Below are 144,179 nucleotides of genomic sequence, written 5' to 3'. Positions count from 1 at the left end.
GGCTGCTGGTCTCACGTCCACATGTCGAAACAGAGGTGAACGATCATCTAACCAGAATGAAGGTATCATGTAGTTAGCACGATTGGAATTATTGCTGGCTTTTGTAACCGGATTTCGCTACCTTCGTAGATCCACAAGTGCATCACGATGCTTGGTGGGCACAGGTCCCATACGTTGGCTGAAATTTCATGAGAAATTTTCTTCCCCCATGAGGACTCAAACCAACGCGCATTCTGTAACGCCAGTTCTAGGCAGGATGCCTTAGATCACGACGCCACGGCGCGAAGCTAATACAATCCAACTTTCATAATAATGTGTACTCTACGCCATGCAGTACCTGTTCCTCCTCGCCTTACGCTGTTACTATCATTTAAACGTCAACAGCAGAGCTTTAGAAACCGGCCACGTGCATAAGAACTCATAAGAGTAATAACTTACCTATTTGTTTTTAATATATTGCCTAATATTCATTATATTTATCTCATATTTATTACATTTTAGATTAACTGTTATTTGATTTTTAGTTAGTTAATGTTTCTAATTAAAAGGCATATGGCTCGATTAAGAGAGAAGTTTTGTATGATATGCTTATTGAATTTGGTATTCCCAAGAAACTAGATCGATTAATTAAAATGTGCCTCAGTGAAACATACAGCAGAGTCCGTATAGGTCAGTTTCTGTCAGATACGTTTCCAATTCAGTATGGGCTAAAGCCAGGAGATGCACTATAGCCTTTACTTTTTAACTTTGCTCTAGAGTATGCCATTAGGAAAGTCCAGGATAACAGACAGGGCTCGGAATTGAACGGGTTACATCAGCTGCTTGTCTATACGGATGACGCGAATATGTTAGGAGAAAATCCATAAACGATTAGGGAAAACACGAGAATTTTACATGAAGCAAGTAAAGAAATAGTTTTGGAAGTAATTCCCGAAAAGACGAAGTATATGATTATGTCTCGTGACCAGAATATTGTACTAAATGGAAATAAAAAAAAATCGGAAATTTATCCTTTGAAGAGGCGGAAAAATTCAAATACCTGGCAGCAACAGTAACAAATATAAATCATACTCGGGAGGAAATTAAACACAGAATAAATATAGGAAATGCCTGTTATTATTCGGTTGAGAAGCTTTTATCATCCAGTCTGTTGTCAAAAAATCTGAAAGTTAGAATGAATTTATAAAACAGTTATTTTACCGGTTGTTCTTTATGGTTGTGAAATTTTGAGTCTCACTTTTAGAGAGGAACATAGGTTAAGGGTGTTTGCGAATAAGGTGCTTAGGAAAATATTTGAGGCTAAGAGGGATGAAGTTACAGGAGAATGGAGAAAGTTACACAACACAGAACTGCACGCATTGTATTCTCACCTGACATAATTAGAAAAATTAAATCCAGACGTTTGAGATGGGCAGGGCATGTAGCACGTATGGGCGAATCCAGAAATGCATACAGAGTGTTAGTTGGGAGGCCGGAGAGAAAAAGACCTTTGGGGAGGCCGAGACGTAGATGGGAAGATAATATCAAAATGGATTTGAAGGAGGTGGGATATGATGATAGAAACTGAATTAATCTTGCTCAGGATAGGGACCAATAGCGGGCTTATGTGAGGGCGGAATGAACCTCCGGGTTCCTTAAAAGCCAGTCAGTAGTAGCAGTAGCAGCAGCAGCAGCAGCAGCTGTTTTTAAATTATATTGCCATTATTTCTGTACAATATATTCACATTTGTTAATTTAAAACTTCATATTAATATATAAGCTATGTATTTTCTACAGTACATCGGTACTTAACTTCAGTACTCTGAAAATAACACGCAATGTAAAATATGGAACTCGCAATTTGCAGCAAATCCTAATTACTCTGCCGACGCACAGTCTGCAATAACGCAAATCTAGCTGGACAGAATTCATAACGTCTCTGCATTCCAACGGATTTTTATGAAACTTTGTACAGACCTTATAGATAGCACATATTCTTTGTGTACAAACTCTGACTACGATTGTGTAAGAGGAACTACCCCTTTATACGGTGTGGTTTTAGACAAAAGTAGTAACTTTTCTCGTATCTAACAGGTTTTTATGAAAAATTGTACGGAAGTTACAGGTAGGATATATTTTTGTGTACCTATAAATTGTATTTACAGTTCCAAAAGAGGAAGTACCGTTTTACAGGAGGTGCATTTACACAAAATTAACTTATTTCCTACATAACAGATTTTATTAAACTTAGTACAGGATTTGAGGGAGGTGGGCTATGATGATAGAGAATGGATTAATCTTGCTCAGGATAGGGACCAATGGCGGGCTTATGTGAGGGCGGCAATGAACCTCCGGGTTCCTTAAAAGCCAGTAAGTAAGTAAGTAGTACAGGAGTTACAGGTAGCATATATTTTTCCTGTACAAATTCTGATTACATCTGTATGCTACTGTAGGCCTAGTAGTTGTACAAAGTTGCATAAAAATGTATTATATAGGAGAGAAGTTGTTAATTTTGTCTAAATGCACCACTATAAAGAGGAAATTCCACTTATAAAATATAATCAAACTTTGTAGACAATATATATATATATATATTTCACCTGAAAATTCTGTAGAAAGTTTCATAAAAATCTGTTAGATAGGAGAGAATTTATTAATTCTATTTAAGTGCATCCCTAAAAGGAGTAGTTCCACTTATGGAACCGTAAATATAGTTTGTGCACAAAAATATATGCTACCTGTAACTTCCGTACAATGTATCATAAAAATCTTTTAGAAGGAGAGAAGTTATTAATTCTGTCTAAATGCACCCACTATAAAGGGGTAGTTTTTCTTGTGCAAACATAATCAGAGTTTGTATACAAATCATATGTGCCACCTGTAAGACGTCATGTACAAAGTTTCATAACAATGCGTTAGACTGAAGAGAAGTTATTAATTTTGTCCAGCTAATGATTTGCATTCTGATTCACTATGCGCTTGTTAAGGTTAGATAAAAATGTGTCAAATGTATTTTTAAACTGATATTCCATATCATGTGAATAACATTGTAGGCCTATTGTAGTGATTAAAGACTTTCTCAGTCAATGATTCTTTTCAGCTGATAAGCCAAACATGGAACAGTTACCGTACGCCAAACCACTAAAAAAATTAATTACTGATGAATGCACAAGAACGCGCAAACTTTAAAACAAGGATTCAACACTCTAAACGATGCTGTATTAAATGGTAAAAGAATTGTTGTAACCGGACGTGACCGGCTATACTAAAACTCTCATTGCATTTGGAGAACTTTAAAAATATGTTTTTCAATTGTAATATTTAAACCCTACTGTAAGAGGAAAAATAATTTATAAACTTGTAATTGAAGTTACATTAGTAAGAACATATCTATACGAAGAAATTCCATGTTTCACAACACAGTAAATCACTAACAATTCGCTCTTTTTCACCCACATAGTAAGCCTCTCTCTCTACGACTGAACCGGAGCTAGAAGTGTTAGGAAGAACTCGAAGTTTATACCATTCTAAATATAGTTTTCCGCTGATAAATCAGTAAAAGCTATTACTCACAACATTCTTCTGATATTAAAGGACACGAATTCATATTCATCTATGCTTAACTAAACAAGTCGAAATTTGATTTTTGTCCACCTACATCGAGAAAATTGCACACTGTGCGTCGGTAGAAATGGCTTAGGTTAAAAAACAGTATTGAATAACCTAATTTTCCTTCTACAATTCGATCGGTACCTCTTAGATACGATTTATTGCACCAAAACCATTGCAGATATACGAATGTAGTACAGAATCATCAAGCAATGTACCTAAGCTGGGCGTATCCAAAGCAAATGAAGAAGAATTCCATGGCAATCTGTCAAAGAAACTTCCTCACTTCATTTCTCATACCGAGCTTAATGTTTTAATGAGGTATAGACCTAATGCTACTGAGAACTGCCAAAATTATGAAAAGCCCTATTCTCTTGTACACAGAAACCGTAACCAATCAAATGTTTTCGAGACCTTTTTCGAATTCAGCCACCTCGAATTTAAAAAAAATAAAAATTAATTTTATTTAATAAAATAATTTGCCCTCAATGAGGTTGGCCATAAATATCCAGAATAAAAGCACTACAGAATAGTTTAGAAAGACAAAAAATTAAATACAGGACTTGTTTAGTAAAAACTCCAGAGAAATGTAAACGTAATAGAATCATCAATGGCCAAAATATAAACGGTAAATGTAATATTTGGATTGAATCCTTAAGAATATTCAATAAAAATTTTTGAATTTAAAAAAATCGGAGACCGAGTGCTTTTAAAATTTTACATGTGCATTTAGTAAGTGTGCCACATGCACCAAACAAAAGTCCAGAAACACTCCACTAACTAGTGGGAATGTCGTTTATTTATATCTAGTCTATAGAGTTTGAAATATAACTTTTTATCATTTATTTATAAAAATAACAATGATCAAAAATGTCTTCCGATTTCAAAACATTTTTAACGAAAATGTCTAAGAACTACGAGTGTTTAACTTGGGTTTTCTCTGCTACATTCCTGATAGCTTAGAGAGTTTAAAATGAATCTCGAGTTAAGACCAACCATAACACACCTATATGTCAACTTTATATTGCGAAAATTTTTGTCATCATGTGTTCATAAAAATGACGATTATCCAAAACAAATGTCTTCGGTTTTAATATGCTAATTTTAATGGAAAAAGCTAGGAATTGTTTTCCAATAAATGAACAATCATTAACATAGCCATAAGTTTCATAAACTACTAATGTTATAAATAAAATAATAATTATTGGTAGTAGAAGTTATTCACTCTTACCTTGAATATCACGTGCATTCAATACACGAGACTTCACAAACTTCAGATGAGAGGAGAACTCATCTCGGTTGTTGTTTTCTTCCTGTTCTTGCTCCTTCATTTTCGCGCTTAATATTTTATTTGACTTCTTCTCATGAAAAGACAAATCTCACTAGAGACGTTGCGGAGCAACGACTCGCACCTTTGTTTAGATATTTTTTCCTGCATAGTTGTAAGCTGGTATTGTTGACCTGTTGCTATTTCAGTCAGTGTTAATATTGGAGAATCTATTATCCTGCAGTTCATTTATTTATCTGTTAGTTCAGTTTGAGTACCGTTTCCAGTAGAAGCAGTCGTTATTGTAAGTTTTATTACACTCAGCGGTTGACGACGGGACATAGAGGAGTTCATAGCTAGGAGCGTATTCCGAATCTCACCGGTGAGCAATTCGATGGCATCACGGTGTTCCGAATTCCACCGATGACGTCATTGATGCTCCACCGGTGTCGCACCGGTGCCATCAACTTGCAGAGGTGGTGGCAGTCTCCATCAGCAGCCATCAGTGAATCTGATTGGTTCTTGTATAGGGCGGGAATTAGCAGACGAATGACATCGTGCACTGTTGTGTCATGGCGGTGTGTTCTGCTGTAGTTCTGCTGTATTGTTTGTAATGAGCACAACGTAAAAACAATATGTTAATGGCTTATGAGCGAACATGTCAACGGACCAGTTATTACTACCGCTTCAAGAAATAAGTTGTTTATGATCTCTTTTCTTTGAACGAGATGGCAGTACGGAAATTTCGCAAAATTTTGCTAGCGTAGCACAGATAACCACTTAACACAGTCGCCATGACAGCATCGATCCTTCCAGCAGTTTTGTTCCTTATTTCGTTGCAACGTGACGTCATTGATGCCACCGGACGGGTGAGATTCGGAATACGCTGTAGGTGATAATCAAAGACGCGTGGTCCTGAGCCACAACAATTTTATGCAATGTTTTTCCGCTAGATAGGACAGTGTACTTACTTAATTACTTACAAATGGCTTTTAAGGAACCCGGAGGTTCATTACCACCCTCATATAAGCTCGCCATTCATCCCTATCCTATGCAAGATTAATCCAGTCTCTATCACCATATCCCACCTCTCTCAAATCCATTTTAATATTATCCTCTCATCTACGTCTCGGCCATCATAAAGGTCTTTTTCCCTCCGTCCTCCCAACTACCACTCTGTATGCGTTTCTAGATTCATCCATACATGCTACATGCCCTGCCCATCTCAAACGTCTGGATTTAATGTTCCTAATTGTCAGGTGAAGAATACAATGCGTGTAATTCTGTGTCGTGTAACTTTCTCCATTCTCCTGTAACTTCATCCCTCTTAGCTCCAAATATTTTCCTAATCACCTTATTCTCAAACTCTCTTAACCTCTATTCCTTTCTGAAAGTGAGACTCCAAGTTTCACAACCATACAGAACAACCGGCAATATAACTGTTTTATAAATTCTAACTTTCAGACTTTTTGACATTAGAATTGATCATAAAATCTTCTCAACCGAATAACAACAGGCATTTACCATATTTATTCTGCGTTTAACTTCCTCCGAAGAGTCATTTATATTTGTTACTGTTACTCCAAGATATTTGAATTTTTCCACCTCTTCGAAGGATAAATCTCCAATTTTTATATTTCCATTTCGTACAATATTCTGGTCACGAGACATAATCATATACTTTGTCTTTTCGTGATTTACTTCCAAACCTATCGCTTTACTTGCTTCAAGTAAAATTTCTGTATTTTCTCTAGTCGTTTGTGGATTTTCTCCTAACAAAGTCACGTCATCCGCAAAAACAAGCAGCTGATGTAACCCGTTCAATTCCAAACCCCCTCTCTTATCCTGAATTTTCCTAATGGCATATTCTAGAGCGAAGTTAAAAAGTAAAGGCTATAGTGTATTTCCTTGCTTTAGCCCACAGTGAATTGGAAAAGCATCTGATAGAAACTGGCCTATACGGACTTTGCTAGAAGTTTCACTGGGACAAATTTTAATTAATAGGACAGTGTATTATGCAGAATAAATTGGAAATATTAGGTTACTAACCCAATAAGTTACCAGCACATTACCTACTTACTTACAAATGGCTTTTAGAGAACCCAGAGGAGCATTGCCACCCTCACATAAGCCCGCCATTGATCCCTATCCTGATCAAGATTAATTCAGTCTCTACCATCATATCTCACCTCCCTCAAATCCATTTTAATATAGCCTCCCATCTATGTCTCGGCCTCCTCAAAGGTCTTTTTCCCTCCGGCCTCCCAACTAACACTCTATATGCATTTTTTGATTCGCCCATACGTGCTACGTGCCCTGCCCACCTCAAATGTCTGGATTTAATGTTCCTAATTATGTCAGGTGAACAATACAATGCGTGCAGTTCTGTGTTGTGTAACTTTCTCCATTCTCCTGTAACTTCATCCCTCTTAGTCCCAAATATTTTACTAAGCACCTTATCCTCAAACACCCTGAACCTATGTTCCTCTCTCAGAGTGAGAGTCCAAGTTTCACAACCATACAGAAGAACCGGTAATATAACTGTTTTATAAATTCTAACTTTCAGATTTTTGGACAGCAGACTGGATGATAAGAGCTTCTCAACCGAATAATAACACGCATTTCCCATATTTATTCTGCGTTTAATTTCCTCCCGAGTGTCATTTATATTTGTTATTGTTGCTCCAAGATATTTGAATTTTTCCACCTCTTCGAAGGATAAATCTCCAATTTTTATATTTCCATTTCGTACAATATTCTGGTCACGAGACATAATCATATACTTTGTCCTTTCGTGATTTACTTCCAAACCTATCGCTTTACTTGCTTCAAGTAAAATTTCTGTATTTTCCCTAATCGTTTGTGGATTTTCTCCTAACAAAGTCACGTCGTCCGCAAAAACAAGCAGCAGAAGTAACCCGTTTAATTCCAAACCCTCTCTGTTATCCTGGACTTTTCTAATGGCATATTCTTGAGCAAAGTTAAAAAGTAATAATAATACTGCGTCTCCTTGCTTTAGCCCACAGTGATTTGGAAAAGCATCTGACAATAACTGGCCTGTACGGATTTTAGCCTATTGTACGTTTAATTAATTCAACTAGTTTCTTCTATAAAAATATTATCAACTTCCCTCTCATCAGAGTCATAAGTCTTTTTAAAATCCATGAATAACTGATGTACTGTGCCCTTATACTCCTATTTTTTCTCCAATATCTGTCGAATAGGAAAAAGGTGATCAATAGTGTATCTATAACGCCTAAAACTACATTGATGATCCCAACTAAATTCTTCTACAAATGGAGTTAATCTTCTTAAAAGAATATTGGACAAAATTTTGTACGACGTCAAAAAAAGTGGTATTCCTCGGAAGTTATACAGTTAGTCTTTTCCCTCTTCTTAAAGATAGATACAATTATGGATTCCTTCCATTGTTCTGGTACAATTTCCTTTTCCCAGATAGCAAGTACATGCGTATAAATATTTCGCTAGATAATGCGCTTTCACCCTCTTGTATTAATTCTGCTCGAATGTGATCAGTACTTGGAGACTCGTACTTTTTCAGCTTTTCTATCATAATCCAGAAAGCATGGGTTCGAGTATAAATGATTAATTTATATTTTGCCTATTTAGTATTTGCAAAAAATAGTTTTTCCACCTGTTCAGAATTGAATGTGAGTTTGCAAGCAAGTTACATTATTTATACTAATTCAAAAAAATATATTTATTCGGTGGTAGAGGACGGTGACAGAACGACAAGGATTTAATGAAATTAAAACTAGTGAGTTAAAACAAGAATCGGAAAGACGAGTTGGAAGGGTTAGTGTACAAACTTAGGGAAAGGGAAATGTAGTATACTTAATTATTTATCGATAACTGTTTACATTTAGACTAAGCATTTCATCGGCCGGAATTAACAATGAATGTCATTAATCTTAGCATGCAGGCTTTCACGGCCGGTGTCTAGTTGAAACAGAGCTTCCGGGCTAAGATGCCGTGGTCTACTGGTGCTGACGTTACCAGACGTAACCACTGAACGGAGAAAGTAGAATGAGACGGAGTTTCTTTTATGTGAATTGCAATCGTTTCACAGATTTGACTATGTAATTTTGCCACAAGCACAGATATCAGTATCACATATTGCTATAAAGTAGGACCCTTTACGTTTTCTCAGAAAAAAACAATGTGTAGACCAAAATCTCTAGACGAATTTGTAAACGTACCGTCGTGATCATAGGTAGGAAATTCGTACCAAAACAATAGACTCCAGTTGAGTACAGCGAGGTGTATAGATGTCACCTGCGTCTATACTGTTTCCGCTGTAAGAAAAATCCTAATGTAAACATAAGCACGTTGCTGTCATACCCGTGATTGGCACCCAGTCAAAACACTCACATGAAGCAGGAAAATATAGTTCGTATTTGGAAACCACAATCTTGTATTATTTGAAAATAAAAAATTGAATTCTAGTTGTTAAATACGGTAAAACATTGAACTTTATTCATATATAAAACGCTATGTAAAAGAAAAGCTATTTTTATATTTTGTAATGTACTATGAACGCGGATGAATACCAACAGTAATACCGAGGTAGTCTGTTCTTGTAACAAGCTGGCGCCACTTGAGCTCGTAGTTGTTCACGTAAGCACGTGGTGCTGAAGTATGGCTTTTGCATTCTCAACTGTCCATTGTGAAGACATATGACTTAAAAATAATTTAATTATAGTAATTATAAAATAAATGTTTCCTAAGCAAACGAATGCATAGTAGTGAGGTTAAGCCTACTTAACGAGTAACGGAAAATGTTTCAGATGAAACAGAATGTACAACAGTAGGCGGAAACACGTACTGAGAATCTATGGCGCCAAACAGTGGCCAATGAAGCCTCACTTCAGTCACGTGCTATTGTTTACATTTGGATTTTTCTTACAGCGAAACGATTATAGCCCTGTTCCCGCTCGCTACAGACGATAAGCAGTTCACAAACAACGCATGCTGTCATTCTGTGGAGCCGTGTACAGTCGTGGATAGTTTGAAGAATATTGTTAATTTACATTAATATTTTAGGTTCTGAACAAAGTGAGCCATTCTGTTATTATTGTATTATTTACGTAATGTTAATATAATGCACGGTTCCAGAAAAACTCATATGTTATTAAATAATTATGCAAGCAGGAGTGTATAACACGTTTATATTTCGCAGGATTATTCTTCGTTAAATGTTGACGTCTCGTGCTGCTATGCATTCGGTTGCGTTACAGTCCAAGTGCAACATCGGAATTACGATACGAACTTCCTAGCTATCATTACAATAGAAATGAAAAATTTTCTTGAAAACAATTGAATGGCTGCCTAGAATAACGTTATAAGTCAGTTTTTACAGTTTGTCAGAAAATTAAAAATATGTTTATTCCATACTAACATTGTTAAATACTACAAAATATGACAGTGTGAGGTCTGTACCCTCTACTGCATAGTGTTGCCTCAAAGCAACACACAAATTTTTATTTCTTTATTTTTTCTGTGTGATGTTTACATGCATTCTGTTGCTCTGAGGCAACGCTCTGAAGTTAGCAACGAAGACAGAGTCGAAGAAAATTTAAGAAGTTGGTATCTCTGAGTGTATGTTGGCATTAAAAGATGTGACCGTTATTTGAGAAAAAAATAACTCATGCAATACTTCAGTAAGTATTCACACTATTATATATGTACTGTTTTCATCTTCCAAATAACACAACATTTTGAACATTTACAGTAGAAAAACGTTGTATGTCAATCCAGAAGAACAACATTGTAAAGCAAAGAAACTTAAATACTGTTCATATTTCCTGGTAAATTATTTATAAAGAGTGCGTCAGAAAGAACGGATGGATTTCAAACTATCGATACGCAGCGAGGGGAGGGATATAGTGAGGGGGACCACGACTGTTGGGTCAGCCAGAGAATGCAGTTTTAGTTGAGAACATGGTGCTGGTCTGACGTACAACGTGCTTTCATCGTAGAGATATTTTTGAAAAATGAAGAGTCTGTGATCGCCACTCAGGACTCATTTCGACATCGGACGTCACGCTAGGATTCCAACTCGGAATACAATTTTGCGGTGGGTGGCTTCATTTCGTATCACAGGTTCAACATTAAAGAAAAAATCACCTGAATGAACACGGAGCGCGTATACACCTGCAAATGTGGAGACAGACATTAGGTTTTCCAGCCACCTCAAAGATCAGCCCGCAAACATGTTATTGCACTGAGATTGTCCGAGGCTACGGTAAGATCTCGCGCCCTGCGACTTCTTTCTTTGGGACCATTTGAAGCCGTAAGTTTGTAAACATCGATCACATGTACTGGGTGAACTGAAGACGGCGATTCGTGAAGAAATCGTGGCAATTGCACCAGCTATGACTGTGAAAGTGATGGCGAACTTCAGAAAAAGCCTCGATGCCTGTATTGAAAGTCAGGGACATCATATGGATTACATTGTTTTCCATAAATAAACTGCATGTATTGGTGAATATGTTGTTAACAATAAATTTTTGATTTGATGAATCCTTACAATTTTCTTGCCATGTGAAATCCATCCGTTCTTTCTGACGCACCCTGTAGTTGTTACATTGAGTACATTAAATAATAATAATAATAATAATAATAATAATAATAATAATAATAATAATAATAATAATAATAATAATAATAATAATAGACAAATTTATATCATGAGTACTTGAAACAAATTAGCCTACATAACTTAGATCATATGTTTAGGCATACAATATCAATATTACACAGACAAGAATATTTTTTTTTCTTTATTCTGTTATTAGGCCATGGCAGAATTCAGAATAACCATGACCTAATTACCTCTAACTATTCTCCTTTAGAATTCTATAGGCTACATTGACTTACAACATTATTCTACTCACCGGTCCAGTTCGTTTCACAGCTGGTTTAATGTCACCTTTCTTCGAAGTATATTCCTTCCCCTGATTCTTTAAAGTCTTACGTACATTGTCCTTCCATTGCATGATATTAATCTTACGTTTCCTCTTTCTATTTACGTTTTATATGAGACCATGTGACACGCTACAAGTATGATTGTCCGCCATTTTATTTGCGTTACAACGTTATTCAGCTCAGCAACACAATCAAAATACTACAGCTCTCGAAGTATTGTGAATATCAGCAAGACGATGACAGCACATGATGCAAGCTGTGCGATGCAACATTTTTTAAGCCGAAAACTCAGTTTTGCCAAGAACGGACTTACGTTATTCTAGGCAGCCATTCAATTATGGGTTTAATATTATGTGCCACATACAATATACACTATTATATTCACAATGTTGTTGTTCACCTGATGATAGTAAGAAATAGCCTACTGTATCACAGTTCAGATTTGCTCAGTAACGTCTTGTGACGTAGAACGAATATTTTCAGAGTACAAATATTGTTCTTTTTTCTGAACATGAAAGGAATATTTCTTTTGATAAAATAAAATTGTTATAATGATGCTAGAATCATAATTGTATACTTTGCATGTTATTTTTATATGTATTATTAAATTATTTTAGATTAGAAGTTACGAAGTTTATAATTACAAATTATTGTTTTTTTATATCATTCGTTTATTATTTTCTTGTTATAAGGCCGTGGACGATTGGAGCACATTTTTGGTTATCACCCGCCTGTACTACATGTTTGTCGTTCTGGTTCACTGAAGTTGAGAGCTGCGCTACTAGACTTTTCATTCGGTCCAAGCTCACACAACTTAACAGTTTTAGTACCAACTTGCTAGCTCTCATAATCTATGTTCGTTTTTCGTTTACAACAATTTAAAATTCAAGGATAATTATGTGATGCCATTCTTTTGTAATAAAATAAGTTATAATATTATTTTCCACACATATCTTAACGTGCTGACGAAAAACACATACTAGCTAATTTATTATTTTAACTGTAACTGCTTGACAAGTAAGTACGACTTTCTTAAAGAACAAACCAATACATATTAAGAAGTGAATACAATACATGCGTAAGTCTAGCTGTGAATTTGTACAAAGTTATGTATCTGTTTCAACTGTACAATTTTATTTAAGAATGAAATCAGATCTGTTACATGTTAGGGTTATAAAGTGCGCCTTTTATGTGCAATGCGGAAAATGAATGAGTGCATTGTGCGGAATGATTTTTTAATATCTGCTTAACATAAATATCGTTAATAATATGATACAGAACTACATTGTTGCAGAACGCTACAGAAGTTAAAGTTTTGAAATCTTCTTGACACAACCTTTCTTCCATAAGTGAATAATGGCTGAAAATCCAAACATTTAAACTTAAGATGAACCCTAGTTTTCGTACTTTCATCACATGTAGGTTACCAGAGAAAGAATCTATTGAGATGTTAGCTTTATCCTGCATGCAATTAAAACAGATCGGGAACTTCACAATATCCTACGTCATAAAACGTTTAAAGTTTTTTTATTAATTTCTTTCAAATTCGGCGGTTCACTATGTCTGTATGTTTAAATTACTGTTCCAAATTTCATCAAGTTTCATTCATTAGTTCCCTAGATATTAATTTTCACGTTTTTCAGTTATATTAAATTATGAGTAAATTCCAAACATCTTGATGGCCTCAGAATTGTTTTTGCTTTCATACATCTTCTATGAAGGACTTACATTTCATGATAAAGGAAATTGCTCATGGATTTTTAAATTTGAGGAATGGTTCATGAGATAAAACTTTTCTTACAAATCATAATTTTTGCATGATAATTTTCTTCAATTTTTAGAAGTTAAAAATTCATATCATGAAAAATTTTGAGTGGAGATCTGATTCCATACACAGCTGATTCACGTAAATCGCAGCAAATGGAAGCTGCTAGGAACATTATTATTGACCAAAAACGTAGTTGAGAGAAAATGCAATTTTCAGTGGGTGTGACATTTTAAAAACGGTCGCCAGATCTTTAAATGTAGTAGGCGAGGGCTATATATAGGACAGAAAGTTAAATAATTGCATAAGGTAATTATTTATGTTAAAAAAATGTATATTTATCTTTACCATTTTGGCCAAAAATTCAGTCTTAGTGTCCCTTAATGAGAACTTGAAACTTGTCAATTGATTATATTTTAACAATGTAGGAGAAGCTGTTGTACCTAGGGACAAGTTTTACCTGGGGACACTTATTGTTCAAGATTATGAGGTGAAATTTTTGTTTTCGCAGTTGGCCACTTTAATTTCATCACTCAGCTGTTCTGTGAATGATTTACTTTTTCTTGAAGCATTTTTATTTAAAAAGTCTGTTTTTGAACCTAAAAATAAGTAATTTTCAAATTAATGAAATATTTTTAATTGACTCTTTATATACACGAATAAAAACTTAAATCTATATTTTCAAACCCTGTTACTCTAGCTAAGAATCCATGTGGTTATTGGCTTGTTTTCCTAACCTCAGTCTTGGCAACAACTTTCTGAGATGTATTTCACTGAATCCTGATGTACCTGGGGACGGTATACCTGGGGACGACTGTCTTCGGGTGGATCTCGTTACATTTTAAATAATTTTGTAAATAAATTACTCTTATGAGTAATCAAAAACAGTATTTAGTAATGGCTTTTATGAGGTTTCAGCTTCAGTGGAAATGCCACGCAGCAAATTAAAAATCAAGGGACAAACCCCGACAAAACTAAATTATGCTCCTCTCAGGAAAAGAATAACTCATAATCCTAAAAAGGAAAGGTAAGCGTTTTAACAGATATGCCAGAGAAAACCGAGATAGAAGAAAGAAAAACAAAGTTGAGTGAGAAGAGAATTATGATGAATAAAGTTCAGAAATGGAAGAAGTTGAAACAATGCCATTTCAAATTGTAAATGACACTGAGTTGATTGCTCGAGCGAATTTAGAAGACATAAGTGAAGAAAATTTTGTTCTCATTCGTGTGGCAGAAAAGAGAGACTAATTATAAAATTTTCGTCGGTAGAATTTGTAAGAAGATTTGTGAAACAGAATTTGAAGTTCAGTATCTGAAGAAGACGACATGGAAATATAAAAACTGGAAATTTATCCTTTGAAGAGGTGGAAAATTTCAAATACCTTGGAGCAACAACAGTAACAAATATAAATGATACTCGGGAGTAAATTAAATGCAGAATAAATATGGGAAATGTCTGTTATTATTTCCTTGAGAAGTTTTTGTCATCTAGTCTGCTGTCAAAAAATCTGAAAGTTAGAATTTATAAAACAGTTATATTACCGGTTGTTCTGTATGGTTATGAAACTTGGACTCTTACTTTGAGAGAGGAACGGAGATTAAGGGTGTTTGAGAAGAAAGTTCTTAAAAGAATATTTGGGGCTAAGAGGGATGAAGTTACAGGAGAATGGAGAAAGTTACACAACGCAGAACTGCACGCATTGTACTCTTCACCTGACATAATTAGAAACATAAAATCCAGATGTTTGAGATGGGCAGGACATGTAGCACATATGGGCGAATCAGAAATACATATAGAGTGTTAGTTGGGAGGCCGGAGGGAAAAAGACTTTTGGGGAGGCCGAGACGTAGATGGGAAGGATAATATTAAAATAGATTTGATAGATGTGGGATGTGATGATAGAGACTGGATTAATCTTGGTCAGGATAGGAACCGATGGCGGGCTTATGTACGGGAGGCAATGAATCTCCGGGTTCCTTAAAAGCAGTAAGTACGTAAATATTTAAAGAAGTTTACTAAATATGGGCAATCAGAAATTTTTTACCTTTCTTCAGAAGATACTGTGATTAAACTTCCTCACCTTCTCCAAAAAGATTCAAGCCTAAGGGGCACTAAAGAACATGTTTTCAAAATGTCACTTGAATGATACGCCCTTGAATAATAAAAAATTCATTTAATTGGAAAGCCTAATACCTAGTGTTTTCTATCAAGAAAATTGAGAACTATTTTAAAACTTTAAATTTAACAACATTATCACTATTGTTATTACATTAAACTTAAAGGGAAAATCTATGATTAATAACAATTGTAAAACAGTAAATTGTCTTAATTTTGTCTAATTATAAACTTAATAAAATGTTAGTTACATTAATATTATGTTGAACCATGTCCCAAGGTACGTCATCCTATGACCCAAGGTACATCATTCTGTGTCTCAAGGTACATCACCGTCATGTAGCTAAGGACAGTACCTAGCATTTTCGGAAAATTTAAAAAATCTATACAAAAAAGTATTTAATTGAAACCTTATTTTTTTTCTTAGATACTTTATACTTCAAAGATACTGTTGTTAATAATAAACATTTATGGTAGCTTATACAAAAATTTAAAAAATTGAAATTAAAAAAAAAAAAAACATCTTCTCCTATAAAACCAAGTTAATAACATCAAACATACTGTAACTTCAGTTAAACTTTTTTTTCTTACATTTTATTCGTAAATCATAAAATAATTTTCAATAAAGTGGAAAATATTCAGATATTTAAAGGTATTTTAGGCTGTTTCATGCATTCCAATTTTCTGTACTTCTGACAGCAAATTATTTACACCGTAGGTTAGAATGTCTTCGATGAAAGATTTTAGTTGAAATCTGTATGGGTTTTGCCTCCTTCTGAAGTGGAATCTGTAAAATAGGAAAATTAAATTTATTGTTATAACGTAATGAGTAGTAAAGTATTATAACTAGACATCGGATGTTTAGGAAAATGCCTATTTTATTTGAATGTTCATATTTAAAGGCTTTTAGTAAATGTGCACGAATCCTGAGAAATGAAGCATTCTGATGAAGTTTGATCTTGCCTTTTTTGCCGTTTACGCCTTTTTTACTTTAATATGTACTTTTTTGCCATTTTACTTACTTTTATATGCACCTTTTCGCCTTTTTCTTTATATGACTACTCACTCAACAATACTGCATTTATTTCTGCGTTCGAAACTAAGGAAATTGCAGTTCTTAGAGTAGCCTTAGATATGGGACACCCTGTTGCAATGCAGCATTGTTGTTTCGCTTTCTCCGGCCTATATCTCAGACCGTTGGCCAGACGGAAGGGATGGCGTACACCTCAGACCTTTTGAGGGAGGAATGTGGGAGGGATGGCGTACACCTCAGACCATTTGAGGGAGGAATGTGGGAGGGATGGCGGGACTGGTCGTTAGGGTGTTGAGGATTAGGTCGGTTCGGCGTGGGTGCGGTCGTTGGGCTACAACTAATCCCAGGGGCGTACAATACATCTCAGGTCGTGGTGCATAGGGATGTTCCTCTCCCGGCCTCATAGAGAGAAAAAAATGGTAGTGTCTTTAGGCATGAATTCCATATTCACCACACATTGAATATCCCCAAACACTGTATGCATGAGTTTGCCTGCTGATGGTACAGCCTTGAACTTTTTGGGTGCAGGTAATCCTTTGTGGCAGAACTATATTGATGACCTCTGGTTTTCGAGATCAAAATGGTGTACCCAGTTTTCGTCACCTGTGACAATGTTCTTTAAGAATTCATCGCCTTCTCCTTCGTAGCGCAGAAGCAATGTTGGCAAATATCCAATCTCTTCTGTTTCATCAATCTTCTTAATGTATCCAGCAGTGGCGTAGCATGAAATTTTGAGCAGGGGAAGCTAACTCAAGTTGTCTTTCATGCAATATGAGAAAACGTATTACAAAAATACAGTCTTAAAATAAATAGTAGTCAATTTCAAGTCAGCAGTCGAAGATTGGTTGGAACATCTTAAGTAACACCAATAAGGCATGACCTCAAATCATAGTAGTAAAATATGATTTCACGGTTTACACATATCTCTTAACAAATAGACACGTATACGTATAACATTAGCTCACTCCCTGTCATACTTAGAGAAATCACAATATTAGTATCATTACGTAAGTATGAGTCTGTCTTTTGGTTGTGTCCTTCATTGACAGCAAGGGAGTCGGTCATTTGATTTTTAAATCACACTTTTGTTCCTAAGTCTGTCTTGATAATACAATTGTCCTAAAAAATTCAAGTCAATTAGTGTCAGGAACTGTTATTTCGCTCATTATTTATTTATCAGCCACAATGGACACTAACACTTCAACTTAATACAACTGACGAAAAGGGATAACTCGGAAACTACTTATTTTAAATGTTAAAGCTAGCTTCTTGCGAGCCTTGCGACTAGGGTAGTTTAGTTAGAAAGGGATGGAAAATCTGTGGGGTGGATTACACAGAAGAAACCAGTCTGCTTGGAAGCTGGTGTGTGCAGGCTTCTTGTTTACTGCTGCATCACAAATCATCCTGAGCTGCCGCATCACAATATTTAACGAGTAAACATAAATTCTATTAAAATTAATAAATAATTTTCTCCATAAATTGCAGGTTTATTATGAAATTATTATTAACTGGGGAAGCTAAGCTTTTTAGCTTACATTGACGCTACGCCACTGGTATCCAGCTGTTTGCTGACAACATAAAGTCCACTATAGTCCACTGTAGTCTATTCAGTTTTTGTTTTTCACGAGAAATGAGGGATATTTTGATCGGTGTTCATTATCGATGCCTGTTGCTAGTAGCCAGAGTTGGGGTGTAGTCAATATATACTGCAGGGCTGTGTCTTCTGCAACTGGTACTGATGAGTTTAATTTACGTCTTTTGTGATTTATGGATGGACAGTATAGAAGAATGTGTTCCAGATCTTCATCATGATTATTACACCACAGACAAGTAGGATTATCAGAAATTTGAAATCGGTGTAGGTACAATTGAGTGACAATGTGACCTGTTCGGGCTCTTGTTAAAAATATTTGAACATGTCTGGGCAAGTTTTTGTACATTTCCAGGTCATTTGGTTTCTTTTGTACAGACAGTAAAATTTTTCCTTTGTCAGAAGAGAGCCAATTGTTGATCCATAGGTTTGTAAAATGAGACTTTACTGAAGCAAAAGCACTGGATAGAGATATCACTTTAAGAGGCCTTGGTTGCAAATATGTTGCCTGTTTTTGCGAAATTTCTTCTGTTTTATGTGAGGAAGGAGCATTCGAGGCACCCATCGTGCGCAAATTTTCTGAGATCCTAGTTCTACAATTATCGCTCCCTTGATATGCCACGCTGGATTGACGGGTGTTCCTGCGTTATGCGACGATTCGCTGTAATGAGTTCACTGACACGAATCCGATGAGCGTTATCAGTTGCAGTACGTGGTCTTCCACAGCGTTCTTTGTCACACAAGTTGAGAGTTGCACCAGGTTCATTACGAGCACGAGCAGACCAAAGTCTCACAGTACTGATGTCAACACATTGATCACGATAAACATCCTTCAATCTCCTATGAATGTCCATCATTTTCTGCTGTTAAAAATCTCGATCACAGCACGCTGCTTCAGACGCACCGACATAGTGCTGGTACACGCTATAACTCAGAGCTCTTTATTGGCAGAAATAATAAACTTGTGTCACTGAAAACAGACAGTTCACTGAATATAATGAATTATCACTAATATTTTTACCTATATTCACAGCGAAACAAAAAAAAAATAGAAGCCATTAATTTTCAACAAGCCCTTGTATAAAGACTCGCACACATAACAATGATCTACAGTAAATCATTACTCCATTTCTATAAAAAGCAATGAAGACATTTAAGTGGACTATCAGACATGATAAAGTGCCTTGGCCTTATCTAAAATCTATATTTCGCTATCGCTTCCCAAACTTACCAGGGCTGAATTCGGGTGGCTGTAGATATTCCATTTCCTCATCCACCTCTTCAATCGAGTCTGCCACTAATGGAAACTTGATCTTCTCTTCAAATATTTCACTTTCAGTGTAGTCCACAGAAGCACTGCAATCAAACCAGTTAGAACAAAACATTTACTTTTTAAGATCAGAATAGACGTAGAATCACATTTCAGTGAACAAATAACTTAAGGAATACCGTGAAGAGAGTTTTAGTCCAATATAGAACTCATGATATTGGAGAAAAAATGGGAGTATAAGGGTACAGTACATCAGTTATTCATAGATTTCAAAAAGGCGTATGACTCGGTTCAGAGAGAACTTTTATATATTCTTATTGAATTTGGTATTCCCAAGAAACTAGTTCGAATAATTAAAATGTGTCTTAGTGAAACTTACAGCAGAGTCTGCATAGGCCAGATTCTATCTCATGCTTTTCCAATTCACTGCGAGCTAAAGCAGGGAGATGCACTATCACCTTTACTTTTTAATTCGCTCTAGAATATGCCACTAGGAAAGTTCAGGATAACACAGAAGGTTTGGAATTGAACGGGTTACATCAGCTTCTTGTCTATGCGGATGACATGAATATATTAGGAGAAAATCGACAAACGATTAGGGAAAACGCGGAAATTCTACTTGAAGCAAGTAAAGCGATAGGGTTGGAAGTAAATCCCGAAAAGACAAAGTATATGATTATGTCTCGTGACCAGAATATTGTACGAAATGGAACTATAAAAATAGGAGATTTGTCCTTTGAAGAGGTAGAAAAATTCAAATATCTTGGAGCAACAGTAACAAATATAAATGACACTCGGGAGGAAATTAAACGCAGAATAAATATGGAAAATGCCTGTTATTATTCGGTTGAGAAGTTTTTGAAAAACAAAAAAACCAAGAGGAACAGAGATTAAGGGTGTTTGAGAATAAGGTTCTTAGGAAAATATTTGGGACTGAGAGGGATGAAGTTACAGGAGAATGGAGAAAGTTACACAACGCAGAGCTGCAGGCATTGTATTCTTCACCTAACATAATTAGGAACATTAATCCAGACGTTTGAGATGGGTAGGGCATGTAGCACGTATGTGCAAATCCAGAAATACATATAGAGTGTTAGTTGGGAGGCCGAAGGGAAAAAGACCTTTGGGGAGGCCGAGACATAGGGGAAGATAATATTAAAATGGATTTGAGGGAGGTGGGGTATGATGATAAGAGACTGGATTAATTTTGCTCAGGATAGGGACCGGTGGCGGGCTTATGTGAGGGCGGCAATGAACCTCCGGATTCCTTAAAAGCCAGTAAGTAAGTAATTAAGTATAGAACTCATGCCATTACGAAATTAAATAAATTTAATTTATTTATTACGAAGGTTAAGATGATGTTTGGAAACAATGATTCTGGTCATCATAACTTCCAGGACGGCTCCTGCTCTATTGATTAGACTACCAGAGACCGTGCTGATGACATCACCTTCTTTCCGCACTGATGTCAAGAAATTATAGGAGCTATATTTCTATGTCCCATACACCGTACGGCGTCGAAGAATATCTTTAGTAGGAGGAGGATGATCGCAGTGGTCCTATTGTTTGTTACTTTCGAGAGGTGAGGCGAGACAGAGGGAAAATATTAGTGATATGAATGCTTACATCAAGTGACGCAGTATTCATTAAGAAATAGTATGTAAACTTTATCAGTTTCTGGTCATTGCTCTTGTGCTTGGGAAGTGAAGAGTTAAGTTATTATTTATATTATTTATTATTTATATTTCGATTAAAAACAACGCCAATAGATTCTATGAGATTCCTCACTAATATTAACAGCATCAAAATGACAATAGAAGAAAAAGCACTGATTCAATATGAAAAACTTATCAGATTACCAGGTAACAATTGGCATTCATACAGTCCTCTTTGTAGATTGAAAACTCAAAAAAGTGTCATATCCATTGTTCAAGAATTAAAACAGAAAATCAATATCCCGAATTTAAAAAAAACTTACAAATTAAACCAAACCCTTTAACTCTATTAAATATAGAATATAATCTAAATTTAACAGAAGAAATACTGAAATCAGAAGTAAACACTGAAATACTGAAACAATTGTCTTTAGAGACAATTAATATTAGGTACCCTCCACAAAACTGGCTTCATTTATACACCGACGGATCCTTGATCTCCAGAGAACAAGGTGCCGGTGCAGGTGTTACGTGCTGTCTCTTCTCACTTTATAGATCTCTTGGATATGGAACAACAAGTTTTGATGGTGAAATCATTGCAATAAGTGAATGTCTCAGGAATCTTCTATGCCACATCAATAAATTTAGGAATGCAGTTATATTGTCAGACTCCAAAGCAGCTATTCTATCAATCGTCTCTAAACACACACCTTCATCTCAAACAGCAGAAACAACTAAAATACTCTCTCAATTAATATCACTCAATAAAAGAATTGTATTCCAATGGATACTATCCCATTGTGGAATCCTGGGAAACGAGAATGCGGATGCTTTAGCAAAGAAGGGCAGCACTGCTACTTACAGACCTGTTACTAAATCTACGTATTACTCTGTGAAGAGATTTATTAAATCTACATACTTAGACTTCAACAAACAAAATTTGATAACTCAATCCCAAGGGAAAAAATGGAACTCTCTGCATCAAAATCCACAGTTAATTCCCGATTTACCACGCAAATCGTCTGTAGCTGCATTTAGATTGGCAACAGGCCATGATTGTTTGGCCAAACACCTGCATAGAATTGGAATATATCAGTCCCCTAACTGCCCATTGTGCAACTCAAACCAAGAAATGGATTCGGAACACCTCAAAATCTGTGCTTCAGTGGCTTGTCATGATAATATCTTTGAAAAATATTGGAGCGCAAGAGGTCAAATGACTTTGTCAAACGCCTGGCATTAGAAAACAACAACAACAACATATTTCGATTAAGCAATTGTCGTTAACAGTTATTTTATCGAAATAATTAGTAATCCTTTAATTTCCAAACGCGTATAGTTACTAATGTTTTCGACATGAGTAATAACTTGGCTACTCGGATGCTTATATGAGCGATGTTTATAATAATCAGCAGCGGCAGTCGTCGTCCGCTCATCTTCTTCTGAGTAACGGACAATATGTGTTCCTTCAATATTAAAAATAGAGGAATAGTTCACAATAGTACTGAGGTCAAGATCTATCGTGAGCTATAGAGCTGAGAAACTCTCGCAGAAACTAGAAAACACACACTAGTCACACACTCCACCATTGACAAGGAAGATAATACGTCTAATTTAGGCCTAATTTAAACACAATAATTATCGATACACTAAAACAATAATACAACTAAATAATATTTTTAATTCACACAAAGCACGCGCTAACCAGCCAACTCAAAGTCATTCCGGGCACTGTATTCACCACTAGGCCGTGGTATTCACATTCAACTTGTAAACATAGACACGGCAACACCGTCCCGTTACCATGATTACGCGTCTTTCGTGATTGGTTGATTTGAATGGTTGCCATGGTAACATGCTGAAGGCGCCATTTGTCAGGTCGGAAGTAGTGTTGGACAGACCATAAGATTCCAATTTTTTACCAGATTTTTGTCTTTAAATTTGGGTGTTATATTAGTATCGGGTCTTAAAATCGGGTATATAGAAACATTAAAATAGCAATTTGAGGACTTGGATGTATTAGCTATATTGTACTAACACAGACTAAATCTAAACATATTTAGATATTTAAACTTACGTAACTAGATATGTAACGGTTATTAATAAAACAAATTACAAAAACATAAACCTGACTAAAATCAAACTCATTAAAATTACTAGTAAAACAGGACGTCTCAGTCTGATTAACCCATTATTCACAGATATGCCTCCAAAACATAAAGAATCGGTCTTAATCCGAATTACCGGTATTTCAACGCCCGTACTCCATTTTTCTCGGCAAATTTAAGAACATCCACCTTATATGAAACCGTATAACTTTTCTGGGAATTCGTTTTCTTATACAGTATCTGAATGACACAAGGCACTTGAAAGCACTATGCCACTCATGCACAAGACTACCGGTAGTTACTGATTTTATTATCTATAATACTGAAGGGCATGATCAGGTAGACAGGATAAACGAAACGACCAGCTTCCACACTCCTGCGATCTCATTGTTTTCGTTAATAGTTACTATGACAACGATTTTCTGGAAAACTTAGTTTCTGTTTTACTTAGAATAAAGCACTAGAATTATTCTATTACCTGCATTTTCTTATGGGTCTAATAATAGCAAACAAAATGTTTTTCTAAAACAATACTGAAAGAAAAATTAGGAGGATCTTCTAATCGATGAGGTCTTATTTTCGAGTAAATACAGTATGTCTTCAAGATTAATCTATAGAGCATCAGTAGAACCAGACATTTTCATTATACAGTGTTACTGTAAATGATCTTTCCGATTACAAACTTGAAAAACTATCGTTAGGAGACACTTAGAAACATGATATTGGTATCAATGGAAAGATAAACTCAAATATTTTTGTTATGTTGGTGAACCTGTCGCATATGTATTAATTTCGTTGCTATGAGACGATATAACAGAAAAATGGCTGCAAACGAAGACAGGAGGCATTCTGTGTGCTAGATTTTCACATATCCCAGTCTGTTGTCACTGTACAACGCAATTTTAGAAGAAAATTTGGTGTTGATCCACTCAGTGGGCCTAGTATCCGTAAGTGGTAGCTGACTTCAAAACGAGCGGATGGCTTCTTCCACAACTGGAACAGGATATCGAAGGTCTCATTTTTCAGTAGGATGGGGCACCACCCCATTACCACTTAGATGTCAGAAACGAACTGAATACACGACTTCCAAGGAGATGGATTGGACGTGCTGGCCGTGAAGATTTAGAATGTTTGCATTGGCCTCCACGTTCTCCCGACCTCACTCCTTGTGATTTTTTGTGTGGGGTTTTATAAAACAAGTGTATCAGCCATTACCACCTACCATTGAGGATCTTCGTGTCCGCATCACAGAAGCCATTGCACTGGTGGATGGTCCAATGCTACAACGTGTACAGCAGGAAATTGACTACAGACTTTATGTGTGTCGTGTGACACAAGGAGCTCACATTGAGCACATGTGACTTACTTACGGTTGTGAACCAAATGTTTTTCTTTCTGTTTCATATTTTCCAGTGAAAAAATTTAAAAGTTGTTGGTGTTTCTGTTTCCATTGATACCAATTTTATGTATTCTAATTTTTGCTGATTTAAGAGTAGTACATGCCATTTAACCGAATGTATAACAAAAAATATTTGATTTTCTCTTTCCATTGATATCAATATCATGTTTGTAAGTGTCTCCTAACGATAGTTATTCAAGTTTGTAATCGGAAAGATCATTTATAGTAACACTGTATCATTATAATTTTGACCTTGAATTCCTAACGTAGTTTAAAATAATGAATTGAATTACAATTACCATTCAATGCCATCAGGGTCAAGAGGCTCCTCCGTGAACATTTCCATCTGAAGATTAGTAGAAGCTCTCTTTCGGCTAACTGATTTTCCCTGGATTAGTATCGTAGATCCTCTGAGACCCATACTATTTGATGATGGCTCTAGATCATGCGACATATCCCTCAAAGGACCTGTAGGTGACTCTTGAGTGGTGGTAGGAGATTTCCGATTGCTTGAGATAGCATAACACTGGACAATACTGTCATGCACTTGCGTCTTCAGAGGAAGCTTCGCATTAGCCCCACGAGAGTCGTCTGAAAAAACAGATCTTGAGCTTTAAATGAATCAGAGATAACAAATGTCCAACGTCTGTGTCGCAAGCACATAACTTACATTTCTTATAACAACATAATTTGTTTTCACTACCAGTGAGCAGTCAATAAGAGCACAAGAGCACGTGAACACCTTATTTCCATTAATCCACGACTAGTTTTATTATTTAATACCGTATTGACGTAGTGGGGATGTATAATATGACAATCGAGTATTTTAAACTTCCCGCATCTTGCATAAACGTCTTATGTAAACTTGGCAACATCCGTTCACGTACAAGCCGTGCTCTTTTCAAGAAGGTTACAGGAATTTCACGCATGCGCGGGAGAAAATTGTCTTTCGCTGGCCGCTTATGACTCGTCAAGAGCACAAAGCGTTAAGTGGACAGTGAATCTATCCTACAGATGTCAGGTGCATCGATGCCTATTGTTTCCGTGCTATATCTCGAGGAGGAAATTTAATAGTCTGTATTTTAGCCTGTAGGTGTCAGCATCTCACTGTTGGAACGTTTACTTTATGTGGATGTGTGTACAGTGCTGCTACGAGAGTGTAGTTTGTGAATTACTATACTTTAGTGTCAGCATAATAGCATAGTTTGGCTTTCAAACATGTGCTGGCTGAATGTGATGGTATGAATTTAAATATCTGTATGGTGGTGTATATTATTTAAGAATAATATGTACTGGCATGTATTTATAGTAATTTATGCGAGTGGGATTACAGTACTTGTAGAGGCTATAGTGTATCAGTGTGTTGTGAATCAAAATATAATACTGAACACACGCTTTTGTAAATAACGGCACTGTGGTATGTATTAATTTTTAACAAACGTAAACAATGGACTCTGTTCAAGTAATTTTGAACAGTAAATAACTGGGTAAACTGGCTTACGAGAGAAAATTGGAAATAAAAAGACTGGGTTTCATTATTATTATTATTATTATTATTATTATTATTATTATTATTATTATTATTATCATCATTACATGTTGTTTTGAATTTACATATGTTTTTTTCGGTAGTAAAATTTTGGAATCATGACATTTCATATTAGGTTAAACATACGATTTCAAACTCTCTTCGATTTTGGAATACAAAATTGTGAACATACAATATTTTATCACGAGCCGCCACTGTACTATATTTCACTGCATTCTTATTGCTGTAATGCATAATGGTCATACCCTATTGTATAATGATTGTCTCTGGATTCAAGCATTGCAAATTCAAAGCCAACCGAAAGCAGAAATTCTTCTTCTGCTGACTGGTAAAGTAAAGTTAGTGGCACGTTATGCAATAATACAAGCCATTCCTAACTTTTATTGTAAATGATTTCCTATGTTTTCTCATCATATATCTTAATGTTTTTTTCTTTTTCTTTCAAATTGTCACATAATTGTTTTAATCATTGTTCATTATGAATTGATTAGTAAGCCGATCTATTGAACCCTTATTTAGGGCGGTTTTTGTTAATACAAATAATAATAATAATAATAATAATAATAATAATAATAATAATAATAATAATAAAGAGAAACTCAGTGTCCAGGTCGGTCATTATTAAATTTCCAGTCTTCTTAAGAGAAGTTTCCACGTAAAAATTATAAGTGCATGTGGTATAAAAGAAAGGAAACATGTCGACTCAAATCTTTCAAAGTTGCATTTTATATGGAACGGTGCTCGCCGATGTACATTCTATTTGTATGTGCAGAACGAAAGTAACAAATAGAAAGTGGACATAAATTAAACCAAGAAATTTAATTTATCAGTGACAGGTTATCGTATTTAGTATTTAAAGGTAGATGGTACGATATCGTTCTTATAAATGCTTACGCCCCTATATAAGAGAAAGACGACCATATAAAGAAAAGCTTCTATGAGGAATTGGAACACACTTTTGATCAGTTATCTAAATATCACACTGTCGGCCTGGGTAGCGTAGTCGGTATAGCGCTGGCCTTCTGTGCTCGAGGTTCCAGGTTCGATCCTGGCCCAAGTCGATGACATTTAAGTGTGCTTAAATGCGACAGGCTTATGGCAGTAGATTTACTGGCATGTAAAAGAACTCCTGCGGGACAAAATTCCGGCACACCGGCGACGCAAATATTATAACCTCGGCAGTTGCGAGCGTCGTTAAATGAACCATAATTTACATTTTTAGATTTTAAATTTTTTCTGGATATCACATGATAAATTTATTGGAGTATTTCAACGCTAAAGTAGGACGGGAGGATATTTTTAAATCGATTATTGGAAAACAGAGCCTTCACTTAACTAGTAATGACAATGAAGTTAGGTTAGTCAACTTTGCCAATCAAAAAAATTTAATTGTCAAAAGTACAACATTCCCCCATAAGCATATATAAAAATATACTTGGACTTCTCCAGATGGATTGACACACAACCAAATAGATCACATCTTGATAGATAAACGGAGACATACTAGTATAGTAGACATTCGAACCTATAGGGAGGGCAGAATGTAATTCTGACCATTATTGGTAATTGGAGAACTAAGAGAAAGACTATCAGTAACCAAGCGAGTAGAGCAACAAGTTAATATTAGAAGATTCAATATTCCGAAATTAAAGGACGACGAAACTAAGCAACGTTATCAGGTTGAAATTTCAAATAGGTTTGCGACTTTAGGAAGTTCCGACGAAGTTGAGAAAGAATTAGATGTTAATAACATGTGGGAAAATATCAGAGATAGCATCAAAATTACAGTTGAGCACAACATAGGTTATTATGAAACTAAGAAAAAGAAACCGTGGTTTGATGAAGATTGCTTCATGGTAGTAGAAAGAAGGAAACAGGCAAAATTGAAATTCTTACAGGATTCAGTTGTGGCGAATAGAGATAATTATTTCAATGAAAGACAGGAAGTAAGTTGTAAACTTAGAAATAAAAAGAGAGGTTACTTGAAGGAAAAACTGAATGAGGTAGAAACAAATAGTAAGAATGAAAAACATTGGAGATTTATATAAGGACATAAAGAAATTCAAGAACGGATATCAGGCAAGGGTAAACGTGATCAAGGATGAGAATAGTGACTCGTTTGCAGACTCTCATTCAATCCTGAACAGATAGAAATACTATTTTGGGCAACTACTAAATGTACATAGGCCAAGTAGAAATGATCGGGACGAAATTTAAATACAAACTGCTGATTCATTTATATCCGAACCCACACGTTCTGAAGTCGAAATTTAGATAGAAAAGCTGAAAAAGTACAAGTATCCAAGTATCGATCAAATTCCAGCAGAATTAATACAAAAGGGTGGAAGCGCATTATCTATCGAAATTTATAAGCTACTTGGGAAAAGGAAATTGTACCAGAACAATGGAAGGAATCCATAACTGTACCTATTTTTAAGAAGGAATAACACTTTTGTCGACATCGTATAAAATTTTGTCCAATATTCTTTTGAGAAGATTAACTCCGTAAGTAGATGAAATTATAGAGGATCATCAGTGTGGTTTTAGGCGTAATTGATCGACTATTGATCAGATTTTTTTTTGTGTTCCACAGATATTGGAGAAAAATTGGGAGTATAAGGGCACAGTACATCAGTTATTCATAGATTTCAGAAAAGCATACGACTCTGTTAAGACGGAAGTATATCATATTCTAATAGACGTTGATATTCCGAAGAAACTAGTTCGATTAATTGAAATATGTCTCAGTGAAACGTACAGCAGAGTCCGTATAGGTCAGTTTTATCGGATGATTTTCCAATTCACTGCGAACTAAAGAAAGGAGGTGCACTATCGACTTTACTTTTAAACTTCCTCTAGAATATGCCATTAGGAAAGCTCCGGATAACAGAGAGCGTTTGGAATTGAACGGGGTACATTAGCTGCTTGTTTTTGCAGATGACGTGATTTTGTTAGGAGAAAATCCACAAACTATTAGGAAAAACACGGGAATTTTACTTGAAACAAGTAAAGCGATAGGTTTGAAAGTAAATCCCGAAAAGACAAAGTATATGTTTATGTCTCGTGGCCAGAACATAGTACGAAATGTAAATATAAAAATTGGATATTTATCCTTTGAAGATGTTGAAAAATTCAAATATCTTGGAGCAACAGTAACAAATATAAATGACACTCGGGAGGAAATTAAACGCAGAATAAATATGGGAAATGCCTGTCATTATTAGGTTGAGAAGCTTTTGTCTTTTAGTCTGCAGTCAAAAAATCTGAAAGTTAGAATTTATAAAACAGTTATATGACCGGTTGTTCTGTATGGTTGTGAAACTTGGACTCTCACTTTGAAAGAGGAAAAGAGATTAAGGGTGTTTGAAAATAAGGTACTTAGAAAATATTTGGGGTTAAGAGGGATAAAGTTAGAGGAGAATGGAGAAAGTTTCACAACGCACAAATGCACGGATTGTATTCTTTACCTGACATAACTGGCAAAATTAAATCCAGATATTTGAAATGGGCAGGGCATGTAGTACGCATGGGCGAATCCAGAAATGGATATAGAGTGTTAGTTGGGAGGCCGGAGCTGAAAAGTCCTTTGGGGAGGCTAAGACGTAGATGAGAGGATAATATTAAAATGGATTTGAGGGAGGTGGGGTATGATGACAGAGACTAGATTAATTTTCCACAGGATAGGGACTGATGTCGGGCTTATGTGAAGGCGACAGTGAACCTTAGGGTTCCTTAAAAGCCATAAGTAAGTAAGTACTATAGAAAATATCTAATCAGCAAAAAGGAAAACAGAAGTTCATGGATCTATATTCCAATGACAAAGTACACGACGTATTTGAAATATTAGCAACATGAACGGTAACAAGATGTTGAATCTGGGGTAATTCCATAACATCGGTTCCTTATCAACAAGAAAATTTACGTCCAGTGAATTAAATGACACTTGCTGTTTGGTGTCATTATATATGTTGAATTTTATGTTGGCAACATTCCCATCGTGTTACTTCATTTGTTTTCAGTTACAAGAGACGTTTATAAAGGCGTAATTTCAATGTTTAAAAAAATATAACATTTTATATAACTTCATTTCAGTATGCGGTTTTCACTTGTCATAGAAGAACAGCAATTAGTGAATTTTATTATATGTTAGTGATATATCTACTTTATATCGGTGACAGTAATTTATTAGATGTGTTGTTTATGGGTTTAGAAATATTAATTTATATTAATTGCTGTTCAGTGTAAAGTGAGTCACAAACATCCTGAGTTTTTTTCTTTTTTTTTAATATTAGCAGAATTGTTGTCAGAATACATATGATTTTATGTTACTTCTTGTATATGTATGTTAAATATCGATAGAAATGTTGAAGGTTGTGTTTGTTTTGTACAATAAGTGTCATAATATACTTCCTAAGTTTTGTAACGTGAGTCACAGATTTTACTTTTTGAAAACATTTCCTCTTTCTATTGTAGAGTAGTATGTCTTAGCACTCCAGTTATATTTCTACAGTGTTGTATATATTCATGAGTTATTTGTCTCTTATTGATGGTATTGATGTACAGTAAATAAATTTGACATGCCGGGAAGGTAAAATAAGAAAGAAAAACTAAAACAAGAAGGATAGTATGAGGCATTCAAACAAAAACATCAGTTAAAAGGAAAAAATAAAATAAAAAATGAATAAAAAATTAAAATAAAAATTAAATAAGAAATGAATTGAAGTTAAAAGACTATCCAAATCAGGAAGAGAAAATATCGAAAAGAAACGAAGAGCAAAAACCAAGAGTCGCCAAGTGTAGTTTACATAAAATGACGCTGCAAACAATAATGACGGTGAACAATCTCCCTTTAAGTGTGCAAGATTTTTATGAAAAGCAAAGGCAAAGGATAAAAAGTCAATGCCACAATCTCCACACAAATAAGCAGTGGTTTTAAGAAAACCTCAAGAGGATAAGACTGAGACAGTAAACAGAAAACATGGAAATCAGTGGCGGTTCCTCGGGGGAGGGAAGGGAGGAACGTCCTCCTCACATTTTTCTTCTTTTGAAAGTAAATACCAAATAAAATACGTGCCTTGAAATTCAAGGAAGATTCGATAATATTTAGGTTCACAGCTATAAGAAAACCTCGGTTGATCGAGTTTTAAACGATACGCTATCATGTGCTGCTAGAAAACTATGAGAAAGATGCGAGATTGTTTGTGTGGAGGAAAGTCAATCCATTCCTCCTTTACTGCAGTTAACACACATAGACAACAGCGCACTAGCGGCCAGAGAAAGAACGGAGAGGGAGAAGATCTCCTCTGAATCAGCGCATGGGCGGGAAATAGAAACCGACTGGTCGTGCAGCAAGCTCGCTACCGCTGCCATCTAACGATCTTGCATTCAACCAGACTAACACACATATAGAAGGAGGCACAATAAAAACAGTTTTAACGCAACGCTATGAAAGATACCGCATAAACTTCTTTTTTTTAATTATGAATAAAAAATATTATTCATTGCACTTTATATAGACTACTATTCATGGTTTGAAACTTTCAAGGATATTTGGAAGTTAAAGTCGGGTTTATATAAAACAAAGAGGAAGTAGTTCTACTTTAGTATCGCTGATCTTTTTGGCCCCTGAAATTCACTTCCATTCATTGTGTACTAGACAGGGCAACAGCCAAGTTGTCAGTTTTGTACGAATATATTTTAAATTGGAAGTAGGTACCCCAAACTATATTATTTCTAACACAAAAAATTGGCCACCGGCAACTTTGAACAATAATGGTAGTATGACTTTACAAGAACTGATATTCTTCAAAAGCATGTGATACTGAACTTGTAAAATGTACATGTGGCAACACAGACCACGTGCGTGGGTGCAGTGTTCTCGCTTTCCTCAGTTTATTTTCCATTCCCATTTCCGTAAAACGGTTCCAGTTACGAGTTAGTAGCTAGTCTCTTCCAACACGTGTGATGCTGTAGTGTGCTCGAAAAATGCTGCGAGGTGAATTTCCTTGTAATTGTTAATTTGTGCAATTATTCAACAATGAATGGAAATGAAAACATTATATATGTTGGAAATTTAGGAAACTCAGTTTACAAGAACAGATTATTGCTATACAGAAGGAAGGCCAACCCCAACACTACCTGGTCTTACATGTATGCATGGTGACTAATTTTTAGCATGTTTCATTCAAGAAGGTGCCATTTCGTCCTGTTAACTTCTTTCCTCCTCTTAAGAAATGCGCAGGAGCCGCCACTGATGGAAATACGATCTCAGCTGTTACCATTAAATTAATTCAGAAATTTTATACGAGTTGATATGCGTTGACAAGACACTCTTATTAAAGATGGAAACAGCAAATTAGATATCTTCAGAGGACTCAAAATCTATCTTATTCTAGTGACCGAAGATATTAAGTTAACAACCAACCAACTGAAGTTGAAGCAACCATTTGCTAAGCTAAAACTACTGAGGGCATTACAAAATTGTATTGTACGAGTGTTACACCGAAAACTAATAACAAACTTATTTTTTCCGACTTACAGGAATGAATGACTACAGCGAATAACCCACAAAAAGGGGCAAAATATGCTAGTTGACTATAACTGGAAGATATTTACATTATGAACTCTCCAGAAGTGTGATTATATTTTCTTTTTCTTTGTTGACTCTTTTTCTTTCATTTATGTAACATGAGTCACATACAAACAAAATATATTCTGTTAATTGTTTTAATTTATTCCTTTTATGTTGTGTGAATTATTTCCTTAGACCTTTTCTCTTTTATTACAAAAATATGTATTCGTATGTTGGACAGCATATAAACACAACAGATTCTGTATGATAATGAAGAAAACGTGCTTCAGATGGTGATACTTTTGTAACGTGAATCACAGACAATAAAGTTATATTTTAATACAAAAGAAAGCAAAAAATGATAATTCGATTTAACAGCATTTTGTTATTTCCTGACACTGGCATATAAACCATTGTTTAGATATGTATTTACAGTTTTTATTACCAAAAAAATTTCCAACTTATATGAGTCAAGCTGTAACATGAGCCATATGGAATGACCCTTCTGTGATAACAGAATGAAAATCATTCCTGGGTCATTCCATACAACATTTTAAGAATATGCCAGCGATGTCATACATTTTTTTGGGCTTTTTAATATAATAATGTTGTTATGAAAATAAATTAAACTGCCAACTATGAGCGCCATATCATTAATATTTTAGTCATACGTGTGGCTGAAAAATGGTTGGCAGTTACATGTCATCCATCATTTAAAATATTCTAGACACCCTATAAGAAGTGTCATTGAAACTAAACAGACGCCATTGTAAACAGGAATAACCATATTTTAATACCTTAAAGACTAATCCGAATAATATTAAGGCATGCTCATAAAAACACCTCATTGAAAAAAAGAAATAGTTTTATGTTCGAATGCAACAAATTAAATTCATGCGAATTTCATTCCTATTAAAGAAAATTTTATTCCTAATCCATCTCCCAAGTTTTATGACTTTATCTCAAAAAACATGTTAATAATTAAATTAATAAAATTATTATTGATTTTGAAAATCGCTTGCTATGTGTGGCGGCCGCAGCGTTCGCGAGACTTCATAACGATGAGTAATCTCAAACGTCCGTCTCCCTGACCTAGATCGCGCAACATTCTGTACGACGGGAGAGCCTATCTGCTGAGCTCCTTTGTTCCGGTGAGTTATTTTTATTAAATCTGACATGATATTGAAGTCAACATTCTGAAATTTTCACAGTGGAATCAATATACCCTAAAGAATTAAACACATGTTTTTTCGTCTGTAAAAATGAATTGAATTTTGTGTTCTATATTTTTTAATTAATTTACGGTGGGTAACTATTTAAAAATTATATATGTATATTCATTTTAAGGACATTTATAAACAAGGCTCTCCTTTTTCGAATTGCATTGAAATCACTTTTCCATCTTTCTTTACATAGTAAGAAAACATCAATGAATGAAACCGTGTTCTTTGTTAAACCAATATTTTAAATTCTGATTGCTGCCAAACTATGAAAGATATAAATATAGTACTGCTTGAAATTCATATTTAGAACATACAAAATAACCTACTGCAATATTTGTAACTTTTGAGACATCATGGTTCAAAAACATACTTTTTTGCAATGGAATGACCCTCCTTGTATTTGCTTCCTTGTCTCTACACACTTACGTTTCTTCGTATCAGCAACCGAAATGACATCATTCTTGGCTCTCACTACTTTCTGCTTGGAAGAACTCGTATGTGAACTGGAGATGGATGGAGTTCCATCACTTCTTGTGCAACTCCCTACCAAGCTTCTGGGCACACTGTAACACAGATATCATAGCTCAGAGATAATCACATATGGACTCAGAAGATGTTTCTCACCTACATGAATATAATGTAACACTGTAGTCGTACTTTTAATTAATTATTTTAGTGAGTCAGTGAGTGTCTGTGGCTCCATACGGGTTCGATCCCCGGTCGAATCGTGATGGATTTGCGGTGGATAAAGCAGACGTTGCAGAGGGTTATTCTCGGGGGTGCTCCCGTTTCCTCTATCATTCCACCAACACTTTTCACTTCATCTACACTTCCCATCTTTCATCATCATCTCCGTTTCTTTCCCCCAATTCGGACTTGTGGTCGATACAGAGTCGACTGGGGGCCGCCATCGAACTTGGACTCCGTGGTAAGTGGTCATTAGTTGCTGGTGAAGGCTATGCACCAGGCTCAATGTACGTCCTGGAACCAGGGTTGAAGGACCGCAGTGATGCCTACGTGTAAAGGTAAAAGGATCCTGCAAACTATAGGGGGGATTTCGGGGGCGGCCCATTGGGAAATATGTAGAGTGGGAGGGTCTTGAGACAGGAATGCAAAATTGTGCTACAATTGCGGCAGACGTCACAAGCCGTAACACGTAACTCGTACCTTCCCTTTAAGACCCGTAACACATTTGAAGAGTTTTCGCTGTCGAGAAATGTGTTGCGAGAAAGAGGCGAAGAGCCTTCCTCCACACATTTGGCGAGTTCTCGCTATCACAGATCACACCTCGCTATGATCTTCTATGCACTGCCTTCACGCAGAAAGCATTTTTTTTATTATAGTAATGACTCGTTGGGGGAAATATTATAGGTTATGTATTTACGTATATTGTCGTACTTAAATAACCTGTAAGTATTTATTGTCGTACTTTATAAATTACGTACGAACGCTATGTTGAATCTGAGTATTCAGATTAAGAGGAAATGGAGTTACATGAACATGTTTTGTTATTGAAAAGAAAAAGTAGGCCTAAAATTAAAGCCAGAAATATCTCAAAATCACATTGTATCTTACGAAAATAAGGGCGAGTTTTGGACACTGGTTTCGATTTGAATGATGATACGTTTAGGCGTTATTTCAGGTTGAATGGACCTCAGTTTTTTGTCATTCATGATATGATAGAGGATTCTTTGCTATGTTCTGATTAAAATTATATAAACTGTTAAGACATATAGATACATTATTTCAAATGTTTAATTAATGCTAATAAATCTCATCAAAATAAAATATAGTCCTATTTATTTTCAGATAATCTGATATTTGTCTTCAGATTTCTTCTTTAAGTTTCGTGTTTTTATAGTTTTCATCAGGTGTATCATATAAATACACATTCTGTACTTAAAGATGACTCCATAACTAATACAACAATTCACGTGCTAAAGTATTTTTTCTTTGAGGTGACTTTGCCGCGTACATAAGAAGCAGTACTGCCAATCTACTACAGTTTAAAATTGTGTCGATAAATGTTTCAAGATGATATAAATCGGATATCTGCAAATGCTACCCTCGTCCTGCACAATGGCTGTTTTCACAAAAAAAAAAAAAAAAAAAAAAAAAAACTTTGGACTATGGTTGTTTCACGAAAACCACTGAAAATTTCCACTCCTACTACACAGGATAATGTTTTTTTTCACTAATAACTAATTGAGTAGATGCCCGCTCCAATACGCTAACCGTATGCTTAAATTTTAATGTTTTGGACTAAGGTTCTTTAAAAAAAAAAAAAAAACCTTCAATTTCAAGTCGGAACAGGCATGATAGTTAAAACTTTGAAGTAGAAGAAATATAAATGTATTTGCTAATATGAATTTAATAAATCATTAGATAGATTAGAATAGCAGCTTTGTAGAGATCTGTAAAAAGTTATATAATGTTTTACCCGGCAATATTAGACATTTAAGCTTGAGGCTTTTTAAGAAAGAAATTAAAAATAAATTAATAGACTTATCAGGGGCGATTTCTCCGGGCATGCTATGCTTGCTGCGCAAGCCCAATATTTTCGTAGAATGTGTATTTCTCAAAATGGGATTACGTACATTAAAATTTCTTTCGATTTTTGTAATAATGTCTAGGCATAATACCATCCGCAGGTTGCACACCGCAAGATCGCAACGCTTGCTCGTTTCTGGGAGCTACAGGAAAGACGTAGAAACAGCGAGAATATGATGCGCGCGCAAGTGCCTTCCTCCTAGAACGTCCCAGTCGCACATGCTTCTGTTATATGCTGTATGAAGCTCTGGTCCGAGAGCTACACCGATTATTTAACGTTACAGAGATGGCAGCAGTGTTGCCAATTCAGCGGTTTTCCCGCTAGATCTAGCGTTTTTCGGCGTTAGTTTAGCGGGTAAAATTTATGAAACTTGTATTGCTGATCTAGGGATTTAGCGGGTATTTTTAGCACTCACAGCGGCAAAATAATATAATTTTACATTGACAATATAGCAATTTAGCGGTTTCTGAAAGGCTTCACAACGGATGTTTAAGAATCGATTTGGCAACACTGATTGGCAGCAGTTTTTACCAGTGAATGTGCTGTGATTTGCGATTGCAATGTAATTTTATGAGCGGAATGCATATGTTAGCTGCTGCATGTATTATTAGTTCTTAAACGTTAATTTGAAGTGCTGCAATGAGTTTGGAAATGTGTGTTATTGAAACTTCATTATTAAATCCGTTTTCCCGGAGGACTATTCAAGTGAAGACCGACATTATAAAGAACGGCAGACCATGTCCAGGGCTCCCAGATTTAAAAAGACAGCATAAGGAGAAAAATAGAGAATATTTGCGCTCGTTCAGTGCATCTCAATACAACAATACGCATTGGTTGGCAGGGTCGAAAAAACTGAATAAACTGTTTTGTTGGACGTGTTTGTTATTTTCTACAGATAACGGTGTATGGTGTAAAAGTGGCTTTGACAATTTAGATACTTTAACCTTGTCTATTACAAGACACGAAAATCTGCAAACCAAATGAATTATATCCTCCCATCTTCCCCCATCAATAAAAGAGCAAGCCTAACTTTCGTGACCAACATTCGCCCCTGCTTGTCATTATATAATATTGGTGAGTATTTTAACTCTATATAGCTGTATAACTTTTAGGGAGAATTGTCCATATGATGACATTTTCCTATGCTGCATTGAACAGTCTTTGGAATGAAAAAAAAAAAAAAAAAGGTCTATGTAAACACACATATATCAGTATTCTCAAGTACTCAAATATGAGCAGTAGCCGGAAGCAAAGTCTACCATCACATGTTTTCTGTTTATTTTTTTTATTGGGTTATTTTACGACGCTGTATCAACATCTAGGTTATTTAGCGTCTGAATGAAATGGTGATAATGCCGGTGAAATGAGTCCGGGGTCCAGCACCGAAAGTTACCCAGCATTTGCTCGTATTAGATTGAGGGAAAACCCCGGAAAAAACCTCAACCAGATAACTTGCCCCAACCGGGATTCGAACTCGGGCCACCTGGTTTCACGGCCAGACGCGCTGACCATTACTCCACAGATGTGGATTTTTCTGTTTACAACAGTAGTCTTATACAAGTACGATTATTTAGTCCTGACAGTCCCCAACGATGTGCGCTTGGGTCAGGCGAGTCTACGAGTATTTAATTTCGCCAAGGGGTGTTTGAGTTAGTCTCTCGCTTGTCGTCGGAGCGATCGTATGTCATGCTGCGGTATAGCGAAATGTTTCTAGTACAATTAAGCTGTACTGCATTCCTTTACCGACCACTCGCTCTTATCTCTACTCTGGAGCTCTTCCCACTATTCCTATTACTTCCCCTCTTTCGCGTCGCTGAGCTGTCAGGACTAAATAATCGGTCTGTACTTGTTCACATGTTAATACTCACATTTCAGGTTTCTGAACACACATTTTGATGTCGTCCATCATATGTCTCCTTGCATTGGACTGGGTTGGTTTTGTTCGAGACTCTACGGAATATTTTCTCCGAACCATGGTTTTCCTCTGAGCACTCATCTGTCCTGTATCAGTTGTTATAACTTTACTACTGCAGTCATTCTTAAGACTGGAATCTTTGCCAGGGGTTTGGGCAGATGTTGTAAATCTTCGGAAACTCGATGGCACTGATATATTTTCGGAAGTTTCCGAAGCCGGAAAACTGGCTATTAAGTAAATGTAGCGGAAAATAAAACCAAAGTTGACATTAAATTGTTTTTGTATTAAAGTATAGTACAAATCTAGCTACGAAAATCATATTACAAAATTAATCAGTATTAATAGGCCTAATATGTAAATAATAATAATAATAATAATAATAATAATAATAATAATAATAATAATAATAACTAGACGATACAATAAAATTCCATTACCATCACACACTTTGAACTTATATGGGTAAGCCTAATAACTTCAATTTTGTCACACTTAATTTTCATGTAGCTATTATTAGAGCCCGGATAACAGTTAAAATAAACAGGCAAAAAAGACAATAAAACGTAAAAAAGGCACAATTATCTTTGAAAAAGGCATTATAAATTTTAAAAAGACATAATATATTTTAGCAATAAATTTAAATTTTATCAACATAACTTGCATATTTACTTCGTAGGTGACACATGTTGACTTATAAAAGACTTTTTTTCGTGATTAACTGCCTTTTCACAAACCTTACATAACAAAACTGTTTCATCGGTTGAAAACACATGGACACCAAATTCACTAACATAAGCATGAAGTTTACTTTTCAATGGTTTACTGAATTTAGGCATTCTAGCTAACCGATCTTATATCTTCTGTCGCCCGACAATAACGGACTGTTCCTCACTCAAATTTATTTCGCCTGCAATAATAAACACGTGTAGAACAAAATTGTAACAGTAAGATTTGAAAATATGAAAGCAAACAATTGAAAATGCTACGTGACAACTTCTATGAGAATGAGCTTAATATTTAAAATTATAAAGCTGATTGTTGGTACCGTGAAGACATGACAATATTATTTTGTATAATCGCCGCGGCCTCATGCATAACATGTCGACATCATACAATAACGTGCGGTGTGCTTTTAAAACATAATTTTGCCGACCGATTGTTGCTCTGTAGGTTTCACTCTAAGCGTCACGTTGTCCACGTTGTCACGTCTACTTCCTCAATAAGAATAAGCACTAGTTTGTTATATTGTTAAATGGCTATTATTATTATTATTATTATTATTATTATTATTATTATTATTGTTGTTGTTGTTGTTTCATATACGAGTACGTTGACATTCTTAACTCTTAATAATAACTCTTTAATAATAATTTTTAATCGCATACCTTAATGTTCGTCCTCAGCACAAGACTTTGCAACCTCGGTTTTAGTCCACGTAGATTAGACAAGTAGGTGTCATTTAATAATGGAAGCAGCTTATTGGTTGCAACATTGAAATTGAGGGGAGTGATTGGAGCGGGGACATAAGAAATTGAAAACAATAATACAATTAAATTTCAAAGACCTGCCGAATGTTACGTACGAGGCCGTTCAAAGACCTGCCGAATGTTAAGCATGAGACCGCGGCGATAATAACTGATCTTATACCTTCTGTCACCCGACAATAACTGAGTGTTCCTCACTCAAATGTCTTTCTCCGACAATAATAAACACGTGTAGCACAAAATTGTAACAGTAAGATTTGAAAATATGAAAGCAAACAATTGAAAATGCTACGTGACAACTTCTATGAGAACGAGCTTAGTATTTAAAATTTTTAAAGCTGATTGTTGGTATCGTGAATACATGATAATATTATATTTGTAACTATGGATTGTCGATCATTATTCATATTACACCAGTAGTATTAAAACACGATTATTAGCAGATTAAGCACCGAAATAAATTACTGTACTTTTATTTACTATTGTTAGTAAACTTAGTCATTGTTTCAAATATTTAAATTTCATACACATTACATTACAATTAATTAGAAAATTGCAAATAAACAAGAAATATTGCTTTAAAATGACAAAAAAAGACATTTATTAGTAAGAAACATCTTAAAAAGGCAAAATAGGCAAATAAAAAATTTGCCCTATCACTTTGATTTACTCCAAATCACATTTAGGTATATCTATGAAAATAATGATTTACTTCCACCCAGTAAAAAAGGCATATATTAGCCGTTCAGAGCAGAAGTGGTGTAAGTCAGAAATGGGTAATGAAGGTTAAAGTAAAAATTCTGTAAAATACAGCGCAAAGTAGCAATTATGTCCTTCGTGCTATCCACTGACTACTAATAGTTTAAATAAATTGAGTATTAATCGCTACTTTGCGCTATATTTTACAGAATGTTTACTTTAACCCTCATTACCCATTTCTGACTTACACCACTTCTGCTCTGAACGGCTCATATTATTATAGGCCTCTTCAAAACTAGAATCTATAGTAATTAAGTAGCTATTATATTTTACTATTACGTTGAACATTACAATAAAGTACCTACAGTGATCCTTGCTTTGCACAACTTGCGTCACTAACCTCCTTTCCCAAGTGCCCGTCTGGATGAGGACACCTCCCGCTTCGAGACAGCTTGATGCTGGTATCCTCGTTGTCCTTTGCTACGAGATGGTTCTGCTGACTTTAGCTTGTCTGTGTCGTTGCAATCAGTTCTACAAAAGAACGTGCACAAAACCTGTGATATTTAAGTATTATTTGGGGCTCCTATTTGCATTCTCTTATGTCAGTATTTATGCCTCAAAACATGACTGTTATAAGATTGAACCTATGAGAATGAGAATAGCAAGAACAAGAAGGGGAACGGGGATAAGGAGACAGATGCTGCGAAAAAACTTGGGAAGAAGGAAGTAAGAGGAGAATAAGAATATAGTTGCGAATAAGGAACAAGAGCGAGAAGCAAACTAAGAGAATAAATGAAAAATTGAAAGGCATCAAGAACGAGAAGCAAACTGATAGAAAAAATAAAATAGTGAGAAGGGTCAAGAAATGGAAGCAAATTGAAAGAATAAATAAAATAATGAGAAGGACATTCAGTATTCTCCGGTTTTAATGCAGTGCGACACCAGATACAAACGTTGACATCCAGGTCTTCACATCATATTAGGCCTATACGTATTAATACAATAACTTCCAGAAATTTATGCAGTTGACTTTGGATATCTTAATTTTCTTTTTTTAATTCCATCTTATTGTTTGCCGTAGTTTGGAATTTTTCTTGTTTTCTCCTCCTATCTAGTATAAATTACAACATTTTACATCATGTGTAGATGCTCACCTAGTTAAATACTTTAGAATCGATAATATTATACTTTCGAGTCTTTCTCCGGAATGCCCTGATTTTATTTAAATGTAACACCAATATTATGTCATGCGCAGCGAATTTATCAGTTATTTGATATTTAAATAAAAAATATTCACCATGAAATACAAAACTTTTTATGTTATAAATTAAGACTAACAATACTCTGTCAAACTCATAAAATATAGAGGATATAGTGGGCCATGGAATATTAATAATGAAAGTATTATTGTCTATGGATACAGCAGTAATTTATTTTGGTTTTTAGCTGAGTTGCTGTATTTATTTCATTGCAGTTAATATATTAATAATAATATTATAGTGACACGATGTTGATAAAGTGACCAATATTAATGACATTAATTCAATGTTTATTGAATTTATTTTTTCCACTCCCACCACAGTATAAAGAATATCTTCTTTATACTGTGCTCCCACTATTATTAGCTTGTTTTTAGGGAAGTAGATGATTTTACCGTGATAATGTTGGTTGCTATTGACGACGGGACGTAAGTCACATAGGGAAGTATCGGTAAGTGAAAATATAGTCGTCCATGAGTAGTATCAGACTCACAAAGGATCTGTAGACTTTCTACACTGAAAAAATAACAGTAACATAAAATGTGTCCATATTAATGAGATAGTGTGAACTTCAAGTATGCATAACTGTCCCGCCAAAATGAAATAAGATCCTTCATCTAAAGAAAGAAATGGTATACAAATGACCTTCTTTAACGTATCCTCGTGTTAGAAAGCAAAATGGCGAAAGTGATGTTAATTAGCAATTACCTGCATTCATAACTGTAGTGGAATTCATATTTCCTACCATATACAGCGGTTTCTAAGTCTATGCATTATCTCTTATCGCTTTCAGACATTGTCATGGTTAGAGAGAATTCACCAAAAATTATGGTACAGGTGTATTTAACCGCTGACTAAGATTAGCCCTCCACTGAAGCGTAAACCTAAGTTTAAAATGGACCATTCATCGCAAATTATTATCACAATTCTACAATCATAAGCAGACAGCAGATTTTGAGTCCCGATTCTGAAAATTAGGTATACAGTCAATCTATACATGAGCAGTAGTGAGAGCAGTAAACAACGTTTCTAGGTACAGTCGGGTCACCTTCAAAGTTGTACTTATTTCCAAATACACTTGGCAAAACCTGACAAATGTACGAGTGAATTGTTTAGAATGAGTAATACAGTATTTCTATTTGAAATATAGCCCTTTTTCGTAACGAATTCAAAATAAACATGAATGAGTATGACAAACATGAAACAATACGTTACAAACTAATGTTTACAATATGCAACATATTTGTGGCAAAGAAAAAGAAGACAGTGTGTGTGTGTGTGTGTGTGTGTGTGTGTGTGTGTATATATATATATATATGTATATGTATATATATATATGTATATGTATATATATATACAGTATATATATATATAATATTATTTTATTGCGTATTCTAAGTTCCATAACAATCATGACTAAATTTTTGGAATAAACAATAGCTTAATGTACGCTATGTCCTCGGAACGTCAAAAGTAAGGCCATTACTTTTTTTGATTAGGCAGAGATTGTATTGAGAGAAAGATGTTTGCACATAGCATGACGTGGTAGGAGCGAACTGAACATGTAAGCGTCATCATTCTCTTCTGCTTCGTCTGTTAGTAATTTATTTCTTAAATCACACAATAATGATTAGCCCATTTTTCTGTGCACAGCACTCAAACTTTCTTTGAATTCGTTCGGCATTGGCCTCTCAGGCACTCTTGAGAGATATTGCTGCTACTTCCATTAAATTGATGCTTTCTGACGTAGCTAAGTTTGGTGACTGAAGTTTGCTTATGGCTTAGAAGTATCTTTGAAATACTTCAGTTAGATATTATTTTCTTATAATTGTGAAGATATCAAGGTTTCACGGTTTTCACTCCAGCCTACTCGTTGTCAAGAAATATGTTGACTAATGTATAATAATTTTGAGAATAATTAGGTAGGCCTACTACTTCTATCCAGGTGCCTTCAGAGTGAGGCAAGGAAATTGTATGTGACTTTTCCTTACATAATTTTTATTTCATACAGGACATTTTGAAATATCTTTTTCATATTTATCTTTAGTGCAATTTTGAACCTCCGACTACGAGCGTTACTTCAGTTACCTATCATCGTATCACAGTCTCTACACACGCACTCAAAATAGCCGCATACTAGCCATACCAACACATAATACATCATTTTATTCATCATCATACACAATCTCGCTATCGCGCTTGTGGAATATCCTGCCCAGTGACATCAGAGACTGTCGGAATTTAAAGTGTTCAAAAACAAACATATTAAGCACCTTCATACTGGGTATAATATTATTCTAACCTATTGCAAATGTTTCAGAATTGTTACTGTTTTTTTTTTCTCTTGATATTTGCACATTGTTTCTTATTTCTAGATATTTAGTCATTTTCTTTAGTCACTAATACATTAGACAGTCAATATATTGCATTAGTACTTTTTGTGTCCATTGTGCTCTTATCTTTCTACTTATATTCTTATTCCCCTCTTTTTTTGTATTTTGCATTTGTTTTGTTTTGTTCATTTGTATTTGTAATTATACTTACTACTTCTTATTTACTTCTTCTTGTTTATGCTTGTTTTGTTTGATGGTGTGATAGAGAAGTCCTGAAGACCTTAACCCCGCCAGATTAAATAAATAAATAAATGAATAAATAAAAATAAAAATAATAATAATAATAATAATATTAATAATAATAATAATACGGGGGTAAATTCATTTAATTTATTTTGTATCAATATTTAATATATTCATCATTAGGCCTGAGAAATATATGCCGTTATACTACCAGCGCGCTTCGTGCGCCTCTGACTTTGAGTACGTCTCAGAGTTGGGGTGAGTTAACGCAGTGTCTTTCGTTCGTTTGAACTCATGCTTATCATTACGGTAAGTTAGTCCTCAGCATTTGGGTGGTTGAAAGCCACTCCTTGACGTCGAAACACAAGCATCTGCTAAAGGAAAATTTAAAGATATCATTTTCTTTGTTAAAGAAAAATTACACTATTTTAAAGACATTTTATTTTCTATCTGTAGAATATACACCTAGGCCTAATATAACATTGACAAGCATCAGCCTCTTTATTTAACTATGTTAATATGATAGTGTATTATGTTTTTGTTTTACATAATTTTTCATTTCATATATTATTGCAGTGAATAACAAACCACATTTTTTTTATTTTCGAAGGAGAATGATTGCCTGTTGCTAGAAAACGCAGCCTTTCGTTTAGAAAAACTTCGTTTCACTTCTGCAGAAACAATGAAGACATATTTGAAATATTTTACACAAGCATTATCTATCTCGAAATCTGTATCACTATTATAAACTTGTTCATTTGAAATTGTCACAGATTTTACATACCAGAAGAGTTAAATATCCATAATGTTTATCCATTTTTTTCATCTTCTTTGCTACATTTTTTTCCTATTTCGTGTTCCAACTGTTCTGTTCGTCACAATATCATTGACTACATGCTATTTTATGTCTTTAGAAAATACACCTAATATGACACTGAGAAATATCAGTCTTATTATTTCAGTATGTTAATATAACCGGTTGCCGAACGGTTAATCAATTTAAATTTAGAATTACATATTTTTTCATGAAATTGATTTGTGAGTGTTAGCCGATTTTTATAGGTTATTCTGTGTGTATATAAATTGTCATTTAGGCTATCATAAAGTACAATTAGGATATGAATTGTAAATAACTTAATTATGTATCATGTTTAGTTAATATTTCATTATAGCCCATGTAAGCTTGTTAATGTGTATGAAAATGATTTTTATATTTAAGTATGACTTTACTATTTTTGTCATTCTTTCATTGTGTATTTCACTGCTGGTAGTGTGGAAGAGAAGGCCTCATGGCCTTAATTTTTTTAGTAGGTTATTTTACGACGCTTTATCAACATCTTAAGTTATTTAGTTTCCGTATGAGATGAAAGTGATAATGCTGGTGAAATGAATCCGGAGTCCAGCACCGAAAGTTACCCAGCAGTTGTTCGTATTGGGTTGAGGGAAAACCCCGGGAAAAACCTCAACCAGGTAACTTGCCCCGACCGGGAATCGAACCCGGGCCACCTGGTTTCGCAGCCAGACGCGCTAACCGTTACTCCACAGGTGTGGACTCATGGCCTTAATTCTACCAAAATAAATAAATGAATAAATTAATTAATTAATAGTGCATTATGTTTTTGTTTTACATAATTTTTCATTTCATATATTGTTGCAGTGAATAACAAACCACATTTTCAAATTTTCAAAGGAGAATGATTGCCTGTTGCTAGAAAACACAGCCTTATATCTAGAGAAAACTTCGTTCCACTTCTGCAGAAACAATGGGGGCATATTTGAAATATTTTACACAAGCATTATCTATCTCAAAATCTGTATCATTATTACAAATTCCCTCATTTGAAATTAAGTCACAAATTTCGTCCTTGACATCTTGCTATTATTCTTGTTTACAGGACGTTGAATGTTGCCTGTTACGAATAGCAGTATTCGGTCGTAATGTAACCGATCAACTGAAGTTCACTGCTGAACGAAACACACTGAAATCCCCCACCCCAACGCAATTACGTACTGGTACCTAAAGTCAGAGGCGCATGAAGCGCAATGTAACGGCATACAATTGAAGACCTGAATTGCAGAACATTCCAAGTCCACTTTTTTTCGATTTTCACTTTTTTTGTGAAAATGAATGTACATATCTAGGGCTACCTCCTTGCACTATATTACCGTCGAAGTCGAACTCTTACCATATATAATGACACAATATCATTCTTAATGAATGGAATAACTTCCCAAGTCCATGGACTTGGTCAGTTTTTCCATGCAGTGAAATGTTTATTTATTTCAGCCAGTTTCCTTACGACCTTTTACTTTTTAAGTAGATTATTTAACGACGATGTATCAACATCTTAGGTTATTTAGAGTCAGAATGAGATGAAGTCGATAATGCCGGTGAAATGAGTCCGGGGTCCAGCACCGAAAGTTACCCAGCATTTGTTCAAAGTGGGTTGAGGTAAAACCCCGGAAAAAATCTCAACCAGGTAACTTGCCCCGACCGGGATTCGAACCTGGCCACTTAGTTTCCCGGCCAGACGCGCTAACCATTATTCTACAGGTCTGGACTATTTTAATATTTAAAATGGAGAAAGTTGAAATATTCAAATACTTTTTTCATATTATATATACCACATTAAACAAATAACCAATCGTAGCTAGAATGAAATATTGCCATCGATTTTATGAACTCTTTCATAAAATATTCGGTGTTCAATTCGTTGAAACTTGAAACAGTGATAGTGATTGAAAAATACGTGGGAAAAAAACGTAAGGTGTGTGAGAAGTGGAAAAGAAATTTAGCAAAATGGAAACGCAATGCAGGAGAAGAATATACAACAAGCAGAGGGAAAATACATCCAGCTAGAATGTCAGGCCCTACCTGCATATGCAGAAGGAAATGTTATGATATGTTTAGTGAAACAGAAAAGGCATCTATTCTAAGTAATTTTAATGTTTTGGCTGACAAAAATAAGCAAAACGTTCATCTTTGTGGACTGATGTCACCAAGTGTTGTTTCCTGCCGAAGACCGCGAACAGAAGAATGTTCCCAAAATAACTATTAAGTAAAAAGTAAGTTGAAATATTCAAATACTTTTTTCTTATTATATATACCACATTAAACAAATAACCAATCGTAGCTACAATGAAATATTGCCATCGATTTTATGAGCTCTTTCATCAAATATTCAGTGTTCAATTCGTCCCTGCTAGACTACAGTTTTTTTCGATGAAATTGCACTTATATTATTATGTATTTTTAGGTATCCGTATGAACAACTAATAATCTTATATGCCGGATATAGCAGCTTGCAGTCTTCATGGCATCGGGGAATGGAGAGTAAAATGCCTCGTAATGATAACTGCAATGGGGGAATCTCCTACTGGTAAAAGAGATCTCTATAATAATAGACCCCATAGTCAATCTGCTCAGACCTTAAGTTAGGTACTGTGTGTTTAATAGGTTTTCTTCCGACTTTTTAATTTTAAAAATTTCACTAAATATATATTTAGTGTAGTCGTAAATGTGATAAGTTTTATTTTCTTATTTATAACAGGTAGGTGATCACATACAATCCTTTCCTTTATAAAGTGAGCCATTATGGAACGAATAAAAGTAAGAGGCGATATCTGTCATCAGAACTAAGTATTATGAAAACCTACACCCTCTATCTGGAGAAGCATTACCCAGAAAGTTACTTAAAATCAAAAGTGGTACAACTCCTGAAAAAGTAAATGCAGAATTGAAATATCGTTGGTTCCACAAAATACTATACTTACAACTTCAACAATTCTTTCGGATGTCCTGCTACGGACGTGTATAATACATGTTATACATGCTGAGTTAGGAAACAAGTGAAATTCTGCACAAGTGATGGCTTGAAGGGGCAGATGACACAAAAGCTAGCAATATTCTACGACAACAAGAAAAAGTTCTCAAATCTTGCCAAAGAAAGGACTAACATTGGTGCCCTATATTTTCACTTCCAACAGAACTTGCCATGTCCTTACAGTCTGTGAACGAGATATTCTACCTCTGTCAGCTGTGGCAATTCAACTAGTGTATTCACAGTGAAAAATCAACAAAAAGCACAATGTTCATGTGGAATGAATCTCAGGGACACAAGGGTGTTAACGAAGTTGTTTCGTGTTAAAACAAATATATTACAAATGTACTGTCTGCAGAAGTTGACTCTCTGTACTTGTTCCCCGATGGTTACATTAATCAGAACAAAAATATGACAGTGGTTCAATATTTACAACTTTGGTTGCTTCTGAACGATTCAAGTGCATCACTCACTACTTCCCTATAAAAGGTCACAGTTTTCTTCCATGTGACACAAACTTTGCAAGAATAGCAAAAATCTAAAAGAAGAAAGGAAAAGTAGAAACTCCGAGAGAATGGGAAGACACTGTGAAGAATGAGGCAAATTTCAATGTGGAGACTTTCAAGAACACAAACAACTCTTGAGATAGTATTATAAAATGTCAGCGAAGTGCAGAGGTCTGTTTCAAAGTACAAAATATTTAAGTACTCAAACACATTTCCATGGAAAGTCGCAGTTACAGAAAATATGAGAGGAACATATTTTGTGATATATTCCTTGATGAAAAATCCTTTCCAACATGTTACTTTTAGCAGCCTCACCTTGTATGCCAATACACTGCCTATAAAGTCAGAAAAGCTGGAAAATCTAAAACGTTTAGTGAAGTATTTATCACCAGCACGTGCAGCATTATATTTATCTCACAGGATTTTCTCAACCTGAAATAATATTGATGGACTCCGGAGAAGAAGAAGCAGCTGACTGAAATTTTTCCAATGAAGGAACAGCTGATAATTTAATTTTCCTACTTGCAAATAATGTGATTTGTTATTTTCTCATGTTATTACCATCATTTATGTTACAATGTCTAAATAATATCTTAAATAAAGTGATTTTTTCTTCCATAACCCATTTTTTTACCATGAATTGAAAAACATCCCAAGTCCATGGCTATATATTAATAATTTCCTCCTAAATTAGGCACTGTAGGTTGTTAAAATTTTTAGGGAGTGTAAATAGGAGCATAACACACACGCTGACCGAAAATGACTTCAGTGAAACAAAAACTTCTATTGTTATGAGGTTTTTTGTCTCTACTGAAAAAAATAGTTCTATGGACTTAGGATGTTCTGCAATTCAGGTCTTCAATTCTTAGCCCTATTCATTATTGTTTAATGAATAAAATAGTTTTTAACATGTTTTAACTTATTTAATATATATTTTGTAATAAATATGATATTGAGTGAAAAAAAAAACTGCGCATGTGCAGTAAACAAGTGCCCCTCTATATATGCTACTTGTGGACAGTTATGCGAAATTATTGCCTACATACAGGAGGATTCCCATCAAGACACGCTCCAAATTTTACATAATTCCTTATCTGTAGATCAGTTGCAGGAAGATTATTGCGCTCAGTGTTAAGGTATGATCACACGTCGCTACTTTTGCAGCGCTGCAGTACAAAAAGCTGCGCAACTCTCGTACTGCGACGTGTGAACAACGGTGCAACCCGAAAAGTAGCGGCTGCCGAACCTGCTGCTCGCTATTTTTCCATGCTGCGCGCAGCTTAGAAGTAGCGACGTGTGAACAGGGTTCTCAGGGTTGCAGCCGCAGCATTTTTGATATCGGTTTTGTTGAAGCTTTTGCTGCGGTTACGACCAGTGTTGCCACCCAAATGTGCCAATGATTCTTTTATTGTTTGGATATATTTTAATGTTAGATGTGATGAAAATAAATTATTTGTAACAGTTATTAAATGCACAACACAGCCTGAGCATATTTGCTGACGATATAATTCATTTTTTTTTTTTTTAATTTTCCGTAGCGTAGTTTCAAACAAGAGGGTTGCCAACATTGATTACGTGAATATGCTGTTGGTTATCATTTAAGTATATAGGCGTTTTTGAAAGCTTTATAGTAAAAATTATGCCAATTTCTGAATACTAGTTAGGACAGAAAAGCAAATAATAGATAAGTAAGCTATCGCATGAGTTTCTTAATAATGCGAACATAACCACAAAATGTATATTGAGAAGTCAATACGGAGATGGAAACCTGTAGCATGACTGCGGCTGCAAAAGTAGCGCCTTGTGTGTGAACAGACTCGCAACCTCCAGTTGCAACTTTTGCAGCACTCGGGTTGCGCAGCACGAAAAGTAGCGTGCAGCGCGCTACTTTTGGCTTACGTGTGAACACGACACGCAACTTTTGCAGCTGCAGTACAAAAGTTGCCCAGCAAAAGTAGCGACGTGTGACCGTACCTTTACGCTCCTAGGGACGTGACGTCTTGTATCTACAGTATGTAGGGACCGAAAATCCGCTGTCTGCTCATGAGTCATGCATTCCCTCTGGAGTTACAGAACTGGAACACGAACATACCTGCCACTGTCTCCGGATGGTTCCGTGTTTCTCGCAGTGAGCGGCTGTGTTCTTTCTCGGCTGCGAAGCGATGGCGACCTAGCTCGTGAATTCGCCGACTTCATGGATGCGTTCGGAGGCACAGCAGCGCCGCGCGATTCTGAATCTCCTCTTGAGTTAATCAGACCTTTCTGAGGTTTCGATGATAATTGCGGATTGCTTTGCTTCAGGTGATGAGGTGGACTTCTCTGTCTTTTAGAGGTATTGCGGGAATCGTCTACAATTTAATCAACAAGAAGAAGATCAATGTAACAATTGGAGACAGTTTTACAATTCTGTAGGCCTACGCAGGAGAACGGGCAAAAAATGGAATAGTGCTTTTACGAAATCAAAACGAAGAAAGTATAACTGATGACAAAGAAAAAACCGCCTTATTAAATTCATATTTTATTTCGGTTTTCAATAATAATAATAATAATAATAATAATAATAATAATAATAATAATAATAATAATAATAATAATAATAATAATAATATATCTTGGAGCAACAGTAACAAATATAAATGATACTCGGGAGGAAATTAAACACAGAATAAATATGGGAAATGCCTGTTATTATTCGGTTGAGACGCTTTTATCATCCAGTCTGCTGTCAAAAAATCTGAAAGTTAGAATTTATAAAACAGTTATATTACCGGTTGTTCTTTATGGTTATGAAACTTGGACTCTCACGTTGAGAGAGGAACATAGGTTAAGGGTGTTTGAGAATGAGATTCTCAGGAAAATATTTGGGGCTAAGAGGGATGAAGTTACAGGAGAATGGAGAAAGTTACACAACACAGAACTGCACGCATTGTATTCTTCACCTGACATAATTAGGAACATTAAATCCAGACGTTTGAGATGGGCAGGGCATGTAGCACGTATGGGCGAATCCAGAAATGCATATAGAGTGTTAGTTGGGAGGTCGGAGGGAAAAAGACCTCTAGGGAGGCCGAGACGTAGATGGGAAGATAATATAAAAATGGATTTGAGAGAGGTGGGATATGATGATAGAGAATGGATTAATCTTGATCAGGTTAGGGACCGATGGCGGGCTTATGTGAGGGCGGCAATGAACCTCCGGGTTCCTTAAAAGCCAGTAAGTAAATAAGTAATAATAATAATAATAATAATAATTGTATTCTTCACCTGACATAATTAGGAACATTAAATCCAGACGTTTGAGATGGGTAGGGCATGTAGCACGTTTGGGTGAATCCAGAAATGCATATAGAGTGTTAGTTGGGAGGCCGGAGGGAAAAAGGCCTTTGGGGAGGCCGAGACGTAGATGGGAAGATAATATTAAAATGGACTTGAGGGAGATGGGATATGATGGTAGAGACTGGATTAATCTTGCTCAGGATAGGGACCAATGGCGGGCTAATGTGAGGGCGGCAATGAACCTCCGGGTTCCTTAAAAGCCAGTAAGTAAGTAAGTAAGTAAGTAGTAATAATAATAATAATAATAATAATAATAATAATAATGCCGCTGATAGGGGTGGTTGTGTCACAGAGTGTGAATGTGAAGCAAAATTGACTTTTACAATGACTTCCAAAGAGGTTAGAGACAGAATAACGAAACTAAAAAATCGGAAATTTCGAGGACCAGATAGTATTTCTACAGATATTCTTAAATTAGGCTCCGAAGTCATAATTCCATAATTAATGCGTATATTTCATGTTTCCATAACCAATGCAGCTATTCCATGTGACTGGAAATCAGTTATAGTACGGTATTAGTACCCATACGTGAAGATGGAAATAAAGTAATGTCGGAAACTACAGACCGATTAGCCTTACATTTGTAAATGCGAAAGACTGGATTTACAACCGCCAGCATGGTTTTAGGGAAGGCTTCTCATGTGACAGTCAAATTACGTTGCTGGTTCAAGATCTAGCTGAAGAGATAGTTAGAGGCGGAAGAATCGATGCAGTTGTGATTGATTTTTCGAAAGCATTTGATCTGGTGCCATATGACATATTAGGCCTAATAGGTAAGTTAAGTAGGGGTAAAAATATATAAAAAAATGTGGTCTATGGATCCAAGAATTCTTAAAACGTAGAAAGCAGAGGGTTAAGATTAGGTCACGAAATATCGGAAATCGAAAATGTAAGTTCAGGGGTGCCACAGGGTAGCATTCTGGGACCATTACTCTTTTTAATATACGTAAATGGCTTGTGAAAAAATATTACACTCAGAAAATAAGTCTTCCGAAATATACTGAATGTAAAGCCAAACATAGCAGCTATGTATTGTAGCGGCAGGCGACCTAAGATAGGACTACAGTATTTTTCTATGGAGAGCATTTTAAGTAAATCTAATCTAGTCTGGTGTGTTACAGTGTTATACAATTGTAACAGTTTATGGTCTCACTTATTTCCAGCTCTCTTAAATAACACGTTAGCTCACATAATATACTTTTTAAAGTCATATTTCGAGTCCCGTCTGTTACTACAGATACAAGTTGCTTTATGTTCAGATCAATAATAATTTCTTCTATATATTTTCTTCATGTTTGGAATAACTCCTTTCCTCTCATATTTCCTTTAAGTGCAATGACATCGAGAAAATATTCTAATACAGAGAGATCCTTCGTAACTCCGCGGGTGAACATTACCAATTCTACTGTATCAATATCTGTGTTTCCACCTGAAGCGAGAGAATAGATCACAGATAGAAGACTGTTTGATTTTACTTCTCATTCAGCCAGTGGCGGCTCGTGATAAAATATTACGCGTGTTCACAATTTTGTGTTCCAAAACCGAAAAGAATTTGAAATCATACGTTTAATATGAAATGTCATGATTCCAATGTTTCACTATCGAAAAAAATCATGTATAAGTTCAAAATATATAATAATAATAATAATAATAATAATAATAATAATAATAATAATAATAATAATAATAATAATAATAATAGTAATGAAACCCAATCTTTTTATTTCCAATTTTTCCTAGTAAGTCAGTTTATCCAGTTCTTTATGTTCAAAATGCTTGAACAGGTTCATTGTTTATGTTTGTTGAAAACGAATACATAGCCTACCATAATACCGTTATTTAAAAAAGCGTGTGTTGTGTAATATATTTTGGTTCACAACACACTTATACACTATAGCCTATACCAGTACTGAAATCCCATTCCCATAGATTGATTACTATAAATACATGCCAGTAAATATTATTCTTAAATATTATACACCACCATACAGATACTTAAATTCATACTACTATCACAGTCTGCCAGCACGTGTTTGAAAGCTACACTATGCTGTTATGCTGACATTAAATTATAGTAATTCACAAACTAAACTCTCGTAGCAGCACTGTACACAGACCCACACAAAGTAAACGTTCCAACAGTGAGAAATGCTGACACCTACAGGGCTAAAATACAGACTATTAAATTCTCTGCTTCAAAATATAGCAAGTGAAAGATAGGCATTGATGCACCTGACATCTGTAGAGTAGATTCACTGTTCACTTAACGCTTTGTGCTCTTGACGAGTCATAAGCAGCCAGTTAAAGACAATTTTGTCCCGCGAATGCGTGTAATTCCTGTAACCTCCTTGCAAAGAGCACGGCTTAAAGGTGAACACACGTTGCCAAGTTTACATAAGTTCAAGCAAGATGCGGGAAGTTTAAAATACTCAATTCTGATATTATACATCCCCCCCTACGTCAATACGGTATTAAATAATAAAACTAGTCGTGCTTCAATGGAAACAAGGTGTTCACGTGCTCTTGTGCTCTTATTGACGCACCGCCAATGCGTTCAGCTAGTGTTTCAATATCCCTTATACCCCTTTGTATTGTCCGTGTGGATAATTTCATACCGTTCGGGACAAATAATGTTAGCAACTTTATTCAGTGATATTTTAATGAACTCTCCTTCATTATATCACTTCAATGATTTAGCGATTTTTCAAAGCAATAACATAACTTGCATGGAGTTTCCTTTCACTAATATCTTGTTCCATCATATTTTAGTACCGAAACTATTATTTGAAATTAGTTCTTTTTATTATTTTGTATTTTAATTGTTTTGCTCCGTCCAGCCCTACGAAAAGCAAATTATATTTATTCTTATATTTTACTGTATATATTTCCGTTTAAAATTATATTGGATATGTTTATGCTTACCTGTTGTTTCGTGATAATCATTATGACATGTGTCGTAATGTCACTCGATGTTTGATTTATAAGTATCTATCAGAATTTTAGAACACAAGAGTCGTCTACGGGCTACATCAGCTTCTTGTCTATGTGGGTGACGTGAATATGTTAGGAGAAAATCCACAAACGATCATGGAAAACACGGAAATTTTACTTGAAGCAAGTAAAGCGATAGGTTTGGAAGTAATCGCGTAAAGGCAAAGTATACTTATGATTATGTCTCGTGACCAGAATATTGTACGAAATGGAAACATAAAAATTGCAGATTTATCCTTTGAAGAAGTGGAAAAATTAAAATATCTTGGAGCAACAGTAACAAATATAAATGACACTCGGGAGGAAATTAAACACAGAATAAATGCCTGTTATTATTCCGTTGAGAAGCTTTTGCCATCCAGTCTGCTGTCAAAAAATCTGAAAGTTAGAATTTATAAAACATTTACATTGCCGGTTGTTCTGCATGGTTGTGAAACTTGGACTCTCACTTTGAGAGAGGAATAGAGATTAAGGGGATTTGAGAATTAGGTGCTAAGGAAAATGTTTGGGGCTAAGAGGGATGAAGTTACAGGAGAATGGAGAAAGTTACACAACGCAGAACTGCACGCATTGTATTATTCAGCTGACATAATTAGGAACATTAAATCCAGACGTTTGAGATGGGCAGGGAATGTAGCACGTATGGGCGAAACCAGAAATGCATATAGAGTGTTAGTTGGGAGACCGGGGGGAAAGGACCTTTATGGAGGCCGAGACGTAGGTGGTAAGATAATATTAAAATGGATTTGAGGGAGGTGGGATATGATGATAAAGAATGGATTAATCTTGCACGGGATAGGTACCAGTGGCGGGCTTATGTGAGGGCGGCAATGAACCTCCGGGTTCCTTATAAGCCAGTAAGTAAAGTAAAGTAAAGTATTAGAATTTTAGAACACAAGAGACGTATACATTGCCACCATGTTCACAACAAATATTGTTCCTCGCATTCTTCCTTAAACACGTTTCCGAACAGACATTGAAGATTTTGAGAAAGATGTAATCTAAATCTAAGCAGGTAACCCGCCACTGATAGATGCCTATGTACTGGAGTGTAGGGGAGATAGATGGACGGGAGGGATGAAGCAAAGGCAGTTTACTACGCTGCCCCTGCGACGTCACTATCGCTAGTGATCACGATTACTGTTCTCCAACCAGAAGATTAACCGTGAAAAGAATGTGCTTACTATTGCGTCATCTATTGGAGCGAAGTAGATAATACTACCGTTATAACGTCAATTTAAAAAACATTCGCTCTCCTGCATATGTTATTTCCTGTATGGAGGGATTAAAAGACCAGGAGATTAACCGTCATCTAATTTTGTAACTATTTTTAATGGGTTATTTTACGACGCTTTATCAACATCTAGGTTATTTAGCGTCTGAATGATATGAAGGTGATAAAGCCGGTGAAATGAGTCCGGGGTCCAGCACCGAAAATTACCCAGCATTTGCTCGTATTGGGTGAGGGAAAACCCCGGAAAAAACCTTAACCAGGTAACTTGCCCCGACCGAGATTCGAACCCGGGCCACCTGGTTTCGCGGCCAGACGCACTGACCGTTACTCCACAGGTGTGGACTTTTTGTAACTAGGGTAGTATAAATATGTATCAGTGTTATCGTTTGTGCTTTGAGAGTTAGCCAATGGAGATGTGTGTATCCACGTATGTGACCTTATGACATCTTATGACATCAACATTCATTCACAGCATTATCCCGCTGTGTCTCATTCCCCTGAGACTTTCTTCTGGTTGAAGTACAGTACTTTTTGCCGATCCCTGGTTTAGACCAATGAGCCACAGTAGGGAGATACAATTACTAAGTCGGAATAGGTTCACGTTAGGGTGGTGATGATTGTTACGGTTATGACATAATATGAACTGTACTAATAGTGTTACGAATTCCATTAAATTCGAAACTGATTTCTGTAAGAGTGAAGTACTGTACATTGATAACTGAAACAATAACTGGCTTACTCCTGCTAAATGGCATTTCTTTGGGAACTACTTTGGTGGAATGAGACTCTATTTGCACTTCACCATAATAGACTAATTCCACATATATTTTGCAGGCATGTCTTACCTTTACCAACTGCGTTGACAGCTGTTTCAGAGTAAATGCTCACTGAGGAATATTTATCCTTGTCCTTGACACATTTATTTAATTCTGCATGTCGTAAATAAACTTGAACTCCTTCTTTGGTTTCTTGAAACTGCAGTGTATTATCGTACAAGCTGAAACACAATTTAACACTTCTGTGTTAAATTAAATACCGGTATATATTAGGTTACTGTTCAGTCTACACTTATCACTTTATAAACAATGAATTATATCACTGAGTACAAATATACAGAGTATATAAGTGTCATTATTTTAACTGATGATTATCCAGAAAGAAAAAATGTCCTTGCTATTTTTTTCTAATTGGAATATTTTAACTAATTATTAAAGTTTACAATATTAGACGTTTTGCAACGTTGCTGGATGGGAAGGAGGGGGTTTATAAGTACACAGTACAGCTCAAGCGGGTACAGACATACCGGTACAAAACAGATGCTCTGTTCTAATGCAGGAGCGGACCATGACAATACTGTTGTTTACATAAAACGAGCAGCAAATACAAACTTTCAATCTCATTAATAGAACATTATGGTAAATTTACATTTTATGTAACAATATTGCTCCATTTTTAATTGAACATCTAAAAATAAACAATGATGGTTTTCTCCACAAAATCACAAGAACTTTTTTTCTAATGCAACATTTTAATCTCTCCCGCTTCCGTAAAGCAGTATCATTTTAAAACAAATTTCTGGTTGTGTGATGTTCGAAACGGGGTAAGAGACTTCTAATTTCTAATAATCGTTGAGAAACTGCTACAAAAGTTCGCCGATTAGGTAACCTTCTTTGAGGAAAACGTTAACTGTACATCTTTCCTACCTCACTTGAATTACGACGACTTTCTTCATAAATTAATAACATATGATATTCCTAAACTGTGAATGACATTGTAAGTTGTTTATCGAATACCCTGTACTGAACTGCCATCCGCTAGGCAGTAGAGCTATGGACAGGGAGCTTGAACTCAGCTGACTCGTACTTACGTCTGTGCAGAGTTTTTTTACTTGGTTATTTAACGACGCTGTATCAACTTCGAGATTATTTAGCGTCGATGGAATTGATGATAGCAAGATCATATTTGGCGAGATGAGGCCCAGGATTCGCCATAGATTACCTGACATTTGCCTTACGGTTGGGGAAAACTTCGGAAAAACTCGAGTAGGTAATCAGTCCAAGCGGGAATCGAACCCGCGCCCGAGCGCAGCTCCGGATCGGCAGACAAGTGCCTTAGCTACGCCGGTGGCTCTGTGCAGAGTACTGCCTGCTGAAAGTTGCCACGTCTCTCACCCCAGAATATTAACAAATTAAATCTTTATTTAATTTCACGAAAACGTAATAGAACACACAAATATTTATTTAAACTAATATTAACTCTTTGCTAGATGTAGCTACTGATGTAATTGTTTTCGTAATCTTACTGACTATATAAGCAGTATAACGCAAATAAATTAATAAGAAAAGAAATATTTTTTTTATCGGAAAACATCAAGGTTTGACCCTATGTTGTATGGACATTTTTTGGTCCCATAGACCGTCCCCGATGACTGTGAAAAGGACGGCACTTATACCCCTTACACTCTGTATTTTATTTTACGACGAACGCTTTCATCTTACGGCATCATCAGGTCTCTTATTGACATAACTGGAACACATTACGATATATCTGGTAATAATACGAAACATGCAATAAATATTAGAGATTCTGGTTAATTGGAAATTTTTTTAGAAATATGTTTAGAATACACAAGTGATTTTGTGAGGTATTTTGCTCATCAATAAAATCAGACAGTACCTGCCGAAAAATTAAACGTCAGTCCCAAGTAAAATGGGTGCAGAATGAAATTAAATTTCAATATAAGAAAAAAATTCTTAAATACTAAATTATACAATCTTCATCTACAATTTTCTAATGCTACAGGTATACACTCAGACATTATGTTCAACATATGCAATGATAAAATACACAACCTACTAGAAAAGAAATACGAGACACTTACTAGAAGACTGAAAGCTTTGATAAACACACAGAAACCCAACAATATTACAGCCGAATCTCCAACATCCAATAACCTAATTTCGAACTTATCTGATACCACTTTTGCACAAGATGAAATAGACATACTAGAAAAAGGATATAAACACAATTACGCCACTTCAAATTTCAATGGAAGATTTAACAATTGAAACAGAACATATTATACAAAATAGTAACCACAAAAACAAAGAATACCTTAGATTTCCAATTGCTAGATTAATTGAAAACAGAGTAAATGATCCCATAATGAAAACACAATTAAGACAAGCTAAAAACTTGCACATAAAATAAAAGATCTAGGTATCAAGCTTAGAAATAATGATATCATACATATACAAGCTGATAAGAGTAACGCCGCCGTACTTATAAAAAAAACAGTATTTAAAACTTAAACGAACGTTCCTTGATAATAATGGTAATACTGAACTTAAACGGACCCCACAGAAACCTGCCAAAACAGATCAAACAGATGATAAAAGCTGCCCTCCGAACAATATCTATAAATATATTACACAAAACCCGAGGATTCCTATACTAAAAACACTGACTTCAACATCTAACTCCGCTCCATCTTCAACATCGTAAGTATTAACAGAAAAGCACTATTGATGCTTCCCAATTAATTCTCTTTTCTAACTATTATTCGTAAAATCCCTATTGATTAATTTCAGATGTCTTATTCACCTCATCGACTCGAGTGACAAAATATTCCTTAGAACTTCAGTTTTCAACTACCATCAAAATATGACATCATACACATATCTTACGTTTATATTCTTGTAATTATTAGACAGTAGATGCGGGATGACTTAAGGAAAAGTGAAGTTGTTTCGTATCGGAGTATATGGCACGTGACGCGTCGTTCGTCTTTTGTGTACCTGGCGAGTACAGCAGCGTACAAAACGAAGGAACCCCGGTCCACATTGCAGTTGTGTTATCCTGCTCAAGTATTTAGTACGAGTTGAATAGTGTAGTGCTGATCCATTCATAATGTCGAAATCAAAACGTTAAATTCGCTTAGAGATACGAAATGCAATTAAGAAGTATGAGAGTTACATTTTATGTATTAACGAAGACAATATCGTGTGTAATGTAGGATGTAAAATTGAAATAAAAACCAGAACAACTCAGGCTATAGAGAAACATTGCAACAGTACATCGCACAGGAAATGCGTTGAAATGAAATCTGAGGAACCATCATCATCATCATCATCATCATCATTTAGTTGTGCGGGTCTAAAGGACACTGCAACATAATGCTCAGTGCAAATATTCCTCTAAAGAAATTGAGTGATCCCCATTTTAGAGTTTTTCTTCAGAAATTATCTCGATACAAAAGCGATAGGCGAAGACGATTCAGCTTCGACAACTTACGAGAATATATCGTCGTTTACTGCAACGCTGGTAATAATTATTTATTATTGCATCAATGATGACGAGGATTGAACTTGCAAGGTATGTGCTACAGTACTACAGTACGTTATTTTTCTTTTTCTTCTGACTGTACGGAGATACAGTAGCATGTTGACGTCGTCTGTTTACATTTAAAGCCTGTTGAGCCAATGGACTGAATGAAAAAAAATTAACATATATAGTAAATTTGCACCTACATTCAACGATAAGTCATCCCGCATCCACTGTCTAGTAATTATTAACAATCTAAAACATATATATGCATATGCATCACTTCTTGAATGCATGTTATCATTGAATTTTATAAATTGCTTTAATATTTTGACATATGATAATGTTCCTATACTGCTTTATTCATTATGTATGCATTTTATATTTTATATTTCACTTGTGTTCAATTTGTTTAATTTATTCTTTCACCTGATGATGATTTCTTGTGAAATCAAAAATATTCGTGGATACAACCAAGAATTATAATGTGTCATTATAACAAAACTTGTTTTTGTACCAATATGATAAGTTAATTTTATGTTTTATTTAACGACGCTCGCAACTGCAGAGGTTATATCAGCGTCGCCGGATGTGCCGGAATTTTGTCCCGCAGGAGTTCTTTTACATGCAGGTAAATCTACTGACATGAGCCTGTCGCATTTAAGCACACTTAAATGCCATCGACCTGGCCCGGGATCGAACCCGCAACCTTGGGCATAGAAGGCCAGTGCTATACCAACTTGCCAACCAGGTCGACAATATAAGTTGTTGACTGAAATTGTAATATAATTTTTCTCAACATATACTCTTCAGGATGTCTTCATTTTCGTGGGCCGGTGAACTTCCTCGTCGCTTTAGAAGGAAGTATCGCCATTTTGTGTTGGCGCCATAAACGAATGTTCCTCTCTGCTACACCGAATTCTCTTGCAACTGCCTGTTTCCATGGGTTTCAGCATGATGTATAACCTTTCGTTTGAAGCTTGCTTCATACGACAACTTTCGCTTTTTGTGCTCCATCTCCTCATCAAGTACAACTCACTTTGAAGTTTTTAGCGGTATTAACAATGTCTATAAAACACGAAAGCTCGCGAAGCGAGGTACGATGGACAACGAGGTAACCCTAACAGAGCCGCAGCACACGCATAACCTATATAAGCAGAACGATAGGAAGAATTTTCAAGTTTGTACATGAATCTAGTGCGCCATCGATTCTAATGCGCACCTAGATTCTGAAGACTAAAATCAGGTGAAAAAATATGCATTATATTCGAGTAAATACGGTAATTAATATGTTTCACGTCTTTCAGTACTCTTATGCGAATAATTAGATCGACAAAATTCACAGCAGCGCCTATTCAAAATTTCTTCTACAAATAATATTGCAAATGCGTTTACTTATTTGACGAAAAGGATACTAGATTTTTATTTTATAAATGATTGGAAGGAACTGATTTCGTGCACATTTCCATGTCACGATGGCTGCGATCAAATATGGACGTAGAATAGTATGACATTCATGTAAAATTCCACAAGTTTCGGTTAAAGAATCTGGAAGAATATTAATGAGCACGTATTAACACATTAGTAGATCATCAACTCATTCTTATGATTAAACAAGACATCAGGAAAAATTGTGAGATATGATCTAAGTTTATATACAGTAAAACCTTCCTAAAACGAAACGCGATTGTTCCAGAATTTTTTTTCCGTTTTCACAGGTTTTCGGTTTACAAAGGGTTGAGGTTTGGAAAAACTAAGAATAGACTTCTGCAATATGCTCATTGTAGGAAGAACACAATGAAGAAATAATTTGAAATAGAAGTGAATTTTATTTCCATAAGTAATAACTTACGAATTGCAGCTTCTCTCTCTGCCTTTCCCTGCGCCCTAGTTTCTTGGGTCCCACATTTCTTTTAAAGCGCATTGCCGCGACTTTTGTTTTAAGTGAAAGCTGTAGGATTTTCTTCGCGTTCTCCAACAATTGAGAGTGTAAATTGCGCCCTGATCCATCGGTTGTGTAACTGAAGTTGTGTCTGGTGGAAAATAAATTAACTTCACGTTAGACAAATCAATCCTTGGATGGCAGGTAGGATTGTCTAAAAACAATATGACCTTACTACCTTGACGTTTCATTGCTCCATTAAAAGAATAAAGCTACTCTTCCATGGTCATCCAGGCTTTTTTTATTAAATCTCACAGTTTTACCTTATTCGCATTGTTCTTTAACACAGTATTCACTTGTTAATACAAAACTCAGAATAAATAATGGAAATGTGAAACTAAATTGACACTACACTACAATTATTTACAGTTTTATTCTACTCGTACTGTCCTTTATCACTGTATTGGTTTGTTAGCACAAAACTGAGAATAAATGAACGAAAATGCAAGAGGGTTGGAAGAAGTAACGGTAAAGGGGGTCAGTAACATGCCTGTGTCCTTGACAATTAGCACAGAATAGTGACATAGAGAAGCTTCACCCCCAACGTGTGAATAAAGAAAGCGGAAGTCTTCCAGATCATTGCATGTACAGTCACACAGAAAATTATGCCATACTTCGTACAGTATTATCGCGAAATTAAAAATGGCTTGATAGAATTTAGCAATAGTTACTCTTAAAATTATCCGTTTTAGTCAGGTTTTTTACCTAAATGGTGTACAAAAATGATTCCGTTTTCGCGTTAGATAGTTTTTCGTTTTAAAGTATTATTTTACATAGAAAATCATTCCGTTCCCAAATTTATTTTTCGTTTGTGCAGGTTTCCTTTTTATAAAGGGTACGTTTTAGCAAGGTTTTACTGTACTCAATTTATTAAATTCGAAATATAAAGCGCAATTTCTTCACATTTCATGAATGAGGAAGGAGTTGTTAACATTTCTATCAATGTTATGTCATAATAAGGAGAACATACTGTATGCGTCGGAATGAGTTCCGTCCAATTAGTTGTCACAAACAAAATTGTAAGAATAAAACAAGATTTCGTCACCTTTCAATTTCCCTCGGAGGGAGTGTGTATTTCTTGGAAGTGTTTTGCTTTGTCATCTTCTTGATATCATTTTTTAGAGATTGTGACATTTCTCTTGTATCATCTATCTCTATTACTTCGGGAGCGCTTGCTTTTCTCTGATGTGTTTCATCTTCGACAAGTCCTTTGGAACTTTGAGATATTATTAGAGACGGCGAAAATTCGTCAGTCTGATCAGTCGGGAGAGAGTTTAGACTGGCTGAGACGTCACAAGTGGGAAGTACCGCAGAGGTGTCTGAGAAGTATTGAAATTATTAAACACAAGAAATTTAACATCATTGTGTTAGTTTAAAACATATTAGGTTCGTTTCTGGAGCAGTTTCTGACGGTTTGAAACCGTCATGAGCATGCACACATCGATTTTATGATGTGAAAAATTAAAGTGCGCATACTCATGACGGTTTCAAACCGTTGGAAACTGTTGTAGAAACAAACCTACTTATTTTATAACTAAAGTTTTTTTTACTGTTATTCGAACAATTATTCCTCGATGAACGTCGCAGATTCGGATTCAAATCCTGGCGAATACGAAAGAAAATTCAATGAATAAACATGACGGAATAAATTTTCAACGGTTCTTTCCGTCTTTCCCGCCATCTTCCTTCCAGTCTTACATTAGATAACCCTGATGCTCTAGACCAGAGGTGCACAACCCGCGGCTCGCGGGCAGCATTATATTTGCTGCGGCCCCATAGTAAAGTTTCAGACTTAAAATTTAAAGAAATATTGGAACAGGCTTGTATTATTAATTACTATAAATTACAGTAATCACTAATTAGTAAGGCATTTATGTAAATTATTTATTATTGGAGGATTTCTGCGTCCTCCAAAAGAACATTTTTTTTTTTAATATTGGCCCGTAGTATTCATAAGGTTGAGCACCTCTGCTCTAGGCTGTCCTCACCACCCATCTACTAAATCAGTAGTGTCAGAGTTGTAAGCTCCGAAACCGGTTGTGGAGCTAGAGACGTCCAGTCGGAGCGTGAACTTGCTTATGTCTGTGGAAGCACCGGAGCTCGCAACGAGTTATAGTGGAGCGCTCCGCTCCGTTTAGGCTGTGTCTGACAACGCTGTACTAAATGGATGTGTGATGCTACCCTGTCAGGGAAGGCGACCGAGATATTATTATATCCTTCTTGAAATATTAAATGTAATTATTAAAGAGTGGAAGTTGTATCGTGCAGAATAACAGCAAGGGATCAGAACAAACGGCTCCAAGTAATATTATTACAGATAACTTCACAATTTAAATAGGTTATTTAAGAAGAAATTTATAACAGAAACTTTCACAAAAACGAAGTACATGAATTCACTGTTAATACAGAACTCAAAGATTAGAAGTGATAAGTGATACACTGTTACTGAAGAAGCAAAATCGACTCAGATTAGGCACATTATGTACCTTATCTTAATTTATCGACAGACATTTAAAGGTTTTATAGATTTTCAAGGAAGTTTTCGTTAAGATGAATCAAGAGAAGATGTTATGTTTTATATAAATAAGTCCAATCGCCTACGTACATATAGGGTCTAATAGATTTATAGCCTATATAAAGCTTACGTTTAAATAAAATACCAATACGCGTAAGACAATGAAAACGCCGATTGGTATCGACTTCATATGTAAAGCATAAAGAGTAAGACGATGGTGTTCATTAACTTCCAATCTGTTTATTCATATGTGACAAAGACTTACGATAATGAGAGATAAAATGAAAAGTGAATCGAGAGAAGGTGTGAAACAATTTTATAATTGCATCAATGTCAAACATATGTACAGTAAATAATAAAGTGAAATGTAAGTGGTCCGAACAGAGAGGATTTCAGATGCGTAACATGAAGAGAAAGTCAAAAGTATCCAAAGTTTCCCATGCAATTTATTGTTTATACGTGACGAAGCCATGAAACATGGCAGATAAAATAGAAGAATAACTCTATTATTGGACAAAACTTGTCAACATACTTTTATTTGTGAATTATTGGATAGCATCTTACAAGACTTCGCAAAATATTCTACAAAGTGTCCTGATTTGTAAGAAGTTCCGCACTTACATAATTCAAAGAATCCAGAAGACAATCTGTCTGCCATTTCTAGCCCACGTTGGAATATTGCTATTACTACTGCTACTACTGTTACTATTACAGCTGGCGCCAGCGTTTTTGGCGTGTGTCGTAGATATATAGTGCCCGTTTGTGAGCATGTTGCTAGTGCAGCTGAGAATGGTACCACTTCCTATACACGTCACATCAGCCATTTGTCAAACACAGTTGTCAGACTGACTGCGGCAAATGTAAAACACTCGCACTTAACGATCCCCCATTACTTATTTCACACGCCAAAAACGATGATGCGGACTTGTACTGTTGCTTCTACGACTGCTATTATTGCTACTACTACTACTACTACTGCTACTAGTACTACTGCTACTACTACTGCTACTGCTTCTACGAATGTCATTATCGCTACTACTATTACTACTACCGGTACTACTACTACTAATTACTACTGCTACTGCTGCTACTACCAATATTACTGTTACTACTTTTAGGTACTACTGCTACTGCTATTATTATTGCTTCTATGACTGCTATTATTGCTCCTACTACTACTACTACTACTTGTTACTACTGCTACTACTACCACTATTATTGTTACTACTATTACTACTGCTTCTACGACTGCTATTATTGTACTACTACTATTACTACTACTGCTACTATCAGTATTACTGTCACTACTATTATTACTGCTACTACTATTACTACTGCTTCTACGACTGCTATTATTGTACTACTACTATTACTACTACTGCTACTATCAGTATTACTGTCACTACTATTATTACTGCTACTACTATTACTACTGCTTCCACGACTACTATTATTGCTGCTACTACTACTACTACAGTAGTAGTAATAGTAGTAGTAGTAGTAGTAGTAGTAGTAGTTACTACTGCTACTGCCGCTACTACCACTATTACTGTTACTACTATTGCTACTGCTACTACTATTACTACTGCTTCTACGACTGTCATTATTCATACTACTACTACTACTACTACTACTACTACTACTACTACTACTACTAGTTGTTACTACTGCTACTAACACTATTACTGTTACTACTTCCTCTATGACTGTTATTATTGCTACTAGTACTACTACTACTACTACTACTACTACTACTATTACTAGTACTAGTTTAGTTACTACTGCTACTGCTACTGCTGTTACTACCATTATTATTGTTACTATTACTACTGCTGCTATTGCTACTACTACTAATATTACTACTGATGCTGCTACTACTACCATTACCACTACTACTATTGCTACTACAATGACTTACCTCACATACAATAACTGACCAAGAACGAGTAAGTTAATGGCTGAGTTACTGACTGGTTTACTTAGAGACTCACTGGTTAACCCAGAACATCTTAAAAGTAAAAAGAAGTATGAACGTTAAATCCCTATTTGCATACCTGGCAATTGTAAATTCGTGAATGTTTCATATAGAAAAGTCATAAAATCAAACGTCCCTAACATTCTCGAAAAGACTTTCAAATACACGACAGTGAATATTTTTCCAGTTTTCTACGTGACACAAGACTCACAGCGGTCGGTATATTAGTAAAGTGATAAATTCGAGTTACCTGAAGATAATTCTTTTCCTCTGAATTGGTAGGAAGAGACAGAAATATTCGCCTCTGTCCAATCGCCTGATGTGTCTTCTTTTTGCGAAGATATCGACAGCTTGCTGAAACACAAGTGTGACTACTTTAAAAAGTTACTGTAAGGTTTGGAAAGTTATAATATTATTTTTATTGTTAAACACATAGACCAGTTCGTGTCTTTTGGGCGCTGTGTACTTTCTTCAATGTAAAAGAAGTAACTTCAAAATATGTAAGTAGCTCAATATCTAAAACAGAACTTGCATACTAACCAACGCACTAGCTTCACGCTTATAATTCTATAATCCTGTCATTGCTGAATACTTAGATTTCTGCACTAGTTTCAGCAATTTACAGGATGTATTCCGTGTAAGTATCACCATAGTATTTCATTGACGTTTTTTTTTTTTTTTTTTTTTTTTTCAGTGGGCCTGTTCATTATCGATTCTACGATATTATGCTTCTGTTCGATTTATTATGCCCGCTCCAACATTTTCTACTTTGTCTATTAGTGAATTCTGTGATCTCATATTTGTAGTGAAGATATATTTGCAGTCCCAATAGACTATCTGCATAGATTTCTGTCTCGAAGCAGGGTACGTATAAGGGCCAGGAACTGATTCATAGAACGCATAGTAATGAAATTCCCTTGCAGTATTGAACAGAACTCTGGATAGTGACAAAGGAGACGGAGGCCCCCGAGAAAACTCTGAAGGCTCACTGTACTTTCAATCGGGAATGTGATCGTTCTTCTGATTAGGTAGTTTGGCAGCGTGATTGCCTCTCAGCTTTTACGTCTTACGTCTTCAGTAGATCGTCGTTGTTTTTGTGAAGTCTCCTATATGACAGTACAAAAATAATTTTTCATGGGGGAATAAAAAATTAATTAAAAATCAATGGCGTACATAAAAATATCAAATAATTAGGAAGAAAACGTTGATGAATATCATGAACATTAATTACGTAACCGAGGATCAGTGTAGGTCTATTGATATTTAATTAAGTTTTCCTTCCTCTTGAAAAATTATTTTTGTGCTATTACATATAGGTATCCTACAAGCAAAACTCAGCTGGGACTCCTCGCGACACGCATGCTATACCCCTCTTATCCCCTGCAGTAGGCGTGAGAGCATGCTTGGAACGGGAGCACACGTCATCTGCGCGAGACAGTCACGTCCGCTGGTTTTCCTTGTCGGATGCCTATAGGAGGTTTCATAAAAACAACGACGACATACTCTATGACGTTGTTGCACAGCTCTTCGTAATACAATGCCTAACAATAAGAAGTCATCCAAGTTAGCAGTTTGAGTTGTTGAATGCATGTGCTTTTCTGTGGAATTCTCCGTCTGTGTAAGTACATTAAATTAGTTAAGAGGTATAGCTTTTGAGTGGTGGTATCAGTACCTCGGACGCTCTTGGCAACGCTGAGGCATACATTGGTCTGTCACGGTTTCCCATTTTCTCTTCATATTACTTGCTACGCGCATCGACATGAAAGCATAGAGAATTAAATGGAATGGAGTTTCGGGAGGACCACTACGACCCAGCACTGCCACCTTTCAAAATCTATTGCTGGGGCATAAAAATGTTCTGGAAATATGTCCGAGTTTAGAGACCATTGTGTTCAAAGTCACTTCAGCAATAGCAATAGTTGCTGCTTGTCCATAAGCTTCAGCAAACAAAGGACAGATCTGATATGGACAGACCGTTCTTTCAGGATTGCACTTGTATTGCTGTGTAACCTCCTCATCATAGTACGTTTTGAGTGGTCCATAAAATGAACATTAAGGGTGCTATGCCTGCTAAACCTGCTAAACTAAATCCGGCTATCGACTGGTTACTTCTACAGGATTCATATCTTATCATATCGCTAATATCGGTTTATGAATACGATGAACGTTAGTTCGCTGACCATCCATCGGAAGCCGGCGCTAAGAATGTCTATGAATATGGCCCATAATTACTGAAGCCGCTGTATGCATGCCATTAAAACAATTAAATAAGAAAATAGACATTTAAGAACAAACGAAGTGCAAAAATAAGGCAAAATGTCCATCAGTTTAAAGTGACTGCTGTGTAATGTTAACTGAACATAGGATACATCATTTTATCCCACAGTGCCATCGGTGATTCATTCAAAAATGCTGTGAACACTCCGTGGTCTAGTGAAGCTTTACTCCTCCTTATACGAGGAGCGTCCATAAAGTAACTTTCCCAACTCATTGTTGAAGATGAACGTTCCTATTCCAGCTCCTGCCGAGTGTGAAGTGCGGTCAGTGATAAAGTTTTTGAATGCACAGGACATAGCGCCCATTGAAATTGATCGTCAGCTGTGCCAGGTCTATGGGCAAGCAGATGGTGCGTTACTGCTGTAGACAGTTTCCAGGAGGACGCCAAAATGTGCATGACGAGGAGCGCAGTGGGAAGCCAACCATCATCACAGACGACCTTGTGAAGCAACGCAGCATCTGCTTGCTCATGACGTTAGGCCCATAGACTTGGCACAGCTGAAGATTAATTTCAATCGGCGCTATGCCCTGTGCATTCAAAAACTTTAACAATGACCGCACTTGACACTCGGCGGGAGCTGGAATAGGAACGTTCATCTTCAACCAATGCAACGAAGCTACTGAGAGCACTCGGGAAGTTCCGCTAGGGCATGCGCCACGCCAGGACATTACTCTATCACGTACACGCAGTCACTTCGCGCAACATATGGTTTGCTAGCTGTGGGAGGAGTGGGAAAGTTACTTTATGAACTCGCCTCGTACAAAGTTAAGAGTGCAGTACAAGACCAATAATAATTTTACACGAAATGTTAACTTCTAACAATGCAATCGAATAAATATTCGCGGAAGGAATAAAACAATTGAGTGCTTACCTTTTAGTTTTCGGCTCTTGGCAGTAATAAGAAAGCCGACTGATTGATACCATTAATGTAGAAACAGGGTTGGCAATCCACCTTTCTAAATAGTATAGTACAAGTGGCATTGTCATATTCGGCTGATTTCCATTATATCATGTTGATTTATAATTTCCTATTTTGAACATCGGTATCCACTGCTCACAGATGTGCGGAGACTTGAAATGCTATCACCTGTTCTACGCTAAATTTGAATACGCGAATCCAGACTACGGAAGAGAGTTTAAGTTGTGATGAAATTTCTCTTACCTTTTAATTTGCTTAGTATTCGCTTCATGCCTGACAAGACTGCTCTCCTGACTTGAAACGCCTTCCAGAGAGCTGAGTGTAGAGTACTTGCCATTTGATACCGCCTCCTTAAGACATATTATTTTCTTTGAGGACCCTTCAGATTCTTTGCAACTTCCTGACACTAGTTCGCCTGAAAAACCTTTCAAAGAACTACTTGAGTGTAATATCGACGGAAAGTAACTTTTTTCTGTATTGTTGAGGAATACTATTGGAGCTGATTTTATGTGCAAATTAGGTGTCACTTTCTCTCCATCTGACAGTATCTGAAGGCTCGGTTGAATCCTGTCGTTATTTCCATTGATATTTCTGTTAGAATTTGCCGTATTACTTAACACACCATTGTGGCTTACTAAACTCTCTTCATTTTCTTTCGAAATAGTCGAATGATTGTTTGAGATCATTGGTTCGAGCCGAGGAGATATTTTCTTAGTCGACACAGATTCTTTTGAAGTGGATGAAATGTTTTCAACGGTGGCTGAATTATTGCATTTTTCATCATTAGCATATTCCTCTGAGATTATTTTTAAATTGCGATGGATCGAAACGCTATCTCCTCTCTCCAATGTTTTGTCACATCTTGTGTGCTTTTGGACACCACTAGTGCAAACATCTTCAATTCGTAATGCCACAGATTTGGCAGATACACTTCCAAGCTTTGAAGAAGATCCTTTTTCGCTATTATGCGCTAATTGTTTGTGCTTTTGACTATTTCTTGCAAATTCACATACCGGTGTAGATTTAGCTTCATCTTGTCGTGAAAGTGCTGCTTTTCTGTGACTTTCTTGAATTGTAGCAGTTGTTAAATCTTTCGCTGTTCCTGGAAAATAACAATATTAGGCTAATGATAATAATGATGGGGCAGTAAGTGGATTTATAAGATATTAATAATATTTATCATCATTATTATTATTATTATTATTATTATTATTATGAGGCTACTGTTATTATTATTATTATTATTATTATTATTATTATTATTATTATTATTATTATTATTATTATTATTATTATTATTAATGTGTTAACACACGAATCTATTCACATACAATAATAACTGTGTCGAGGATTGCGCAGTTATAGCTCTGGTTCATCACTTAATTCGTTCACACAAATACATAGAACTTGCCAGAATTAATTTTCATGGTTTAGCTGCAATTTAAAACCCACTCTAAAGGACCCCATACACGCAAAGACTTAACTGTCTCCTCGTGTATGGGCTAAAAGTATCAAGACAATTCTCCAGACTTCTACAACTGCTTGCAATTTTCCGACTGTAGCACTCTCCAAATTAAGCAGCAGAAAAAGTGAACATAGAAACAAACTATACTGCCACAGTCTAGTATATACAGTCACGAAGCTCAATACGTAGTAAATATGCATCCATAGATAGTTGCTAACAACTAGGATCGCTAATATCGCCTCATTACAGACAATGCGAAATAGTACCGGCACAGTTTTTTGTTCCTAGCACCCTCACAACTCACGTTTCGTGATTGTATATACTAGACTGTGATACTGCGAGCATCTGGTCGAGATTTCATAGTTACGTTTTATAGTTCTCTGTAGAGAAATGGCGGCAAGCTATGAAAGTGATGTCACAGTTGATGTGAAATAATGAACGAACTACTTTGGTGCCAATAAAAACGGTCTACACAAAACGGAAGTAGTTTCGTAGCATAAATAATTATGTTCAAAACTTGGATTCATAATCTATTTTTGGAGGTGATACTTACCGATTGGGGATTTTGGCTTGACTTTTCGAGGGCCGGACTTGATAAGGATCCTTGCACTTAGGCTACACTGACGTTGACCTATTCTATCTATCTACAGGGGAGAACATGAATTGGGACTGTCCTCGTATATAGACCGCTTGTGTGGGCGCATTGTATTACCCGGGATGGAATGATGTGCATCCCCTAAGGCAGCCGTGGCGAAAATGTGACTCGCGAGCACACTGTGGCTCGCAATGATAACCATGCATTTCTCTTGCTTCCTACCTCCCCAACCCCCACCCTCTCACTCACTGGAGTCAAACTCCGTTCCATTTGTATTTTTCTCTGACCTGCGAGTGGCGTATTGTTGTATCGTCGCAATGTCTCTCTCGAAACCATGTACCTCTACAAAAACGAAAGTTTCAAGTAGGATGGGATGACGCATTTTTTTGGTGCCAATATGATGAGACCATTAAAATGTATGATTTGTTCACAAGTATTATTAGGAAAACGGTTGTACAACATAAAACTGCATTATACTACATGTTATTATTGTCTCTGTAGAGTGTCCCGAATTGATGTATACACATTTTGAAACACTATTTCTCAGCAACGAGATAAGACAGAAATACGATTTTTGCGGTTTCGTATTCCTTAAGCTCGTACATATTCCAAATGGCCCCCTTCCGCAACAGTACACTCCCAACAACGGCACACAACAGAGCTTATGCTCAATGTGTCTACCCTTGCTGATACGGCAGACATACATCTAGCCGATAATCCATTTCATCCCATACGCGTGTCAGCATATTACGATCGGACAGTGTCATAGACGCAGTGATACGGTCGCGAAGTTCCTGAAGGTTAGCGGAGAGTGGGCGTACAAAAACAATGGCCTTCAGGAATCCCCATAAGAAAAAAAATCGCAAGATGTTAAATGCGGTGATCTTGGTGGCCACCGCACTAAGGCGTCGTCTTCTTGTCCACAGCGTCCTATCCAACGTTGTGATAAATTTGTTTTGAGATAACCTCGTACGTCATTGAGGAAATGAACCGGACAACTGTCCAACTGTCTTGTTGAAAAATGTAATTATCACAGGCTTTTTCCTAACAAAACTAATTCACTACTACTCCTCCTAGCGGCAAACCACGGCAACTATGCAATACAGGCATTTTCCTAACAAAACTTGGAGAGTTTCTCGTTCTGTCGTTATAAGAATTACAATTATCTGTTGCTTAGTTTATTTGTGGTTCATTTATAAAATATTTCACACACATGTGAAAGAAGGTGTATATAGATAGAACCGTAAAATGAGGTGAATAGGAACGAATTTTTGCTATTCTTTGTTTTCTTGTATCAAAGAGTAAATATAATAAGAGTGTGCTGTATATGTGTTTAATCCTAACGTGTGAACAAATAAACACTCTTATTATTATTATTATTTACTCTTTGACACAAATAAATAAAAGGTATTAAAAATTCATTCCTATTTACACTATTTTACGATATGTATTTACATACATACATACATACATACATACATACATACATACATACATACATACATACATACATACATACATACAGATTGACAAATCGAACTGAAACCCTGACCGAGTTACTATGTGAGCGCTGGCTGTCTTGGGGAGGAGCAAGTGAGAAAGCACGGGGGGAAGGGAGAGAGCACTATGCACTCACAGTTTGTCAAACCTGCTAGCAAAAGCATTAAAAGGTTGACTAGTTGCCTGCAATGCTAGCATAATGGAACCTTCCTAGCCGACAGTCGAGGCAAAAATGAAGAATCCGTTATTGTGGTAATACTGGAGAGTGGTTCTTCTATTGGTCGCGATGCCCACACACACAACCAATCCTGACGTATGGACCACCGGTGTGGGAGGAAGCCCTACGACAGTCCAGACGGAGCGAGAGATTATGACACACCCCTAGAACCAGTAAATTGGAACCATCCTGCACAAGATAAGTCTATCATAGGAACTCAGGACAACACAAACTACGCAATAGAAATCTACACAGATGGGAGCAAGACAGAAGACAAAGTAGGAGCAGCTGCAGCAATATTCCAAAAAGAGGAACTCATCTGCCAGTTGAAGTACAGATTACATGCAAGATGCTCTAACAATCAGGCCGAGCAAGTTGCGATCTGGAAAGCACTACAGGAACTGCAGAGAATGGAGAAGATACCGGATGAAGAGCGAGTGGCAGCTGTGTATACTGACAGCAACATCACAATATCCTTGCTGAAGAGAAACACAAAGCACAACACACTAATAGCTCACATTCATAATACTCTTTCTGCACTACAACAGAGAAACTGGACAATCCATTTTGGCTGGGTTAAGGCCCATGCTGGCTTGTATGGAAACGAACTCGCTGACAGACTGGCAAAAGCAGCATCCACGGAAGGTGAAGTAATATACAAGAAAATCCCAAAATCGACAATCAAATCAGAAATATCACGATTAGGACTTCAGAAATGGCAATAATGTTGGAATAATACCACAAAAGGAGCGCTGAGCAAAGCATTTTTCCCTTCCGTCATGGACAGATTAAAAACAAAACTCCCGGTAACGCCGGAATTCACTGCCATTGTGACAGGTCATGGGAAAACCAATTCATATTTACACCGCTTTCATCTCAAAGATGATCCAGCCTGCACATGCCACAGAGGACAACAAACGGTGAACCACCTAATCTACGAATGTCCCAACATGACAAATCAAAGAACCATCCTCATAAAAGAGATATCACAAAATGGAGGAACCTGGCCAGTCACTAATCAGCAATTAACATCCAGGCACCTACGAGCATTTCGGAAATATATTCGTTCCATGAACTTCTAGAACAAACCATCACACCATCACTAAATAACTCAGCACATAATAACTCTCCAAAAAACAGAACAATAAAATAATAAGTATTCCAAAAACAATTGTATTCTATAAATAGCGTCACAAACGTATGTAATTATTATATGATCCAAATTGTAAATATCAAATTGTACATTTTGTCATAAAATTTCATTTGAGATCATTTTGTAAATATATATACTCAATTAACTTGTAGATAGACAATACTGGAATCAATTATAAAATAACAATAAGATAAACAAACTGTAAATATAGAATATAAGAAAACAGATGGTTAAGCAGATATAAAATTCAGGTAGTCGGTCTTACAAACAAATATAATCTAAGGGTAAAAGAATAATAAAATTGTACATATGGCTCACTTAAGATATAATGTAGATATTTCAAGTTTTTTTTTTTTTTTAGGTAGACTATAAATGATAAAAATTGGCAAAGATAATATGTACTCATTTTCATATTATGGAAACATGTAAGATAATCATCAGGAATATTGTAATTTTAAATGTAAATAAACCAAGGCATATATATATATATATATATATATATATATATATATATATATATATATATATATATATATATATATAAATTTCAAGCTTATAAGTAGAGGATTAAAATTAGTTAAGGTGATGGGTAAATTCAACTCTCATATTATGAAAAAAGATAATTGTAGCATATTATTGTAATACCATGTGTAAATTGTTCAGTATAATGCATGTAATATTACTATGTAATGGGGCATGCAATTGCTGTTCTCAATAAAATAAAAATAAAACACACCCTCTCAGATATTTAGGTGGTGATTGCTGACTGAATGACAAGGAGCGAGGGAGAGAGAAGAAAGAAAGAGAGAGATTCCAGAAGTTGGCGTGTGTTACGGAGTTACACTTGAAGTTGTCGAACTATACACGCATACATACATACAAAATTAAATTTCATTAAAGATATTTGTGACTACTAGGTTTAGTCGGATATCTATATGTATCTATCTGTGTGTCTATCGGTCCGACCGCCTACCCGTCCGCCCACCTATCTATCTATCTATCTATCTATCTATCTATCTATCTATCTATCTATCTATCTATCTGTCTGTCTAATCCTTTATCTATCTGTCTGTCTGTCTAATCCTTTATCTATCTATCTATCTATCTATCTATCTATCTATCTATCTATCTATCTATCTATCTATCTATCTATCTATCTATCTATCTATCTGTCTGTCTGTCTAATCCTTTATCTATCTATCTGTCTGTCTGTCTAATCCTTTATCTATCTATCTGTCTGTCTGTCTAATCATCTATCTATCTATCTGTCTGTCTGTCTAATCCTTTATCTATCTATCTGTCTGTCTGTCTAATCATCTATCTATCTATCTATCTATCTATCTATCTATCTATCTATCTATCTATCTATCTATCTATCTATCTGTCTGTCTGTCTGTCTGTCTGTCTGTCTGTCTGTCTGTCTGTCTGTCTATCTATCTATCTAATCCTATATCTATCTATCTATCTATCTATCTATCTATCTATCTATCTATCTATCTATCTATCTATCTATCTATCTATCTATCTATCTATCTATCTATCTATCTATCTATCTATCTATCTATCTATCTATCTATCTAATCCTTTATCTATCTGTCTATCTATCTATCTATCTATCTATCTGTCTGTCTGTCTGTCTGTCTGTCTAATCCTTTATCTATCTATCTGTCTGTCTGTATAATCATCTATCTATCTGTCTGTCTGCCTAATCATCTATCTATCTATCTATCTATCTATCTATCTATCTATCTATCTATCTATCTATCTATCTATCTATCTATCTATCTATCTGTCTGTCTGTCTGTCTGTCTGTCTGTCTGTCTGTCTATCTAATCCTATATCTATCTATCTATCTATCTATCTATCTATCTATCTATCTATCTATCTATCTATCTATCTATCTATCTATCTATCTATCTATCTATCTATCTATCTATCTATCTATCTATCTATCTGTCTGTCTAATCCTTTATCTATCTATCTGTCTGTCTGTCTAATCCTTTATCTATCTGTCTGTCTGTCTAATCATCTATCTATCTATCTATCTGTCTGTCTGTCTGTCTGTCTGTCTGTCTGTCTATCTATCTATCTATCTATCTATCTATCTATCTATCTATCTATCTATCTATCTATCTATCTATCTATCTATCTGTCTATCTAATCCTCTATCTATCTATCTATCTATCTATATCTATCTATCTATCTATCTATCTATCTATCTATCTATCTATCTATCTATCTATCTATCTATCTATCTATCTATCTATCTATCTATCTGTCTGTCTGTCTGTCTGTCTGTCTGTCTGTCTAATCCTTTATCTGTCTATCTGTCTGTCTGTCTGTCTGTCGATCTGTCTATATGTCTACCTACCTACCACATACCTACCAACCTATCTGTGGGCTGGGAGGATCCAGCAATGCTCCTATTCAAAATTGTTTCGGATTTATATCTACTCACCCAGAACTTAGGAATGTTGAACATGGAGTTTCCTTGGGATCAGTTTATTTACCATTATTATTTTTAGTTCATATTTATATTAAGCAGTAGCGACCCGCGGTTACAATAGTTGGCAGTTCTGCATGAAATAATTTACTGCTATAGATATGTAAGTACATCGTAGTTTGGAGTTCTGCAGTAAAGTTAATATTTTACAAGGTTTTTAAGAATCAGAATGGCATTGGTATAAATCTCGAATTCTGTCGGATTAACACAATTTATGTTAAAGTAAAGCTTTTGAATTGCAAATGTTGAGTAAGAATATAATAATTATGAAAGGCATGCATTTCTTACCGTATCTTTTGAATATGAACTCCATTCGTCTATCGTTTTGTTGTGCGAAGTTCTCGTCTATGAAGTTGGAAATACTTGCAATCTAGCCACGTTCAATGAATAGCGTTCATTCTACTCTGGCACATGGCAATTCGCAGGAATGTCTTAAATCTCTCTAACGGCTGTGCTCGTGGGAGTTGTTTTGAGGATTTCCCACCACATAATTGTCTCGCTGAAGCTCTCCTTCAAATTATTTATTAAAAAGAAATCCAAAAGTGGTGTAGCACCCTGGATATTCCTAAAATCCGGTCTCATATACGCTATTGGCAGTTCCGTTTGCAAACATTTTTTCTAGGCCTGGATATTTATTTCCGGATAGTTGCGTTCGATGGTTTCGAAGGAAATTCTTTGGAATTAATTTTAAAATGGACTGATGAAAACAAGGAAGATGCTACCAAATAACTTGCGAATTTTAAACGAGTTTTTTTTTCCACTGATAGTAATTAGCGCCTACATCATATAAGTCATTTCTATTGCCCTAATACGACTGTCTACCGCATCACTTTTCCGTCTTCGTTTTGATTTAGAATTAGTTTACCTATCTTATTTACATTTTTCCCAACTTCGTCAATGCTAGCTATGGCTTGTTTTATAGTCTTGAGTCGGTGGCGTAGCCAGCGGGTGGACCCAGGGCCACCCAAAAAATATGCGAATTTTTGCGTTTTTTTAATGGAAAATACTCAACATTAAAACTAAACCGTGGATCCAGAGCAATAGTTATAGTCGATAGCATTAAGGTAAGAAGTAAAAAATGCGTTCATTTCTTCAAGAGCCAATTTAACTGTGGTGGGTTGGGCCTAAAAGATTGTCTGGTAGCGATAAAAAGAAGGAAGCCATGGAGGCTACTGAATTGTTACATCAGCTAGAAGAATTTAGTATGTTTAGACGATATTCTTGCTCTTGCAAATTCATTATCGGAAGCACCTCAGTCTCCAAAAATAGATATTAGTAAATGTTTATCCTTCATTAAGGAAATGATATAAAACTTTTCAAAAGCTCTGAAACGAAGAAAAAATAGATCTGTTGTTTAGCTATGAAAGGACTCCACTCCCATAAGCGCTGCAATATATACAGTTGGTGGAATTTTGCTTTTGTTTATGAAAGGCCCCCAAGTAACGCACAGAGGATGCTTCATAAATAAATGAGGTTTTCAACTTTGTTACCTGTGGTCTTCAAACACTGAAGTTGAAGTTATCCTTTAAAAATTATAGTAGAAGGTGTATGTTACATGTCTGTATACTTCTCTAAAAAGAGGTTGTGCATTTTGTTTAATATTTAGCTTTGAGTTCAATTGAAGGATTCAGAACCATAGTGGGCCAAGCGCCATTTACTAAAACCGTAGAAAACAAGAGTTAAAATGAAGTTATTACCATAATTCAATGGAAACATATAGCAAGTAATATAAAGTATACATATTAAAACTAAATGATATGTCAATCTGCATTAAACTATGGTATTCACTTAACTTTAACCCTTGCTTTCTCCGTTTTTAATAAATGGCGCTTGGCCCACTGTGGCTCTGAACCCTTCAATTAATGTTTTTACATTGAGAGATATTTGTGTTTATACAGTACATCTTCTCCTATGACCTATTCCTAGAGGCTCAATATAATGTTTTTTTTAATTGTTCATGTATCGAAGGTATTCGTCGTACATTTTCCGACAGCGAGCTAAGAGATGTCAGTTACGTTACCTTTGACATCTTCCTCGATGTAAGCATAATATTTATTCCTTTAGTTTCTGATGACTCAAGTCTAGCGCATGCTTCTTCAGAACTATGAGAGTTGTCGGTAAACCTCTTCACGTTCCCCCCACACTGTCTACACCACCTTGCGATGGCCACTAAAAACACCATATATCCAATTAAAGTTGTGCCTAGAATTTGTGGTTGTCAAATACTCTTACATAAGACTGAACCGCCCACACCTGTGGAGTAACGGTTAGAGCGTCTTGCCGCAAAACCAGGTGGCCCGGGTTCGATTCCCGGTTGGGGCAAGTTACCTGGTTGAGGTTTTTTCCAGGGTTTTTTTCTCAATATGAGCAAATGCTGGGTAACTATCGGTGCTGGACCCCGGACTCATTTCATCGGCATTATCACCTTCATCTCCTTCAGACGCTAAATAACCTAAGATGTTGATAAAGCGTCGTAAAATAACCTGACTGAACCGCTGTTTGAATTGTGAGGCAGCTCCATAATGTTAATCTATTATTTTGAATTGAAGGTGATTGTATAATCTATGCATATACTGCAAGCTTGTCATGAGATAAGTAATCCGACACTATGGTGTAATTTACTTTCTATAGCCACACTCTTTTTTTTTTCAATAGTCTGTTTAAAAATATCTTCCCGTCCTACTTTATCAGCTGCTTGTCTATGCGGATGACGTGAATATTTTAGGAGAAAATCCACAAACGATTAGGGAAAACATTGGAATTTTACTGGAAGCAAGTAAAGAGATAGGTTTGGAAGTAAATCCCGAAAAGACAAAGTATATGATTATGTCTCGTGACGAGAATATTGTACGAAATGGAAATATAAAAATTGGAAATTTAACTTTTGAAGAGGTGGAGAAGTTCAAATATCTTGGAGTAACAATAACAAATATAAATGATACTCGGGAGGAAATTAAACACAGAATAAATATGGGAAATGCCTATTATTATTCCGTTGAGAAGATTTTATCATTCAGTCTGCTGTCAAAAAATCTGAAAGTTAGAATTTATAAAACAGTCATATTACCGGTTGTTCTGTATGGTTGTGAAACTTGGACTCTCACTTTGAGAGGGGAACATAGGTTAAGGTGTTTGAAAATAAGGTGCTTAGGAAAATATTTGGGGCTAAGAGGGATGAAGTTACAGGAGAATGGAGAAAGTTACACAACACAGAACTGCACACATTGTATTCTTCACCTGACATAATTAGGAACATTAAATCCAGACGTTTGAGGTGGGCAGGGCTTGTAGCACGTATGGGCGGATCCAGAAATGCATATAAAGTGTTAGTTGGGAGGCCGGAGGGAAAATGACCTTTAGGGAGGCCGAGACGTAGATGGGAAGATAATATTAAAATGGATTTGAGGGAGGTGGGAAATGATGATAGAGAATGGATTAATCTTGCTCAGGATAGGGACCGAAGGCGGACTTATGTGAGGGCGGCAATGAACCTCCGGGTTCCTTAAAAGCCAGTAAGTAAGTAAGCCACACTACAGTCGTGCAAATTGAAATTTGATCCTGACACCAATGCGCACTTTGTACCTCATCTTGGCATTGGACTGTGAAGTTTTCCGCGAAATCTACCTGTATTACCACGTTTTCACCATTAGCACAACTACGAATTTTCCTTAAATTTAACGACTGTCGTTTTGTCACAAACCAGTGAATGATGACCTTGGCCAGCAACGTTTTCAATATATCCATGATCTCACTTAAGATACCTTTACTGCTTTACTGTTTCTCACCTTTAAATACCTAGCAATTCTTCGGAATTAACATTATGTATCGACACGAGGTTAGCTATACTTATACTAAATATGTTCAATGTTTCCGTGCTCAGAGGCGGACAGTGGACTAAACTAAGGCAAAGATCAGTTTAATTTATTTTGTGCGAGATCGTGCGTATTTGCTTGGTTTCCGCACAAAACCAATCCGCGGAAAGTCTAAAATTCCACATTCAGTATTCCCAACTTAACACACATAACAATTTCCCTCTTCTTACCGCTTAAGTGACATATTGATTTTACTGCTTTAGGCTTTTAACATATTATTTTTAGAGACGTTCAATATAGTAATAATTATAAATTGGAAACTTACCACTGCAATTTCACCTAAATTGCACTGTTAATTATTGTTTTTAAATATTTGAAAAAATTAAGTAAACTCTACAACTCCACTAAAGTTACTGCATTCGTGATGCAAGTAAGATTAAGGAAGCCGTGAAAAAATCAACAAGATTCCAGACTCATCATAGACTGGGGGGGGGGAAGACAGACGTATATCACGGCCTGCTGGAGTATAGTAAACACAGAAAACATTTTAAAGCAACAGTGTTGAAGATAGATATTTTTGTTTTGCAAATTTGCCGTCATTGAACAGAAACCAAGATGGAGACTTCATTGCAACTAATTAGAAATTCCTCTTTCAGGTATGTAACAAACGATCTTCGCACAAAATAATGTACGATGCACGAGCGGTATGTTTTCTTTCAATTCTCGGAAATTAAAAAAGCTCAACTACGTTTCGCTTTTTCAAACTTTTCCTCGAACATGAAAACTTCAACATACCGCTCTTGTAACGCATATTACTATTAATGTATCATATTTTGGTTCGCTTCTTCTCTATTGTTGTTTAATTTGATTTTTTTTCTGTTATTTTATATTGGGTTTAAATATTACTTATTATGCATGAATTCAGTCGCGGCTCGTGGTTTTAAAATTGAGGAAGGGTCTAGGCTGAAATAGCAAATTTTCAAGGCCTCGAGCATGAGTATTTGTTTATGTATTTCTATTTGTTTTTTCGTGTATTTCCGTAACTGGGAATTTTTAAGAATAAGTTATATAACGGGCACTTGATTTATCTTCATTCATTTGCTTGTAGACGAAATCGGCCCTTTTCTCTTTCGATATATTACACACACAATTCATTGTTCTCAAATAGACACTCGCAAAAAGTTCTCACAGCCACGTACAATACTGATACTGTACTTGTATTACGAAGCAACCCAAAACTAATTCGCGCGTTAGAATTTCCGTTGTTTGTTTTCCCTTCCCTGACGGAGGTTTGAAAAACTTTCACTTCATGGGTTACTAGGGATACCAATTGTGTCAACGAATAACTAAACGACTCCTTCATCTTATCATCGCAATGTTATCCTAAAACGCCAATTAGGCCTATGACCTACCGTAAAATGAATGAGAGAGCAGACACGTAACCTCAAGAATGGAGTGTCAGATATTGTGTCTTTTCTCTTCTCCAAGAGAGTTTTTTTTTAAACCCAGAGCTACAAAATGTTGGCAACGGCTCAAGGCGTAGATCTCTACGCCTTAGTTGCACCTTTATTAGCCAGACTCCACCACTAGGAAACTACCTCATCCTGTTTCTATTGTGCGGAAGAGACAGTAAAAGGCTGTGCCTTTATTTCTAGGCTTATAACCTATCTCAAAAACATCTGTCGATACCAACAGTTCCAAATATATTGACTGTTATTAACGAAGGAGCCGAGTAAAATTTCGATGTTTCTCTTCTATTGAAAATCTTTATTCCACTATTAAACACAAACAAATGTCAGGATTTTTTAGGAGATTTTTATAGGGCGGCTCCGCCTAAGAGCCTTTAATTACGAGCCGCTACTGTGCATGACGGATGCGTATTTAACTCATCCTCCCATTCCTCTTTAAATGCAAGTTTCCTTGGATTTCTTTATTGGTTTCGATAATGACACGCTGGAAACAACCAAATCCACTATTGATCCTGCCTTATTTACTTGAACACTGCGTACCTTGAACAAGTGATGGATAAAGAAAGGTGACAAGTGATATTATTGCAGTATTAACATGATCATATTATATTACTTCATTTAAATAAATACGTAAGTACGACCCAATTACTCTGTCTCGAAAATCAATGCAGAATTTTCGTTCCGAACATGACACACTTTCAATTCATAAAAAGTGGCTTTAAATGAAAAAAAAATTCGAAAAAAAACGCTTAGGCTATATAGTTTTTGACGACAAATTACATTTTCTAAGAGAAAATGAATTTTAAAGAAAAAATCCAACGGTTAATTTTTTGTAGAGAAAGAACTTCAGTTTCGTTTCGGACATGATGCAGTAGAGTAACATTTTGATATCAACGACTGAAATTGCAGTCCATAAGATTTTCGAATGAAACGGACACGCTGACAAAGGAAGTCTTGAAGTTCCTTGTGAACTTAGTCCCGACATTAAATCATAACTTCTAAGCATTATATGATCAATTAAACTTAATGAATTTTTGTAAACTTTCGCAATATAAATTATTTCCACTTCAATTCTTCAAATTTACTTCAATATCCGTTTCCCCATGCAAAAACGGTTTTGACATCCGAAAAGTAGAGATTTGAGGATACATATAGCCTATTACACGATGCGGTTTGAATAGTTTTCAAAATGGACATGGAGGTTGATATTTTCGTAGAATGACCCAGATATTGATAATGTAGACAAATGACAGAACCACGTAAAATGCATTGCTGAAGAAATACTTGCGACAAAATTCTTCGATATAAACCAAGAGAACATAGAAATATACGCCGAAGGTACACAAAAAGGGATCGATTGGAGGCGTAGCAGACTTACCCTTGAAACAGAGAAAAAAACAGAAAACATTATAGTTTGTGCCATGTTTAAAAAGCCTTTGACTATAATCAACAGTTCTAGATATTAATAATGGAGGATGTGCTTAAGATAACGAAACCATAATAATCTCGGATTGGACCTTCAAGGAGTTGTATTATGTATTTAAGTAATACGATGTTGCCACTTATTATGGACGACTGTGACCTCAGTTCTCTATGCGCTTGCAAAGCATAAGATATTTGACAACTTCGTGTGAGCAAGGTCACTGCATGTGTGTGTCCTATTCCACTGTCTATTTTTTATTTTATTTGGTTATTTTACGACGCTGTATCAACATCTAGGTTATTTAGCGTCTGAATGAAATGAAGGTAATAATGCTGGTGAAATGAGTCCGGGGTCCAGCACCGAAAGTTACCCAGCATTTGCTCTTATTGGGTTGAGGGAAAATCCCGGAAAAAACCTCAACCAGGTAACTTGCCCCAACCGGGATTCGAACCCGGGCCACCTGGTTTCGCGGCCAGACGCGCTGACCGTTACTCCACAGGTGTGGACTCCACTGTCTAGAAAACACTGATGATGTTAAATAAATATAGAGTTGTTTATTGTAAGCGAGAGATTTTAAAATATGGCGCATAATATACCTTCTCTACAATAATTAGTATAATTAGTGCTTTTCTTCTGGAGGAAAAGACGGTGAAACTCTGTGTAGAATATGTTATAGCTAGACAGTGGATGCGGGATGACTTATCGTTGAATGTAGGTGCACATTTACTATAATGTTACATTTTTTTTTTTTTCATTCAGATCATTGGCTCAACAGGTTTTAAACGTAAACAGACTACGTCAACATGCTACTGTATCTCCGTACAGTCAGAAGGAAAATAAAAATAACGTACTCTAGTACATACCTTGCAAGGTTCAGTCCACGTCATCATTGATGCAATTACCAGCGTTACAGTAAACGATGATATATAGTTGTCGAAGCTGAATCGTCTTCGCCTATCGCTTAAACAGTTTTTGTATAGAGAGAATTTCTGAAGAAAACCTCTAAAATGGGGATCACTCAATTTCTTTAGAGGAATATTTGTACTGAGCATCATGTTGCACGTGTCGTTTAGACCGCACAACTAAATGATGATGATGATGGTTCCTCAGATTTCATTTCAACGCATTTCCTGTGCGTTATACTGTTGCAATGTTTCTCTATAGCCTGAGTTGTTCTGGTTTTTATTTCAATTTTACATACATTACACACGATATTGTCTTCGTTAATATATAAAATGTCACTCTCATACTTCTTAATTGCATTTCGTATCTCTCAGCGAATTTAACGTTTTGATTTCGACATTATGAATGGATCAGCACTACACTATTCAACTCGTACTAAATACTTGAGCAGGATAACACAGCTGCACATATTGCGTTGCAATGTGGACCGGGGTTCCTTCGTTCTGTACGCTGCTGTACTCGCCAGGTATACATAAGACGAACGACGCGGCACGTGCCATATACTCCGATACGAAACAACTTCACTTTTCCTTAAATCATCCCGCATACACTGTCTGGTTATAGCAGACGGAGAGATGATTACTGTCCAATCCATGGGAATTTTGTTGTTTTTAACCTCCTTTTCGTTCAACTTAAAGACTTTCAAAGCCTAAGCGAGTTCAAAGAAAAATTGTGTTGAAAGGTAATTATTAACACATTTCTCAGTTCCATTAAGAAAAGTACAACAAAAAGTTCCGGAAAAAGAGCAGTGAGTGTAACTAGGATGTAGCCTATAACAAAAAAAAAACGGAATTTAATAATAATGTGCAATTGGGACAATTATTATTGGTTATTATCAAAATTGTGTCAAATAAATGGAACCATACAGCCCTAGTGATCACCTCAATGGAGCAGGAAAAAGTAAAGACATATTATCAACGTTAATTCAGAAAATATGAGGCAGTTAAAGAAGGAGGATATAATAATTTTGTATGAAAAGGAGACAATAAGCTGTACGTTATGAAACCAGTTTTATTCGAACCAAAATGTTTTTAGTTTAATATCGGAGTTATAATAAAAATGTATTGCATTATTTGTGTTCTAAATTACTCTCGAAATTTTCTTATAGCCTAAGTAATTTTGTCGAAGTTCATCCAATGGAACGCTCGACACTGTAATTTCATCCTGAGTTGGAATGGCAGTGCTTGAAATCTGTCGATTTGGAGAGTTCTCAGAATGTCTATCTCTTCTATCGGAACTTTCTCCCTTCACAAAAGGAACCACATTGCTGCTGATCCGAGCGTCGGTTATCTACGTCATCCATTGATGCAGAACGCTCTTCTTTGCCACACAAGACTCGGAACCTGTGCTGGAAGTCAGCCCAAGTGTCGTCCGAAAACTCTTTGTAATCCGTGCCTGCGGTGCAGACTTCGTCTCCCTCTGATTCTTCGCTGATGTCTAGAGGGATCGATACATCGGGAAACCACACTTGCTGTTGTCTGCGTGGTTGCTCAGTCGAAAGGTATCCTTCTTCTTCTGGTACCTTTGTTGTTCCGGGTTGTTCGCCCTTTGCACACAATACCTTGAACCTACGCTGGATATCTGCCCAGTATTCATCAGAGGAAACTTCAGATTCTTTTTGTGGGCTACAGGCTTTATGATCTCTCGACTCTCGGTCGATATTTCGGGCCCCCGCGGTCTTTCGCATCAACAGCATGGTTCCGTCTCGAGCGTCGTGCATCGCACCTGACACTCCCTGCGTGATCGTAGAGGTGGTAGTGGCGTGGCCCAAAGAATCCACATGATTCTCATTTTTTAAAATCAGCCGATTTCCTCGAATTTGTGTCCCTCTAAACGTTGGATCATGCATTTCTGAAATATAAATTTCTTTAAATTAATTTCCCCTAGTTTTTGCTTATTTCTGTACTTGATTATCCTAATAGCTTACGTTTGCTTTTCTGAAAGTTTGCACGGGTTGTAAGGGATACATTCTCAGCCTCGGGATTCTCCGTAGGCATTAAAAGGTAATCATCCTCAATATCACTGCAACATAAATCCAAAAAGGAATTAAATTGAAATAAAACTAGTTCTTGAGCTTGTAAGTAGTCGTTAAACGCCGCCATTCAGCAGTGCTTCTCAGCATCTCACCACTCGAAAATCATTGGTCAAATTATGGCTTTCACTCATGCAATGCACTCCAAACAGAGCGACGGCGAAAAACTTTTACTAAAATATTTTACGAGCAGTCACAATGGTAAGAAGCGTCACTGAGAACATGTGTGTGTGAAAGATTACTAAGCCTATTCCAAATTCACAAATGAAATGATTAATTCAGATTTCTTATTGTTACACCTTGGTAAACTCATTCTCACTGACCCAACCATATTCAAGGAATATTTGAGAACAATAAAAGTCCTGGCTTAGTTTTAAAATTGAACGCAAATAATATAATTACTTAATGGTTTCAAATACCTCTCGCTCTCTGGGAAGGCAATTTTGAAGCTGGAAATTATATTTGTTCTTCCCCCCGCATGGTATGTTTGCTTTCTCGGTGTGGAGGTGCCTCTGGGTGAGAACTCTAGTTTCGTGTCCGATGTTTTCGAATATTTCTTTACTTTTTTGGTCTCTGAAACAGAAGTAACAATGATAGTCAGATAGGACGCATCGTCATCCCGGCGGCAAGAGCGTCAGCTATCCGAGCTGGTTCGAATTCCGGTGGGTCCATGTGGAATTTGTGGTGAACAAAGACGATGTTAGCTGGTAGTTTTAGCTGGGTACTCCCGTTTTCCCTACCAGAATTCTGCTATTGCTCCATTAATCATCATAACTCTTGTACTATAGACCACCTCCTATGATGCACCAAGAGTAAGCAATGTTCTGCAGCAGAGAGCCTATACAAGTATGGCGTGTTCCTTCTAGAGAGGGACATTGGAAGAGTGACGTGAAAGCCGGACACCCGCTATTTAAAAAACATAGGTACGGTACACATAAAATGTGTTTTAATAATCAATTCAAATGTAGACTACTTGGTCATTATGAAAAGGGATCCTAAACAATAAAAATAGTTGCATTTTTATTTTAAAAAATCGGAGTCACAAAGTATGACATAATTTCTCGTTTTAAGCTTCACCCATCTCACAACAATTCATTCCATTTATAACACTCAAAGTGATTTCTTCATAAAAAGATTAGTTTCTTTTTTAACTATCACTCCTAAATGAAATATTCTTTACTGTGTAGGACACTTACTTACTGGCTTTTAAGGAACCCGGAGGTTCATTGTCGCTCTCACATAAGCCCGCCATTGGTCCCTATCCTGAGCAAGATTAATCCAGTCTCTATCATCATATCCCACCTCCCTCAAATCCATTTTAATATTATCTTCCCATCTACGTCTCGGCCTCGCCAAAGGTCTTTTTCCCTCCGGCCTCCCAAATAACACTCTATATACATTTCTGGATTCGTCCATACGTACTACATGCCCTGCCCATCTCAAACGTCTGGATTTAATGTTCCTAATTATGTCAGGTGAAGAATACAATGCGTGCAGTTCTGTGTTGTGTAACTTTCTCCATTCTCCTGTAACTTCATCCCTCTTAGCCCCAAAATATTTTCCTAAGCACCTTATTCTCAAACACCCTTAACCTATGTTCCTCTCTCAAAGTGAGAGTCCAAGTTTCACAACCATAAAGAACAACCGATAATATAACTGTTTTATAAATTCTAACTTCCAGATTTTTTGACAGCAGACTGGATGATAAAAGCTTCTCAACCGAATAATAACACGCATTTCCCATATTTATTCTGTGTTTAATTTCCTCCCGAGTATCATTTATATTTGTTACTGCTGCTCCCAGGTATTTGAATTTTTCTACCTCTTCAAAAGATAAATTTCCTATTTTTATATTTCCATTTCGTACAATATTCTCGTCACGAGACATAATCATATACTTTGTCTTTTCGGGATTTACTTCCAAACCTATCTCTTTACTTACTTCAAGTAAAATTTCCGTATTTTTCCTAATCGTATGTGGATTTTCTCGTAACATATTCACGTCATCCGCACAGACAAGCAGCTGGTGTAACCCGTTCAATTCCAAACCCTCTCTGATATCCTGGACTTTCCTAATGGCATATTCTAGAGCAAAGTTAAAAAGTAAGGGTGATAGTGCATCTCCTTGCTTTAGCCCACAGTGAATTGGAAACGCATCTATACGGAAATAAAATTGTTAATAATATAATTAGGATAATGAATCCTACGACATCTTTAATTGTAAAGTATGGGTGGAATGGAATTGTATCAATATTTCTGTTTAATATTTTTTGTGATGTGAATTGTTGTAATAATATTTATACTAAATTATTTAAACTTGAATAGCTTATATTATTAGAGCGTTTCACTGAGACACATTTTAATTAATCGAACTAGTTTCTTGGAAATACTAAATTCAATAAGAATATCATATAAAACTTTTCTCTTAACCGAGTCATATGCCTTTTTTAAATCTATGAATAACTGATGCACTGTACAGGACACTCATATAAGAAGATAAATTGTATTCTTTGTAATGCACAAAAATACAGTTATTCAATCCCAAAAGTAAGAAAATTTGACTGCATTTATAAATTTCACGATTTAAATTAATGTACCTGTAGGCCTATTTAATTAATTTTCTACTAATCCACATTAAATAGCTACTAGTACGAGTAGATTGTGTCCATTTCGAATATTCTTCTTCTATGATGATGGACACTTAAAAAGTAACACGTATTAAGCTATGTACGTGACATAATGACTAGGGAACGGATTTCTAGTTTCATATCTATTTTGTTTGAGACGTCCTAGATGTATGTTATTCAGATATCTATATGTTTCATGCACACAGAATCCCCCAGTTAAAATTCTATAGGACCTAAAACGTCTAGATTAACTATAAACTCCTATAAATGCCTAAAACTCATGTGTCTGAAAAGCGCTTTTTTACTGTACTAAAATGCAAAAATGCCCAAAAAGGACCTACAAAAATGGCATTTAAAATGTAAAAAAATATATCTTGCAGACAAACACTGGTCTGCCAAGTTCGTTCCATATTGGGGTCTTAAATCCGTTTCCCACGGTCCGTATTTCTGTGATGTATTCCATGCTGGGAGCGCTGATGGCAGTTCTGCGCACTTACTTGCTGGAAATCCTGCCCATTGGTGGCTGCTTTGTTAGATATCACGCTGGATTCCAAGATCAGGTTACTTGCTATTTTTCTTGTTAAGCTTACATGCTGGAACCAAAGATGATATGTAGTATCACCGCTGGAACCGTTTTGTTACGTTCGTTGTAACGAGCACAGAAGACATAGAGTAGACAAAAACAACTTGGAAGTGAAGGCGAGCTTGAGGACAGTAGCCATCACGATGCTACCAAAACATTAGCTCCCGCTTGGCATATGGATAGTTGATTGTGGTTTTACATCGTCATTTTTATTCACGAATCAACTAATTTCAAGATGCCTACATGTACTGCGTATGACTGCACAAACAGATTTGCAAAGAAAATTACTGGAATAACTTTTCACAGCTAACTTAAATATGCTTGTGTGGAATGTACTTATTTATAGTGATTTAGCCTAGATTAGATTCGTATTGTTCATGCATTAGTCTGATTAGAGAGAGGATTAGTATATTGATATTATTGTAATCGAACTTAAGCTTTGCAGAATTCACCATTTACGAGCGAAGCTAACCTAACTTAACCCAAGTTGGAAGTAAGCCAGCATTGGGTGTACCGAGGTTTTTCTTCAACCGAATGCAATAAAAATATAAAGAATAAAGGTGAAACTGCGGTATCTCCCCACACTACACAATTCCTCAGCCTCATATCACTTAAATAATCCTCTCAACTAACCCACTAACCTTGTCACTCGGCTTAATGTCACTTAGCTATCCCCTCATTTAACTCATCTAACCTATAAAAAAAATATAAAATACTGGAAAAAGGAAAAGAATGATAAAATCTTCATTAAGGAACCAGTTGCATTATTAACTCAAAGCAAATGGATCAACCTATAAAATTAATTATGTTTTTTTTTTTTATTTCAGTAGGTTATTTTACGACTCTATATCAACATCTCAGGTTATTTAGCGTCTGAATGAGGTGAAGGTGATAGTGCAGGTGAAATGAGTCCGGGGTCCAGCACCGAAAGTTACCCAGCATTTGCTCAAATTGGGTTGAGGGAAAACCCCGGAAAAAACCTCAACCAGGTAAGTTGTCCCGACCGGGATTCGAACCCGGGCCACCTGGTTTCGCGGCCAGACATGCTAACCGTTACTCCACAGGTGTGGACAGTAATTATGTAGGTTAGCATTTTTATTGGACTAGTGGTAAAATAAAGTCAAAATGTTTTTTTTTAAGCTCCCAAAATATTAAATACCATACTGCATTTTTAAGAGCTATCAATTTAAATAACTTGTATGTATGTGATTTATCAATGACAGTTTTCCAATTTTTACTAAAAAAATACGTGCTTAGCGATTCTGTGTTACGAGAAAAAAAAAAGGGAACTGTGACTCTTCCAGGAAATTAGGGACGTATGGAGTTCCTATTATCATAAGATCTTCTATAACGTAGTAGCTATTTTGCATTGTTTTCATAGCAACAAGGTGGCGTCAGGTTCATGAGAGGGTCTTCACTGTGTCCAATGATATTAGGATGCTTTTGTCTACTCTATGTCTTCTGTGCTCATTGGTTCGTTGTTTTCTGTTTTTCTTTTTCTGCATTTCATGGTTTCCTTGCTGGCCGGCAAGCTTGGTGCTGTGATGGGTACGCTCAGTGGCGGCTCTAGGATTTGCGAAGCCCTAGGCAAACCTATATTCAAAGCCTTATATCAATATAATAATAATAATAATAATAATAATAATAATAATAATAATAATAATAATAACAGAAGTAATAGTATATTAAACTACTCACCATATTATGTAGCCGATTTATAGAAGATAGGCTACAAGCCAATGTCGATCCTGTTTTTCTTTATTGCTTAAAATCCTGAAATAGTGGATAGGTGAAACGTCTCTCTTATTGACGTCCAATGGAAACAGCATTTTCTTCTCGAACGAATTCTTTTTCGATAATTTGCAGCATTTTCTTGTCCTGAATTGGATGTGGTCAATTGCCAGAGTCAGAGCTATCAAAAGTGCATATTTAACTAATTGAACCTGCTGCATTAACGTTTTCTTAGAAGACTCACCACCAGTGTCACTGTTTATATTACTTCATTAGATTGATTGTAGAAGTGAAGGTTCTTGATGGATCAAATCATCACTTCTCGTAGAATGCTCAGTTACAGGTGCTGTTTCATCTATCTTAATAATATAGACTATTTCAGCATTGAACTGCATTACTGCTTCCTCAATTGCTCTGTCGCTGCCCTTTTTCTTGCCTTTTTAAATGGTCTGATTCGAATTTTCTTCCTCTGTCGCGTTCTCTCCCGAACATTACAACGTAAACATAACACGGTAAACTTAATATATATTTATATAACTGCTTGTAACATAAATATGGCTGATTAGAATTTTGTGACAATGTGAAGTAATTTTAGGCTACATTCATTATTAATAATGGAATATTTATAAACTTTATAATTCAAGAAAATATACATTTATCGGTGTTATATAACGTGTTTTGAACATTTCAAATTTAATTTAACAATTTGTGATATTTATTTCAGTTTCATCATTATTTATATTTCGTCGTTGTTGATCGAACATGCGCATGGAGAGGGAGGTACGAAAATGAGAATTCCAAGAAAGCCGATCGAGTGAGAAGAAAGGAATAAATGAATGCATTGTTGACTGAACTCGCTAGACTCTGGTGTGAATTTTTTATTTATTTATTTATTTATTTATTTATTTATTTATTTATTTATTTATTTATTTATTTATTTATTTGTTTACTTACTTATTTAGCAAAGTGAGTAGAAATTAAATTTATAAAACAAAAATATTTCTAGCCACTACCGTAAGAGCTAAGCTCGTGTACGGTGTGGTCTTATATTCCATTAAAGATGGGAATAAATACGAATGTGGGAATGGAAGAAGAAATAACACGTAAATAAAAGGAAACATATGTAGGTATCTGAGTGAAAAGTCAAATTTTAAATACTGGTAGGAGCGAGGCCCTAGGTGGCAGCCTATTTCGCCTTTATGTAGCGCCGCCTCTGGGTACGCAGTATCCACTAAGTATAAAATAGCCACAGGAGCAGTCCAGTCGGATAAGAAACTTGCCTATCGATCCAGAGTTGCGCTCGGGTGCGGGTTCGATTCCCGCTTGGGCTGATTACCTGGTTGGATTTTTTCCGAGATTTTCCCCAACCGTAATGCGAATGTCAGGTAATCTATGGCGAATTCCCGGCCTCATCTCGCCAAATACAATTTCGCTATCATCAATCCCATCGATGCTAAATAACCTAGTAGTTGATACAATGTCGTTAAACAACCAAGTAATAAAAAAAAAGTATAAAATAAAATTTAAAATCATATAGGGCTCACGGTATCCCGGAACATACTTTGAGAAACGCTGCTCTATGGTAATCCAGTAGTTGTCCAGACTGAAAGAAGAGTGGCCTAGTGTGTATATACATTTTAGGAAATCAGCATCAGAGATAATAGCGATAGTGGTAACCACGATTAGAATCTCCAGTATTATAACCAGTAAAGATCCCTGCAATGGCATAGGATAATGTTTTCAGAACATGTAATATACTGCCGTGCTGCACGCTGCAGCTGCCGTGCCGGTCTGAGCAGACCTAAGAGGCGTGGTTATAAGCACTAGAGAACTCTCAGCTCAGGACGTGAGACATGGGCAGTATCATATGTGTATGCATCAAGACCTCACACAATCAGATTTTCAGCTTCGAGTTGTTTTTTGTGAGTGGCTACGTAATGCTATTGCAGAGAATGATTCATTCTTGGCAACCATATTATTTTCAGATGAAGCGACATTCTCAAATACTGGACATGTTAATAGGCATAATATGCATTATTGGACACCTGCCCCCAATGGATTAAAATTGTGCCTTTTCAGCATCGTTGGTCACTGAATGTTTGGTGTGGAATTCTTGGTAACTTTGTCATCGGTCCTTCCTTGAAAGTACAGTTACTGCTGACTCATATTGCCATTTTCTTAACCGTGAATCATCTCCCATCTTGGAAAACATTCCCTGGGTTCGAGAAGAGAAATGTGGTACCAGAAGGATGGCGAACCACCACATTTTGCAATATGTACACGTGAACTATTAAATAATAAATTTGGTGACAGATGGATTGGATGTGCTGGACCTGTTACATGGCAACCTTGCTCACCCGATATAATACCATTGGACTATTTTTTTGGGCGTACATAAAACAAAAAGTCATGTTTACACCACTTACAATAAAAGAGGATATGAAACGTCGAATAAGTGAAGCTTGTCACACTGTTATTAGCCCCTGTATGTTGTTAAAAGTTAGAGAAAACATTTCCACCAGAATTACCAAGTGCTTAGAAATTAATGGAGGTTGCTTTCAGCACTTAATGACATAATGTAAAGTAAATACCTTGGTATTTATGATTTCCTTATTCATTTTGTAATACAGTAGCATGCAAATTAATCCAAACACGACATATTTTTACATTTTCTGTCATTGTTGGCCTCACAGCTGCTCATACCGCTTTAATTGACATCTGTAGTACGTGTAATTCCATTGTTGAAGGTCTGTCGTTATTATTTTTTTTATAATATGTGACATTTTGCCTGTCGTTTTGTACTTATAAGCATTTCAGTTGTGTTGAAGACTTAATACTGCAATCCTGTATACATTGTCATCTTCACAAATGGATACAACTCCACGAAAACGGTGTAAAATTATAACATTAGCAGAGCATTCTTCTATGACACAGAGGCAAACTGCTGCAAAATGTCACATCGGTTTGGCTACTGTTAATTCGATCATAAAACGATACAGAGAGACTGGATCCATCACACCCCAGAAAAAAGGAAACTGTGGCCGGAAAAGGAAGACTTCACCTGCAGATGATCGTTTAATTGTCAGGAAAAGTAAATTAAATCCTAGACTAACTGCTGTCGACTTAACCCGCGAGTTAATGGCTACCACTGGGGCGAATATTCACGTCACAACAGTGCGGTGTAGGCTTTTGGAAGCTGGACGAAGGGCTTGTAAGCCTATTAAGAAGCAACTGCTAACCCCTGTTATGTGCAAAAAACGCTTAATGTGGGCAAAATTACATCAACACTGGACAGTGAATGACTGGAAGAATGTACTTTTTTCCGATGAGTCTCATTTCGAGGTCCACGGCCTCCGTGTTTCTTACGTACGGAAAGGATCCGAAAAAGTAACAGCAGCTCATCTCCAACAAGCACCCAAATACCACCCTAAAGTAATGTTTTGGGGTTGTTTTACACATGAAGGGCCTGGAGCATTAATACCTATCAAGGGAATGATGAATTCTGACAAATATATTCATTTATTGGAAACCAGAATCGTACCCCAGCTGCAAAAATCATTTCGGATGGCAGAGGTGTGTTCCAACAAGACCTGGTACCATGCCATACGTCTCGAAAAACTACAGAATTCTTCAGCAAGAAGAATATTCAGGTACTTCCCTGGCCAGGCAACTCACCCGACATCAACCCCATTGAGAACTTGTGGTCAATTTGCAAAAGAAGAATGCAAAAAATGGATTGTTCTACAAAGGAGAAGATGATTTCTTCCCTCATTGGTGTATGGTTTCGCGATGAAGAAATGAAGAATATTTGTGGGAAATTAGTGGAATCCATGCCAAATCGTCTCAGAGCTGTTATTAGGAACAAGGGAGGCCACATAGATTATTGAGGTATGTCTTAGATCCTTTTTTTTTTATCCCGCTTGAGTGTTTTTGCATAAGTAATTACGTTGTTCGGATTAATTTGCATGCTACTGTATTTTCTACTACTGTATACTTCAATGAAAACACTCTGTAACTGCTCAACAATTTATTTAAAAAAAATGTTTCAATAAAAGTTGCTTCGTTTATTGAGGGGAACAAAACTATTTTTAAAAAATCCATGGTTTCATTTGAAAATCAGAAGATACACCCTGGCGCCTCCTAAAGAGATCCCAGGGAAATATTGCCCATATCACAGTTTATAAATCTCTTCCCACAATAAAATTTAGAAGACAGAACATTCGGTTTTATCTATTCATTTAAGAGATATTAACTTGTAACACTTCATGTGGACTATTCTGTATACGTATTCTGATAGTGCATTTCTTGTTTGATCTTCTGTTCCATATGAAGTTTCAGTTATTAGAATATTTTCGTAATTACATGAATCTAAATATTCGCCGAACATAACATACGTAACAATGGAATAGCCCACCCCTTCCATTTGTAAAGCAGAAACAAAATTAAACCATTTACACCAACACAACTGTAGTTTCATTCCCTAGAGCGGTTGGTGAATTCTCTGTGCCTATGTACCTCTGATACAGCGCAGATTTTTTTATTGTACGAATGCATTTCCTGATTGAATTCCCCTTTTCAAGTAATCCCAAACGTTTTCTTTATAATTCTAAAACCATACTGATGTTACGAGTTACCGTACTTAGGATTGGTCCATATTAGGCATTATTTTTTCATGTAATAATAATATGCTTAAGGCTGCTTTCCAGTTGAGAGAAAAATGGACTAATTATTAGTAAATCCAATATTTGGTTCTTGATTGTTTCAAGATGTTAATAAATCCTGATCTTTAACGATGCTCACAACAAAATTAAAAGCTTCGCCTTATTGTCACATACACTCCCAAAATTTACAGCTTGTAAAAGTCCATACCAATATAAAAATAATGTAAAGGACGCTCAGAATTTCAGAAAATAATTTATAATTTATGGGAGAAACTTCTGAAACTAAACATTAGAATAGCATGTAAGAAATGACGCAGAACTGTTAGTGAAAATAGTTGTGAAAAATTGGGAAAATTTCTGTTCATAGTTAGGGCGAGATGGGAAGAGAAAGTGAAGTTATAAATATAGAATTGCAGTTGGTTATAAATAGAATATTGCATAATTATGTAAAAGTCTCGTCGTGTTAAATAATGTCTAAGTAATTAAGGTAATGAAAAATATTTTAAATTTAACAAGTATTAAAAGTAAGCATGTGAAGTAGTTATAGGGCCACCATCAATTAGTTTCATAGAATGTATATTATTATTATTATTATTATTATTATTATTATTATTATTATTATTATTATTATTGTTGTTGTTGTTGTTGTTATTGTTTAGTCAACTGCCCGAAGACAGATCTGAACCTCACAAGTGATACCAAGAAGGCACCACTTATGAGGCAACTAGGCCAGGAGATATTGGGTTAGGGTGGCTAATTCCTTTCCCCCTCCATTGCATACATTGCCGACTAGCTACATATTACATTAATCAGACTTCAGATGCATACAAACAATAAATTGTTCTTCCTCTGACACATATCGTCAAGTGAGATGTACTGTCTAATAATAGATGTACATATCAGCCAGAACTTCAATCAGAGGATTATATTATTATTAATGTATATTATTATTATTATTATTATTATTATTATTATTATTATTATTATTATTATTATTACTACTATTAATGTTGTTGTTTTTGTTTTTGTTGTTGTTGTTGCAGAAGCATCACATGAATACAACACGTTTAAGAGCTGTTATGTGCCAAACTGCAAGAATAATTATTATTCCAATGAATATAATTATATCCATATTTTCATTTTCTGTGGAATAGGAGAGGAGACAACTATGGTTGAAGAAAATACCAAGGAAAAATTGAAATATTACAAAGAATAGAGATGCCTGCATTTTCCACTTTACAGAAGCCAAAATAATTAAAGAACACAGAGCAACATGCCCAGATGGTAAGTTCTCATTTATGTAAACTTGATCTATAAGTTAAACTAGGATATATTATAGAAACTTGTCTTATTACTATTAGGTGCTCGATATCTTGAGGTTCTGTATTCACTTTAACTCTTGGTATTTATTTGTTACATTCAGTTGATGCAAAAAGTGAAATAGTAAGAAACTTAATATTTTCCTGATATTGAGTTATTGATCCCCACTTATCACCAGATGAGCGTAATATAACTCTCCGACGGTGAAGAATCGGTAGAACAAAGAAAAATTCTCACCGACACCAGCACTCAAACCCGGGTTTCCAGTTTTATGTGCTGGCACTTTATCCACTAAGCCACACCAGATTCAAACTCCGAAGCCGTATCACAATATATGTGACAGTAGACACAGTGTCCAACCACAAGTACAGAGGTGCACTCATTACAAATGACTAAGTGGCGCTTAGTGGACAAAGCTCCAGCATTTAAAGCTGGAAACTTGGGTTCGAGTCCCAGTGCCAGATGGAATTTTTCTCTGTTCTACCAATTCTTCATCATACGGAAACGCAGAATTACTGCACTGAAACTTCATGTGTACTTCGGTACATCATGAAAATATGATAAATAGGGTACGGATTTTTAGGTCGTTAAAATGTAATTTTAGGTGCCTAAAATAGGCTTAAAAGTGTAGGAAATAATCTCTAAAGAATCGAAAATAGGCTCTAACAAAAATAGTTTTTTATTGATTAAAGTTCATGTTAACACTTTGTTTGTTAAAAACATAAAATTACTTAGTCATACGTTAAAAAGTGTTAAAATTTTAAAAAAGGTATATACCTTCGACAGACGGCCCGTTTCGACGTGATGTCACGTCTTCATCAGTGTCTCCTGAACTACTAGTGATCTGTTGTTGTTGTTGTCTAGTGCCTTGCATTTGGCAATGAAGCCATTAGCAGTCGTGCTTTCCAATACTTTTGAACTGTAGTTTCTTCTGATCTTAATGCGTCACAGGTCTTCAAGTGGTCTTCATTCATTTCTGCTGGATCGTTACACAGGACACATATGGGTGAAGCTGAGATACCTATTCTGTAGAGATGACTTGCTAGACAGTCATGATTTGTCAATAGTCTGAAGGCTGCAACTGCTGTTTTCCTTGGTCTCTGGGGGATTATATCTGGATTAGTGACCTTGAATTCTGCAATGTGCATTTGCCGATTGTAGGGGTGGGGGTATGTTGCTCTTATGGTTGACGTCATGATACGTCATAACACACAAACAACCAGCCCCCACCATAAGAGCAACATACCCCCACCCCTACAATCGACAAATGCACATCGCAAAATTCAAGATCACCAGTAGTTCAGGAGACACTGATGAAGACATGACATCATGTCGAAATGGGCCGTCTGTCGAAGGTATATACCTTTTTTTTCAATTTTTAACACTTTTTAACGTATGACTAAGTAATTTTATGTTTTTAATAGTTTTTTCTTTAAAAACATGTTCCAAATCATCAGAAATTCACTTTTAGACTAAAAATTTTAAATGCTTATACACCGTTACTACCACTACTACTAAAAGTACAAAAACAACAAATATCTAACTAGTTTAAATACATAAATTAAACAATTAACTGTGAAAAATAAGTTTTAGACATAAATTCAGTACACAGACAAGTCAAATATAATACATTTTTACCAAGCTTTGTCCGTTAATATCCATAATTATATTCACAATAAATTACTAATACTTTTTCTAAATTTTCAATTACAGCTCATGCATTTTGTCAAGACACTCGCGATGTGCAGTACGGGAACAACGTTTCTGTGGAGGGGGTAAGAGTAGAAGGGAAGGTCGGGCTGTGTCTACCGAGTTCAAGGCAAAGGCTAACCCATTCCCCTATAATTCATAAGTAGACTCATCCGATCTCGTGCGCAGCTCTGTAGGAAGAGTGAGGGAGTGTCTTGACAAAATGCATGAGCTGTAAAAAGCAATGCCGTCCATCACTCAACACAAATTTGTATGCTGAAAATGAACGTTCCACATCCACTGAAGTAACAGGACACTAGATGGACAGGAATTTTACATTGTAAATCCGTGTTCTTCCCTGCTAGGATATCTGAAGCAGTACGCAGGTCCTTCAACCCTACATTTCTCTGCAGAACTTGCTCCAGTTTATCCCGTAGGCCTACTTTATTTCCAACAGAACCAGGAATACATTTGGAATTTAAAATACAAATTTTCGAAATAAGAATGGGTGTTTTGACGTATTAGAGTTAAAACATACTTAATAGGTCAAAATAGGCATTTTTAGGTGCTATTAAAATACCAATTTTAGGCATAGTTTTATATGAAACGTATTCTTGCAAGTTTTGATGAACTTATCTTTTAAGGATTAAAATAGGTTTTTACCTAAAATCCGAAGTCTAATGATAAAGCATAAATAATCACTTTGTGATTCAAGATGACACCATGTTGCGTCGGCCCCTGGCCACTTAGTCATTCGTAATGAGTGCACCTCTGTACTTGTGGTTGGACATTGTGTCTGTCACACATACTGTGACATGGTACACGAGAGTAGGCCAACAAAGTAGGTAGAACTTAAAATGAGAAGAATTCAATCCGGCATCAGAACTTGAATAATTCGGTGTGGCTTAATGGATAAAGCACCAGCACGTGAAGCTGGAAACCCAGGTTCGAGTTCCAGTGCCAGAGACAATTTTTCTTTGTTTTACCGATTCTTCACCATATGGAAACACAGAATTACTGCACTGAAACTCCATATGTACTTCGGTACATCATAGTAATATAATAACTCTCTGAGCTTTTGATATAACTGACTCTGTCATCATCCTCAGAGAGGTACAGTACCATATATTATTCTCATCCTATTCTCATCCGGCTGATGTCTCAAGAAGTGATCATCAGGAATAAAATTGTGTTACCATTCATCCTTGCGAGTCATAAGGCATTTTTATTGAGAGAAATAAAATAGTTCATATAAAACTTTAACATGTATATCCTTCCATGGACATGGTTTTACCTTCCTGTTCTACCTTCTTCAATCTTTCCTTAATTAATTTTATATCTTTATAATAGAATTTGGAGTGGAAATCTTGCAAGAATTAAATGCTTGTCTTGTGAAAACTGAAAGTAAACTTCTTCCCAACTTTTTGAACTTACATTCACAACCCACTAATAGTTTTAACAAAATTACATACCATTTACGTCACAAATTAATTTCATTGTAAAATATTTTTTGTAGGAATTGAATTGGTGCTTCCTCGTACTAAAAATGTCTCTGAAAAATAATGTTATTCCATCAATATTTCCATATTTGCCAAAATATTTGTCTACTGAGGATGCATCTTCTCTGAAAGACCCAGAAGATGGTAGAAGAGAGTAGCCTATATTGAATGTCAAGAACTCAAATATCTAGACTGGTTGTCTGAAATAAAATTTCAGTTACTTTAGTCTATGATTCTTATTCTGAATTAGATACTCTTCTTACTGCTTTGAACAATAATGGACATGTTTGTTCCATAAAAGGCAAAATTAACAAAATTCAATTTATACCAAGTGAATGCATAGGAGAAAATGATGTTAATCAAGAATGAAGAATCAAAACAATACCGGTACAAGTTATCTCATACACAAATACAGAGCCATAAGCATCAGAGCTATAAAAACATCCCACAACATAAGTTTCAACTAGGAATGCATAAAACAACAGATAACACCTAAACATGCCAACATCAAGAAACAAAACATTAAACATCTAAAGAACCAACACAACACCAATGGGACCAATGTACAAAAACTACATTTACAATTAACACACACACTAGACCACATGCAACTTGAAGAGATTATAACACACACAAACAAAATAATTGCATAAATAATCAAGAAAATAAAAAAAAAAAACATAGAAACAAGCTAACAACATTGGAAGCACAACAAACAACATAACACACGAAACATAAATTCCACCTTAGAATATTCAATAAAGCCATCGTTATATTCATCCACAATGAAAGCAAATGACTTTAAAAAGGACTAGAACACAATCTACAACCTAATAGAACAAGACAACAAACACAAAAAATCGTAAACCCAGAAACAACAATACAAAGTATACAAAATCAACACCAAGAATACATAAAATAAGACATAATAAGACATAAAAAAAACCTATAATAAACAATAAACACCCTGAAAACTAAACAAGGACATAACCTAACTTACATTAAAGCAGATAAAGAAAAATGTAGGCCTACAGTAATTATGAATAAACAAGACATGCACAATAAAATCGAAACTTTCCTCAAAGATGATAATATCAAAGAACTTAAAAATGATCACACAATACAATACCACAACATAATAAATCGAAGGTGGGCAAAGGCTAATTGGAATTTTCTGGTCTCTGATCGGGTCAAAAACCCTGACAGAACTGATATTTAACAGTGGCGTAGCGTCAGTGTAAACTAAAAAGCTTAGCTTCCCCAGTTCATAATAATTTCATAATAAACCTGCAGTTTATGGAGAAAATTATTTATTAATTTTAATAGAATTTATATTTACGCGTTAAATATTGTGATGCGGCAGCTCAGGATGATTTGTGATGCAGCAGTACACAAAAAGCCTGCACACACCAGCTTCCAAGCAGACTGGTTTCTTCTGTGTAATCCACCCCGCAGATTTTCCATCCCTTTCTAACTAAACTACCCTAGTCGCAAGGCTCGCAAGAAGCTAGCTTTAACATTTAAAATAAGTAGTTTCCGAGTTATCCCTTTTCGTCAGTTGTGTTCAGTTGAAGTGTTAGTGTGCATTGTGGCAGATATAATAAATAATGAGCGAAATAACAGTTCCTGACACTAATTTACTTGACTTTTTTTGGACAATTGTATTATCAAGACTGACTTACGAACAAAAGTGTGATTTAAAAAACAAATGACCGACTCCCTTACTGTCAATGAAGGACACAATCAAAAGACAGACGCATACTTACGTAATGATACTAATATTGTGATTTCTCTAAGTATGACAGGGAGTGAGCTAATGTTATACGCATACGTGTCTATTTGTTAAGACATATGCTTCAACCGTGAAATCATATTTTACTACGTATCATTTGAGGTCATGCCTTATTGGTGTTACTTAAGATGTTCCAACCAATCTTCGATTGCTGACTTGAAATTGACTACTATTTATTTTAAGACTGTATTTTTGTAATACGTTTTCTCATATTGCATGAAAGACAACTTGAGTTAGCTTCCCCTGCTCAAAATTTCATGCTACGCCACTGATATTTAACCCTTGCGGTGAATTTCGGTGAAGTCTGGAGGACCTAATTAGTCAAATTCACTCTCCTCACCTCCATGCTGGGGCCTCCTGGGATCTTTTTAAGATGCGAAAGAGAGAGTGGTGTGCAGAAAGCAATGGGAAGCTACTGCATTTGTCTTTCCCAAGAAAAATTGCAAACATGGCATGATGAGTCTTTCCACGGTAAAAGATTCCAGACATAAACTATCCCTCGATCAGATGTCCAGGAGGGGGATACTGGGAAAGGACATACTATGAAGCAACCCAACAGAGAAGAAAAGAAGATTGGGGATTGGAACGTGGAATGTAAGGACTCTTCTGCAAGCAGGTAAGTTGGAAAACTTGAAGGAAGAAATGATAAGAAACAGAGTGGATGTGATGGGAATATAAGAAGTGAGGTGGGAAAATAGTGGTGAGTTGGTGAGTGATGACTTTAGGTTGTTCTAGTCAAATGGTGAGTGCAAAGGAAGTCATGGTGTTGGTGTATTACTGGGACCACGTGTGAAAGATAAAGTGATATCAGTGTGTTATGTAGATGACCGGATGATAATGGTGAGACTACAAGAGAAGAAAATGGACTTAGTGCTAGTGCAAGTTTATATGCCACATAGTGGATTAGCAGATGAGGAAGTGGAAGAAAGCTATGACAAGATAGAAGAGATAGTTGAGAAGGAGAAGAAAGGAACATGCATAATCCTAATGGGCAACTGGAACGCAGTTGTAGGAGGACAAGATGGAAGAACAGTTGGAAAATATGGATTGGGAAAAAGAAGTGATAGAGGAGAATTTTTGGTGAATTTCTGTGAAAGAAATGCAACATAAACGAAGAAGATACACATGGACATGCCCAAGAGACGAAAGAAGATATTAGATAGACTATAAACTGGTACCTACAGGAAAGATTCCGAAATTGCTTTAAAAATTCAAAGACTTTACCAGCAGCGGATATTAACTCAGATCATGTCCTGCTGATAGGCGAAGTAGATATTCGTCTGAAGAAGATAAGAGGATGATAGGTGACTAAGAGATTGAACATGGAAAAACTGAACAACAAAGAGGACAGAAGTTTGAAGAGAAAGCCGCTACATTAGAATCCACACCTGGGAATAGTAATGAGTACTGGACTCATTTTAAAAGTTGTATACAGATAACAGCATAAGAAACAGTATGCTACACAGAAGGTGTGAGAATTAAGAAACCTTGGTCACAGGGAAAATGTGGAGAAGATGAAGGAAAGGAGAAAATGGAAAAACATCAACATAGAAGAAGGCAGAAGAAACTACAGGAAACTTAACAACGAACTAAGAAGAGAAACTGATAAAGCAAAAGAAAACTGAATGAAAGAGAAATGTGACGAGAAACTCTGCAGATGTAGACGGTGGCATGTTCAACTACCTAATGGAAAGAAATCGAGTACTGAAGCTGAGGTTATTTTTGTTAATAGTGACAGAATAGATGTAGGCCTACCAGACGATATTCCTTTTATAGAAGAAGAGGAAGTTGAAGAGTCATCTGTGATAGAAAGAGAATGATACCGTCAACATTGCAATGTATGGAAATGGTGCCATCAGGGAAACGTAAGTGGATAAAACAGTAATGTTACAACAGTTCAATCGATTTCTCCAGAGAGTGACTTTTGAAGACAGAGATGTGACAAATTTTTTCTTTACAAAAATAAAATCGCTTTATCTATGTAAAAACTGTTTTAGCCCATTTTCACATGGTTGTTAGATGTAGCTATACAAAATCCTTGGCAGCCAAGTAGAAGATCTGGCTCACCATTGACTGAATTAGAATTAAAATGAGAGATTTGAAGAAGTCAGGAGCACCCCTAAGGGCAAGGGGTGATCGTCTACTTCCAAATATAGCGTTATTGGATCTACGAGACGTGTCCAGAAAGTAAATTTCCCTGGGGCCGTTTGCGGAAATAAAATACAATTTTATGAAAAGATTTATTCGAACAGATACAGGAAATGTTGAGCTATATTTTCAACATGTTCCCCACCCGAATTGAGACTTTTTCATACTGTGGGATCAACAGAGAGATACAGACATAGCTTCAGCCCTGGCTGTTCTGTAAATTACCCACCTACATGTCCACTGAAGATAGAGATCTGATTCTCAGTGATATTGCTAGTAAGGTTTACTGAACTCAGGCACGAGATAGATGTGCTTCTCGAATCTTCAACATTCAAAGGTGTTCTAGAATTCCAAACATTGCTATAGGTGGACAATTTCATGACTAAAGTTGCATTCTTGTGTGATGTATTTGAGCATCTAAATGTGTTGAATGAACAACTGCAAGGAAAAGACCAATGTGCTATTGATCTGACTTAAAAACTGAGGACATTTCAAGCAAATCTGTCGTTTTCTTTGGACTTGACACCAGAAAAAACTGCTTCATTTATCGAAATTACGAGATATCTTTTCTTCTTAACCCCATTATGGTAGATTTCTTGACAAATTTGAAGAACATCTTTGAAATCCGAGTTTCGAGACTTCAGTATTGATCCAGAAGTAATGAAGTTGGTAAGAAATTCATTCAACTTCAAAGGGCAAAATATTTCTCAATAATGTAAACAGCTTCTATCTCGGATTAACAAACGTTATGTGCAATTGGAAATAAATTATCTGAAATCGTGAATTGATATTAATTCACACTTATTTCCAAATGTGAAGAAACTTGGTTTGTTATTAATAACGGTGTTTGGGTCTGTGCATCTGTGAATCGGCCTTTCCCCACAATGCAACGAAGTGTAACACATAGACCTCACTATAGAGGACACAAATGCTCGTAGCACTGTCTCAAGATTGCTCTGAAATCACATGAACCTCAGTTTGTCAAGTCAGTAAAAGACAAGAAGTGCCACTTTCACATTAGTGAGTTTTAAATGTTCATTTACATGCATATTTTGTAAATCTGTGCTTCAGTGGCTGGTCATGATAATATCTTTGAAAAATATTGGAGTGCAAGAGGTCAAATGACTTTATTGTCAAACGCCTGGCATTAGAAAACAACAACAACAACATGCATATTTTGTAAATATACAATTTACATAAATTTGTTTTTATAACATAAAATACAATTTGTAATAAAACTCTATATTATTTAATGTTTTATCTCAAATAAATAATAGATTCACATATAAATGTCTAAACTCCAACTTTGTAATCAATAAGTGTGGCAAACCAAACAATATAATTTTCTCAAAGTGGTCCAATACAAAAAGTAATTGAGCAGCTCTGCTTTGCGAGAAACATATCTTTCAATTAGCTAACAAGGAATCTTCACATTGATCTCAGTGTAAGACAATATTTTATCATTTTATTCTTCAATTAGCTAACTCTATGCAAAAAATATATTATCTTTCAATTTGCTAACAACAGATCTTCACACCAATGTCTACGTGAAACATATCTTACAATTAGCAAAAAACGGATCTTCATATTAATCTACATGATATCTTTCAATTAGCTAACAGATCTTCACATTAATATCAGTGGTCTAGTGGTGACCATATTTGCTATTTGAACCTAGGTTCACAGGTTAAAATCGACCACGGTTAATGAAAGTCTTTAGTATGGTTTTCTTCAGAGAGGATATAAAGATGCGGGTCCCATGATATACGTTTAAGAAAACCCTACCCCATATCAGTGAGAATCAGTTTGTTCCATCCTCCATCATATAACTATCTCACAAGTTAAGGAATATTTACATTTTTCAGTTAGGGTTACTGATTGGAGAGCGTTTACCACTAATGCATACAATACAAGAGAATGGCTTAAATGTCAAACTTAATTATATTTAATATGTTACCATAAAAGTAATTACCGGTACAATTGTTATGTGTGAAAACATAAGGACACTTTCAAATTTAGGTTTTATTGTTGCTACCATGATAAAAGTCTCTAGAAAGTAAACAGAGGCTACTGATTATATCTAACTCGCTTTTGAATAATATCAATGAGATGGATACATTAACGAAGAAGGATGTTGGTTATGGAACATGAAATAATATATCGTAGAAATTATGTCGAATTTCAGCAATTCAAAATCTTTGCAGTTTGTAACAGGAGTACCTTTCAAAATACTGTAAATTTTTACTCACGAAAAGCAGCCACATTTTATTATTTAAAGTTATATATTTTTTTTAACATGAATCATTCAAGTGGAACCCTATATGACTAAAATTATTCTATTTTTTTGTAATGTGATGATGTCACTCATGGTACCATGCAAAACATAAGTGTACTTAAAGTGATTTTCCACCCAGTTTATCTCGCTCTATTCTCCATTTAATGTGCCTTGATATCTGAAGTTTCAAGAATAGAGCATCAGAAGAGCCGCTGGCATAGCTCAGTCAGCTGAGGCACTTGCCTGCCGATCCAGAGTTGCACTCGAGCATGGGTTCGATTCTCGCTTGGGTTGATTACCTGGTTGGGTTTTTTCTAGGTTTTCTCCAACTATAAGGCGAATATCGGGTAATCTGACGAATTCTCGGCCTCATCTCGCATACCATCTTGCTATCACTAATCCCATTGACGCTAAATAATCAAGTAGTTGATACAGCGTCGTTAAATAACCAAGTAAAAACCGGGACTAACCTGTGAAGTGGCAAGCATCTATTTTCTGATCGAGTCTTGTCTCAAACACCTCATCGTCTGTCAGAAACACTCCTATATCCAGTCTCGTGGTCAAACAGAATTTGGGCTATTACAAATAACAACACACACCCTTCCCAACATCATGCCCTCAGGGTTGAATGGGCCATATTTTATTGAAGTCATATCACAGCTAATTGGCTATCTCCTAAATTGAGACAACTTATCCTTCCTGTGGTTTTCCTAACGTGCTAAGGCAAATGTTGGGATGAGCCCTAAAAATTGGGCCAAGGACCTATATCTCCCTCCCCACACAAATTTCTGCTTTTTTCCAAATTAAAGCCTTCTGAAATCGAAATTTTTGCTTTCACATATTGGTTTTGGTACTCTGGGGCGAGTTTACTCCAATGTCACTCATACAGTGCAAGGGTTCAGACCCCTGCTGATAAGTATAATTAACAACTACAAATGCTTCCAGTTCTAGCACCGCCCCCTCCTTTTCAGCCATCATTCGACGGCGAACATTTGAGATTCCAGTTGCAGGGTAGCGGGCTTGTCGTGTTTGCTGCATTAACTTTGTTTTCCATGTTGAATCTTTCGTACACTACTTTTAACACTTGAATATAAATAATTGATTAAATGGCGATCTTACTCGTGTTAATTATGTAAGTATGTGCGGCTTACAGCTGTTTCGGTGCTATTCGACACCATCCTCAGAGCCTACTAGATCTCGGCGCTATCTCAACTTCTCTGCCTGTTGTGTGGGTGCGTTCGTGTGATGAAGAGTTGTGTCAAATATGAAATATACAGACACACCAAAACACACCCCAGTCAAATTCTCAACACACAGATCAATTTCAGAACATACACACTATTTGACACAACTCTTCATCACACGAACGCACCCACACAGCAGACAGCTAAGTTGAGATAGTGCCGAGATATAGTAGGCTCTGAGGATAGTGTCGAATAGCACCGAAACAGCTATAAGCCGCACATACTTACATAATTAACACGAGTAAGATCGCCATTTAATCAATTATTTGTTTTCCAATGTTGATCTGGAAATTCCATATAGGTCAGATGCCTTTCTATAGGATAATTTTCCCATTTTAATGTATTTTACGGCTTTTTCAAGCTTCATCGGGTCATAATAACCTCTTTGCCTAACACCTGGCTTACTTTTGTATTCACATGGCATTTTCCGAACTCACAAATATGCTTACTACAAGGATACTGATAAACACTTAATAATGCAAACTGAACTGTGGGTTTCTAAACACTTTCAGAAACTGCAAAATGCACAATCAAAGCTTTTCTTAAATATCCCTCAGTCTACAACTATGAAAGTATCCAGCTATTACATCGTAAAATTTAGAAGGCTCAAATTAAGTTTTCCAAATAAAACCAATCGATGGAAAAGGAAGCAAGTGTCACTTGCAGCGTTTGTTAAGGTTCTGTTAAGTGCAGGAGTCATAAACTTACACTGTAGTGTGAACTGACTGTCATAAAAGAAAGAATACCAGTACTGTCTGAACTCACCCACTTGACGGTACCAGAGACTCAAAAGTCATGCAAGTTCTACGTATATAGTGCACTACAATATTACATCACAGAGATCTGGTAACTAAACTCACCGGCTGCTCCTGCTGCCACTGGGGGTGTGGGCGGTCTGTCCCACTCATTGCATGGCTCGTTAGACACAGCCATATAGCAGTGCATCCCATAGCAAGGGATCTTCTGGAGGGCTACATATTCCTTTTGGTCGGCAGACATCTCTACAACGTAATGCTCACCGTTCTCCTTCTCAGGTTTCACACCATGTTCTTCAGCTATTATCCGGTTGATCATACCTGGCAACTGAGTCAGAATAACGTCTGTTATTTCACCATTGCTATTACTAGCTCATTGAAAAAAGAGTTGGGGAGGTCCCAAGTTCAAATTCTGTAGCCTGTTAATTTTATCATAGTTTATAGTGTTATCCTCAATCATAAATAAAAATCCATTTATTTAAAAAAGAAATGTTGGGTTGTTTCCCAGTTCCACTACAAACTAAGATACAGAAACAGATTCACAATATAGGCTATGATTCTATAGTTGTATAGACCCACAAACAAAATTTTCAAAGTTCCAGTTATAACATGCTGTGGGTCTGCGCATGGAGGACATGTGTACAGACTACTCAGATGTGGCCACTAGATGGCAATGTGTGAGTAGAGATTCAGAAGCTGTAACAGTATAGTAGTATAGTATTTATTAGCTCTTGTTATAGGAAAAGCTAATGACATTGTCAAATTACATGTGTGAAATTATCGTGCTAAAATGAAAAATATTCTATTACAACACTAAAGATAAAACAAAATGATCACAAATACTCCTTAGAGTTTACAATTGAGAGTCAAGATTATCAAAAATAGGCTAATATCTAGATGAAAATTGTAACACACTGATCACAAATATTATTTGATATGCTCTGTTTATATACAATGAAACAAGAATTAACTTAACAATTTATAAGAATTTCCTAATATATTACAAAATAATAATAAAATTCAGAGAAAGAAACCTAAAAAATATGTACAGCTTGATTTTCTAACTCAAGATATTCTTGCACAGAATAGAATGGGTTTCTAAGAAGCCACGTTTTCACTTTGACTTTGAATATGTCAAGTGACACTTCCTGTGCTTCTTGTGGTAATATATTGAACATCCTACAGCCCAACATGTTAGGACTACTTTTAACTTTGGATAGTCTGCAAAATGGTATGTCCAGTTTTTCTTTATTACGAGTATTATACTCATGTTTATCCATCCAACTGGTGAAGCCATAAAGATTTTTCTTGATGTAAAGAAGAAGTTCCAGAATATATTCATTAACAACTGTTAAGATGGACTCCTGTATGAACAGTGGTTTACAATGTGATTTGCTTGGTACTTCTGTGATAATTCTTATTGCTTTCTTCTGAATCAGTAGGACTTCAATAAGATTATTGCTGTTTTCCCACACCAGGATTCCATACTTCAATATGCTATGAAAAAAAAGCAAAAAAAAAAACACTTCTTGGGTACTGCCCGGGTATTTTGTCTCTAATTGCTCTTAAGAGGTACAGGATTCTGGACAGTCTCTGAGAGATACATTCAATGTGGCAATCCCAGCTTCATTTTGTAACAAGATGGATACCAAGTAATTTTACTGTCTTTTCTTCAGACCCTTCTTCTTTTTTCAATGTCAAAATTAATTTTTGAGTCTTCTCCTCGTTTAAAATTAACTTCTTTGCTCTGAACCATTCTGCTGCTTCCACAACTGTAGAGCATCGGTAGATGACAGATTCCTGCCGATAGGTGACAGCTAAATGAAAATATAATGTATCAAGAATGTAGCATTCCCAGCTACATTTAAAATCTAAAATAATTCAAGAAGGAAAAATTTAAATGAAAAGAAGCAAACCAAAAATGAATGGAAGAAATGAAGTGTGAACTAATAAGTTAAATGATCGGGCGACTGGTCAGTTCCTTGCTTGCAGGATCGATAAGTCAGTCTGTCAGTTGCTTGCTGGGTCTGATGGTCAGCCTGTCAGTTGTTTGATTGCTTGCTTATTGAGTCATTCATTTGGCTGGTCGATTGCTTGCTTCATCTCTTGTTTTCTGGAGCAGTCAGTTGATCAAACAGTTGGTTGATTATTTGATTGCTTGCTTGTTTGCTGGGGTGGGCAGTAAGTTGGTCACTTGCTTTCTTGATCTCTTTGTTTGTTTGCTAGATTGCCCAGTCGGCCTGTTGGTTGGTTGGTCAGTTTGCTTGTCTGTTGGATCCGTTTGTCTACTGATCAGTTGCTTGTTTGCTGGGTCAGCTGTCAGTTGCTTCCTTGATTGCTTGCTTATTAGGTCGTTCATTCGGCTGGTCAGTTGCTTGTTTCATCTCTTGTTTTCTGTGGCAGTCAGTCAAACAAACAGTTGGTTGATTATTTGATTGTTTCCATGTTTGCTGAGTTAGGTGGTGAGCTGGCCACTTTATTGCTGCTTGTTTGCTAGATAAGTCGGTCTCTGCTGGTCAGCTGCTTGTTTGCTGGATCGATCAGTTGGCTGGCCTGTAGGTTAGTCTAACGCTTGTTTGCTGGATTGGTCAGTTGACTGGTTGGTGGGTTGATCGATTGCTTGCTTCATTTTTTGCTTGTCTTCTAGGTGGGTCAGTCAGCCAGTTGTTTGCTGGGTCAGTCAGCTGGTCAGTGGGTTGTTTGCTCCATTGCTTGCTTGTTTTCTGGGTCGGTTGGTTGGTGGTTGGTGGGTTCATCAGTTTGCTGAGGCAATACGTCGACCAGTTCAGTGTGTTGGTTGGTTGCTTGCTTGTTTACTAGGTGGGGTCAGTCAGTTGATTGGTGGGTTGTTCAGTCACTTGCTTGTTTGTTGGGTCAGCCAGTCAGTGGGTTGATCAGTTGCTTGCTTGTTTACTAGGTGGGTCAGTCAGTTGGTTGGTGGGTTGTTCAGTCACTTGCTTGTTTGTTGGGTCAGCCAGTCAGTGGGTTGATCAGTTGCTTGCTTGTTTACTAGGTGAGTCAGTCAGTTGATTGGTGGGTTGTTCAGTCACTTGCTTGTTTGTTGGGTCAGCCAGTCAGTGGGTTGATCAGTTGCTTGCTTGTTTACTAGTTGGGTCAGTCAGTTGGTTGGTGGGTTGTTCAGTCACTTGCTTGTTTGTTGGGTCAGCCAGTCAGTGGGTTGGATCAGTTGCTTGCTTGTTTACTAGGTGGGTCAGTCAGTTGGTTGGTGGGTTGTTCAGTCACTTGCTTGTTTGTTGGGTCAGCCAGTCAGTGGGTTGCTTGGTTGCTTGCTTGTTTACTAGGTGGGTCAGTGAGTTGGTTGGTGGGTTGTTCAGTCACTTGCTTGTTTGTTGGGTCAGCCAGTCAGTGGGTTGCTTGGTTGGTTGCTTGTTTACTAGATGAGTCAGTCATTTGGTTGGTGGGTTGGTCAATCACTTGCTTGTTTGTTAGGTGAGTGAGTTAGCCAGTCAGTGGGTTGATTGGTTGCTTGCTTGATTGTTGGTTCGTTCGTGAGTCATTCGGTTGCTTCCTTTTCACTAGGTCAGTTTATAGATCGATAGGTCCACCAGTGTATCATTTGGTCGTCTGTCTGGAAGATAAGATAAACTGGAAAGACCAAATAAAAGAATAATAAAACACGAAAGAAAGGAAATGAAACAAGAGACAAGAAAATATAAAAGAAACAGATATGACAGAGAAGAGAACATAAAATTGAGCTGAAGGAACAGAAAAAGTCATCTAAAATATGTCAGTACTTTATTTCAGTGTTTTAAAACTTTAAATTACTGTTTGAAGAAAGGAAAGGAAAGTGATTTTAAAAGTTATGCATTAATTTTAAGGTAATTAAATCGGCAATATTCTGAAAAGAAAAAAACTGAATGAAAATGAAAACAGTTTATATGTGCTCTAAGCTTCGACCTATGGATCTGACTTGAACATATGTTCACTTGTGGATGCTCATAAACATAAATGTGTTCAAAATGAACTTCAAATTTCATACGATTTCATCCACTTAAAATTGTTGTACATTATTAGAGTTTGTGTACGTACATTCTACAGCCAATTGAATTTAAGCACCCTTCTGATTATTTCAGATGAAATATATTTTCATCACTCACCATATAGCACTGTATTCTCACAATTCTATAATAATTCAAGAATCCTTATGTTTGTCCGTATAAAACTGTGTGTGTACTAGTGTGTAACACAATATTAATTACCAATTACAAAAATTAACTTACATATCTTTATTGGTTATTTTACGACGTTTTACCAACTGCTGAAGTTATCTAGGGTCTGAATGAGATGAGGGTGATAATGCCAGCAAAATGAGTCCGGTCAAGCACCGAAAGCTACCCAGCATTTGCTCTCAATGGGTTGAAGGAAAACCCCGGAAAAAACCTCAACCAGATAACTTGTCCCAACCAGGATTCGAACCCGAGCCCGCTCATTTCACAGTCAGGCGTGCTAGCCATTACTCCACAGTGGTGAACCAGTTACATGTCCTGCATCCACATTTATACTACTGTCATCAAAGGAATCAAGTTCTGTAAGAAGTGCCCACTTTCACATCACAACATTTGCATAGTACCGGTATGTGATGGTAATTTATGTAAACTTACACTGTTCAACACACAAAATCTTATGGAAATCAGAGTAGCTGATTTTGACAAATTCGGAGTCACTAAATTCGAAAATGACATTGGAATTTCTAGTTTAGCTCTAGTTTTCACATTATAGCCATGACCTGATCTCAAATTACAAAGTTTTTCACTAAATGTTGAGTCCCCACATTTACACTGTTGTCAACATTCTCACAGCATGGTGCCATCACTTGACTGGCTATTCTCTCTGCGTGTTCTCGCGTGTTTATCACGTGATCAGTGGTGGTGTTGCCTGGATGGGTTTTCAATTCTTAAGAAGTGACGAACGACAGCGGTTTTATTGCTGATGTGTATGGAAGTACTTCAATGAGAATTGTGTTGTTATCATTTCCTGAGACATTCTGCTCTTATAGACAAGTAGAAAAATGCCCCGGGCAGTACATAAACTGTTAATTTATTCATAATATTTGATTAATGTGTATTATCATTTACTTGTCCAGGATAACAGAGAAGGTTAGAAATTGAACAGGTTACATCAGCTGCTTGTCTATGTGGATGACGTGAATATGTTAGGAGAAAATCCACAAACTATTAGGGAAAACATGGGAATTTTATTTGAAGCAAGTAAAGAGATAGGCTTGAAAGTAAATCCCGAAAAGACAAAGTATAGGTTTGAAAGTAAATCCCGAAAAGACAAAGTATATGATTATGTCTCGTGACCAGAATATTGTACGAAATGGAAATATGAAAATTGGAAATTTATCCTTTGAAGAGGTGGAAAAATTCAAATATCTTGAAACAACAGTAACAAATATAAATGACACTCAGGAAGAAATCAAACACAGAATAAAATAGAAAATGCTTGTTATTATTCGGTTGAGAAGCTTTTATCATCCAAGTCTGCTCTCAAAAAAGCTGAAAATTAAAATTTATGAAACAGTTATATTACCGGTTGTTCTGTATGGTTGTGAAACTAGTCTCTCATTTTGAGAAAGGAACAGAGGTTAAGGGTGTTTGAGAATAAGGTGCTTAGGAAAATATTTGGGGCTAAGAGGAATGACGTTACAGGAGAATGGAGAAAGTTACACAACACAGAACTGCACGCATAGTATTCTTCACCTGACATAATTAGGAACATTAAATCCAGACGTTCGAGATTGGCAGGGCATGTAGCACGTATGGGCGAATCCAGAAATGCATATACATACATACATACAGGGGTTGTTTCAAAAGTTCATAGCCGACATAGAAATTAAATTAGGATTATTCTGAGACAATCTCTACTTCTCAACATAATTCCCCTGAGATTCACACACTTTGTCCATTGATGATCCAATGCTGCTGTACCCTCCTTGTACACAGATTCCTCGAGGTCTGCAAAAAAGCCTTTTGCTGCTGCAATAACCTCTTCATTTGACGAAAATTTCTTTCCAGCCAAGGGAGTTTTGAGCTTTGGTAAAAGAAAAAAGTTTGAGGGTGTGAGATCTTGTGATAGGGGGTTGTGGCAACAGTTCGAACTAGTTTAGTATCAGCGATTGCAAATATGTGAGCAGGTGCATTGTTGTGATGAAGCAGTGCTTTCTTCTTGGCCATAACCGGCCTCTTCTCTCGAATTTTTCCTTTGAGTTTCTGCAAGAGATTTGAATAATATTCTCTGGTTATCCTCCTGTTTGCTAGATAGTCAATCATGATTATCCCCTTAGAATCCGAGAACACATAAGCCATGACTTTCCCAGCCAATTGAACAGCTTTTGCTGAATCACTGTGCTTCCATTGTTTCGACTGCTGTTTTGTCTCTGCTATGTAGTATTTTTCTCAACTCGAGCCAGACAATTCCTCGAAATTTGACATTAGATGTGCTTTTGTTATGATGTTAACAAATGCGGAACCCACCTTACAGAGACCTTGGACATGCTCAAGACATTGACTAAGATGTGGCGCACCCGTTCCATTGAGATATGCTTTTTCGACAATTTCTTCATTGCGGGAATTGTCTTCCACATGTTTAAATAGTATCATTCATTTTTTCACAGTCGAAAATGCTGGAATAGATTCTCCTAATGTAGCATCCAGTCTGTTTTAATTTCTGTTAGACTCTCCGTTTTTTACGAAATACGGTATTTAATGACAGCACGAAACTAGATATTTTTCATTTTTGCCAATCTGTTCAGCACACTAACTTCAAAATTAAACTACACAAATTGTATTGAACAGAAAATTATGATTTTTCGTGCATGAACTAATGTGAAATGACCACTAACAATGGCGTCATTGTTGACACGTTTTGATTGCCATCTATGCATCAGGCTACGAACTTTTCAAATGCACCTCATATTTCTTCACGCTTACGACAATTGTATCACACACTGAATGTTGTCTTCCCGATCTTTATCATACTGCAGGAATCAGCTCCACCAAGCCAATCTGCTAATTTTGTGATGATCAAAATCTGGGTAAATGACTGTCGTCAGTCGTCACAAGAAGATATAGCTTAAAAACTATAAACCTCACATTTATTTGAATATCAAGAAATTCAGTACAATCCAACTCCTTAGATTCTAAGATTAATTTTTGATGAACAACTTTTATGGAAAACACTTTTAATCAATGTTGCTTCACAGTGTCTACCATGATTAAATCTCCTGAAGATCATAGCTAATAAGGAATGGGGATCAGATATCATGACAATGTGTCTATTTTATAATGTTTATATACGATCAAAATTGATCTATGGGTGTGAAATATGGGGAGGAGCATCAGCAACTCCTCTACAAAAAATTTCTGTTTTTCAAAAGTCAGCCTTAAGATTATGCCTAGGAGTCCCAAAAACCACAACTTTGTCCTAAAAATTGAATATGATTTTCAACCAATCAGATACTATATATTACCTATAAAAGGATCTAAAAATACATTTAAAATTGCAAGTCTCATCCAGTTCTCAGACGTTCTTCAAACTGTCAGATAATACCCTATGTAATTCCTATAAAATAAACAAAGAAGAAATACCAATCTATATCACAGACACACTCATTGCTAAAACTCCAGTTGTATGGGAATTGCGATAAAGTCTATACTGAAGTGTAGCTTGTACAAGAAGTTCCTGTAATTCGAACATTTCTGTGTTAATTGTTATCATTATCACTCACTAGAAAATGAATTTTTCGAAGACAATAAATAATTGATTAAATGGCGATCTTACTCGTGTTAATTATGTAAGCATGTGCGGCTTACAGCTGTTTCAGTGCTACTTAACACCATCCTCAGAGCAGTGGCGGCTCCCGCATATTTCTTAAGAGGAGGAAAGAAGTTAACTGCACAAAATGACACCTTCTTGAATGAAACATGCTACAAATTAGCCTACATGCATACATGTAAGAGCAGATAGTGTTCGGGTTGGCTTCCCTTTTGTATAGCAATAAGCTGTTCTTGTGAACTGAGTTTCCTAAATAATTGTCCAAAATATAATATGTTTTCACTTCCATTCATTGTTGAATAATTGCACAAATTAACCGTTACAAAGAAATTCACAATCTCGCAGCATTTTCGCGTACACTACAGCATCACACGTGTTGGAAGAGACCAGCTACTAACACGTAACCAGAACCGTTTTACTGAAGTGGGAATGGAAAATAATCTGTTAGGAAAGCGAGAACACTGCACCCACCCACGTGGTCTATGTTGCCACATGTGCATTTTACTTGTTCAGTATCGCATGCTTTTGAAGAATGTCAGTTCTTATAAAGTCATAGGGCCTACTACCATTATTTTTCAAAGCTGCCCTTGGCTGATTAATTTTTTTTATTTTAAAAATAATGTAGTTTGGAGTACTTTCAATTTCAAATATATTTGTACAAAACTGACAACTTGGATGTTGTTCTGTTTAGTAGACAATGAATGGAAGTGAATTTCAGTGGCCAAAATGATCTACGATACTAACGTAGAACTACTTCCTCTTTGTTTTATACAAACACGACTTTAACTTTAAAATATCCTCGAAAGTTTCAAATCATGAATAGTACCCTATACATATAAAGTGCAATGAATAATATATTTTCATTTATAATTTTTAAAAAAGTTTATATGGTGTCTTATAACTTTGCGTTAAAACTGTTTTTATTGTGCCTCCTCCAAGATGTGTTAGTCTGGTTGAATGCTACATCGTTAGATAACAGCGGTAGCGAGCTTGCTGCAAGACCAGTCGGTTTCTATTTCCCGCCCATGTGCTGATTCAGAGGAGGATCTTCTCCCTCTCCGTTCATTTACTTGCTTTAAAACTCTGCTAGTGCGCTGTTGTCTGTGTGTGCTAACTGCAGTAAAGAAGGAAAGGATTGGCTTTCCTCCACACAAACAATCTCGCATCCTTCTCATAGTTTTCTAGTAGCACATGAGTGCGCGTCGTTTAAAACTCAATCAACCGAGGTTTACTTATAGCTGTGAACTTAAAAATTATCGAGTCTTCCTCGAATTTTAAGGCACATATTGTATTTGGTATTTACTTTCAGAAGAATAAAGATGTGAGGAGGACGTTCCTCCCTTCCCTCCCCCAAGGAACCGCCACTGCCTCAGAGCCTACTAGATCTCGGCGCTATCTCAACTTCGACTAATCAAATTCTCAACACACAGATCAATTTCAGAACACACACACTATTTGACACAACTCTTCATCACATGAACGCACCTACACAACAGGCAGCGAAGTTGAGATAGTGCCGAGATCTAGTAGGCTTTGAGGATGGTGTCGAACCGAAACAGCTGTAAGCCGCACATGCTTACATAATTAACACGAGTAAGATCGCCATTTAATCAATTATTTATATTCAAGTGTTAAAAGTAGTGTACGAAAGATTCAACATGGAAGAAAATAAGTTGGAATTGTAATATTTCTAATAAATATTTTATCACTTGTTCAATATTTCATACTCATTGATTGTAAAATGTTTAAAATTCCTCCCTGCTCTCCCCTCCATCCATTTAGTTTAACCCACTCCACAGTGTTCACATTATGATCGCAATATGTAAAATTTGCATCTTTTTTATACACAATTCAGGATCTCTTTCAAGTGCTGTATAACATGTTTAGATTGTTTGTGTCATAGGGTAGTGTTTCATTGTAAGAGGAAAGAAACACGTCAACACACAACCTTCAGTCCATCTGCGAAGGGAGCCAGGGACGAGTTCTTATCCGGTTCTTCAATGAACATCTCAGGTAGACGACGTCTTTGTAAACAGAAGAGTAGAAGTTTGACATAGTCAGTACGAAGTTCAGGCTGGTCCGTAGCTTGTCGCAGTTTGAGTATCCAATTTGATACTGCCTCACGCGCTGAAATGCAAGGAAAGTGAGTGAGTGAGAGAATTATCTTGTTTAGGAAGATTTTGTCATTTCCACCACCTTGCTTGTTTTGTGAACATAAATATAACATCCTACTATAAATTGGATTTGCTATGTCTCGAAATTAGTCTCAAGGTACTTACTTTAAAATAAATGTATAATACAGATCGCACATATCTCCAAAATGAGTATTTTACAGCAGTAATGGGACATAAATTACGTACATGACTTGTGAGAATAACACTTGACGAATTACAGTCACCGTGAAATATATATAGGGGAGGAGGGGGTACAATCAGACAAGGGGCACAATAAGACAGTGACTTTTTCCCAAGATGGAATAGTTGTACATCAATCACCATCTAGTGACAAGAAGTTGAACCCATACCAAGCTGTGAGTTGTTGATTGCGAGACTGCTTTGTTTGTGCCTCGTGAGTTGAAGGAATTTTGTATATTTCAGGTAAGATTTTGTAAAAATTTCCTTTCAGTATTCTGTTGTTTCTTTTCATGTGTATATATTTTTAAATAATTAAATATAGCACATTTTATGAAGCTGTTCTTAAGCTACACTTACACATTGATCAGAATCTGAGCAGAGTATCCACATGACAGTGCCAAATCAAAATGAGATTATGTGCACTATGAGGCACAATCAGACACCCACAATGGGGTACAATCAGACAATGTCTGTCATTAATAAATATTGTAAAATATTGTTTAATTATTACAATACATTGATAATAGTAATAATTTTGACAATAAAACATATGTTATTATAATTATAGGATGGTCAGAAATACACAAAGGAAGACTGACAAGGGCAGTTTTACAACAGACATGATGAAACATGCTATAAAATTATGTATGGAGGACATTGGTATCCGAAAAGCAGCAGCGTCTGCTGGAGTTTCATTTCAAATTTTGCTTGGGTGAGTAGACCCTAGGGTTAGAACATGCTTTATCAAACTTATTATTTTAAACATTTATAGCAATAACTTATTTCTGTTTTCACAGATACCTAAAGCTACTGAAGAAAGGGTAGAAAGAAAGGGAAAAGCTGCACTGCAACAGACACTGCAACCAAAAAATCTTTAGAAGAGCATCGAACCAAACTAAAAGCAAAATGGTTATAAAAAAATAACCATTTAGAAGGAAGAAAATAACAAACAGGAAGCCAGAAACCGACGAGCAAACAACAGACATTGTTTATGATGAAAGTGATGACATGGATTGGATGACAATTCCAGATTCTACTGGTTTCGAGGAATTAGACAGAGAGCCTCAGGATGTGGATTATGTGCTAGTCCATTTTCATGGCAAGAAAACCATTTTGTATGTTGGCAGGATTATTGCTCCGAAGGATGAGAATGATGATTTTGAAGTCACTTTGCTACAGAAAAACTTGAAAATGGAAAATAAATTTGTAGAATCAATTGTAGAGGATACATCGTCTGTAAGCTTACAAGATATAAAACTTATTTTACCACCACCACCACCACCACCACCACCACCACCACCACCACCACCACCACCACCACCACCATCACCACCACCACCACTGAAACTAGAAGGAACAAAGCGACAGGCATTTTATCATCAATTTGAAGTCCATTTTGATAATACTGATGTGCGATAGAACATAAAAACTTTGAATTCAGAATTATATATGATTTGTTAATCAAGTAAATGAAAAAATTGCAGGATTCTATCAGTGTTAGTAAGTGTCTAATTCTACCCCAGTGATGTCTGATAGTGCCCCTTAGTGGGACACAATAAAACACTATGCTACTGTAATATGTTGTTGTTGTTGTTGTTGTTGTGTAGTGCCTTGCATTTGGCAATGAAGCCATTAGCAGTCGTGCTTTCCAATACTTTTGAACTGTAGTTTCTTCTGATCTTAATGCTTCACAGGTCTTCAAGTGGTCTTCATTCATTTCTGCTGGATCTGCTACTGCAATATTAAATGTCTGTATCTAATAAAAATGTTGCATTACAATTCTGTGAGTTTGTCATGCTTTAAGTGAAAGTATAAATAATGTGCACCCATGAAAAAAATTTGGTATATTCCTATAAATTTAGCAGTTATCATTTTAAACAAATTTTTGTCTGATTGTGCCCTCTCCTCCTATAATAAATTCCTGCAAACACTTCCAGGAGGCTAAAAATTATATTGTAATGCAAGCTTAGGAACAAGTGATTTCTTAGAACATTGTTGTATGTAGGGCAACCATAAAGCATAGAAAAGTATAATATCATAGTAGACCTATGATTGGCACCCTTAAAGGTTTTGTGGACTATCATAGGCCTGAAAAATGCAGATTTTGAAAGCATAATCCGCAAAAAGTTATCATTCTTGCACCTACTTGAAGGTTTAAACGAGACATGGGCATTTCGCCACTGTATGTCTGGGACACTAGGTGTGCGTGCACTGGAAACCTGCTTCATATGTCACAGACAGTGCCATGCCCTCAAACCTAGTGTAACCAAGCAGTACCAGTAACATCGTTGGCGTTCGTAAAATGGATGGGTCTATTGATAGGTATTCATTTATTTATTCAGTCATTCATTACTTATTTAGTTACCGGACATTTCTTTCATTCTTTCTCTCTGTATTTATTTATTTATTTATTTATTTATTTATTTATTTATTTATTTATTTATTTATTTATTTATTTATTTATTTATTTATTTATTTACTTATTTATTTATTTATTTAGTTATTTATTTTTTCATTCATATATTCATTTATTTTACCTTGTGGAAATGGGGTCATCAGGCTTTCTTTTCCCCTCTAGCAGGGGATTATAACTACAATATCAAGAATACAATTAAAATTAAAATTACAATTAATATTAAATTGACAGTTACAATAAAATCAAAGTACTTGATTAATAAAGACAATTTAAGAACAAGGAAAATATTAGTAAAGTACAAATTAAATGTAGAATAATTTATCTAGGTATGAAATTACTGGAGAGTGGCATATTTTATGCTACGATAAGAGAACTATTTAGAAAGAGAACAAGTACTGGCACTGCATTTTTTAGTGATTGAAGATTCCCAGTGAGAGGAATGGTTTCTTTCTGTTCAAACTGGCAAATGTGCCAAATGCTTAGTATGTAGATACACTGTTACAGTAATTATATATGTAACGTTTAGCCTGACTACAACATCAGGCATGCTCAAACATATAATAGTACTGTTTGAGATGAGAGTATGCAACTAATAGAAATTTTAAAGCAATTGTCGTGAATGAGGTAAGTTGTATTAGGAAAGTAATTAATTATTATTTCAGACATTTCCCTGCTTATTGAAAAACAAAACATACAAGGAAATACATAGAGCAAAATCATAATAGCATTTCGTTGTGCAGATAATGTAAATAGTATATTGTAAAAACAACTCTCTAATTTGAAAAGAGAAATTGAAATGAAGTACTTAAATATTATTGTCAAAAACATAAAAGAAAATGCATAAAGCAAAACATTTTTTTAGATAGATTATGTAAGTATATTATAAATACAACTCTCTAATTTCAAAAGACATAATATTAAAATAAAGTTATAAAATACGTAGTCTCGTCAATCCCATTAGGACAGTAGTTTTTAATCTTTTTTTGAGTCATGGACCCCTTCGAAAATTTGGTGAAAGTTATGGACCTCTTCCTAGAAAAATGTATAAAAAAAAAAGTGAGAAACAATATTTTTGATACGCTTCTGCTTTTTTACATTGAAAAAATATACAGTAATGAATATACATGTTAATTTATATGTAACTTTCACTGATGCCTGAAGTTCATCCAAGGGGTCCATGGACCTCAGGTTAAAAACCCCGACATTAGCAGTCTAGTGACTGTGATCGCCACTGAACTCGTCTGCCCAGTACATGCCCACCTCGCCTAGGATACGCCTGATTCTTGCTCACCATGAGCACATCTGGTTTAAACAATAATAGTTGGCTGTTATATAAATTTAGGTTTGCAGACTCGTTACATTAAAAAATGTAAAAGAATACGCGGGTGATGTCAACAATGTAGAATATTAAGCTTGAAAGCAAGCTCTTTCTTCTATGCCCCTCCCTAAAGTCAGGAACCTCCCTACTGCCTACGAATTCTGGTCTATTAGCATCCTACACACATTATCGAAAGCATTGGAACGAATAGTACACAAACAACTTACAGATTACAGTATTTAAACGAACACGACCTATTCAGCAAATATCAGTCAGACTTCAAAACAGGACAATGTGAACACAGAACTTCTCAAAGTTAATGAAGATAATATATGTGAAGCTTGGGACAGTCGGAAACTGTTGGTATTGACCATACTAGATTTTAGCAAGGTTTTTGATTCTATTGACATTGAGTTGTTACTATACATACATACATACATACATACATACATACATACATACACTACTGTTTGAAAAGTGCAACACCAGAAAGAATGGGCCGAAGACTCCAAACTCGGGAGATGTGTAGAAGAGTGTACTACCAATAATTGATTACGTTTCCAGAGAGGTGGCGTAAACATAGGCCCAACAGTGACGTCTCTTGTGTCACCAGCAAGGTCAGTGTTATGCCTTGCTCAGTCAGTGCAGAGTTTTCAAACGAAGTGTTAACGTGAAACCTAGTGCAAGTATGCCTCGTCGACGTGGAAGGGCGCAATATCAGCACGTGAGTAAGTTCGAACAGGGCTGAATGGCTGAACAGGGCAGGTTTGTCATACCGTGACATTTCGACTCGTACATGTCATGCTGCTACAGTTGCAAAATTTCTACAATAAATAGTCTTACTCGTTTCCAGTCTAGTTGTACTAAAATGTTTGGAACGTCTGGCAGTTCTACTCCATCTCTTCCGACTAAAATAGGTAGACGATAAACTACTTTCTTTCTAGTAAGATCTGGCAGCAGCTTCCATCCCGATGCACAACTATCAGAACTATTGAATTAAAATTGAGAGATTTTTGTCCAACTGTTAAGCTTCCGTTTGCTGAATGCGACTGATATGAACTGAGGAACAATTTACTACAAATCTGTACATGTCTTGCCCTGGAGCCTCTCCCTGTGGCAGTTCGTGACTTACTTGCCATGTATGCCGGCTCAGTCAGCGAGGTCAGCTCAATCCATCAATGCTACCTGTTTCAGCAGCATAATTTACGGGCATTTCCTTTCATATCTGTTAGTCATACACAGGTACGTAAGTAAGCGAGGAGAGAGGGAAACCTAGTCTTCTTGGATAGCTATTCTAAGCTACAGGCACTCGGAAGTTCAACAGCAAGGGGGATACGACTCGGTAGGGAGACAGTAATCTGAATGGAGTTGGTCAGTTCGTATGTTCCGGATTAGGAAGATAAGTATGGGGTATCGTAACTTGGTACTCGTCCAGTTTCAGTGGTAATGTATAGATATTGATACTATAATTTGACAAAAGACTCCTCTTGGTTACTGGTTCAATATCAAAATTATTGTAATACTGTACAGAGTTATATCTTTCTTGATTACAAGTCGATAGTAAGATTTTGTGTATTGTATTTGACACAGTTCAATGTAGCTTCAGGGAAGTTCTGTGCAGATTGGACGTTATTACGTTCTTGCCACTTATATTAATTTTTCTTAATTATTGTTTATCTAATTTATTATTAAGCCTACTATTAGAGTATATAATTATATATTATATTTATACTTGTTTGTATTTTATTATATACAGTATTGAATTATATCCAGCATCTACTGCCCTATATTGGTTAAATCCTTATTCACCTTTAACATCTGATGTAGAACGTACCCAATATGCTTGTGAGATGATGTGACGTCTCAATGTAGTGGGGTTAATATATTTAACTTGTGAAAAAAAATCGTTAATCTTGCACATATTAAATAAATCGTAACATACTGTATTCTATATCTACAGATTTAAACCAACATTTAAATTAAATTCTTACTTTGCTTGTATAGGAACTTTGGTCTTCTTGCTTTTTGAGTTGCAAATAGTCGACCACTCGCTTATAAATTTAATTAATATCTACAATAATGCCTTCATGCTTGCTAAGGACAGCTAGTGCATTCAGTTTTTCTTGGCCCATCGAATTTCACAAGTATGATTTCACTCTTTTTAGCGTCATTACTGGGGCAACGTTCTGACTCTGCTGTTGATTCTGGGGTTGTCGGAACAATATTAACTATAGTCGCGACGCTGTTATTTCCGGCGTGACTCCGCCTCTTTGCTTACGTCTTAGGAAGTGAAGGCTCTATAAAGTCTAGGTAGGTAGTATCGTTCGCCATTTTTGTTCTTTCGTTCCCGAGCTACCATACGAGGAATCTATTTGCCACACCGTTAAACATTATCATGTCGTAGCTCCTATGATAAATCAAACGCACTGTAATTCAGCAAATAATTGAGTGGCAAATAACGTCTTCGTGTGCTTTCTGCGAACGCCAACGAAAGAACCAAAATGGCGGGCGATTATATTAAGTATTTATCGAGCCTTAAGAAATGAATAACGTCTTCATAAGCGAATCACAAAACGCACACATTTAAATGTAGCCGACCTGCAACGCAATTGGCTGCCGGAAATTAGAGCGAAGGGACTATAACTTTGTAACTTCTGTCAGTATTGTCTACATTATTTTCTCGAATTAAATTGCATAAACCAACCACTGTTTTAATTTACAAAGTGCCGTTTTTGTATAGAATTGAGAGTTACTTTTTTCATTTTCCCCTTACAAAGCATAGGAAAGTTCTAAGTTGCATCACTGAGAAGTTTCGTCGGGAAATGAGTTCTATATTCGCCAGTGGCGAAGCTAAGATGTAAATACGGGGTAGGCTGAAAAAAATCTGTTTACCTGTACTTTATATCTTTTTATAGAGCAGATGTTTCTCTGCTTTTCTATCAAAACTGTTTGTGACACAGATCCCACAAGAAGATGATGACCACTCATTTTCACCCCCGAACAGAATAGCCTACAGGCATAACAATATAACTTACTTGTCTCAGAGCAACCTGTTAACCAAGGATATTTCTTATCCATGACAATTATTTAAAATTTATATTTTGTCATCCTCCATCCGTTATTTTAATATGTAAATGTGGTGTCGATCTCCTAATTTTGTAAGCACATTTTGTTTTATACGTCCAACTTGAAAACGGTTTCCTTTTTAATTCTACAAAAAATAATTACCTCAATGTTTTACACAAAATCTATATATAACACACACACACGTGCGCGCGCGCATGCACTTTTGCTTAAACTAACACTCAACAATGCAGCGCATTCATAGATCAATATAGCGCAACGTATTATTGTGAGGGAGACGCTAGTCTCGTTTCGTATCGAGATGTAGCGAATCGATACCCCCTTCCTGGTCCCCGCTCAAGCTTGCGAGTCAAGGGGTAGCCATGGCTTTTAGAGGATTTTGCCACAAGCCTCGCACTGAACTCTCCATCCTGGAGTGATTACCAACAGTGAACTTAATATATGAAAGGATCGGAGTGAAACCAAGTGTTACGATACAGCGTTATTAAAACTTGTAGGCCTACTGTTACTAGGTATTACAAGGTATAACCACAGTCTAGTACATACAGTCATGAAACTTGGGGTGATTTTTTTTTCCATTTCTCGCGATACAATGCTCCAAGCAGTTAGTAATTGAGAGTATCGGTTTTTGAAAGATGGGACATGACAGGAGCGTTGCGATCGGAAAAAAGCAACTGAATGTCACATAGCGTGGTAGGCCTGTTGCTATGGTAACAACGGTTGAGTTGCCAAACTTACCATTCTTTCGTGGCGAGTGCTTAATAGCTCTCTTGGTGACATTTATTGTGCACACAATGTCAGTATTGGCATGTTTCGTGTTTGATTCTCTGTCGATTTTTGTACTGTTTTCTTACCTTCGCGTCAATTGTCAATGAATGTTTTAACGTTAGCCATCTTAACGTCAATTGCTAGCTTCCATCAGCTGGCAGGATGGTAGTTCATATTGGCAACATAGCACTGTAGTTCCAAGCTCAGCCGCTTAACTGTCATGTCCCATCTTTCAAAAAAACAAGTATAGGAACAATAGCTGTGCCAATACTATTTCGCATTGTCTGTGCTGTGAGGCGATACTAGCGATCCTAGTGGTTAGCAACTATCTGTGGATGCATATTACCAATGTATTGAGCTTCATGACTGTGGTAGTACAGGGACTTCTATTGAGCACTTCTATGCTTGAATCAAAATATTATTCCGTATAGTTTAGTGACTAAAACAAATAGATTATAACACAATAAAATTTACGAAAGCGACTTACCTAATTCTCTTCGTTGTAGAAAATGGTGATAGATTTTAAATAAAAATGAATTGTATACTTTGTTACTAATTTTGTTACAATGTAGACTATAACTATGTACATTCGTAAATTGTAAAATTTAATACAGTAGCGTGCAAATTAATCCGAACACGACATATTTTTACATTTTCTGTCATTGTTGGCCTCACAGCTGCTCATACCGCTTTAATTGATATCTGTGTAATTCCATTGTTGAAGGTCTGTCGTTATTATTTTTTTTTATAATATGTGACATTTTGCCTGTCGTTTTGTACTTATAAGCATTTCAGTTGTGTTCAAGACTTAATACTGCAATCCTGTCGTCTTCACAAATGGATACAACTCCACGAAAACGGTCTAAAATTATAACATTAGCAGAGCATTCTTCTATGACACAGAGGCAAATTGCTGCAGAATGTCACATCGGTTTGGCTACTGTTAATTCGATCATAAAACGATACAGAGAGACTGGATCCATCACACCCCAGAAAAAAGGAAACTGTGGCCGAAAAAAGGAAGACTTCACCTGCAGGTGATCGTTTAATTGTCAGGAAAAGTAAATTAAATCCTAGACTAACTGCTGTCGACTTAACCCGCGAGTTAATGGCTACCACTGGGGCGAATATTCACGTCACAACAGTGCGGCGTAGGCTTTTGGAAGCTGGACGAAGGGCTCGTAAGCCTATTAAGAAGCAACTGCTAATCCCTGTTATGTGCAAAAAAAACGCTTAATGTGGGCAAAATTACATCAACACTGGACAGTAAATGACTGGAAGAAAGTACCTTTTTTCCGATGAGTCTCATTTCGAGGTCCACGGCCACCATGTTTCTTACGTACGGAAAGGATCCGAAAAAGTAACAGCAGCTCATCTCCAACAAGCACCCAAATACCACCCTAAAGTAATGTTTTGGGGTTGTTTTACACATGAAGGGCCTGGAGCATTAATACCTATCAAGGGAATGATGAATTCTGACAAATATATTCACTTATTGCAAACCAGAATCGTACCCCAGCTGCAAAAATCATTTCCGGATGGCAGAGGTGTATTCCAACAAGACCTGGCACCATGCCATACGTCTCGAAAACTACAGAATTCTTCAACAAGAAGAATATTCAGGTACTCCCCTGGCCAGGCAACTCACCCGACGTCAACCCCATTGGGAACTTGTGGTCAATTTGCAAAAGAAGAATGCAAAAAAATGGATTGTTCTACAAAGGAGAAGATGATTTCTTCCCTCATTGGTGTATGGTTTCGCGATGAAGAAATGAAGAATAGTTGTGGGAAATTAGTGGAATCCATGCCAAATCGTCTCAGAGCTGTTATTAGGAACAAGGGAGGCCACATAGATTACTGAGGTATGTCTTAGACCCTTTTTTTTTATCCCGTTTGAGTGTTTTTGCATAAGTAATTACGTTGTTCGGATTTTTCGCACGCTACTGTATAAACCTGTTCGATTGCCATTGAAACAATGTTTGTGCACTAGGTTGCAATAGAAATACCGATACGAAATTATTGTTTTTCCGAGGATTTTAGCAAACATGGCGAGGTGAAAAGCTATGTATTTTCCTGAGATTCGTTTTTTAAAAACATGTAAATACGACTTATATAACATGTTCACGTTATTAATTAATCTGAATTGATTGTAAATTATTCATATAGGCCTACTTTTATTTTAGAACATTATTAAGAATACTACAAGAAAATAGTGAAACTGCAGTTTATATTGTATTCCACCGCCTTCCTTATTATCCATGGATGCTGTCCCTAAACGGCCAGATACGTTTCATATTGTATTGTTTTCTAAGTGAAGTCCTCGTAACACGATAATATTTCAAATCGATAGCAACTTCGACTCAGCATTTCTTTTACAGTCCTGTGTACCAGACAAATATTATTTCGAAATCACACGATGTTACTGGTGTGAATTTGAAATAGTTCATATTTATTACAATGTTGTTGTGTATTATCTTATGTCTGTTCACTGGAGCTGGGGTCGGAGCGAGTAGAACTGTTGAGTTACTCAGTTCTATCGGTTTATGTGCTTGGCAGCGGAGCACCGAAGTTACTCCGCTAGCCGTAGCCGTTACCGGTCAGTTCAAACGTTCAAACAGAGTTCAGGTGTTTTACTTAATTCTAGCAGACAACAACGTAGTACTGTTGTATTTAAATATTTTATGCTGCAGGACAAATTATTTCCTTATCCCCAAGGCGGGCTGAAAGGCCTCTAGTATCGAAGAGGAGTTCATCCTATTATATGACCTGTTAAGTGGACCTAATGAACATTGACAGTCTGAACATAATAATAATAATAATAATAATAATAATAATAATAATAATAATAATAATAATAATAATAATATTATTATTATTATTATTATTATTATTATTATTATTATTATTATTATTATCATATTAGAGTGTGTGATTAATATTAAGATATGTTAAAAAAGAAGTGTATTATATTTTTCTTCTATTTGTGTTTATTGGATTTGTGTTACCTCACTTACTAACTGGCTTTTAAGGTACCCGAAGGTTCATTGCCGCCCTCACATAAGCTCGTCATTGGTCCCTATCCTGAGCAAGATTAATCCAGTCTCTACCATCATATCCCACCTCCCTCAAATCCATTTTAATATTATCCTCCCATCTACATCTCGGCCTCCCCAAAGGTCTTTTTCCGGCCTCCCAACTAACACTCTATATGCATTTCTGGTTTCGCCCATACGTGCTACATGTCCTGCCCATTTCAAACGTCTGGATTTTATGATCCTAATTATGTCAGGTGAAGTATACAATGCGTGCAGTTCTGTGTTGTGTAACTTTCTCCATTCTCCTGTAACTTCATCCCTCTTAGCCCCAAATATTTTCCTACGAACCTTATTCTCAAACACCCTTATTCTCTGTTCCTCTCACAAAGTGAGAGTCCAAGTTTCACAACCATACAGAACAACCGGTAATATAACTGTTTTATAAATTCTAACTTTCAGATTTTTTGACAGAAAACTAAATGACAAAAGCTTCTCAACCGAATAATAACAGGCATTTCCGATATTTATTCTGCGTTTAATTTCCTCCCAAGTGTCATTTATATTTGTTACTGTTGCTCCAAGATATTTGAATTTTTCCACCTCTTCGAAGGATAAATCTGCAATTTTTATGTTTCCATTTCGTACAATATTCTGGTCACGAGACATAATCATATACTTAGTCTTTTCGGGATTTACTTCCAACCCAATCGCTTTACTTGCTTCAACTAGAATTTCCGCGTTTTCCCTAATCGTTTGTGGATTTTCTCCTAACATATTCACGTCATCCGCATAGACAAGAAGCTGATGTAACCCGTTCAATTCCAAACCCTGTCTATTATCCTGAACTTTCCTAATGGCATATTCTAGAGCGAAGTTAAAAAGTAAAGGTGATAGTGCATATCCCTGCTTTAGCCCACAGTGAATTGGAAAAGCATCAGATAGAAACTAGCCTATACGGACTCAGCTGTAAGTTTCACTAAGACACATTTTAATTAATCGAACTAGTTTCTTGGGAATACCAAATTCAATAAGAATATTATATAAAACTTCTCTCTTACCCGAGTCATACGCCTTTTTGAAATCTATGAATAACTGATGCACTGTACCCATATGCTCCCATTTTTTCTCAAATATCTGTCGAATACAAAAAATCTGATCAACAGTCGATCTATTACGCCTAACCACACTGATGATCCCCAATAATTTCATCTACATATGGAGTTAATCTTCTCAAAAAGATATTCGACAAAATTTTGTACGACGTCAACAAAAGTGATATTCCTCGAAAGTTACCACAGTTAGTCTTGTCCCCTTTCTTAAAAATAGGTACGATTATGGACTCCTTCCATTGTTCTGGTACAATTTCCTTTTCCCATATTGCAAGTACAAGTTTATAAATTTCGCTAGATAATGCCCTTCCACCCTCTTCTATTAATTCTGCTGGAATTTTATCGATACCTGGAGACTTGTACTTTTTCAGATTTTCTATCGCAATTTCGACTTCAGAAAGTGTGGGTTCCGTATACCCTTATATAAATCTCGAATGATTTTATTCTTACTATTTGTTTCCACCTCATTCAGTTTTTCCTTCAAGTAATCTCTCTTTTTATTCCTAAGTGTACGACTTGCTTCCCGTTTTTCATTGAAATAATTATCTCTATTCTCCACAATTGGATCCTGTAAGAATTTCAATTTTGCCTGTTTCCTTCTATCTACTACAATGGAACAATCTTAATCAAACCATGGTTTCTTTTTCTTAGTTTCATGATAACCTATGCTCTGCTCAGCTGCAATTTTGATATTATCTCGGATATTGTCCCACACGCTAGTAACATCTAACTCTTCCTCAGCTTCGTCAGCAGTTGCTAAAGCAGCAAACCTATTTGAAATTTCAACCTGATAACGTTGCTTAGTTTCCTCGTCCTTTAATTTCAGAATATTGAATCTACTAATATTAGCTTGTTGCTCTACTCGCTTGGCTACTGATAGTCTTTCTACTATGTCGAATGTCTTCTATACTAGTGTGCCTTTTTTATCTATCAAGATGTGATCTATCTGGTTATGTGTCAATTTATCTGGAGAAGTCCACGTATATTTATGTATATCCTTATGGGGGAATGCTGTACTCTTGACAATTATGTGGCAAAGTTGACTAACCTAACTCCATTGTCATTACTACTTGCGTGTAGGCTCTCTTTTCCAATTGTTGGTTTAAAAATATCCTCCCGTCCTACTTTAGCATTGAAATCCCTCAATAAAACTTTCGTGAGATATCTAGGTAACTGATCAAAAGTGTGTTCCAATTCCTCATAGAATCTATCCTTTATATGGTCGTCTTTCTCTTTTGTAGGGGCGTGAGCATTTATAACTACGATATCGCACCATCTACCCTTAAGTACTAAATACGATAACCTATCACTGATAAATTCGACCTTTTTTACTGCTGATTTTATACTTTTATGTACAAATAATCCTAATTGGTGATTATCGTTTCCTTCCCCATAATACAATAAGTAATCGCCTATTTGTGATACGCCACTCCCATCTAACCTAACCTCTTGTACTTCCACGAAGTCTATTCTATATCTAGCTAGTTCTTTTGCTATTAATGTTACCCCTCCTGTTCTATAAAGCCTAGTTACGTTCCATGTACCAAATCTTATAACTATTTCCTTTGCTGTGGTCGTGCCGGAGAATCAGTCCCATTCCGAGGCTTACTGTTAGGTTTCGTAACAAGCTGTTTTTTATGGCGATGGGTTGTTAGCCCTTACCCTAACCCCCAAGCTGGAGGACCACCCCTTATCGGCTGTCCACGACTGCTTATTCAATGTATTCGCAGCTACCATCCATATCTGGAGGCCGTCTCCTCTATCCGCAACCTGAGGACGCGCCATGCCGTGGTGATAGGGACCCACAAGAGAACATGGATTTGTGTTACATCATCAGTCATAATTTTATTTGTATTTATTTCTACGAATTATGTTATCTAATTACTTTAATTTATCAATAATATTACTCTTCACCAAAGAGAACATGGTTGTATTGAAGGGTAGTAATGTTATAAAATAAATAAACATTATGTTCTTCAGTTTAAGATTCCACGTTTTATTGATTATTTTATCCACTTTCCGAAATAGTAAATAATTCTGTGTGTTATTTTTAAGTGTTTTAGGCAGCGCTCCATGGAGCCCGTTTCTTTCTACCTTCTTTTTTACTCAGATGCAGCGTTTAACGTTTACCTCACATGTTAATTTATTAGCTGTTAGTATTATAAATTATTTTATCAATTTTATTTCGTCTGTCATATATAACAACACTGAAAGTTAAATAGGCCTTTCATACAAAATAACTCCGCAAATAGTTGTAATCACGCAAATGAAATTTGCAACCGCCATTTTGCAATGAAAAGAAGCTCTTTTTTCTCGTCAATTGGCAAAGCGAAAGCGCTTTACTACAACGCTTTTAAAACACGGTTGGTTTCACTTTCAAGGTACGTTCTAAAATCGACTCAATCTATCTAAATTTTAAATCTGCCGCCATAAATTTGTACTCGGTACTGTACTCGGATCAACCGAGTAATGACGTCACAGTAACTGCCCCGAACCGAACCGCTCCGTCCCCAGCCCTACTGTTCACTATTTAATTCACATTGCACTTCACACAGTGTTTGGAATATGCAGGAATTTTTTCAAGAACGCTCTTCAGTTTTAGTTTAACCCTTTTATTCCTATCAACAGCTGGTCGTATAGAATTTAAAATTATTTCATAAAACCAGGGTAAATATTGTCTACGCATAGTTGTTGGAGTCGGCAATTTTCTAGACCTATACTTTTCAATCAAGTGTTTACAATGGGAATTCTCAAGTTTATCGAACGGAATATCCGCACATATAGCATCATATACAAGTCATAATAAAAAGTGGACTGATCCGAAATCGAACCACTAAACAATTTCACATGTTCGATGTGTCTTTTAGAGTCACAATTCTTTTGTGAATCACGACGCTTTTTAACTTTTATATCCAACTTTTCGTCCTTGGCTGAAAAATAATCATATATCCGGACTCTTTTACAAGCACAGACAAAGTTACAGATGTTATTGGCGGTATTTTAATATATCTTCACAGTACCTACCTTCACTAGATCGCAAGATAATACAATACGAAAGATAATACAATATAATATTTGTTTTATTCAGTCTTATGACAAATCAATTATTAAAACAATGACATATATTTCATAACATGTAGTCATTGAGTTTTATACAAAGTAAGTTACGAACGTTTTCGCCCATTCAGGCATCTTCAGGTTCTGTGTACAATATCTCATTATTTCTGTATGATAATTATAATGATAGTCGATGAGATGGACTGTTTAAAATTGATTATGATATATATAAAATATACAAACATATGCATAATTAAAATGTAATCATGTTACAAGGTCATAAAATTGTGAAAATTGTGAACACGTAATGTTTTACATTTTAAACTTCATAATACTCAGTGTAGATATTGTTTTGTAGATTCCATTAAAATGATGAATCGTATCTGAAATATATAATTATGAAATAGAAAAGAGCAAACCTTGTATTATCAGTTCGTATTATAGATCGTTGTACTGGAAAATATACTTAAGAATAAAACGTGTAATAATTAAAATATTTCTACACAATGGCTAGTACATGCATAATTAATAAAACAATAATAAAGTTAAACAAATCAACAAACTTACAGCGCCAGATTATTTGTAGAGGTATGCTGCTTTTCTATTCTTCTGATGCGCAAATTTATTAATCACTTTCGAATTATAGTTAGTTATTTTGTAAATGTCCTTTTGAATATAAAGAACAGCCAGGAATTTAATCTTTCTTGTGTCATAGAGTTTTATGTACTTAAGGGTGCTGAAACAACGCTCTGCTTCGGCAGTGGCCACAGGGTCACAAGAACTGTTTCCAACAACTTTGTCACTTCTTGGAGTGTGTCTGTAAGGTTGTTTCCATGGAGTAACGACATTAACGCACTAGAGGTAGGTACGTTCCTGAACATGGAATTAGAGTACAATGCACTTAGTTCATTTTTAAATCTCTCCTTATTCAGCATGTTGTATTGCGTAATAATGGTTTGAAGCAATGACTCAGGGGAATTATCACAATAAATAGGGATTTTTTTTGGAATCAACTATCAAAAATGCAGAAAAAATTTCCGAAGTTTGGAATCTTCATTTATTTGACAAGTTATAATGCCACACGCTTCTTTTTCATTGACATAACACGAAACTTCCATTACCCTCATTCTCTTCCGTACCATATCACTCTCGTCATGTCTTGGGCTGTTACTTTCACTGGGAAGATTGGCGCCGTTACCGTTACTTGGGGCCAGCCCTTCTATGAGATATTGGGTGAGCAGTGTGAATTGGCAACTCCACACAAAGGCATAATATAGTAGGCCTACTGTTGTTTTACTTGTGTTGCTTGAAAATTCCAAGTTGAAATTCGAGTTCAGTTCTGTCTGTAGTAGGTACTGTGTTAAAATTGGAGTTCTACAGTACATTAAGTTCTGGCAGGGTGCATTCGTAACCCACAGAAACTGACTAACCTAAGGTTCCCTTCTATTTCTGTTAGTCCCCCCTGAGGTGAGGGCACGGACTGGAACTATCCTCGCACTCAAGTCGCTGGGGTGGGCCCATTGTACTATCCGGGATTGAATGGTGTGCATGCCCTAAAGCTACGGTTTGTTTATGGCGATCATCGTCGGACGCACATCGCCGGCGATTATAAACGCTGGCGATGATCGCCGAGAAGTGGTTTCTTTATTGACGCCAAAGAGTTTGTAATACTTACTAGAGACACATACCCGTGAGTGGCATGCAAGAAAAATGTCACAAATTGAATCGGCTAGCATCCGCCATTAAAGGGAGTGTTTGCTGCGCGAAATTCGAAAACAGTACCACAATACATTGATGTAGCCTGGTGATAGACACTGTTTTAAACATGTTTTACAAAGGATGAGTCGTGATGAAATAAACATGAATGGCAGAGGAGCGCTATATTTATTAAAGTATTATAATGATTCATCTTTGGCGATATTCTAAAAAATAAATTAAATCACCCATATACACTCGGGATAAGTATCTGAAATATTGAATAATGGCAATGTCAACATTAATTTTCAGTATTATTAATATTGTTTTAAGGACATAATAATGGATATTTACTGTAATATTTAAAATGATCTATATTTCAGTCCTTTCATGCAAAGGAAGAGGAAGGTATATGGATGGGGCTTAGAAAATATTTAATGCTGAAATATGAGATCATAAAAATTCTGGAAACTGATTTAAAATATAATGAGAATAAATTTTATCACAAAACAATCTATTCATTGTGTAGTTGATGACACCAATTTAGAGGTCAGTACAGACTTTTTAATACAATTAGTAGTGGTAATAGTAGGCCTAGGAGTAGTGGTAATAGTAGGCCTAGTAGTAGTGGTAATAGTGGGCCTAGTAGTAGTGGTAATAATAGATTTAGTAGTAGTGGTAATAATAGGCCTAGAAGTAGTGGTAATAGGCCTAGTAGTAATGGTAATAGGGGGCCTAGTTTTGGTAGTATTAGTAGGCCTAGTAGTAGTGGTAATAGTAGGCCTACTACTAGTGGTAATAGTAGGCCTAGTAGTAGTGGTAATAGTAGGCCTAGTAGTAGTGGTAATAGTAGGCCTAGTAGTAGTGGTAATAGTAGGCCTAGTAGTAGTGGTAATAATAGATCTAGTAGTAGTGGTAATAATAGGCCTAATTGTAGTGGTAATAGTAGGCCTAGTAGTAGTGGTAATAGTAGGCCTAGTAGTAGTGGTAATAGTAGGCCTAGTAGTAGTGGTAATAGTAGGTGTAGTAGTATTGGTGGTGGTAGTAGTAGGCCTAGTTTTTGTGGCAATAGTAGGTCTAGTTTTTGTGGCAATAGTAGGTCTAGTTTTTGTGACAATAGTAGGTCTAGTTTTTGTGGCAATAGTAGGCCTAGTAGTAGTGGTAATAGTAGGCCTAGTAGTAGTGGTAATAATAGGCCTAGTTTTTGTGGTAATAGTAGGCCTAGTAGTAGTGGTACTAATAGGCCTAGTAGTAGTGGTAATAGTAGGCCTAGTATTAGTGGTAGTAGTAGGGCTAGTTTTTGTGGTAATAGTAGGCCTAATAGTAGTGGTAATAATAGGCCTAATAGTGGCGTAATAGTAGGCATAGTTTTGTTGGTATTAGTAGGCCTAGTATTAGTGAGACCTAGTTAGTAGTAGTTGTAATAATAGACCTGTAGTAGTGGTAATAGTAGGCCTAGTAGTAGTGGTCATAGTAGACCTAGTAGTAGTGATAATAATAGGCCTAGCTAGGCCATCAGCTATATTTTCACTAATTTCTTTGCAATTAATACAACCAAAAACTAGAAGTACATACTGTACAAAACGAAAATTACATGATTAATTCATTTATTGTGAAACAAAACAGTTTTAGACAGATATAGTCTGAGGATTTTCTTATGCACTCTGCTATTATAATCCAATGTAATGTGATGGCACCTAACCCTTACATACTGTACATTGTTGAAATCAACCTTATACCCAGGGTAAACCTGATTAATGTGTTTCTGGAAAAACTTTATCCAAGAAATATTCCGACATTCTGTAAACACATTCAAAGGAGGAACTGCATTTGGAACATTCTTCCAAATATTAAGATATGCATGCTTTCCTGGGCATCCTACAATAGTAGCTATGTTCGAATAATTATTTGTGGCGCAGAATTTCACCATTTTCTTATTATTTCCCTTCAAGTGTACTTATATTTATTCGTACTTCTCAATAAGCATGAACTGCTCGCACTCCTGGCGTAGCATCAACTCCCTTTAATGGCGGCCGAACAGCGGTTCAATTTTGTACGCGAAACTAGCGCTGTTGGTGTCTCTAGTTATATATTACAAACTTTTTGATTGATGCACATCGCTGTAGATTCTCATTTGTTTATTCCTTCATCTACTACAAGTAAATTAATGTAGGCCACGGACATAACCTAAAAATTATAATGAATAAATCCAAAATAATGAAGTTGCTATTTATTCTAGAAGAGGGAGATGATGATATCAAAATCTCGCACGCGTATTATAAAAGGAACAAGCTACAGACTAATGAAATATTCAGGAATAGGTTTACAGAATTCTGTTTTAACACATTGATAATGGGACATCTTTATAAAAACGCTACAAAATTTAAGGAATACTTCAGACTCTCACCTGACCAGTTTGATTATGTTTTGAGTTTAATTGAAAATGACAATGTTAAATTGCCTACAAATTTTGTCAAGAACCCCGTAACTCCAGTTGAAAGATTGGCAGTAACTCAGGTTATGAACTGATTATTATTATTATTATTATTATTATTATTATTATTATTATTATTATTATTATTATTATTATTATACTATATTACATTACATGGTGTATTAAAGGTAAAAGGTAAAGGTATCCCCGTAACATGCCATGAAGGCACTTGGGGGGCATGGATGGTGTATTCCAAACAATAATAAAAAAAAATTGGATAAACTAGCGCTGAGGTAGTTCCCTTCTTAATCCGCTTATACACTTTACATGTACGAACATGTGATAGGTTAGGTTTGGTTCGTTTGGGCTTTTATTATGCCTTTTATATACGATCAACTACATCTCTACAAAAAAAAAAAAAACGCTATATTTCAGAATACCGCGTAAGTACTTAGGTAGGCCTAGTCACAGAAAACTTACAGAAGAGAGAATTTCCCCCTTACCTAACACTGAACGAAATTCTCTGGGGCTCGGGCGTGGTAAAAATGTAATATGTAATGTAAGGGTTTATTGTTTAATTCGTTTATTAATTCACATGCTCATATTAAAAAGAGCATTATGTTGTGACACATATTCAATAATAATTTCGTCTTCAGACCGCGAAAGATTACAAAACGTCTTGATTTGTTTTGCAGCCAAAACGTACAGACGTGATTAACGTGTACAGATTAGATATTCGATATTACAACATGATCTTGTCTAAATATCGATTATTGAACACGAATGCGGCGATGTGCGTCCTGAATTTGCTTCAGAAGCAACCTCCAGCGATCTGCGTCGCGTCCAACGAACTGCGCTGGCGATCTTCGCTGTAAAGAAACCGTGCTCATTCATTTCAACTGCTAGCAACTCCCCCGGCGGTGATCGCCGTAAACAAACCGTACCTTAAGGCCTCCCGCGTTACAGATCCCCCTGCGTACCGCTCCCGAACTCCCCCACAGCCTACGTGATACATTTACCTTTCCGCGTAGGACTCACAGCGGTCCCTCATCCCCAGTCCCACGAGTCAAGTAGAGGGCCCACGGTCCCACGGTACACAGTACCACCAGCAACGAATGACGTTTCCACGGGGTCCTAGTTCGGTGATGGCTCGCAGCCGCTCTACATCGGAGCAAGCCCGTAAAATGGGAAAGAAACGGAAATGGTGATGAAAGAAGAGAAGTGTAATTATGGCGGCGAAATAAGTCCGAGGTCCAACGCCAAAAGTTACCTAGCAATTCTGCTTCAATTAGTTTAGGGAAATCTCAGAAAAAATATCAACCAGGTAATTTGTCCCAACCAGGATTTGAACTCGGGCCCACTCGTTTCACGATTAGACGTGCTAACCTTTACTTCACAGCGGTGAGCCTTAGGTTCCCTTAGAACAGTAGACTAGTCAGGTTTCCAGCGGGCAACCCCGTAGACTAGTCCCCTTCACGCGTTGCCAGCCAGTTCACAGTTATACTGTTATGAAATTGTAATGGAATGGAGATCGTACGTAATGATAAGGAAATGGGGAACTTTGAGAAAATTCCAATTGCGATATTTTCCGTCACAAATGTCACTATGGATTTTTCATTCAAATCTCAGATTTGATCGGAATATTAATCCGGACCACTTGCATCACATGTGATGATCTAGACTACGTATCCAGAGGAAGATACGTAAGTTGATGTTTAGAAATCATATCACATGTTTTCTCTTTCTGGATAGGTATATAGATACAATAATTGACTTTATACTGAATTTTTCCTTTCACATCAATATCTAGGAGAATTTAGCTTTTATTTCAAACGTTACCCATGGTATGAAATACACTTTCGGAGAAGGCACTGCATAGAGAAATTCGAACACATAGTCTTTTGTACAAATTAGACAAAGATTTTATTCCAGGCCTGCACAAGGTTTGCGCTCTACGAGCCGGCTCACAGCTCATGAGCGGAATGCAGATATTAGCTGCGCTCTGTATAAGGGTGGACTGGAAGAAGGGGTTATCTCGTACAAATTATACACAAAAATAAGTACTATTACGAGTGTTTATGAAATGAATTCCCGTTCAGTGTTTGCAAAACTATCTTCGACTGTTATTAATTAATAAAGACATATTTATTTTACAGAAATAATAGAAATTCTATAGCTACTTAAATATAGACTACAATATCATTTTGTTATATTTTTATTTATCAGTACATCAGAACGGGGCTTTATGCTGTTGGCAGCTGAAAGGAACAGTAGCCTACTGATCGTAATGAAACATCAGTTACAGATGTTCAATGGCTGCCTTTATTAAAGTTGATTATAGAAGACAGTTGCTCACAAATATAAATGTTGAGTCAAACATGGCAACCAATTTCATACTCAGCCTGTGTAGTCGTGGATATTATTGCTAATGTTTAGTCTTGTAAAACTCAACCAGGCTAGTAGTATTATTCAAACGATCTTTAGCCTTTAGGCCACATTGAAGATCAATAAGTTCGAGCTGTAAATCGTTAAATATTATGTTCCGTTTTTTAGATCCCTCCATACTGTGCTGTAGCAACGTGAAACAGTTACTGAGAATAGGCCTACACACTGTACTCCACTAGATAACTGAGTGGTCTTTTCCCTCTCCTCTACCTTTAGCAAGTCTTATGTCATTCTGACGTATCTTCCTCTCCATTTCGGCGAGCGATAAATACGGCTCTCCCGCTCCGAAGGAGCGCGCGCGCTCGTTGAGCGCTGTTTGTGCAGGTATGTTCTATTCCATACTTGTAAAATGAAGGAAACCTCTTTGTTTCACAAGAGATGCTTTTCCATAAACATCATTTCAGGAATATTATTATCACATCTTAGCTTATATTGCAATAACATGTCCAAACACTTCATAATAGCCATAATCAACGTGTATAAAAAGCAGATACTATTTAGACAGACTTGATAAGCTTAAGTTAACAATATGGAGCGAAATAAGTAACGATAAAACAAAACTGACCATCTGCTAATGCAGAAATGGATTCGGAACACCGTGGCTGACCATGATAATATCTTTGAAAAATAATTGGAGTGCAAGAAGTTGTTTCTTATTTTAGTAGGTTATTTTACGACACTTTATCAACAGCTTTGGTTATTTAGCGTCTGAATGAGATGAAGGTGATAATGCCGGTGAAATGAGTCCGGGGTCCAACACCGAATGTGCAAGAGGTCAAATGACTTTGTCAAACGCCTGTCATTACAAAACAACAACAATATATTTTGACGATAGTTACTAATATGCTCATAGATAAGTAGTTGGCACTATTCACGTCACAGGTAAAGAAATGTCGTCGTTTAATAACAGAATTGATAATGAATGTAGATACTTTATATTTTCAGGCGTTAGACATTTCCAGTTGCATTACTATGGAGTCCGGACAAATGTTTGCATTCTCGGACTATCACGGAAGAATTCGGACTGGTGATAATCCTGTAATTTCATCTAAATATTTTAACATAGAAGTTTATGTCAATTTCTGAAAATTGAAAAAGAAACGCAGAGCATTGCATCTTGAAGATCTTACAATCGTCCGATTTATTTGTGTTACTTTCTTTTTCAAGTTTTTCGTCATAATGACACAGTAAAGACAATATCTACTACAAAATAAATACCGGTACTACATTTTGAAAGGCAAATAAAAATGTTATAATTCCATCAACTCTTCAATAGTTGAAATAATAATGAAATAGGAAAGTTGAAAATTGTACAAAATTGTATATTGCTTCTCCTAAATTACTCCAGCATAGGACATTTTCAAGAAAATACGATGAAGCTGTGAAAATTTTATTGCGAAAAGTTTCTTTCTAATGCTAAAATAAATATTCAAACTTGTACTACAGAGTTCTAGATGTAATATGCTCTAAAGCCTGACATCGAAACTTTCATCAGCATGGATTGAGTGGGAAAACATTGAATTGACTAAATTAAATAGTACCATAATTTTGTTTTCTCTCTTACCTTTTACGTCTTGCATATAACAAACTAGAGATTTGATAAACTTTATGTAGAAAGTGAATTCATCTATATTTTCTGTCTGGTCTGAATCTTGTCCCTGCCTATTCCCCTTACTGTCCATTTTCGACAGATTTATTGAATTTGTACAACCAAAGCCACCTTGAAAAGTAAAAGCCCGTCGAATCGTTTGTTTAGATTGTTATCCGCATTCAAAGCTGTGGCGCCACCTACAGCTTGTCTTGTTTTTCCATTCTGTGTATGACTTGGTACGGAGATGATAGTCTCATGATGACCTTACGCCTATGTACAATTTAAATAGTGTCACCATGGATCTTCTTAAGGCTTTCCTGAAATGTTTATTGAAAAGTCCTCAGTATGAAGCACTGTGTTATAGTAGATCGTACGGTCTCCTCAGGCTGGGTATCCTCTTCATGTGTTCGAACATTAATGTAGGTCACTCTAGCCAATTACAGATGGAAGGTTCAAGTCTTCATGTATTATAACATTACCTACTTACAGAGTAGTCATACGAGCCACCTTAATTTGTAGAGTCTGAAGTTTCCTCATATAGGTTTTAGCGGCTAATTCATTGCATAAATCAGATGTAGGCCTACCACAAAATAATGTCATGTTACTCCCAAATGTGAAGGCGTGCATGGATGAAGAGTTGCAGGGCAAAAATGCACGTCGCATTAAATGTGGTTAGGAGAAATTAGTGCTGTTTAATTGCAAGGTATCTGACGGGTGAGAATGTTAATATACATAGAAGTAAGCCTGGTGTATCATATGTTCCTAACTTACGATCTTTTGCTTTAACATTACACTATTTTTTCCCCTAAAACATATGATTCATTCGTTCTAAATTTAATAATGCATTGCCATGTCCGAATACCATAAGTTTTTGGTATATGAAATTGATTGTGAGCCTGATTTATATAAACAGAGCTTCAATGCTTTTGAAACGAAAGTAGCAGAAAGTGAGAGAAATGGTGTAATTCAATTTGTCTGTCCTTCCATTGATGATAATCCTGAAAGGTCAAGTAGAATACACAGATAATAAAATTATAGGTTATGTATATCTAGGTACAGAAATAAACATTGACAACTTACCTACAATGACAATGTGCTATTATGTGCCATAAATGATAGCTGGAAAATTCCTTGTGGATATTTTTATAGACACTCTGTCAGGTGGAGAAAGGGCTAGTTTGAGTGTATTGAAAAACTGTCGGACATTAATTTA

At 36.1% G+C, this 144,179-nt stretch overlaps 2 protein-coding genes across 2 annotated transcripts; both read right to left on the bottom strand.

Annotated features, from left to right (window-relative positions):
* Positions 1 to 15,600: 15,600 nt before the first annotated feature.
* On the bottom strand, positions 15,601 to 38,593 carry LOC138710434 (uncharacterized). Its single transcript, XM_069841329.1, has 5 exons — positions 38,503 to 38,593; positions 34,510 to 34,646; positions 25,040 to 25,331; positions 19,540 to 19,664; positions 15,601 to 16,471 (listed from the first exon to the last, which is right to left on the bottom strand). The coding sequence occupies exons 1-5, from the start codon at positions 38,541 to 38,543 to the stop codon at positions 16,428 to 16,430; spliced, it is 639 nt and encodes a 212-aa protein (XP_069697430.1). The 5' UTR covers positions 38,544 to 38,593; the 3' UTR covers positions 15,601 to 16,427.
* Positions 38,594 to 86,500: 47,907 nt separating this feature from the next.
* On the bottom strand, positions 86,501 to 143,073 carry LOC138710433 (uncharacterized). The gene is made up of 6 exons (XM_069841328.1): positions 142,940 to 143,073; positions 119,609 to 119,787; positions 109,969 to 110,191; positions 87,959 to 88,112; positions 87,435 to 87,529; positions 86,501 to 87,358 (listed from the first exon to the last, which is right to left on the bottom strand). The coding sequence occupies exons 1-6, from the start codon at positions 143,055 to 143,057 to the stop codon at positions 86,736 to 86,738; spliced, it is 1,392 nt and encodes a 463-aa protein (XP_069697429.1). The 5' UTR covers positions 143,058 to 143,073; the 3' UTR covers positions 86,501 to 86,735.
* Positions 143,074 to 144,179: the final 1,106 nt, after the last annotated feature.

This window comes from Periplaneta americana, chromosome 12 (genome assembly GCF_040183065.1).
Source record: "Periplaneta americana isolate PAMFEO1 chromosome 12, P.americana_PAMFEO1_priV1, whole genome shotgun sequence".
NCBI classification, from domain to species: Eukaryota; Metazoa; Arthropoda; class Insecta; order Blattodea; family Blattidae; genus Periplaneta; species Periplaneta americana.
The sequence above is the reverse complement of the archived record's forward strand: the minus strand, read 5'-3'. Positions and strand labels throughout refer to the sequence as shown.

What these genes read in the sequence shown, in the direction of transcription:
- LOC138710433 (XM_069841328.1), bottom strand. Translation starts at nt 143,057, where the DNA reads ATGGACAGTAAGGGGAATAGGCAGGGACAAGATTCAGACCAGACAGAA. An exon ending in GCCTTCCCAGAGAGCGAGAG is followed by an intron (nt 87,530 to 87,958) that starts GTATTTGAAACC and finishes TTTATGTTGCAG; the next exon opens with TGATATTGAGGATGATTACC. An exon ending in AAACTTTCAGAAAAGCAAAC is followed by an intron (nt 87,359 to 87,434) that starts GTAAGCTATTAG and finishes TTTATATTTCAG; the next exon opens with AAATGCATGATCCAACGTTT.
- LOC138710434 (XM_069841329.1), bottom strand. Translation starts at nt 38,543, where the DNA reads ATGATGGACGACATCAAAATGTGTGTTCAGAAACCTGAAAT. An exon ending in GGTTGCTGATACGAAGAAAC is followed by an intron (nt 25,332 to 34,509) that starts GTAAGTGTGTAG and finishes CTGTTTTTTCAG; the next exon opens with ACGACTCTCGTGGGGCTAAT. An exon ending in GACCCTGATGGCATTGAATG is followed by an intron (nt 19,665 to 25,039) that starts GTAATTGTAATT and finishes GTTTGATTGCAG; the next exon opens with TGCTTCTGTGGACTACACTG.